At 55.0% G+C, this 137,852-nt stretch overlaps 15 protein-coding genes across 15 annotated transcripts in view; 8 read left to right on the top strand and 7 right to left on the bottom strand.

Annotated features, from left to right (window-relative positions):
- NCLIV_059520 (conserved hypothetical protein) overlaps positions 1-3,929 on the top strand; it is a gene marked incomplete at both ends in the record, with an annotated part of 9,554 nt that extends 5,625 nt beyond the window's left edge. Inside the window, 8 exons of the mRNA XM_003885506.1 lie at positions 138-210; positions 590-645; positions 1,058-1,120; positions 1,348-1,422; positions 1,803-1,937; positions 2,656-2,864; positions 3,153-3,329; positions 3,737-3,929. Of these exons, the coding sequence (XP_003885555.1) occupies positions 138-210; positions 590-645; positions 1,058-1,120; positions 1,348-1,422; positions 1,803-1,937; positions 2,656-2,864; positions 3,153-3,329; positions 3,737-3,929 (981 nt within the window). The remainder of the gene's footprint in view (positions 1-137; positions 211-589; positions 646-1,057; positions 1,121-1,347; positions 1,423-1,802; positions 1,938-2,655; positions 2,865-3,152; positions 3,330-3,736) is intronic.
- A 6,306-nt stretch (positions 3,930-10,235) lies between these two features.
- NCLIV_059530 (hypothetical protein) lies at positions 10,236-17,219 on the top strand (the record flags this gene model as incomplete). Its single annotated transcript, XM_003885507.1, has 11 exons — positions 10,236-10,791; positions 11,145-11,304; positions 11,919-11,955; positions 12,325-12,458; positions 13,008-13,104; positions 13,570-13,629; positions 13,930-14,030; positions 14,664-14,763; positions 15,209-15,419; positions 15,905-16,234; positions 16,513-17,219. The coding sequence occupies 11 exons, from the start codon at positions 10,236-10,238 to the stop codon at positions 17,217-17,219; spliced, it is 2,493 nt and encodes an 830-aa protein (XP_003885556.1).
- A 1,871-nt stretch (positions 17,220-19,090) lies between these two features.
- NCLIV_059540 (conserved hypothetical protein) lies at positions 19,091-23,614 on the bottom strand (the record flags this gene model as incomplete). The annotated part of the gene is made up of 8 exons (XM_003885508.1): positions 19,091-19,143; positions 19,864-20,011; positions 20,216-20,392; positions 20,896-20,931; positions 21,434-21,532; positions 21,905-22,157; positions 22,498-22,616; positions 23,036-23,614. The coding sequence occupies 8 exons, from the start codon at positions 23,612-23,614 to the stop codon at positions 19,091-19,093; spliced, it is 1,464 nt and encodes a 487-aa protein (XP_003885557.1).
- A 2,829-nt stretch (positions 23,615-26,443) lies between these two features.
- Positions 26,444-31,112, top strand: NCLIV_059550 (Riboflavin kinase / FAD synthetase domain containing protein, related; the record flags this gene model as incomplete). The annotated part of the gene is made up of 5 exons (XM_003885509.1): positions 26,444-27,683; positions 28,144-29,520; positions 29,696-29,919; positions 30,377-30,479; positions 31,000-31,112. The coding sequence occupies 5 exons, from the start codon at positions 26,444-26,446 to the stop codon at positions 31,110-31,112; spliced, it is 3,057 nt and encodes a 1,018-aa protein (XP_003885558.1).
- Positions 31,113-33,564: 2,452 nt separating this feature from the next.
- On the bottom strand, positions 33,565-41,872 carry NCLIV_059560 (putative DNA replication licensing factor; the record flags this gene model as incomplete). The annotated part of the gene is made up of 13 exons (XM_003885510.1): positions 33,565-33,595; positions 34,087-34,187; positions 34,663-34,750; positions 35,275-35,431; positions 35,906-36,000; positions 36,305-36,525; positions 36,815-37,187; positions 37,767-38,003; positions 38,314-38,972; positions 39,403-39,671; positions 39,996-40,299; positions 40,853-41,131; positions 41,498-41,872. 13 exons carry the CDS (start codon positions 41,870-41,872, stop codon positions 33,565-33,567), a joined length of 3,189 nt encoding a protein of 1,062 aa, XP_003885559.1.
- Positions 41,873-47,483: 5,611 nt separating this feature from the next.
- NCLIV_059570 (conserved hypothetical protein) lies at positions 47,484-50,179 on the top strand (the record flags this gene model as incomplete). Its single annotated transcript, XM_003885511.1, has 3 exons — positions 47,484-47,613; positions 48,213-49,260; positions 49,621-50,179. 3 exons carry the CDS (start codon positions 47,484-47,486, stop codon positions 50,177-50,179), a joined length of 1,737 nt encoding a protein of 578 aa, XP_003885560.1.
- A 2,329-nt stretch (positions 50,180-52,508) lies between these two features.
- NCLIV_059580 (Peptide deformylase, related) lies at positions 52,509-54,626 on the bottom strand (the record flags this gene model as incomplete). Its single annotated transcript, XM_003885512.1, has 2 exons — positions 52,509-52,817; positions 53,811-54,626. The coding sequence occupies 2 exons, from the start codon at positions 54,624-54,626 to the stop codon at positions 52,509-52,511; spliced, it is 1,125 nt and encodes a 374-aa protein (XP_003885561.1).
- A 1,320-nt stretch (positions 54,627-55,946) lies between these two features.
- On the top strand, positions 55,947-65,036 carry NCLIV_059590 (Serine/threonine-protein phosphatase 6 regulatory ankyrin repeat subunit B, related; the record flags this gene model as incomplete). Its single annotated transcript, XM_003885513.1, has 16 exons — positions 55,947-56,046; positions 56,773-56,864; positions 57,366-57,435; positions 57,999-58,051; positions 58,621-58,639; positions 59,004-59,078; positions 59,552-59,660; positions 60,199-60,322; positions 60,861-60,927; positions 61,507-61,553; positions 61,768-61,800; positions 62,297-62,452; positions 63,260-63,316; positions 63,910-63,946; positions 64,413-64,484; positions 64,957-65,036. 16 exons carry the CDS (start codon positions 55,947-55,949, stop codon positions 65,034-65,036), a joined length of 1,191 nt encoding a protein of 396 aa, XP_003885562.1.
- Positions 65,037-68,367: 3,331 nt separating this feature from the next.
- NCLIV_059600 (putative KH domain-containing protein) lies at positions 68,368-72,122 on the bottom strand (the record flags this gene model as incomplete). Its single annotated transcript, XM_003885514.1, has 3 exons — positions 68,368-69,469; positions 69,933-70,276; positions 70,716-72,122. 3 exons carry the CDS (start codon positions 72,120-72,122, stop codon positions 68,368-68,370), a joined length of 2,853 nt encoding a protein of 950 aa, XP_003885563.1.
- Positions 72,123-75,574: 3,452 nt separating this feature from the next.
- On the top strand, positions 75,575-76,930 carry NCLIV_059610 (conserved hypothetical protein; the record flags this gene model as incomplete). Its single annotated transcript, XM_003885515.1, has 1 exon — positions 75,575-76,930. The coding sequence occupies one exon, from the start codon at positions 75,575-75,577 to the stop codon at positions 76,928-76,930; it is 1,356 nt and encodes a 451-aa protein (XP_003885564.1).
- Positions 76,931-79,380: 2,450 nt separating this feature from the next.
- Positions 79,381-81,376, bottom strand: NCLIV_059620 (conserved hypothetical protein; the record flags this gene model as incomplete). The annotated part of the gene is made up of 4 exons (XM_003885516.1): positions 79,381-79,451; positions 79,656-80,547; positions 80,906-81,045; positions 81,277-81,376. 4 exons carry the CDS (start codon positions 81,374-81,376, stop codon positions 79,381-79,383), a joined length of 1,203 nt encoding a protein of 400 aa, XP_003885565.1.
- Positions 81,377-85,965: 4,589 nt separating this feature from the next.
- Positions 85,966-89,056, top strand: NCLIV_059630 (putative homoserine kinase; the record flags this gene model as incomplete). The annotated part of the gene is made up of 5 exons (XM_003885517.1): positions 85,966-86,448; positions 86,915-87,256; positions 87,630-87,798; positions 88,390-88,626; positions 88,854-89,056. 5 exons carry the CDS (start codon positions 85,966-85,968, stop codon positions 89,054-89,056), a joined length of 1,434 nt encoding a protein of 477 aa, XP_003885566.1.
- A 1,131-nt stretch (positions 89,057-90,187) lies between these two features.
- Positions 90,188-98,504, bottom strand: NCLIV_059640 (conserved hypothetical protein; the record flags this gene model as incomplete). The annotated part of the gene is made up of 13 exons (XM_003885518.1): positions 90,188-90,381; positions 90,891-91,035; positions 91,269-91,343; positions 91,596-91,765; positions 92,272-92,427; positions 92,920-93,329; positions 93,781-93,881; positions 94,153-94,293; positions 94,737-94,847; positions 95,301-95,513; positions 96,222-96,413; positions 97,485-97,953; positions 98,404-98,504. 13 exons carry the CDS (start codon positions 98,502-98,504, stop codon positions 90,188-90,190), a joined length of 2,478 nt encoding a protein of 825 aa, XP_003885567.1.
- Positions 98,505-103,499: 4,995 nt separating this feature from the next.
- On the top strand, positions 103,500-130,353 carry NCLIV_059650 (putative EF hand domain-containing protein; the record flags this gene model as incomplete). The annotated part of the gene is made up of 38 exons (XM_003885519.1): positions 103,500-106,526; positions 106,994-107,223; positions 107,680-107,858; positions 108,196-108,823; positions 109,232-109,388; positions 110,111-110,218; positions 110,593-110,818; positions 111,395-111,503; positions 112,021-112,145; positions 112,472-112,723; positions 113,085-113,425; positions 114,002-114,181; positions 114,609-114,844; positions 115,457-115,835; positions 116,111-116,277; positions 116,512-116,740; positions 117,201-117,362; positions 117,905-118,030; positions 118,478-118,589; positions 118,880-118,994; positions 119,460-119,667; positions 120,019-120,130; positions 120,268-120,446; positions 120,832-120,989; positions 121,434-121,638; positions 122,174-122,650; positions 123,146-123,299; positions 123,497-123,610; positions 123,949-124,239; positions 124,703-125,049; positions 125,436-125,747; positions 126,185-126,369; positions 126,709-127,177; positions 127,985-128,212; positions 128,670-128,859; positions 129,258-129,407; positions 129,799-129,929; positions 130,231-130,353. The coding sequence occupies 38 exons, from the start codon at positions 103,500-103,502 to the stop codon at positions 130,351-130,353; spliced, it is 11,121 nt and encodes a 3,706-aa protein (XP_003885568.1).
- A 3,468-nt stretch (positions 130,354-133,821) lies between these two features.
- Positions 133,822-137,852, bottom strand: part of NCLIV_059660 (FtsJ methyltransferase domain-containing protein 2, related) — a gene marked incomplete at both ends in the record, with an annotated part of 6,828 nt that continues 2,797 nt past the window's right edge. The window contains 2 exons of the mRNA XM_003885520.1: positions 133,822-136,702; positions 137,090-137,327. Of these exons, the coding sequence (XP_003885569.1) occupies positions 133,822-136,702; positions 137,090-137,327 (3,119 nt within the window). The remainder of the gene's footprint in view (positions 136,703-137,089; positions 137,328-137,852) is intronic.

The following is a 137,852-nucleotide window of genomic DNA, read 5'->3' on the forward strand; positions in this document are numbered from 1 at the left end:
GTTCTTCGCTTCATTGTCGACCGGTTCCTGGGATGAAAGATCGTGAGCGCAAAGAGCAACAGAGACTTTAACACTGAGGAGGCCTTCTGTGGACGGAAGATCGGGAGGTGACTGGTGTGTCGCGTTTTCTCCTTCAGCTGAAACAGAACATGACAGACGACGCGTTCAATGTCCTGCTCGACATGGAAGAAGAGCTGAAGACACTCCACGGTGAGCGGAAAGGCACTGTTCGTAGACCGGCCTTGTAATGCCAGTGAGGCCACGAAGGCGGGTTGAGAGAGGCGCTCGACTCTCCGTTCCTCGTTTCGTCGCTCTCTTGTGTTCTTGTCTTTAAAAGTGAAACGCGTCGCGACGGAGTGCTTGTTGCCAGAACGCGAGTTGCTGGAGGGGAGGAAGAAAAGAGGCAAGGGGAGAAAGAAACAGACGCAAGGGGAGAAAGAAACAGAGGCAAGGGGAGAAGGAAACAGAGGCAAGGCGGAAGACAACAGAGGAGAGCGGAACAGAGGACGACGAGAGTAAGAGACGGCGACGGAGAGGGCGAACGAGGTGAGAGGAAGACGAACTTTGTTCGTGTGAGCATTGCCTTCAGCGGTCGAAGGCGAGAATGCGGGCTCTCAAGCGATCGAGAAAATTATGGTGAAGCACGTGAGTCAATCTGAAAGCACAGTCGTGCCAATCAGGAGTGTCCCGCTCTGATCCAAGAGGGGGGAAACGCTGTGGAGGTGCGCCAAGGCCTGCCTTGTTGGGAAACGCAGTGGAACGGTCTCTTGCGTTTCGTCTCTTCACATGCTCTCCACAAAATACCAAAAGCCTCAGGTCCCGGAGCTGCAGATTCTGTCCATGTGGATCTCATGAGGCTTCGTTGGCGGAGCGATACTTTTCCAAGTGACAAGGCACAAACCAGGCATCCACACTCATCCCTCCATATGCACGTACACCTATCTACCTGTATATATCCATATATGTACGTGTGAATGCACACATAAATCTATGTGCACACGTTCCGACACGATCAAATATCGAGCATGAACGCGCGCCGCTTGTGTGTTGCATGCAGTTGAGAAAAGCCTGGATCGAGCAACTGGCGAACCGGCAAGGGCCGGAGCGTCTCGTCGAGTTGGTGAGGAAGGGGGGAAATGTCTCATCGAATCTGGAGAGACCGAACCTCGGTGAGGAGGCGAGGATCGGGGCTCACACCTGGCGATGAGCGCTGTGAGGCAGGCGTGACTTCAGCGTTTCCCCTTGTTGCGCATCTCGCCTCCAGAGGACTTGATCACATCCCTGCATTCTGGGGCTTTCCTTGCTTCATCGTTTTCGCTCTCCGTGGGTCTCTGTGTCTCTCCTTAGAATTGGGCTCTCGTGAATAAGTTGGGGAGTGCTCTGCACGCCATCTCGCGCGAATGCGGCGTCTTCCTCGTCCACGTAAGTCACGAGAAGCTGAGTCGAGTGGAAGACACGGGGCGCACAGCGTCTCTGGCTTGTGATCCTAGTCTGCGGAAGGGGGAGCAATCGGAGGGACAAAGAGAGAAAGGCGGAACGCGACAAACCCGCAGCGACGAGAGAGAAGTGGGGGAAAGGAGAACGGCGAGGCAGGCGACGCGAGGCGGCGACGGTGTGGGCGCGTAAAAGGAAAACCTCGTTTTTGGTTCCACTTCTGGATTAATTTATGAGTTTGATCGAGGCGTCGTGACTCCCGGTCCCTTTTTGTTTCTCATCGCCTCGAGGCGACAGGCGCTTGCCGTCCGCCTCCGCCGTCTTTTCATGGCCCAGTTCGTTTTGCTGGCCCCGTTCTTTTGGCACAGAAAACGTGGGTGAGAAGAACGCTCGTGCACAACAGCACGGTGTACGAGTATCTCCTCCTCCAGCTCTTCGACATGATCAAGAAGTCCCCGCTGTTCAAGAAGGACGACTCCGCTGTCATTCAGAAAGTGCAGGAGGTGAGGAAAACGCCGGACAACCCAGCACGTGCACCGAAGCTCGCCACATCGAGACGCACATACCAATTTCCTCCCCAGGGGCAAGCGATATGGAGTCCGCCGCATATATATATATATATATATATATATATTGTATGTGTATGCATGCATATGAACACACGCATACATACGCGTTTATATATATATATATATATATATATGTGAGTAGATGCGCGGGTAAGGAAGTGTGCACGTGGTCACCTTTGACGAGGTGTAGACGCGGCAGGTAGAGGGTGACATTCTTTTTGACGGAGGACACACCAGGTTTGCTGGGGTCCGTCATTCGCCGGGGACCGCAGAAGGCCGTTTGTGTATGTGAGGCTGTGTGAGCTCGTCCAGGTGTGTATTGACACACGTGCGCGGTGGCAGTCGATGTGCTGCGCTGTGCAGCATTGAAAACATGCCTTGATTGTATCTGTGCACGCACGTTTCGACGTGTTTTTTGTGGCGATCGCTGTCATTATGATGCAGAGAGATGTGTCGAAAAGCGGGGCATCGGCGCATGAAGACGCCGGACCTGCGTCGCATTGCGCGGGAGTTCCTTTCGTTTTTCCAGAGCGGGTTTCAGCGTTCCAGGGTTTTGGAGAGCTCTGAAGCTGACATACTTCAGAGCTCTACATGCTTCATGTTTGCTCGAAACACGGAGGCTGCCTCGGCTGTGCATTCGTGCCTTCCGCAGTCCTTCGAGGCCTGGCAGCGAGTGGCGGATGACTCCAAAGGCCCCAGCAACCCTCTGGCCTGTCTCGCAGTGCCTTTTGCTCCCATGCTTTTCGGCGGAGACCGGACGCAGCACTTGAAAGAAGCAGAACTGGCGAAGTCTCCGCTTCTCCGCGTAGGCGCAATCCTCATCGACATGGCCGCCATCTTCCACCTGCGACGGAATGGGCTGTACGTCCACTGCACTCAGGAACCATGCGAGTCCATTCGCTTTCTGTTGTGACGGTCGACAAAGAAACACGTCTGTGTCGAGTGTCTATGCGTTGCTTACATCCAGGACAAAGCACATGATACCCAACTTAAAAATGAATATATATATATATATATATATATATATATACGTGTAAGGTTGCCGCAGCGTTGTTCGTGTGGACATATTTGCATGTTTGCGGGTGTGCATGCGGGGCCAGGTGTTCGAGCACTGTCGGGTGTGCGATGCTTTTCTGGGTTGTCCTACAGCCGGGAATACGTCGAGCTCGGCCTCGGCGCCGAGAGCGACTTACAGCCCGACCAGGAACAGCACTTCCCGCAGTTTCTGCGAGGTCTGCTAAAGCAGGCAGTGCTACGAAGGTTCGGTGCTGGACCACGCTTTACGCTCAGCGCCGCGTATCTGAAGGCCTTCGTCGCGCATTTGAAGTGAGTCCCAATTTGAGTCATTTCTAGGCAGCTGAGTGGCACGGACAGCCTGGCGCGGGCTGCGACGGCTACGACGCTAGGCTGGATTCGTTTGCGACACAGGCTTCCCGCCGTTCCCTTGCGTCCCTTGCTTTTGCCGCAGTAAGCGGGTGAATCCTGCATCTAAGAACGCCTTTGTGGCCTTCCCCCTGCATGCCCCGTCTCTTCTCTCGTACCTTCGGTTCCGCGGGTCTCTTCCTGTATCTCTATCTGCAGTTACACTAGCGAGTGTGTCCTGGTATACAACGTGATGATGTGAGTCGCGGTGCCCTGCCTCTTTTCGGAGCACCCCCGCGGAGCAGGGAAGCATTCAGACGCTCGTGGATCTATTCACAAGCTGCAGTTTTCCTGACTCTGTTTCCCTCCAGAACGCGATTCAACGTGAACTTGTACGAGCGACGCGCTCGACGGTTTCGGGAGCTCCAGTTTCAGACCGCTGTCTGTCGAGCGGCCGTCGAGCAGGCAGGTGTCTGCACAGCGGGGAGCTCTCTGCCGGCCAGTGGAGGCGGGGCTTCGTTGCCTGGAAAAGAGAGCCGGAGTGAGGGTTTTTCCGTCAAGTGAACGGCGGCTGGCGAAGCAGATCTCTGTGGACAGCGTTTTGTCGAATTCGTTTTCGGATCGGGTTTCGGCTGCTTGTATGTGTGGCTGTCCCGCGCTCGGCAGTGACGGGTGTGCTGCAGAGGGCCTCTTTTGTGTCGTGGGTGTCGTTCGCGCATGTCTCCTGTTTCGTTCTCGTCGGTTCGTGGGCTTTTCTTCTTCGCTTCGAGTAAATCGCACTCGTAGTGTAGTGCCGTTGTTAGTTAGTGCCGCCTCACCCTGTGTGCTGCCTTCTAGCGGTTCTGCGTGCACGCGTTTGCGGGTGCCTTGCCGTACGCTATGGATCAGCCCCCGGGGGCTGGGGAACGGCGAGGAAGAAACGGGATATACAGATGAGGGGTTGAACAGCGAAGGACGACAACGGCGGAATGACCTTTTTGCCTCCGGGGTGAGGTACGTCCGCGCAAATGTCTAGGTAGAGTCCGTGTATAAAGTGCAGGCGCCTTTGTGGCGAACTGGCTACAACGAAGCTGGGGACGGGAGTGAGGAAGCAAGGGCCAGAGAGCGAGTGAACCGGGACGGAGGACCGAACACAGAGACAGACGAGCGAACAAAGACGCGAGCGAGGAGCTGTGTTTCGTGGCACAGTGCGTCATCTATTTCTGATAGAGTGAAGAGGCGCAGATGACCAAAACGGATTCTCGTGATTTTGTGCAGCTTTCGGGACGGAAGACGCGGATGAACAGCTGGGTGCTGCGTGATACTGCAAAAGACACTTTTGAAAAACTGCGTGGCCTCCGCCACTTTTATATCTTTTTTCAGAGAGCAGAGAGCACGAGACGCGCGAGTGATTCGCAAAGCGTCCACTAAACGTGGATCTCCTAGTGGATCTTCTTCAGCCACAAGGACCTCATAGGTGGAGCCAAACACGGTGGACGGGCTCATCACTACACAACTGTTTCACACGTTCAGGAGGCGACACTGTGGGCGTAGAAAACTGGAATTACATCTTCAAGTCCCTACTGCACGGAACACATTACAGACGTCCGATTTCCGCCACGTACATCCGGGGGGGGGCGGTGTCTTTGGTCAGGGGAGAACAGAGAGACAGGTAGCGATTCGGGCACGTGCTGAGGGAAGCGTCGTAGGGCATATTTCCCTACGTTGCAGGCAGTGAGGAACAATGCGTCAATCGAGAGGTGAACGCAGGGGACACATCCATACTGAGGTTCCCTTCGAGTCCTCGTATCAGTCACGGAGACTGGCACATAGAAGTCTGCCGTTGTCTTGGTCCTCGTGGACCGGCTACTCGCCTCCCAACCCGGGACAGCGATCGCCTCACATCGGGTCAATTTTTGAGACACCCATTTCCCGAAGACTTCCTCGAAATGGATGGGAAAAGAAGACTACAGAGGGGACTTCCTCTTAGGCACACGCCACATGGTCCCCGGCAAAACACAGGCGCGGAAGTTGCCATGAATGTGAACACGAATCTGAAAGTCGCCTTTGCAGAGACCTTGCAGAGCGTAAAATTTAGCCATTTTTCCTGCCTGATGCCTGCACCAGAACCTCCGCATTTGGCCCCGTGGTCCCACAGCCAGTAACGTCCACAGAGAGTGTTTGACCGCCGAGTCTTCTTTGCGGACAGCTACAATTGTGCTCAACGGTACTGATCCCGTCGGAGACGGACCGCCCACACCGGGTCACTTGTAACTTTCTTAGCAAACACATTTCGGTCACACCCAGCACAAACCGTAGCCTTGTGTTCCTGCGCTGGTGCACACACTCCTGACCACGGTGTGGCCGTCAGCCGATTGTGCGTCTCGCTGTTTTTGCTAGTAACGGGATTGTCCCTTGGACGTGTGCCGGCAACCCGTCTTCTCCACCCCCAGCAGCTTTTACTTCAGACATACCAAAAACAGCATCGCGCGATCCGTGAGCATAGCTGCAGGCGAGGGTACCTATCACCGCATTGCAGTACGTTCGAGAAACTTTTCTCGGAAGCGTTATTTTCCGCACAACTGGGCTGCTCGTAGAATGCTGTTCGCTCACTTCGTGTATCCGTGAGATCGTAGCCACTGTCCAACGACACAGGGCAGTATGCGTGTGCGGGGTAGTGCCGCGTGGGGTGACCTCAGTAGCGGTCCTTCGGTAAAGTCAGTTGCCTTCGGCACGCAAAGTGCCGGCTGAATTGCGTTCAGTCTCCTTGACTTGATTTGTTTTCCACAGAATGACGGTTTCCCGGTGTGGGAAGTTCGCTCTTGTGGCCATCTTCCTGGCAGCATGCGGACGGGAGATATGGGGGGTGCGGTTCGCGCAGGGGTCGGAGTCGCCGTCAGATTCTCGGCCACTCCGTAGAACACCCATGGAAGAGCAGTTCGCCAAGATGTCCATGCATCTGAAAAAGCAGGATCAGGAACTCCAGCAAGTGATGCAGAAAACGCAAAATGTTGAAGACCAACTGGAAGCACTCATGAAGATCCTTGCCAAGAGGGTATACTTGAGACGATGTGGCCTCAAGCGTGGCTTACTTGCCGCCACTTTCGCTCTAACGGCTATCCCCAGTGCACTGCTGCAGGAAGGGTGGGAACGTGCAATACTGGGATTTATTGCCGTTGCCTTGGGAGTCGTATCCTACTCATACCTAAAGCGATACTTCACTACCCGCGATGTTATACCACCAACGAGAAAAGAGAGCGAAAAAGGGGAGCTGACTACCACCGCACCGAAGTAAAAGGAACCCAGATCGAAGGAGCAAAGCGAAATGCACGACGTGGAAGTAACTGGGCCATCGGGGACGCGGAGCGGAAACTCAAACCACAGTACAGGTGAGAAGTAGCCAATCAGCAGCGAAGCTGTCCGTCGTAGAGGCACACACGAAATTGAATCGTACTCTGGAGAAAGCCACCGCGTGCAGTGCATTAGGGTTGCTTTCTTCAGCAGGCCTCTGTTGATGACCGTACTACGAATTGATCCCGTAGCGTTGCTACACACTGGTCCTCGCGATTTGCCCTCTATCTAGAGGCGCTGTGCTTGTAAGCTGAGCCGTTACGCGTGAGTGCAAAGAATGAGTGGATGCACTTTCCCCGTCCGCACCCTTTCCGGATAACGGAGGTATTGTATAGATCAACAGGCAGTCATGTTTCTCCGTTCCGCATCTCTGCACATGTGATCCAGAAGAGTGCTGACACCGAACGTTCCTTCTCTTTTCCTGTTTCGTGGATTCCTTGCTCGCGTGACAAAGGTTTAATGAAAGGGATCCGAGTTCTTCTGCAAGACCAGAGTTCTGAACCGGTTTCAGCAAGCAAGGAATTCTTCGCACCGTAACTGCTCGAAAAACAGGGCGCTCTGTGTCGTCCTCGCGTCGTGAATGTGACTGCCTCCTAAACGATGGAGGTCTCCTCAAACCAACGTCAGGGCTCGCTCCCTAAATAATCACTAACCCAAACGTGGCCGTAATATTTTAAGATGAAACCTCCCTGACCTTCCCCTATCCACCCCACTCCATTCATACGAGAACGAGTGACGCTTTGAGCACTAGCGCGACAGCATCGTACAAGCACTCAGCTAGTTATTGAGAGACACTCACGAGCCCAAAACCATAACTACCATTCATACACGATATAATTTAGATAGCTGTGATATTTTTAGGAGCATAGGGGCACGACAGCTGCATGTGTAACAGCCCGTCTCTTCCCCACCGTTACATCAGCCTGCTGTGTGCGAATGCATTGTAGCGAGAAAACCATTGAGCGAGCACCAAGAAGCAGTGGCCTTACCGTACCGGCACTTGAACGTTGACACAGAGACGTAGGCGCACATGGGCACATATGTATGCTGGGTGTCGAGACTCAGAGACTAGGTTGTTCCCTTTTTTCCCGCTGGTTTCCTCCTCGTGCTGGAGCCTATTGTTCACATCAATGTTGTAGTCACCGCTCATACGGCACCACGGGAACGGCCAGAGTCCACGAGCAGGAGGACTTAAGTTGCAGTTGTTCGATTTTACAGTTTAATTAAGCACTGCGCAAGAAGCCCAGTCAGGACTCACCTGCAAGGGAAAGATCGAAAATGTAACCGTTCCGACTGAAACGTTGCGCATCTGATGAACGTGACAGTACGGTTGCGCATGTTTCGAGTCCAGCAGCCAGCGACTGTCATGCGACCAGCTATGACACGCACAATGGATCAGGGTTGATGACGGTTCTGCGGCTGTTAAAGCGGTTAGAAAAGAGTACAAGGAGACTAGCGACAAAGCGGGACTTCGCCTCAAGGGTCGCCGACCGGAAAGAGGCAAAATGGTCATTGACGAGCACTACACCGTTTCCGAAGCTGGCCAGTACGCGTGTCGCTTTTATAGCCGAGGAATATGTGATCACACACGACCACAGATTACCAAGCACATTTTCTTAGTTGCGGAGGGAACATATCCAACTGGGGTGTACTGTGTGACCCGGACCGAGGCTTTGCCACAGCGATTCCGTCACCGTTACTATAGGATTGTTTCTCAAAAAATGAAGCCACAGCCGGTAGTTTGTAGCACCCAGGAGTTGAGGGTTGGCGGCAACGTCTCTACCTGAGCTCGCACACACGGTTCAAACTTCTGCGCTTACTAATTAGGAGGAGCGGTGACAGGTCACGTTTGTGCTGCTGACCAGAACGGACATCCAGGTGAAGCCGGGCAAATTGGACATTGGAAATTCTCTCTGTTTTCAGACAGATGTGAGGCGGTACTACACAGTGACCCCCTATCCCCATACGTACCATCTGTCACGGTCAGGGAATCAACTAGTTGTTGGAGCGCGAATCACACTCTGCTAACTTACCCAGTGCCCAAAATGGGATGACTTGGGATGGATAAGACACTAGCATCTGAGTAGTTGTTTTCTCTAGCTGTTAATACGGTGATATCAGTAATCCACCTATTACGTCTAGAACATAACCGTTGTGGAATAACATCAATGGAGTACGATATTGAACTCCAACACTTTTAGCTTGCAATACTCTGCGAATTAATGCAGACAAAACAGATATATAGAGCGGACCGTTTGTCTCCCTCGGTTCACTCAACCGCCTCTCTACGGTACCCGCGCTGCTTTTTGTGGCACTGAACAGCTAGGAACCCGTGAGGACAAGCAAGAGTCAGGTGCGTGTCAATGAGCACATTCTTTCCTCTCACTATCGTTAGACGAATTTTTGAACAAGTCATCCTTTTGTCATCGTACGAAGCAGTTCCTGGTTTCTCCTCTCCATGCGATAAAAGAACTATGCGAAGAAGAAAGCAACACTGAATGCGACGACCGACAACCCCGGGGCAGTACAACGGCGACAGCTAGTCGTAGTCCACACCGACGAGACTGGTTCGCTCCTAACTGGTTCGCTCCTATGCAAGCTGCAGGGAAGTTCGCTTACGACAGACTGGATGATGTGTTCACTGCACACTCTCTCCAGTGCATTTTTTCCAGCGAAAAACATGTTCCTATGTTGCCTTCCGACGTTGGGGGCCATCACTGGTCATTGCCGCCGCGACCAGCGTGCCTGTGCGTGTAGCGCTGCATGCGCATGCGTATCGTCGTCACACACTTGCGTTTTTTGTAGGATTCCCCTGTCTCCTACCTGCTTGGAGATATCACTAAATGTGCTTCTTTGGAGCCATGTAGTCACCGCTTTTATGCGCCAATTTATTTGTTGTGTGCCTGACACAGCACTTTTTCATTGCTTTGCTCTTGCGTGTCCACCCTCAAAAACGCGGTATCGAGAACCGACGTTCTGCTCCTAACTGGCGGACCCCCTCTCCGATGACAGTGGGATGATTCATTCTTCCTCAAACCAGCCTCAAGAGAGATTTGCTAAGAACTAGGTTATGCTTGCATCTGTCTTCCAAGGTCATGGCAGCTCCACTACCATCCTTTGGAGACGACATCGGCGTAGGTCGAGGGTATTAAACAGGGAATAGTATTTGAGCAGAGTGTTTCCTCGTCAACTTCCTCTGATGCGCTATACCCAAGACATTTCTGGTCTGTGTCCACTCTGTCTCTGTTGCCGAGTGTAGTGAAGCAACCTCATGACTCAAACTCAACGAGCCTCAACTGTCATGGAACAAAACCTAATGACTGCGGCGGGCACGCGATACCGAGGCTGCCGCTAAGAGAAGAGAGTACGCCACACCAGGTTGAGGCCGGTCGAAGCACCGTTAATTCTGCCGCAGAGAGTCGTGGAAGGCGCAGCAGCACACAACAGCCAGGAGCATATGAGCAAGTGGGGGAACGGAAAGAGAGTCTCAGACGGACGGCGTCACCGCAGGGAACTTTCTGTGCCTGGTTTCTCAACACCATGCGCCACACAGTCTGCCAGAAAGTTGAGGGTGCGCTGCAGGATAGTCGCCCCGCTACCCTCGTTGCGAGCTGCTTGGCACAAGGTGTATGTACACCCGATCCGGCGTCAGCTGGCCGTCTCGGAGAAATCGGAGCGCGAGGCGTCAGCACAAAAGCCCGGGGTTCGGACGCCGGCTGCACCCCAGTGAGGAGACTCCACGCAAACAGTGCGGAAAGATCCAGTCGGGTTCCCTCTTCTTTCTTTCTGTCTCGTCTTCGCCCCCCTCGAGGGGCGTTCTTCCCTAGCCTCGCGTCTCCGCGTTTTACCAGCCGGGCACCCCTCGCCGCTCGTCCGTGCCCGCCGCCGGCGTCGCCCTCCGCAGCTGGCCCGCGCTTCTCTTTCCAAGAAAACGAAGAACCGAAAGGCGCAGATGCCCCACAAACCTCTGCGAGGCGCGTAGAGGAGGCTAGTGAGAATCCGACGGACGCAGGCCAGCGTCGACTCGAACAAGGCAGCAGTGACCGTTCGGAGCCCAAAACCGCGGAATGGTTACAGGCGGAAAAAGAAGTTCTCGGTACGCGGTGTGTAATGACGCGCTTGCGTGGCTGCCAGAAAATAAACACTCTGGACAGAGCGAGTTGCGCAAAAACGCTCGACATTTCCTGGTTCCCACTTGTTCTTTTATCTGTTACTGCCTTCTGCCCCGGTTCGTCCACCGTTTTCTTGTTTCTCTTCTTTTCTGTTTTCCCGTCCTTCGCGTCTCTCTGAATCGTTTCTCCACATCGTTTTTCTCCCAGCTTTCCCCGTCTTCACTTCTCATTCTGGTCCCTTTCCGGCCCTCTCCATCCTTCATTTCTTCCATGTCTCCTTCACTGTCATCTCCCCTCTCCCCTTCGTGTCTCTTGTTTCCCTGTCTCCCTTCTGCAGAGGAAATCGCCGCTTCGCGCCGTCTGTGCTGCAAACGCGTGGAGGCCTCTCAGGCTGGTTTGCGGGTGGGAATCTTCGCGCTGCGCCACGTTGTCGGCTCCTGGCCGGCTGTGGCAAATCTGCTTCGGAAAAAGGAACTTTTCCTCGTTCGCAAAGACGCGTAAGAACCAAGAGAACCGAGCAACCGCGTGAGGCACAAACCGCCGTGTCGAAGCAGAGTCTCCGTGGGAAAAGACACCTGAAAGCAGTTCCGTCTGCTATGGTGTTCTTTTGCACGACGCCCGACACTCGACAGCGAACCACTCATTGCTATAACTGCGCTCGCCTCCCACACATGTGCGTACACGTGCACGTATGCATGCATGTGTCTGTGTGCATGCATACATGCATCTGCAAATCGTGTGTGCACAAAATCTATCGGTCTGCCTAGTTAGGTGTGTCTGTATTCCTCGACGGCCATTTCTATAGAAAGAAACTTCTGCGTGCACGCAACGCCGCCTTTTCCCAACCCACGGGCCGTTTCTCCCCGGCGTTTTCGGTCCCCGAGGGAAGCGGCAAACGTGTAGGGCCTGCAGAAGACTCACGCTGGCACTGCTGTTGTGTACCCAAGACAAAGGGAAACGAAGACGATGGAACTCGGGAGAACACTTTACCGGACCAAAACGCGGTGCGTGTCTGGTGTGGAAAGACTCTTTTAAACCCTGGCGACGTCCACAGCCTTCCCTTTTCCCTGCGGTTCCTTCCTGTGTTTTGGTTTCGGCCCGAACATCGCAGGCCATTCGCCCAGCATGTGAAGTTCTTGCGGAAGCAGGTAGGCGAGAGACAGGGGGGGGACTTGTTTCTCGCCCCATCGGGGACTATTAACAGCCGCGGAGAGCTGCTGCGGGAACGCACGTATCTTGAATAAGTCTCGGCCTCCAGGGAGTTTGCTTTTCTCTGGGAGCGGGCACGCGTTTCACATCTCAATGTCTCCTGTTTCATATCTGAGTGTGTCTGTGTCTCTAACCGGTGAGCCGTTGCATGCGTTTCTCTGCATCGCAGTCCGAACGAAGGAGGTTGTTAGCATTGGCCTATCTAGGCGTGCGCGGGTGGCATGTCGGATTTTTGCGTGCACGGATGTCCGTGGAAACCCACGTCAGGCAGACTTCTTTCTTGCCTCTGCATTTTCTTGTCTGTGCAGAGAGATCGGCCGGAAGCCTCCAAAGACGCTCGGGTCAATGCGGGAGATCTTGTCTACTTTCCCCGTGGATCAGACGCGCTGCACCATGCGAAGGAGATTTCACGGCCCTCTGCCGGTCTTGACCTAAGAGAAAGGTACTGCGCCAAAAAGAGTTCCTGCACATTGTGGATGCGAGCAAAGCAACAGATCTTTTTCCCGTGGGCCGCCTTCGTATTCCCGCACCTCCAGGACGACTTAGGGGTTGGTCTTCGCTAAAAACGTCTATTTTGCATGAATGAATATATCTATGCAGGTATACGTGTATATATATATATATATATATATATATATATATAAGCAGGGATATATGTGGATCCAAATATGTATATATGCACTGTCTGTTACATGAGTCGCGTTTTGTTGGGGGTGACATTTCTTCTGCTCGTGTGTTTCCATTGGGTTTTTGGTGCGCCTGTCTCGGGGGCTGGGCACGTCTTTCCCGTTTTCTTCTCTCTCGCGTTCGATGTGCGCGTTTCCGTGTCTCCGTTCTCTCTGAGCACTTGCATGCGTCTTGCATGCGTCTTGCATGCGCCCTTTGCGTGTGCGTCTCGCGCTAACAACGCATTCGCGGATGCAGCAACTCGCCCGGGTCCCCTTCTCCAGCTGCCTTCTATGTGCCTTCTCTTTGCGATTTTTTCGCACAGACTCCTGTACAAGGACACGGACTTCCTGGCCATCGACAAACCGTTTGGGCTCTGCACTGGCCAGCTGCGGCCTCGAGGCCGTCGCGCTCCGAAGAAAGTGAGAGGACGCCGTGATGGAGGGACGGCGGCGTCTGGCGGGGTCCGCCACGCCAGCTCTAGCAAACGGTCACAAGAAAGAGAACGACGAAAGGGACGCGAAACACAGGAACGTGAGAAGCAGAAACACCGGAAGAGAGACTAGTGGAGAAGAGGGCTGCGAAGCGCTGGCTGCAGAGGCCGTCCTCGACGCGGGTCATGTTTCAAACCCCGAAGGGAACGAACTGTTGGTTCTGGATTTCCAGGGATAAAAGGTGGGAGGGAGAAGGCCTCGACAGGCAGTGTCGACTTCGCGGAGGGCGTGAGGTAAGATGGACAGGGCGATTTGTGTGCGAGCGAGACGAAAGCACCTTCACAAGACGTCACAGCCGGCGAGAGGCACGAGAGGGAGAGAGAAGCAAAGAGAGCAAATGTGGGAAGGCATCCTTCGGACGTTCCACTTCCTGTTGCTGTTTGTTCGACGCAGGACACGGAGAAGGCCTCAGTCCTGTCGCTCGCGCACCAGCTGCGCTTCTCCCTGGATGAGGTTCGCCACAAAGACAATGCATCTTTTCACCAAGCGAATCGCGAGAAAGTACCGGTCGCGTCCATAGAACTTGAAAGACCGTCTTTCCGACTTTTGCGCAAAGTGGCGTTTTCTTCATCTCAGCGGCTCTGCTCGCTTCGAGGGCTTTCGACTGTTTCTGACGGTCTGGACACTAGGCAGCCGCAAGAGGGGGGGAGTAGGGCCAGCAAAGGCATCCCTGAGTAGAGGCCTTGGGGTTTCCGAACTGCATGTGCACGCGCCCGTCCACAGCCACTGCAGCGCCTTTTTCTTTCTTCGCAGACTCCTAAACTCCTCCACAGACTGGGCGACGAGGTCACAGGCGTGTTGCTGCTGGGGCGAACCAAGCAGACAGCTGCGCTCGCTCTCGATCGTTTTCGGGGGTGAGCAGGCGCCGCCGGAAACGGCTTTTTCGCGGACCACCCCAAGAAGCACGGCTTTCCTTTCCGTGTCCTCTGGTACACGGTTTTTGGTGTTTGAGGCGCGTGTGTTTCTCTTCCCTGGAATCTTGCTGGAGGTGACGCCTCCCACTCGGCAAGGGGGTGCATGCGTACCTTGCAGAAAAAGCCTCCTTTCCCAGAGGGCCTCGTGTGCGTCTTCGGAGGCGGCACAAGCGCGTGCTAGCGGGGCTCTTCCAGGCTCCTGTGTGCATCCAGAGTCTCCATAAAGAGGCCTCAGAGATCGTTCCGAGTCTGGGTTGCTGGCGTGCGCTGGAACAGCGTCGTTTTCGGTGCAGAGAGTCCCTGCTGCTTGCCGCCCGTCTTTTCTGCATCTTGTACAGAACCACCGCTTTTCCGTTTTTGGTGTGTGTGTGTGTGGTCTTGGAGGCGTGCATGCAACGCCGTGGACGACTGCTCGTTTTTTTCTGAGAGGCTTCACTGCCGGGCGTGCGCGTCTGACCGGGTTGGTCCTCGGTTTTGAAGAAAAGCAGCGTTCGTCCGACACGGGGCGCGACTCGCCCCCATTTGAGTGTCGCCGTGAACCTGATTTGCGTTCCGCGTCTTTTTACACCTCAGAGGAACGTTCGGGACAGTCACCTTCCTCGCGCTGGTCCATGGCCGCCCGCCTGGCGGTCGCCGCGAAGGAGTCATTCGCATCCCGCTCGCTGAAAATGAGGTACATGATCCGGAAGAGCAAACCCCGGGTGCACAGCGGCTTCCTGGAACAGAGAGTTGTCCACCGTCTTCTCACAAGCTTTCGGCTTGGCGGAACTTTCCCACCCAGATACCTCCCCACCAGTCAACCAGTTCGTTCTCGTGGCTTCGCTTTCCTGCGTGTCTATGCTTCTGACCCCTTCACCTTCTGTCTCTGCTGTGGAGTCGCTGAGCAGTTCACCGCCCCACGTGCAGGTGACCCTGTTGTCTCTCTGGGGACACGAGCCATTCGTTGACCGTCTATGCTTTCCCTTCTTCGCCGGACCAGTCTCTGACTGTCCCTGGCGTTCTTCGTTCTAATGATTTGCCGTTCCTCGTTCGAAAGAGGTGCTAACTCTGCCTCCATCGCTTGCTTCCTTCACGTCTGAGGGCTTCCAAGTTCGTCGGTTTCTCCTCTCTCTTTGCAGGCTGGAGTCATGGTCCCCACGGCCGTTCAGCGAGGCGGCGCCGCCGTCGTGACGCGCTGGCGGCTGCTCAAGGTCGCCTCTGCTGCCGGGCGGCACGGATGCGACAGAGAAAGCGACGCACACGGATCGGCGGGTCTCGGCTTTTCTCTGATCGAACTCGAAATCGACCAGCAGCAGTGCCGCCACCAAGCGAGAGCTCACTGTCTGTACGGTAGGCGCGCAGAGGCGTTCAGTCTGGTGCTGCATGCTCCGGCGTCGGCGCGCATGCGGCGGTTCCACCACGCCCTCTATTTCTCGGTCCACTGCTCCCTTTTTCCCCCCGTACCGCTGTACATCAACGTATGTGTAACTGTGTATCTGTATATCTGTGTCGAGGAATCGCATGAGACTTCACCAGTGGTGTATGCACGCATGTGTCGACAAGTGCACCGCTGATGTCAGCGCATGCAGTAGACTTGCTCCGCGGGTGTCTTGGCACCATCGGAACTGGTCTCGGCGCTCTCACCGCTGCCCCACCATGGTTATTTATGACCGTCTTCAGAGCCACTGTAGGCCTTTGTGCCGACGTGTGTGTGTGTGTGTGTGTGGTTCCACTCGCGCATTCAAAGGCGTCTGTTTGAACTGAGAGAGGCGCCTGGACGCGCGGGCGAGACGTTTTGTGTCGACACGGTGACTCTTCCTGTCCTTCGGTCTCAGGGTTGTGCTGCCCGATCGTCGGCGATCGGGTGTACGGCCCGCTCGCCTCGCGCTGGCGGCAGCTGGCCTCGACTGGAGCCTCGGTCGTCGGCCACGCCAAAAGCGCCGTTCTGAAGGATTTGGAAGAGACAAGACGTGGCAGGCGGGGCACGGGGACGGCGTCGGAGTCCGCGCACGCAGGGAAGCACGGGGGCGAAGCACCTGGCGCTCCGACGGAAGATCGCGCCGAGGAGAAGCGGCGAAACGTAGAAACCCGGCAGGCGCTGGGAGTGACGGCGCCTTCGATGCTGCATCTGCACTCGCGAGGCATTCGGTTTGAAACGTTTGCAGGTGAGAAAGAGAGGAAGGAACGCGAAATGGGCGTGGCGCATATGCACGCACTCGAGAGGGTGCACGTGGAGAGAAAAAGAAAAAAAGGGACATGCAGAGGCCCTAAACGTCCGCAGGAGGATCTGCGAGAACCGGCGACGGGAATCCGTAAACCCTCGACATCCGCGCCGCCGTTGGTTCGCTCTTCAGATACACCCCTGCGCGAGCAGGAGACAGAACTGTGGAACTGCGAGGAGTGCAGAAGGCGCTTCGCGTTCCTTGTGTCCCGCGTGTCCCAGGCGACAGCAACGCCTCTTTAAACCCATCGCCTTTCGTTCAGCTGAAGTCGCGTCTGTTTCAGTTCCCCTCCCCCCCGTGGCCCGAGTGTGTGTCGCGCGTAGGTCGCCCGGTGCACGTTGAGGCTCCCCTGCCTCCCCACATGCGCCAGGCAGCTTCGCGGCTCGGCTGGGGCTTTTTCGTGGCGCAGACTGACGCGCACCTCTCCGCTCTGAAGGCGCACACGGAAGACGCGAGAAGCTGCGCGTTCGAGGACAAGGACGAGAGAAGGAACGAAGACGGAACAGACGCGCGCGAGCTCTGTGGAGACCAGCGGAGCCTCAGGAGAGATCGGCACGGGCGGAAGGTCAAGGTGGCCGAGACGCGTCTTGATGGTACACACCGCTGCGACAAACCGAGTGTCTGGGATGTCCTAGGTGGGGCGGAAACAGCAGACGAGGACGACGATGAAGAGGAAGGAGAGGAAGCGGAAGGAGAGGAAGAGTGTGAAGCTGCGTGGGAGGTGTCGGAGAGCAACAATTTCGTCCACGCGGGTTTGAGCGAAGACCCCGGCAGTCAGGGCCGAGGGAGGGCGGCGCGTGAGAGACCCGAGAAACACTGGATTGCACGTTTCTTTGAAGAACGCGCGAAGAAAGGAGAAAGACAATGCAAAGCGGCAGCTCGACGGCCCGCCCCTTTGCCGCCCGTTGTGACGAAGCTCCACAGGTGAACAACGCGGATTGTGGAGGTCGCGCGTGCACTTGGCCTTCAAGGGAGGCCTATTCGGCTCGTGGAAGTCGCAGCTTCGTGAAGGCCGGCGAATCGGGCGCTGGAAATTGTTTTGCGTGTCCCGGCGCTCTGCGAGTCTTCGCCCAAAGATGTGTGCGGGTCTGGGGACGCGCTGTCTCTCCAACGCAGGGTGGGTCCGACTGGAGCTTTCGACGACCGCGGTCGCCTTCCTCAAATCCTTCCATCGCGCATTTCCGTTCCCAGAAAAGACCGATCCGCTGCGTACAGTGCAGTGTGTGCGTGTGCAGGCGGCTTCACAGAACCGCCCGCAGTCTCTCTTCGCGTCTCCACCGCAGGCGAACACTTACAATTTGCCCCGAGAGGTGGATGCGCTGTGAGCGACGCTTCGAGCTTCTAGACCCGCATGCGGCTTTCGGTGTGCAACGCTGCAGGGTGCTTCCGATTTCGCTCGCTTCGCACATCCTCCAGCTTTCTTGTCGCGTCGTATGGAGACACTGCGGAGACCGGTATCTCCGGCTGTCCCGACCGCACACGCGGCAGGGGTTCTCAGGCGAAATCGCACCCTTCGTGTTATAGGTCAGATGTAGGGGTGGCGAGACACCACGGGCCGATTCACCCACGTGCGTTTTCGAAGCTTTTAGGGCCGAGAGCGGCGGCAGTCCTGTAGTTCACAAAGCCCTTGCGTTTGTCGCATCTGCTCCCATCTACTCCGCGAGAGTGCTGCTAATAAGGCTGTTCACGGAGGCCAAGCGCAGAGATGCGAGCAGGTTCAACCGGCTCTCACGTGTGTACATGCAGAGAAATAGTTGGGTCGATTTGTGCATCCTGGGGTCCTCGGAAATAGATGCGTGGACGCATTTATCGGTAGAGAGAACAGGCGCTCTGTGCAGATACCGCGGACAAGCGGCCGGCGTCTAGGGACGGCCGTTACGTGCTACGGCAGGAGATCCTACTTTTTTTCTTGGAACTGACAGAAAAAAACGCACGCGACGAAGACGTCGCACGAATGCCCCTTCGTCCTGGCCCAGCTGCCTATAAAACGAGCAGTCCCAACTTGAAAAGTCGGGCGTTACAGCTGCGTAGGTTCGATCGCCAACGTCCACCCCGTGGCACGGTTTGCACGCCTGAAGAGGGAGCGCCGAGAGGGAGACTCCCTGCTACACAGCATAAAATGGGACTCCTAGATTTCTACAAACCACTTTGTTCTGCGGTATGCGTGTAACAACTTGTGCGCATGCGCCCCATTACGGGGCCGCCGTGCATTTCCGAAAACGGGTAAATCGCTTCGCGTGACGTCCGCCGCGTGCGTCCTGTCTCGACGGCGACCAACCCGAACAGGAAACTGAAGTAAAAGTGCTTCCTCCGACAGCTGTTTCCGTGCACTCTGCGAGGCTGTCTATCGGAACCTTTCAGCTAAATGTGCGGGTGATTGTGCGTGGAGCGCGAAGCGGGGGTGAGAGAGTCGCGTGCGCGCAACTCTGTTGGCGGGGACAAACGTTCTGCACACAGACGCTGCCGATGGAGATGCATTTCTTCAAAAGAAGAGCAACGGAACGGAGTCCGAGAGAAGAGAGCGAAAAAGAGGGTGTCGAGATTGGCAAGAGTTGCCGAGAGCGAATCTCGCGCGGGGAACTGCGAGGCTTCGACTGCAGCCGCAAAATGGAGACGCGTGCGGAGACAAGAGAAGCGGTATAAAGACAAGCCGCGAATCGGAAGCGATGAGAACGCGGAAAGAAGCGAAACCGGAAAGCAAAAAGGGCCGGAGAGAGAGGAGAGGCACAGGCGAAACGAACACCTCATGGGAGACCCGAGAACACCCACCGCCAGCGAGAGGCGCACGTTCAACGGTTTCTACTTGTAGCGTTTCTGTCGTTTGTACTGCTCCTTTATCTTCGCCAGAGAGCCTGTTGGAGGGGGACAACACACGGACAGAGTGGATCGTGAACGACCGCCCGTCCCGGTCTCCACGCGCGTTTGCGCGTCGACGGCGCGGCGTCCTCTCGCCTCGAGCCTCGCCATTGGCTGCGTACGAGTGACATCCCTTTAACGCGAATGCGTCGAGAAACAACCGCACATGTTTACAGCGTGCAGCCTGGCGCTGTTGCCGGGCAAGGCCCTCGAGCTCCCCACACCTGTACTCTGCGAATGTGCAGCGTCAGACACGCATCGCTTGTGTGCCTCTTTGCCGGCTGAGGGTCGTGCGCTTTTCGCAGACGGCCAGTCGTTCCACTCTCTATCGTGTCGCCACTCAACTTTTTCTTCGGTGGGCCTTCCTCATCTTCGCCCGCGTGGCGCGTCGGACTCCCGTGTACCCGTGTCCAGGGACCGTCGCGTGTGTGGGTTTGTGTGTGTCTGAAGCGGCAAACGTTTCCTCTTCTACGTGGTGTCTCTTCTAAAAATACAGAGGATCCGCCCGACCGGGCTTTGCCCCTGCGCGTTTTCCCCGTGCACGAATTCTCGAGAACACCACACACGGCAGGTCCGCCGCCCTAACGTCCTCTGCGTTTCGCCTTTCGCGCCTCCTGGCGCCCCGCGTCGGACAGAAACGCCTTCTTCGCCCGTGCTGCGTCCATTTTCCTACGCCGCTTCTCGCGGGCCAACCAAACTCCCCGCGCTCGGCTCACCGTCTTCATCGGCTTCCTTCTCCTCCGGTTCCTCTTCCTCTTCACTGTCTGCCTCGAGAAAATGTCGGGTCAGACCTCGCTCCGCGCCGCGCGCCGACTCGGCCTGCCGCCGGCGCGTGCGCGCAGCTTCGTGTCGCCGCTCTACCGTCTACAAACAGCGCGACAAAGGAGCAGTCCTCCACGCAAAAACAGCTACAGGAGCGGGAAACTCTCAGCTCCACCAACCATGCGCGGGCCCCGTGTCACACGTCGATTCCCCCCCCCCCCCCCCCCAGGCAGCGAGAAGCGTACCCCTCTGCGGCTCGTGAGGCTTCCTGCCGAGGCCCATACTTTGTAGTACTGAGAAACCTACTTTTCTGGTCATCTGTTCCGCGCGCTCAATCTGCTCCTGAGTGGTCAGCGCCGCTCGCCGCTTTTTCCCGTATCTCATGTTTCTCTGACTGAAGAACTCGCGGAAGTTGAGCAATTCTCCCAGACGGACTTGGAAACGCGACTCAGCTCGGCAGTGGAGCGTCTTGATGGTTTCGTTCTGGAAATAGCACGCGTTCAGAGACAACATGCAGATCCCACATTGTGGCACGGGCTGCGACTTTTCAACCGGAACTGCCGTTCGCGGCTTCAAGGAACTCAAAATACACCCCGTCTGACGTCCGACGGCTGTGTTTCCACTCGCCCGGATTGGTTTGAGTCCCTTCTCGGCACTCATCCATGCACAGGTGTGTAATGCAAATACAAATGTACAGGCATATATGTAAATGTATATTGATACATGCAAGTGGGAAATACCCCGGACACGTGCTTGAATGTGCGTGTAGAGAGCTCGCGAGAACCAGCGGACAGAGGCATGGAGGCGTGTCATTGCACACACAGCGGGGCGTCTGTTGGACGCGACTGCTGGAAGAGATTCGTTTTTTCATGGGGTATCCTCTGTCAACTGCATCGGAGAGTCTCGCGGTCGCAAACTAACGAAGGGCGAACCAAACGGCGGTTCACTCCAGACGGCAGATGCGCAAGGAGTTCGCGTGGACGTACAGAGTTCTCGAAGAACAGCGTTGGGTCGTGCTTGACCTGAAGACAGAAGAAGCACGAGACGCGGGGCGCGGGGAACTGAGACGGTAGGGAGGAAAAGCTGAACAAGGTTCCCGCATTGCGCGAGACGTCGCCACGCGTCTGAAAGATGCGTAAGTGCCGAGGGTCAACAGCCCGCGCAGGCTCGAGCAAAAGTGCCGGCATGCCTAGGCTCCACAGTGCGGTAGAATGCCAGAAACGACGCAAAGAGAACACAAACGGGTACGCGGAGGAAACGTCCAGCGCATCTTTGGAAAACCAATGTTTGCGATTCTCACACGAATCCAGCGATGCGCAGCTTGCTCAGGAGCTGAAGCTTCTCGGTTTGAACGCGAGTCAGCGTGGATGGGAGTCGATGGAAAAGGGAAGAGAAAAAGGGCTGGGGAAACCGGACGAGATGAAAATCGGAGAGACGGCAAAAAAACGGGGTCTACCGGGAGACAGCGCAGAGAGCGAGACGGCGGGAGAACACGCAGGGGACGACGCCTCTTCGTTTCCTTACTTGGACATCGAACATTTGGGGCCCAATGAAGAGCGAGTAGCTGCCATCGTCCCACTCTACCAGTTTACAGTTGGACAGAATCTCTTTCTCGTCCGCAGTCTGACGCAAAAGAGCAAAAAAAAAGACGCAAAACGCACCCGGACTGGTTTTGCGACCGGGAACAGGGGGCGTAGGCTACAGCTGAAACCCGTCCGTCTCACAAACGAGGCACAGAGGAAAAAAATGCATATGTATATCCATTGACGCGATCCGTGTCCGTGGACGCGTCGACAAAGAGACGAAGCAATCTCGGCACCTTTCCAAGGTGAAGACAGCTGTGCGGGAGACGTATAGAAAGACACAGAATCCCCGTCTCAGTCCTATCACTAGCCATACGCGCATGCCTGCGAGCATACACATCCCCACCGATCCTGAACGGCTCTCTGCCTTTGCTGGACGCCTTCCCTTCCCTCCTGGTGTCTCCGCGCTCACCGATTCCTCCCCGTCCTTCTTCCTCGTGCCGGAGTGTCCCCATCTGCGAGTTACGGCATCGAAATCGGAGGCAGAAGAGAAGACAAAGTGGAACCTGAACCCCTGGCGGAAGAACACGGGATAACTGCGACGGAGTGTCCGTCCACTCGACTGGGACGCAACGCAAGCCTTCAGTAACCACTCTCCCCCGTCCTTCAAATGTCGTTTCTTTACGCATGGTAGATGCAGCACGACGCACAACGCTTGCCCTGCTCTGCAAAAAATACCGAAATGACCACCGCCACCAAAGGCGTGCCTGCTCATGAAAATTGATAGTCCCCAGACAGCTGTGCAGTCGGTACACATTTATATGTCAATCTAAAAGATACACATATAGATATATATAGTGTCAGGCGTGTGTTAACGTAAATGTGCGTACACACAAGTACAGACACTTGTATCTGCATATCCAATGTTCTATGAACTCATGCTTCACGTGTCCACACACACCAACTGCTATATATGTATATGTGTACGTATATGCGTACGGAGCACAACAGATAGAAGCGTGGTTGGGCCGCACAGGCACAGTCCTGTTTTTCCACGATCCTCACTCTATGGTGAATTTGTCGTCGGCAGAAATGCCGCCTGGGCGAGCTGCGCGACTGCGCGTGGCAGAAGGCGCTCCGTGGACCTTAACGGAGACCGTCGGGGGCAAGCGAAGGACGACGACCTTGGACACAGCAAAGCGCAGGAAGAAGCGTAGCGGCTGACGCTTCACGGCTACGTTGTGCCGCAAAGGGGCGATCGAAGAAGAAAGAAAAGCGGCCCAGAACGCGGCGGAAAGAAAAGCAAAAAGACGCGGCCGACACAGGCAGTAGAGCGGAGAAGACGGTGCCCACGAAAAAGGTCGAGGAGCGCAGAGAGGTGAGAGGCGTACAGACAGGCCAGGAAATGCGGAACGGGACAGAGAGGAAAAACTGCTGGGCGGAACCAGTGCGGAACACTGAAAGAGGAGGACGCGGAAGGCTGCGAAGAGCACACACGATGTATCCGACGTAGAGAACTAAGAAGTGAGTTGCGGGAAAACGCGGTAGAGGAAAACCCCTATTCGGTCTCTCAAAAACTCAGGTTCGCCTTCGGTGTGGTTACCTTGGCGTCCTGGGTACTGGGCGGGAATTCTTGGAAAGGGAGCTCGACTTCTTGGACTTCATCGTCTGCTTCGTATCGCCCGTCCTCGTCTCCGAGCTCATCTCTCCCGTCTTCGTCGCCCTCTCTGGTTCCATCGCGAAAGTGGGAGCGTTCCTCTCTCGAGTGCATCTCCTCATTTCCGGCTTCACCCCTATGGATGTCGCCGTCTGGTTCCACTTCTCCGTGCGCCTCCTGAAGTTGCCGGGGGCCTTGCTCAAGTTCGTCGTCCTCCTCACCGAAAAGATCCTCGTCCTTTCCTTCGCCGAACAAGTCTTGGTCGTCTTCGATCTCCTGCTCTGGCTCTTCTTTCCTCTCCTCTGTGGCTAGCGACTGATGTGCCACGGGTTCCACGGTCCCCTCCGCCGCGGACTCGAAAAACGCAGAACCTGCGGCTCTCTCGCCCTCCCATTCGCCTTCCCTCTCGCCAAACATGGTTTTTGTTTCTTCCGCGCCTCGCTCTTCCGAGGGAGCATGGTCTCCGGCGACCGGGGACACACGCCTGTCTTCAACCTCTACGGAAATTCCTTCCCCAGCTTCCATCTTTCTTACATGTTCTGTTGGTCTCGGAAAAGAAGCGGCAGGCCGCGTTGCCTCCGGTGTACGTACACCGCGCCGTGCCCGGTTCCCCGTTGCCGAGTCGCGTGCCCGGAAAACACCACGTTTCACACGGGTTCAGAGGAAACTGGCCAGCTTTTCCGTTCGTCGGGCTTCGTTCAAAGGCACATCTTCGTTTGGATGTCACCAACAGGACAGCTCCAGTCCGAACAAGCGCGAAAAGTCAGGGGGCGGACTCCCAGCCCCACTCGGGTCTTCCGCGGTTTCTCTGTCACGCGTGGTTTCAGCCGTGTCAAACACGGTCGGCGCAGTCGTTCGTCCGAAATGCGACCCCGAAAAGAGGCTTACCGCGCGTCTCTCGAACAAAACAAGGGAGGGATCCAGCGGGACCAGCAGGAGGTCCACGAACAACCCACAAAAGGCTTTTCAGGTAGCGGGGAAGGCACCACCGATGAGGACAAATGAAACTCGGGATGATTTCCCACCACACCAAACTCTTCTATTGGACGAAAGTCCGAAACAACGGTTTGCCGTTTCCACTTCAAAGAATTCTGTGTCTGTTGTGCATGTGCACGCACGCGAAATACGCGGGTCTTGGCGAATCTTTGCCGTGTGCCGTAAAACGCGAGGCAACAAATTCGGTGGTTCGCCTGTAGTTGTCGACGGAAGAGAAGGAGAGATCGTGAACAGGACGCGTGTAAAGGCTTTGCTTCTCGGAATTGCTGCGGAAGGGCCGTTTTCTTGTTAATATCTACGGTAGTCACTTGATCTACGCATGCGCTGTCGCAAGTAACGCATCCCAGAGCGCTCTCTCGTTTTTCTGGCCGTTCCTTTGTCGGGTTTCGTGAGTGCGGCGCTCGAGCCCGCAAACGCCCCGCCCGCGATTTTCCCCGGGCAAAACAGAATGTATAAGAAGGCTCTGACCTTCCTTGACCGTGTCCCTTCCTCCGACAACACAAAGGTTTAGCCCAAGTACGACCCATTAATTCTGTAGTTCGGACAAAGAATCCCGCGGTGTACTCCTCCGAACCGGCTGCCGCGACCCGCCGTGTTCGGCCCCCCCAACAACGAGGCCGCCTGGGAGAGGTTTGTCTTTTTCCTTCTCGGTGACGTCTGTCTTCCGAGTTTCTGAGCCATCTGCAAGTGTGTCTGCCTCACGCGCTGGGAATGCTGGTTTTTTCTGAGCCGCAGGAAGACCCTATCTCTCGACAAAACACTGGGCACGTTGAACCAGATGGGCAGAGGCTCTGCGGCGTTGCGACTCGGGCCGTCGCGCTGCACACAGCGCTGAGTGCAGCTGTCGATCCCAGGGCGGTTTTTTGCCTGAATTAGGAAGCGGGGCTGCAAACGATCCCTCCCTGTGGTCACATTCGGGGTTAATCTTTCCTTCAAAACGTGTGAACACTGACACCATGGCGTTTCTTGGGAGCGGCTACATCTCGCCGGATCGCTCGACGCTGGTGAGCTCGTAGGCAGCACACGTCGGTCGTCGTGCCATGTTCGACAGCAACGGCTCAGACGGCGAACAGCCTTCGCTTTGGAAAGTACTCTGAAGAGTAGCTTGTCATTGGCTACGTAGAACGCCCGGTGGTTTCCTGAGGTTTTTTTCTCCGGTGGTCTGACCCCGCCACACGAGTGATGTTTGGACAGATTCTGATCGAGCTACGCGTCCAGGCCTCCGTGCATGTATTTGAGGTGCGTCGGCCCCAGTCCACGAACACAAAGACACAGTCCAGAAGGACATCAGTCGCGACTCTCGGTTGCTGAAAACTTCCTGTGTCCAGCTACCAAAGCATGGTCGAGTCAGGCTGAAGGGAGCATCCAGCGGCAGGGGGGAAAAAGAAAGATGGCGCGCATGCAGCGCTGTGGAGAGACGCGCCAAAGTCGCCGGAGAGTGCAGCCAGGAGAGGCCCACAAAAAAAAACGGTCAGAAGCGAAACTGCATGGAGTTTGAGAGAGGGTTGTCCTGAATCCGATCCAGGCAGATAGGCGCGTCCACGGTCTGCGTTTGAAAGGGCCGCTGGGCAGTGATCGCGTTTTCCACCTGGGCAAACGTAGCCAGAAGGCTGTTCGCTTCTGAGCTATCAGCGGATATTCGTGTATCCGCTGCACATCTTTTCTCCCCGATGCCGCCGTTCTTTCTTCCCCTGTTCCTCGCTTCGATCGATGCTGTCAAACCCCGAAAGGCGCTGCGCTGGAGGGGCTAAAAGTGCAAGAACCTGGAGGGCCGGCCGGTGTTCATTGCGCCGTGTCTCTCTCGTCCCCTCTCGGCTGCGCTGTCAACGTAGTGGAGGGACGAGCCTGTGACGCGAAGGGAAGTGTGGTCGCAGGCCTCTGCTCTTTTGCTGGAATTCCTAGCTTGCGGAGCGGCAACTTTGAAATTTTTCTTGCCTGGCAGTTGGGTTTCGGAGGTGCGTGCCATCCCTGTTTCGGCCAGAGGGAACCGCTCCGCCGATACCGCCCTGCAGTTCCGACTCCGCAGTTCTTCGGGGTGACGAACATCGGGACTGGATGGAGCCTCCGAATGGCAGGAGTGCATCTGTTTTTGTCGTTCCTTCTGAGTTTGGTTCACTCCTTGTCTCACCGCCGGCTCTGTGCGCCGACACAATTGCATCTCTGTTTCGAGGCGGTGCGTCTCCTTTCTTTCCGTCTCCTTTCCTTCCCCCTCGTTCGGTCCATTCCGTCTCGTCGGCACCCTGCTGACATCATGCACTCTCTCCCGAGTACATAGAACCGTAGAATTGTGTTGCGTGCAAAGCGAACGGGGCGTCCCGCCTGCGTGACGCTGAGCGCGCTCCGCCTCTTTTCACCAAAATGTCTCGCGCCGCTTCGCCTCCCGTGGCTCGCGCTTCGCCACTCTCACCGCAGCTGCCGAGTTGTACAGACGCCCCTGCGACGTTTCCGATGAGGAGAGGGCCCCCACAGTCGTCAGTAGTCCTCATCGAGGCCGACGCGCTGGTGCTCGACTGGGGGAGTCTGCTGCAGTGCATCCTCCAAGGCTTCGTGCACCGTAAGCTTCTTCCAGAAGAATCCTCCACCATTCTGCTTCCGGGCTGTTCTCTGCTCCACGCCGGCACGCGCATTGCGACGCGCACCGCCTCTGCGGAGAAGGACCGACTTGGCGGCCAGCCCGCTCGACGCGACAGTCCGCATTCTGCGCAGAAGGCCTCAAAACAAACGCGCGTCGAGGACGGGGAGGCCTTTCCCCACATCTCGTCCCGAGCATGCGGCGAAGACGAGGCGTCTGTGAGGACTCTGTGCGGCCGCCTCCTCACAACCGTCCCCATGCCTGACGGATCTCAGGAGACGATCCAGTCGGCGATTCCGGAAGACTCCACGCGTCCTCCGGCGGGCGTGCTTCCCAGCGATGCGCAGGCGCCGACCCTCGCCCATCCGCCCTGTCCGTCGTCTTTGAGTCGCGTGATGAACGCGTTGAAAGTCGCGGTGAAGCCGCATATCGGCGCCTACCGCTTTCTGCGCATTCTCGCGTTGCACGCGCTCGCGGACTCCCTGGAGACATCTGCGCAAAACGCGCCCTCGGAGGGCCGCTTCGCTGACGAGTTGGAACTGAAGCACGAGGCGGAAAACTCCGAAGGATCCAGTCGCCCACTGCATCTGGTGTTTTGTACCAGCAACGCATCTGTGTGGCGGGACCACCTCGCCACTCTGGAAGACGGAGCGCGCGCCACACGAGGGCGCCCTCAGGCCGGCGACGCGTTGCTTCACCTGTCCCACGCAGGCGTCGTGTCGCTCTTCCCGCTCCAAGACGGCGTCGACGCGCTGAGGCGTTTCGTGGAACGGAAAGTGCACGAAACGCGCAGAAAAAGCCGCAGGACGCGACACGAAACGGCGCCGGAGCTAGGCGAGTCTTTGGCGGCAGGGGAGGACGGAAAAGATGCCAAGCAGGGAAAGAAGGATCTCTGTAGGCAAGAGAGCGACGATCAACACTGCGGGGAAAAGAGGCTCAAAGGCGAAGAAGACATCTTACACGCCGCCTCCGCAGTCACCGTGGCGGCCAAAACGAAAGCCTTCGCACGCTTCGCCAGCGCAGCAGGTGGGTTTCAAATTTTCGGTTACCGCGGCAGTCAGCTGGGTTCAGAGGTTTCTACACTATATAAACATATATTTATATATATATATATATATATATATATATATGTATGTGTTCGCGTGTACGGCTCTCGCGGTTAGGCTGGCGAACCGCGGCCTGCCGGTTAGGCTTTGCCCAGCAGCGGCATCCGAGTGCACAAAGCGCCTGTGTCGGGGGGATTCAGCGTTGGACGTGCACACGTGTTACCTTTATTCTTGTCGCGGTGGCGATTTGCGGCGCACCATGGTTTCTCCGCGCGTTATGGTGGAGACGACGCGTTCTGGTCCATGACAACAGGGTGCACGTTGGGGCGGTCTGTCCACATGGCTTTCGTTTGCCTGACTAAATAGCAGCGTGAGCGTTCGCGGCTCCCGCGCCTTCTGAATGCCGCCTGAAAGCACGTGTGTATCTGCATTCTCGTCAGGGTTCACCAACTTGGTGCCGTCGTTGCGGGGCATGCAGCTGCGGCCAAGTTCGACGACGCAGCCGCGTGCGGAATGCGAGACGAGCCAGCCGTCCACTGCGGCAACCACGCCGTTGTCGAATCGTGTCGAGACCAGCGAACTGACCTCTCCCTTCAGATCTGCTCGATCCGCTTCCGTTCGAAGCAATTCCCCGTCACCCGCCCCGTCTGGTGCCTGCGCTTCCCTCATCTGCGGAACGGGTCAGTTCGGCAGTGGCGGGCGTCGCCGAGGCGACCGCGTCTGTTCCCTGTGCAGGAGTCCCTTTGCTGTAGATGCACTCCCCAATGGCGTGCACGCTCGAGTCGGCGCCGAGGAAGTCTCTCCCGGCGCCGCTTTCCAGCTCTGCAACACCTGCGACACGGACCTCGAAGCCAGACTTCTCGACAGTATCGATGACGTTGACCTTCAACGCCTTCTACATCCTGACTCCCTGCCGCGCTCTCCTACAGAGCGGCTTTCGGTCCTCGCCACTTCACCCCCACACTGCGACATCGTTCGCAGTTCGGATGCGGCGAATTCTGGTGTCTGCTCACGTGTGTCTCTTCCCGACTCCTGCTCGTCGACTCCTGAAGCGTCTCTCGTGAGCTCTCGGACCCAAACAGATGTCGCTCCCCTGCTTCGCCTCCCGTTTCTTCAGCCGCCCGTGTATCCTCACAAGGTGGCGCCCCTTGCCTTTGCGCGACCCAAGCCAGCGAGTTCACTCCCCTCTGGTGCGAGCGAGGCAAACCCGGACTTCAGGACGGCAAGCGGGGACGGCCGGGGGGCGAGTCTGCCGTGGCGTGCGTGCGCCTGCTGCCGCTTTCTCGCTGAAGAGGCGGCGGGTCTCGAGGCGGACGTCGGCGGGCTCTCGCGAAAACCGCCCAACGCGAACTCGGCCGTGCGCGGCTCGCCTGGGTTGTGGGGGACGTGGAGCGCGGCGGCGACCGGCCTCGAAGCCTGGGGCAGATCCGTGGTGCTGGCGACGCCTGTCTTGGTCTCCGGAGAAGTGGTCAAGGGTTTCGGGCGCGGCAGCAAAATGCTTGGGATTCCCACAGCCAATGTACGGGAAACGCAGCCGCCCGTGTCCCTTTCGACGGGCGAGGCCTACCGGGAGAGGCAAAACCGGAGCGCGTCAGAGACCGTCCCACGTCCACCCCACAGGCTCTCAGACGACTCGGCAGAGGCTGAAGCCGAAGCACAGGGTTCGGCGCCGGCCGCGGAGCGCCCAGGGAGTAAGGCGGACCACGCCCGTGAGCTGCGAGGCCAATGGGGCGAGATTGGCGAAGCTGATGGAGGCGAAAACAACGGACATCTGGAGCGGGATCTGGAGCGCGCCTCGCCTGTGACGCTCTTCCCTGGTAAGGCCGAAGGCCCCGCAGGGCGATGGTGAAAAGGAGGGCGACTGAACGCGTGGGAAGAGGACAACGAGCGCGGGAAACGAGGGAGACTGGAAGGCAGGAGACGCGAGATCGAAAGCGCCAGCGTCACGTTTGCTGAGTGCATGCGTCTCTCTGTGGAACTGAATTTTCGCAGGTGTGTACTATGGCTGGGCTGCCCTACACCCGCTGCCGCGAACGGGACGCCGAGCGGAAGGCCAAGGCAGGAGCGCAGAATCCAATGAACCACTGAGAGACCAGGCAGGCGGGAAGAACGCCGACACCGGTAGAACAGCTGGGCCAGCGGAAAAGATCAAGGTGTACAAAACCGCCATGTCTATTGGCTACAACCCGTATTTCGACAACACGTCTGTGACCATTGTAGGTCCTTCTGAAACGGAGGCTTCTTGGCGAAAGAACGCGTTGACCTTCTGCGGTTTCTCAGCCGGGCCCTTTTTCACCTCTTTGCCAGTCGATACAAAGTGCAAATACAACAGGTGGACTCGGTAGCTTGTCTTTTCGATCTTTCTCACTGATCGACATGTATGCGCAACTATCAACAGGCTTCATCTGTGGAACACATATCTTACTCTGGTAGCGTAGCTGAGGGGCCCTCGCTATAATTCTTATCCACCTAGATACGCAACGTTGACCGGGCTGCATTCCTACGTTTCCCTGTAGAAGACGGCATTAGCATATGGTGTCCAGTGTAGGATCCATTGTGTACAACAGACTGTGACAAGAACGGATGTGTCGGTCTCACACGGCGGCTAGGCAGCCGATGGATGCCGTGCGGAGTTTTTGTCTTCTTTTCGGCGTGCGTGCGGCATTGTTCCAGGAGCCCTACATCTACCACGAATTTGACGAGGATTTTGTCGGTAGCCCGATTACTGTCGTGATTACCGGCTTCCTTCGAAGCGAGGCATCCTTTTCTTCCTTCGGTAAGTCGCCAAGTGGCAAGGGCGCCGAGCCGATTATGCGGCGTTAAACGGAGTACAAATCAAAACCAGTGAAATATTAGTCTCAAGGTCATCCCTTAGTAGTCTAGGATTATTATCTTCGACCTTACCTTTAACACCGCGTAGTACGGTGGAAAACACCGTTCAGGTAAGATACGGCTAGACATCTATGGTGTTCAGGAGCATAGAAAATGCTGCTCACCTCAACTGGTAACGTGCAGTGATAGAAGTATCGTACAATCACTCTGCTAGTTATTGAGAGAGACTGATGCGCTCGAACCCACAGCTGAGGAAGCGAAATAGTTCTACGTCACGCTAGAGACGTCGATTTCATATTCGCGAATCAATGAGAAAATCTTGCGTACTGTAGTGTTCAAAGCCGGAAGGTAAACCGGTCGCTCATCGAGCCGAGAGGCACAGATACCGGCGTTTTTGGATTAGGAGCGTGAAGAGTATGTCGACTCTCTCGCGGTCTGCGGTGAATGGGGTTTGTTGCGTGCAGGCCATCTGATTCAGGCAATACAAAATGACTGCGAAATCTGTAGAATTGCCTTAGATCATCCTATCCATCTTCCGTCGAAGCACATGTTAGAGTCACTATGTAGTGAAACATGAACAGGAGCTGGATGTTCGGAAACGAAACACAAAACACAATCCCCATTTCGAAATGTACGCGATCGTAACCGTACATGTCCACCGGAGGCACCCAGCATCCTGACATACCGCTTTGCGACAGACTTACAAGATTCCCCTGCAGGCAGCCGCCTCGAAGGCATGAGAGCGACACGCGCCAAAACGTAGGACCGGTTGAGAGATGCACAAGACGCTGTGGATAGCGGCAGAAAAAACCGCTTACTTTGGTGTTTACGGAACCTTGCTTTCCCAAAGAGCGAAGATTTCTGGTGCATGATTCGTTTTGTGTAGCAGCTCTATGCGGGGGGGGGGGGGGGGGGAAACAGACCCGCGGCGGTAGTGGCAGGGGAAGGGATTTCAGGATTTAAACGGTCCCAAGAAGAACGGATTCCGTTCGTCGAAAGTGCAGTGAGAGAGAACGGCCAATGGGCCACTCGGTGTGCGTCATTGTTGAACAGCTTTTTGCATGGACCTGATCCATGCGGACGGAATGCCGCGCCGCCGTTTCTGTTTTCTCTCGGCTGCACTGTTGTCACCAAGCGCGTGTCTTTTGGTCGGAAGTTTAATTTTCCGTAAAACCCGACGATGCAAGATGACGTGCGCGCTAGTCTGGCCAGTTGTTTGTTTTTCGTAAATCCTGTAAACGGAGAATCCCCACAAAAATAGGCAAACCCACAATCGGATGGATTTATTTCGTCGTACACCGCACGGAAGCTGGTGGCCGTGGTCAGCGCAAAACTGGAAGTGTTAACTGGAGCAGCCTAAAACGAGGGAAGAAATCGGCATTAACCATTTAAATGTAAGTAGAAGATATGTAAAACAATGCCGCTGACACACAGCGCAGACCAATGGGACCTCCGACGTGAGAGGCATTCCACGGTCTCGGCCACCAAATACATCGGCACGGACAAACGGTTTGCACTATTTTGCCAGCGCTTGAATACTGAGAAAAAAGGTTCCAGGTAGACGGACCTCGTGTGTTCGTGCTTTCGAATTAGCTGTAACGGACTTACTCTATTATCGTCGTGGCCAACGAAGGAGAGAACTGGTCTTCCGTGCTGGGGCTAGTGCGATCAATAAGCGAGTTACATACGGCAGGGAAACTCGGCCTCAATTTGACGCCATCGTGAGAGGTTCTAATGTAGCGTGGTATACACCCTTTTGCGGTTTGACGCGTTTCACTTGCGTAGCCTCGAATCAATTCCCGTTTTTTCATTCGCTGAGCCGGAATCATGCCTTTGCTAGACCGGCCATTTGCCACTGTCCACGTCGAGTTGTCCCCGATCGGAACATAAAGCAGTTTGCCCGATGTGCCTCGATACTGTTTGTCATGTTAGCGACACGCGACAGCCTCTGCTCGATGGTGGCGATCCTTCTGTGTGTCTACAAGCAAGTTACGCCGAAGCGCCTATTCGTTTCCTTAATGGAGAATCGGGTCCGAGGGGATCGGCTTTCGGAAGCAAGGGGCATTCGGACGGTTGCCGCAAGTCAAGATTTCGCCACGCTGCGTGGTTCTGTTCACTGACGCCGTCGGTTGATTGATCACGGACAATCGCTTTCACTTGATGCCAAAGAAAAACTCTTCGGCGGGTACTGTACAGATAGTCTGGGATGTAACGGGTCGATCTGTGCGAACTAAACAAGTAAGACCACAATCTCCAAGTTATGAACAGACGGTCATGTAGCGGTGGAGACTGGAGGAATCAAACAAAAAATTGCTGCCTTCGTTTCGCTGTTTTTACAAGCTCGGCCCTGACTGTTGTTCCCACTTTCAGGCCCTACAAACACCGAACCCAGAACAGACTAGGCTGCGGGGGGCCCACAGAGGCGCCGTCCAGCCTCTGGGTAGCCGCCTCCTATGACGACAAACACCCTGCTTCCTTGTCTTCTGCATCTTGTCCCTCTTTTCCTATTCTTTACCGTTCCTTTATCCCAGCTACTTCCAAAGTTGTCTCTCCCAACGGTTCTTTATCATGACAAGGAGTTGTCTTTCCCACAAGCATACAGTGCACGGTGACTCGAGTCTTCCGAGCCCTTCTCTACACATGCGTGCACAACGCTCCGCACCAAATGAAGAGAGCAGTACGAAACCACGGACACGGATGTAACGTTCCCACGAGATCGCAACTACAGTTCTTTCTGAAGAACCAGCTCTGCCCGTCGGCGTCTCGGTGTCGAAGAGCCACCACTCTACACAGGAAACATCTCTTCGCCTCTCTTTGCCGGGGTAGGAAAGAGACATAAGCCTCACGGCGCCTCGACGCGCTCCACACATGAGAAAAAACCTCTCTCTTCAGCCTCGAGACAACACAATCGAGACGACTCGTTTCCTCTGGATTTCGATGCCACAGAGCATCCCCTCTGGAGACACGCGCCGGTCTTCCAGAACGACGGACGCCGTGGGACGTTCTACCATTTCCACCAGGTCCTCGAATTAACACTCGTACACACGCGAACCGTGGAACCTGCAAACGGAAGATTGACAAGGAGACAGGGTAACACAGTCTTGCTCTGACTGCATCCGACAGAGCCAACTCCGTATCCTCTGTCTCGCTCCTCGACTCAATTTTGAGAAAAAAACATCGTTTACGGCTCTCTCTCCGGTCAACCTACACGGCATACAGCGTGGGCGTGTCACTTACAGCAGTATCTAGACTTTCCTACGGCGCCTCCACACACAACAGCCCTGCCTCTACAGAAAACTCCACGTCGGCGTGCCGACGCAGCAAACACGCGGAAGTTCCCTGTCAACATTTCCCCAGCTACGTCGCTCGTATATTTTCCCGAGAGCCTTTTCCCTCAGCCACAAACGGCCTGCGTTCTCCTCTGCGGGTGTAGGTACACGCCGCCAAGCGCTGTAGGGAACTGGGTTTTAGAAGTCGCCACAAAACTGCGAAGGAGTCTGTAGGCGCGCTTCGCTTTCGGGTGTACAGACGGCGGTCGCTGGTGGACTTACAAGAGAGGAGCAGAATCCCTGCTGTCGAGTTCCGCCAGTTCCTGGCGCATTTCGGCCTCCGTGAAACCGGACATGCCTGCTGCCTTTGCTTTCTCGGCGACCTGAAAAAGGATAACGACAGAGAGCGGGCGGTCGGCTCCGTGGTGTGGTCCCCGCGGAAGGCGGCGTTTAGACAAACACTGGAGACGAAACAGACGCCTTCCGACCACACGACTAGCTGTCATCCGTCGTGAAATCAAAAAACGAAAAACGGGGGATTCTGAACCGCCCAGGCCTTGTTCCACTCTGCCGGCATATGTGTGGCCACTGTTTGCATTTTGCAGAAACATCGAGACACCACAAACACATCTACGCTGTATCTCCCCCGCCGCGTCAGCGGCTGTCTCGTGGAGCAGAACCACCCCACGACTCTGAATGGCGGCGGAATTCCCACAGGCGTCCGCGCGTCCGCACGCAGGAATTTCTAGTTCGCAAGATCCAAGGCAAGACCAGGTGTGACTTGCCGAGACGCCCCTAGACAGCTGGTCCGATGGCAACAAGCAGGTGGAAGTTTTGCTCGCCTGCCGCGTGCCTTACCAGTGCAAACAGCTGGGTGACTTCGACACCGCTGCCGTCTTCGTTTGCTTGCAGAGACGAAATGATCCACTGGTGAATCGAGTCCTTCCTGCATGCACACCGGCGCCAGCGTTCATTCCCAAGGATGAAATGACTCCGCCTTGATCACGCAGGGACCGTCCAAGATGCCAATGAATGGCCGTACCTCTACTCTGCGGCAACCGCGCCGCGTTTCGTCGACGCTCCGAAGCACTCCACTGTCAAATTGGGAACTCCTTCCCCGTCTAAGAATCTGTCCATTTGTCGAATATATATACATACATCCACCTAGGTATCAACCCCTCGACCTCTCTTCGTAGGCTCTCGCTGCCTGTCAGCATAGAAACTGTAGAATCCTTTTTTGCTCGGCTTTTTGGCGTGCACACCCGGCCTTCTCAGTGCACCCTCTGCACTCCTCGACGGCGGACTCCCGTTCTTTCTCTTCCTGCGTCGGTCTCTCTCGTTCCCCCTTGATAGAATCGTCGAATTCTGTGTGTGCATGTAAATCTAACAAAGAACGCGGCTGTATCTCCTAACTGGAGTTTTCGCACGGCCTCGCGTGCGTTCACTGCGTCTATGCTTCCTTCTGCTCACCGCTTCGCCTGGTCGTGAACCTCGGCAAGTTTTTCCACGCCGCCAGAGCTGCCTGCCGGGGCCTTCTTGGCGCCAGCCTGCGCGCGCGTCCGTCGCTTCTTCTTGGACGCGTCCGCCGAGAGGTCGAGCGACTGCATTTGGTTGGCGATTTCGTCCCCTGAAAACAAACACGAGCCAGGGGAGAAACGCATGTCGAGGATGTAGAGCCACCACAGAGACAGGCAAGAGACGTTCGCCTCCCAGGAACCCGGCCGAGGAACCGCTGGCACGGCGGCATTCGGAAAAGCAACCAAACTCTACAGCTTTCAGCTGCCATAAACAAGATCGAGTTCGCTAGGCAAACCAGACACCGATCGTACATAGAATCTGTGAATACTTGGTTTCCACAAACAGGGTACGCTTCTGTCTACATATATATATATATATATGTATAGATATGTGTGGATGTAGATGGAATGTGCTTTGACACGTGCATGTAAGACATCGACTTGAGAGCATTTCTGTTCCGCGCTTCTCGAGGCTTTCACTTGCCTTCATCCTCTCCTTCCTCTCCAGAGATGGCGCGAGCCCCGCCGTTGCGTTGCCTGGATCCCGACCACAAATACAGAAAGCCAGAGACAAAACGTAGGACGCGTGCCCAGAGAGCACAGAATACACGTGAAGAGGCAGGTCCCGCCGAGAGGCGGACGGAAAGCGAGAACGCCACGCAGAGCGTCTTCGCGCCATCTGGAAACGAGCGAGGAGACGCAGAGAGAGACGAGAAAAGCAAAAAGGCAGGAAGAAGGAAAGATGTGCAGAGAAGGACGAGATGAAGAAATAGAGAGGCCGAGATGGACAAGAGGCCGCTGACCCAGAGTCCTCGCCAGCCGTTCCAAGTGAACACCACGGTGTGCACTCGCCGGCCCCTGAGGCCGTCGCGGGCATTCTCGAGGCTTGGTCTGTTTGCGCGTTGAAAACAACGGTTTCAAGAGATTCCGTCTCGCACGTGTCCCTCTTCGCGAGAATCCCGTGCCCTTCACTCGTCTCTCACCGTTTGCTTCTCCCTTTCTCTGCGGCCGCCTCGCTCGCGTCTTCGACGTCCACGTCGTCTGTGCGTTTGTTCGCAGGCCGGCGGAGGCTGCGCGGCGCGACAAATTCTTCGTCTTCGTCCTCGCTTTCCTCCTCGCTGTCTGAGTCGCTGTCCTCTTCGTCGTCAGGCTCCTCTCCAAAGAGCGTGTAGAGCATCATTCCCTTTGCGACCCGAACATCATCCTGGCACGTCCAAGACAAGGCGCAACGACAGCCAACACGCGCCGCTTTCGCTCTCGACTCTCTCCAGCGCGGCCCACCCAGCGGAAGCGCAAAAAGGCGGTCACGGCCTGCACACTTCCTCCCCTTTCCTGCGTGCCTTTGCGTCTTTTTTCCCCTTCTCCAGTCTCGCTCTCTCGCTCTCCCGTCCGTGTCCGCCGAGCTCTCGCGCGCGGACGTATCCCCCTTGCTCTCTCAAGATCGACAGGAACACGGGTGCGGAGCAAAAACGCCTGGGAGATGCTTCACTTACTGGCGTCACCCATTTCTGCATCTTGAGCTTTGCATGCGCAGTGGCCAGGCGGACGACGGCCTCGAGCGTTCGAGCTGTGACCGGGCGCAGCATCGCGCCGCCGTTGAAGCCCGCGTTGCCGCTTTTGTCGAATTCCCTCGCGCCAGTGCCGACGCCTTGCCCGAAGCAGCGGTCGCGGATGTCTGAGTAGAACTTGATGATGGCCTGAGCGGCGTCGTCGGACAGCTGCGGGCCTTTGGCCTCGGCCTTCTTGTCTTCAAGTCCCACAGGAACCGCACTCGACTCGTCTTCTTCGTCTTCCTCGTAGCGGCAGCGGCGGACGTACTGGATGTACTTCTTCAGAAAGTCCGTCGTGAGGACTTCGTGTTCCCGGCTGAGAAAAGGGCACGGACACACCCGGAACCTCGCGAATCTCGAAACCCTGAGGCCCCGCCCCACAGACACCCCCCTCGGTCTGTTGCAGGCCCACGCCCTCTCCTCGCTGCTTCCTCACAGACCGCACAGAGTCGAGCGGAGGCGCTCTGGAGACCCACGCTTGCCCCAAGTTCTCTTCTCGGCACCTGTATCGACTTGGTTCTGGACCCGGGTTCGGTTCAACCTCCACTACGCTCCTTTCCACGCATGTTCCTTCGCATGTGTGGGCCGCGCGAGTGCGTCCTGACGTCTTCGCTCTGGGTTCCACGCGCATGTTCAGGCATCTCGGGCAGCCCACAAATGTCGAGCAGGCGGCAGCAGTGGATCTGCCTGTTTCGTGCTCCCCCGAAAACGAAGTACTCGATTCAACAGACGATGCATGCAGGTGGATGTCCACGCTTTGGCCCCAGTTACCGACAAAAGGACAAAAGAGAGAACTCGCACGCCCCTGAACACGCGCCTCGAGTTTGCAACTTGGCGAATCGCGGAGAAGCAGAGGTCGAGCGGCAGACCGACCAACTCTCGGGGTTTGACTCACCCGGCCTTGTCGAGATAGGCCATTTCGTTTCTCTGGCAGAAGATCTTGGTCGAGCCCTCTTCTTCTTCTTCGTCTCGTCCCGTCGGCTCCTGCGCCATGTCTCTGTGCGGCTGCACTTGGCAATTCTCCAGCGTGCGGCGCTCTTCTCCGGACGCCGCCACAGGCTTCGCCTTCTCGGTCACGTTGCGCAGGACGGCTGTCGCCAGGCGCTCGTCCTCCGCTGTCGTCGCGCTGTCTCTGTAGGTTTGCAAAAAGAAACGCGACACACGAAGCTCCACACGAGGTGCGACACTCAAACCGAGCTGCTCGCCAGCGAGACGCTCTCACTGCGCATGCGTCAGGCTGCTCGCCAGCGAGACGCTCTCACTGCGCATGCGTCACCACTGGGAGTGTCTCCTGCGCGAGCCTGTCTCTCCCTGCCTTTCACCGGTCCTCTCTCCGGGTCGCACGCCCCTTCCCGAACACTTCCCTTCTTCCATGCACCGACTGCACTTGCACTTTTCTTCCCCTTCTCTCCCTTTCTTTTCCCTCGGCCTTTGGGTCGGACCTGACGATGAAGATGAGGTCGAACCGACTCATGAGGGAGTCTTCGAAAGTGAGCTGTTGCTTGTAGTCCATGTCATCGGCCCAGCAGCCGTACAGCGGGTTGGCTGCAGCGAGGACGGAGCACCGGGCGTTGAGTGTGGTGTGGATTCCGGCCTTCGCGACAGTCACGGTTTGCTGTTCCATGACTTCGTGGATGGCCACGCGGTCCCCCGCGAGCATTTTGTCGAACTCGTCGATGCACACCACGCTGCGATCTGCCATCACCATGGCGCCGCCCTCGACGCGTCTCTCGCCGGTTTCCTGGTCCGTGACGATGGCTGCCGTCAACCCGACGCCAGAGGAGCCTCGCCCTGTCGCGCTCACGCTCCCCGGAATCAAGTTCAGGACGAACCGGAGGAGCTGCGACTTCCCCGCACTCGGGTCCCCCACAAGGAGCACGTGGATGTCCCCGCGGATCCGATGGACGTTCGAGACTCTCTCAACGCCACCGGCCAACTGCAGCAACAAACCGCGCTTGACGAGTTCGTGGCCGCAAATCGACGGCGCAAACGAGCGTGTCAGGACCGAGAGGATATCTGGGCGCCGAGCAAACGTCCGGAGATTCTCCAAATCCGACGGCAGATTCCGCATGAGCGACGCGCGCGCCGCAACCGTCAGAACCTGCCAGAAAAACCACGGAAGGCGTGCACAAACACCGGCACGTGAAGAACCACTGGAAAGAGAGGACACGAGAGGTAGGGAGGACGAACGAAGCGAACCGAAATGACATAACCACAAACGGGGGTGCGCGACCTACACGGGCCCCGACAGGAAGATAGACAGGACCGAAGGTGTACTGGCACCGACACGAGGATCCAATCCCAGTCTGACACGGGGCGGTCTGCACAGTCTCTCGCCCGTCTCCCCCCCATTGCGGGTAACAGGGTGTTTCACGTTTCCGGTCACCCTTCGTCCACGTCTCTTCCCGGATCGAAGGGGCTTCCAGGGAACCTCCGCACACCTGCCGCTTCCCGTACTTTCTCCTTTCTCCTGCGTCGTCTCTTCGATTCGCCGCTCTCCGCTTCCTTCCGTTTCTCGTTCTCGCATTTACCTGGATGTTGTTGGCGATGAGGAAGGGTTTGACGAGGCCGCTGCTGGTGCCGTTGGTGGTGCCCATGCGAGGACGATAGACGCCCCAGACGCGCACGCGGTCGCCGCACTTGACTTTGTCGCAGAGATCTTCCTCGACGAGCACTTCGACGTATCGGGGCAGTTGGCCCGTCGGTGCCGTCTCAGGCGCTTCCTGCACGAAGAAGCGCTGGACGTTCTTGAAGTACGAGTACCCGAGCTCTTGCCGGTTGACGCGTACACCCGTGGGGTCTGCAGAACGACAGCAGCGAGCGAACGCGCCCATCAACGACAGACACAGCAGAACGAGCGGGACAGACTGCCGCACCAGAAAACCCGCGAAGACGAGACAGAGGCACGGCGGGGAAAAGTGGAGGGAAGGCTTGCGGGACGACCCCGTCTGGAGGTGTATGACCCCTCGGCGTTGTTCTGCATGATAAGTTGATGCCTCTTCGCAGGTTCTGCGCCTCGCCGCACCTCGCGATTAGGACCCCACGGCGTCTTTGAGAAGGCTTCGCGGTTTCAGGGTGTCCCGGAGCCAGCAGCGCTACCCCCGTTTTGCATGCGCCAACCTACCGCGCTCTGGAGGCGGCTGCGTGTCTCGGATGTCTTTATCGAGGTTGGTGACGTCGTAGAAGGCGCGCACGTACACTTGTCTCTCTTGGCCTTCGTCAGCGCTCTCGTCCTGACCGGGAAGCGCCTGGCCTCCCTGAACCTCGTTGACGTACACTGCCCGAGACAGCTTGGGTTGGACCGCCGTGCAGCGATTCACAACGCCCTCGACGCAAACGAGGCGATTTACCTTCCCGCTGTTCAGTCCCCGAGGAGTCACGTGGTCGTGGCCGAGCCAGCCGAGAATCCCCACGCGCGGAGCTGGGCCCTGTGAACAGAGCGGCAGGCAAAAAAAACGGCGGAAGATCGCGGCAAGGCGGGGGAGGGAGGGCGGGCAAAAAAGACGGGCAGCACGACCCTCGGATCAGAGAGCGGCTCGCGCCGAGGAAGCAGACGCCGGAGACCCCAAGACAGAGGGAGAGGCGAAAAACGGGATGTCTACGTCTGCAGAAGGGAGAAGTGAGTGACGGGCAGTGGAAGAGGTCCGTGAAAGCACGAGGCCGGAGGGCTTGGCCAACGACAGAGGGAAGAGACGGGGTAGCACGTTTCGAGAGGAGACGCGACACAGACGACACAGGGAGGCACGAGTGCATGCGAGTCGGTTCTTGTCCGGCACACAGACGTCACGACTCCAGATGCAAGGGAAGAACCCAAGATTCGTCAAAAAGACTTAGAAGGGGGCGACGAGAGCACGCCCCCGAGATTCGAAATCAATCAGGGTAACGATTTCAAATCTCGGAAACGGGATGGCTCTGTGGCTGGCTACTATCCCTTTTGCGTTTCGCGACTGGATTTCAAGCGTCAGACGGTGGTCTTCCTACCAGTGCGCCACGTTCCCTCCAAACTTCCTGGACGGCGGTTTCGAGAGCAGGAATAGCAAAGCAGGGGTTTCTGATCAGGGGATGTTCGTAGAACGAGGCGGCGTCGGCCATCTGGACGAGGAGGGAAATCGAGAGTTGCAGGCGCTGATTGCAGCTTTCTGCAGATCCAGCCAGGGCGCCATCGTCGTCTCCGCCCTGCTCGTGGGATGTCGACGACTCAAGTCCCGAAACAATCGCCGCTGCGCGGTTCTGGAGGATGTCGAGTTGTTGACGGACAGCCTAAAAACGCAGAGAGTGGCAGAAAGAGAACGAGGATGCAAACGCGAGCGAGATGGACAAAAAGTGGAGAGACGAATTCCAAGCGATGTTTAGCCGGGACGCTTGCGGGGTTGACGCGGTAAGGCATTGTTCGGGTGTACATACACCTGCCTTTCTCTGCTGGTTTGCGCGTCCCCCGCGTCGTCGGCCGCCCCTGAGGCAGGCGCCTGTCTTCTGTGTCAACGCATTTGTCACTGACAGCCAACCCATATTATAAATGGATCGAACCTGTGTTTTGAAAAGAGATGTGCACGGTGCGTCGCCACGGCGGCAGGCGGGAAATCGCGCTCCGCACATTAATAGAGGGTGTCCTTTCAAACGCCTTACCGGGACGCTTTCGAGGTCTCTTTTGAAGGCGTTGCTGAGGTCCTTCATGCGGCGGCCTCGCTCGAGGTTGCTTTCCTCGCCAAGTTGACGCTGGAGCTTCACCTCTTCCTCGTAGTTGACGAGAGCGCCTTCTGCAGATTCTAGACCGCCTTCCGACATGGTCGAGATGACACGCGACCGCAAACCACCCTGCTTCGCGAGTCCCTGGCCTCGCCGCCGCATGCTACTGGTTTGAAACTCCAGAGTCTCTCCCATCATTCCGTGGTGCCCAGACATCGTCATGGTGATGTCTTCCTCACCGCCTTCTGTGGCATCCGCGCCGCCGGGGCCTCCTGCCCCTGGCCGGTCGAAGTCATCCGCCACGTAGGCCGCCATCTTTCCTGTCTCCTGGAAGGCGTCGACCTACACTATAAAGGTTGGGGAACTCGAGAGGTGAGGAAGGTTTCAGGGAAGGAGGGGTTGGACGAGTGGTTCTTGGCGTGCGCGGGAGGAAACGCAGAGGGCTCGTAGGTCCGCCACAAGTGACGAGACACGCAGCAGCGGGTTTTCAGCAAACGAGGGCGGTGCAAACGTCTCAGCCGCGAGGAGTCACGCAAGGAAAGTGGGAAAGGAGATACGCATTTCGGCAGGGAAAGTCGTCGAATGCGAAGTGTGGCAACTCGACGGCTGTTCTTCGCCACAACGGCGATCCGTTCCGGGATGCGAGATTTGCACACAAAGGGGCACGGCGCGCGACCGGTGGGTTTACCAGCACGAAGAGGGGCTGGAAAGTGAAGTCCTGTGCGGGAGGCAAGGCGAAGCGAGTGACTGACGAATACGCGCGACCAGAGGAAGGCTTGGGCGGATTTCGCCTCTTGCGTAGACCGGAGTTGGGGGAAGCGCAGAGGAACAGCTCGGCAGACAGCAAAGACACTGACTCGGGAGGGTGCACTCGTACACAACTTTGTGGCGACGGCACCGAAGGGAAGAAAAGTGTGCCGCCTCAGTTCTACCTGCGTTTTTACGCTTTGGCAGAAACCGTTGTGCGGAGCGATCAGGCAATGAGTGCCGGATTCTGCTTCGAGTCTACAGCAACCGGACTTGCAGAGTTCCCGCGAGGGAAGCGCAGAAAACACACACAACGGGAGGTCGGGAGTCCCCTGGAATTGGCCGATCCGCAGTCGGGAGAAAGCGTGTGTCTGCAAACAGACTTGCTGAGGCAAAGAAAAAGAAAGGTGCCAGTTATTGAGCAGACAACGGCGGCCCGCGAGATGGAAATCTGTGGACCTCCAGTACTTCCCCCCCGATCGACTTGAGAAAAGAGAGGGGGGGCTCCAGGGGGGTGGTTGTCGTCAAAGCTATGCGTTTTTGCTGACCCGCCATTGACGAGCAACCGCGGCTGGAGGGTGACTCATTGGAAAGCGGAAGTGAAAAAAAGGTAGCTTTTGCGGTCGAGTTTTTCTGATGAGTGAGATACGGCGGAAATTTGCCAAGCGAGCGAGAAAGAAGCAACGGCAGCCCTTTGTTAGCGAGGCATCCACACTCCCCCAGGCAGCTTGTGTCGATTTCCCGAGATGAAGCCAGTTTTCCCCTGCTTGTCTCCCACCGTCATCCTGTGTGGCGCAATCCGTGTGCCGGCAGCCCAGCGATTGGTGCACTCTGAATCATAACAGCGCTGGGGCCAGGTCAGTTTGGAGAGCCAGCGGTAGGAGCCGAAATGGGCTGCGTGTGCACGAAGCTAAATGTGAAGTGTTTTGAAGTCAGCTTCTGTTAGGCTGGCTACAGGTGTCGGAACACCACTGCTGAAGGCGTCAGGTTCCGGCATTTTGCTTATGGGCAACACCGCAGAGACCCTAGAACCCGTTTTCTATGAGCGGTGCGCAGCTTCCTACCACACAGGAGCGTGAATGTGCATCTGAAAATACGGATCTGGAAGAATCCAACGGTATTGGACCTTGGTGGACCATGATTCGAATGACTATCGGGAAGAGGAATGGCAGGGGAAGTGACACCAGGATGCGGAAGAACCCCTGACTCCGATGGTACTCGCCGTCTCCCTCCTCATCCGACACGGAAAGACGCGTTCACAGCAACGGCTCCGCCACGATCCCTCAACTGCCCACAAAAGGCACTTTGGGTGTAGAGTAGCTACGAAGGAAAAGAGCGTAGAAGTATTTACCGTTCACCGGGTGGCGTATATCCTTTTGTGCACGGACACGTTTTGTAATGTAGGCTCTTCGTTTACCGGGTTTATGCAGGCGAGTGCCTCGTACAACTCCTCACCAGTGATCCAGAGACGCGGGAGAAGAGGACATCAACAACACTTCACAGATGTGCAACAGATGTTTGCGTTATTCGGGATTTTTTGGAATTTGTCACTGTGTAGATCTTACATATTTCCATTATTTCTCCTATCAAGAGTTCAAAACCTTGTCTTCGTGAGGGGCCTGCTGGTACCTTTTTCGACGTTACTCACACAGTGCCTCTGAATCAAAAGCTGAAGTGTTGTGCCCCTGCTTTTTTAAAACATTTTCGAGTATGAGTGGCAACGGCAAGTCTCCGTTGTCTTTTCTTATTTTACTTGTTCTGCTGACAACCTTCCTCCTGTCCTGGTTAGCTGAAGATGCCACTTCCCAGCAACCGGGTAGCCGTCCCGCTCAGAAACCTGAAAGTCCCAACGAGACGAAAGATGATACAGCAGAGAGCGGAAAGGGCGGAACAGGTGTGCCTCCGCCAGTGGAAATGCCAGAGCTTTACGGGTGCTTGAAATTTTTGGACAGCTGGATCCTAAGCTTCTTAGCGACTTTTATTCCTGAGACGCGTTTTTGGTATCTCGTGAGCCGGCCAATCGCGTACTTGAATGACGTCAGCGATCGAGAAAGTGCTCGAGAGCTGGAGCATGCGAATCAGCAGTATATGAGGTGGTACCACTCTCATAAAAGAGCACAAGGGAGACGAGAGGGAGTAAAGAAACTTATTGAAGGTACTCAGAGGAGAGAAGAGAGTCGCACACCTTCATCACGACTCCGAACCGGTAATGAACAAGCGAGCAGTTCTCCCCCTGCTCGGGTGGAAGGCGGGTGACTGCTTGCTGGTCGGAGAGGGCCCCAGGCGAATTCGCGAGAGGCGGAAGTATCGTGTTTTCGCACGTCCTTGTCTCTAGAGACCGTGCTGCATGATGGCTGTCTCTAACTGGGCTCGAATGTCCTTCCCGCCAGTACGATCCACTTGGAAAACTGACGATGTGATTGTTCCCAAGGTACTGTCACTATCTATCATCTACGCGTACTGAGGGATTGCACTGCGCGTTCTGAAAACGGCGTGAGAGTTGTCATTATGGCCGCCGCTGTGCACGGTCGCATGCCGTGACACAACGTCAGAGGATAGCGCCGTTGTATGCTCTGGGGCAACTTCCACAAACCAGAAGAGTGCGAATTGCATGAGACTCGGCATACGATGAAATATGCTCCGTTAGAGACCCGCCCCTAGTCGTGGTTTGGTGGTTGCCGGGGCTTCTCCGTATTCTGGTCACCGAAGGTACTGTTTACGGTAGTGAGCACATGCGACGTGGAGAACAATGTGCAGTATGCTTTGCCGTTTTGATGCCCTTTTGTCTGGTTTGACTTTCATGCATGCCTGGCCATGCTTTGGGATCTACACCCATGAATTTTGTGGCAGGCATAGGTGGTGCCGCGACAGCCAATGGGAAACATGTTCGTTGAGAAGGCTGTCAGTAATCGCTTCTCTCCAAACTCAGGCAGAATTCTGTATTGCGGTGATTATGCATCTGTGTTAGAAGGAACGCTGTTTCTGGATGCATGACACATCGGTAGTTCTAATTTTTTCGTTTCCAGATACACACAAGCATTGAACTCTCAGGAACGTCATGGTGCTAGTAACCACGTGCTGGGGACAATGGGATGCAGGCACAAAGGAGTGTTTCTGAAGAAAACAACTACTCGATCCCAGTGACAGACTTGAGAATGCTGCACGCAGAGAAGCGGCGGCCTCTTGGTAGAGTTCCGAGACATGCATGCTACTACAAGTAGAATCTTCTGTGCGAACGGCGCCCCCAGATCACTTCATTAGCAAGATGTTGTCATACGTGTTTTGGCTTGTATTAGCGGGTGTAATCTCTCGTGGAGGAGAAAATGGTGTTAGGCGCTGCGGTTACAAACAACACAATCCAATTCTTGAATAGCATTTATCTGTAAATCGATTCGGAAGTCGGACGGGAAGCAACAGTAGTGATATGCTAATAGTGTTGCCTGTCCTAACTGAACGAGACCAGTCCAGCAGTCTAAAAACACAGTGCGTCACAAGTCAAATTTCCTTTCCAAGAGGACGAATGGTGGCTGTATGCTTTCGAGGGGTGAATATTTGAATGGTGTCACATGCCATTATAAACTGATTAGATAGAAAGCATTTCATTAGTGAACACCCCCGCTACCGTCTTCGCGCTGCAACAGAGAAACCCAGTGTACTTGTGCCTGTTTGATCTACCCCGCGTTAGCATAACCGGCATCATCCGCATTTACGGTATTACACTGCGGCATCGTTGCTGTGATTTGTTCATGCAGTAACCTTCCCCTTGTAACTACGGGATAGATGCCGTGAGCGATCTGCATGTGGGCAAGCGCAGCTTTATCTACCACTGCATTCAAGGGTACTTCGGTATCCCTGTGCTGGTTGCCGCGAGTTAATCGGGTTTCTTCTGGTCAGCCCCGTCATCTTTGTTTTTCCTTTCTCCGTAGATTCAACGAGGTTAGGGAGGTACGTTACTATCGATCGCCAGTCTCTCTCCCGAGATATACGTAACAGACGATGGCTACAAATCGACCCCTATTGATGACGACGGATGCTTCTGCACCTCCGCCACCAAAGGAATCGGTTTACGCCTACACACTGTCGTTTCACACCTGAAACTATTCTTCGCAGGCCTGGTAACAACTGGATTTCCTTGGACATGGAATTGAACGGTCCCAGACACCGAGGAAGATGGATAGCGGAAACATAGTTCAAGCTAGTTACAGGCCCCTCACCCCTCTATGATGGTATTCCTGACGCCAAGAAAACGGCCATTCCACTAGTGGTTTCCCTTGTATAGTGACATTTGAAAAGAATCATCTCTCCAACAGACACAAACAGGCTGGCATGTGAACTCCGGAGCATGCGCTGTGCCTTGAAAAAAATCTATTAACGATACCCCAGTCAGCCACACGCAGCCGGTGGGCGGCACGAGGTAACTTGTGAACAATCGAGACCATAGCCACGCTTGCCGGCTTAATGGATACAAAGGATGTGCACAGGCTGCATCTTTTTTTCTATTGCTTTTTAGGAACGATACTGTACAGTCCCTGCTTTCGTTTTCCTTTATTATGACCTTGAAGGTCTCGCAACACGATCAGGCAACGCGGACGACAAGCTGTCGTTGAATTACTGTTTGGAACTTGAAAAACGGCGTCTAAACAGCCACAACTCACGAAGTACAATTTTCCACCTTCTCCTGAAGGAATCTTTGAAACGAAAAGTGTGAATGAGAATCTATCAGCGGGTGCCGTCTTGTATGCGAGGCTTCTTCTTGGTGTGACTTTGTGTTCTGTGTGATTTGTTCACATACCGTTTCGCTCGTTTTGTTCTTCAGAAACAACAGCAAGTTTGCGAGTCCCTGCTGAAGTGACTATTCTACAGGAGCGTTTTGACTTTCGCTGTTCGACAGTATAATCCGCGGCAGTCCTGTTTCGATATTGCAAGAAAACCTGTCGGTGTACAGAATCGGCATTTAGAGAAAAATGCGGTGCTCCCCTTGCCGTCAGATCTGAGCAAACGCAAGTCTTATTGAGGGTTATTCCGAAGTAGTCGTCGGTGCAAACGCCGGTCTGGGTGACTTTCATTTTTGGCGCACTGCCTTAGTCACGGAGTCCCTGGTTCGCCGAACCAGAAGTCGGTGTGAAAGTTTTGTACCTAGCGCCGACATTCCTCGGCTTTTCAGTCTTTGTTTCCGTAAATGGCCCCGCAGTCGAGAGCGTCGGACGTCACAGAAGCATCTGGTTTCGTGGTCTCTGAAGAAGCCGCTACTGGCGTCGGCCTGACTGGGTCTTTCCCAGATTTCAACGAGAGGCCTGGCGATCCTTATGGTCACGTCTCGCCGCCACCTTCCACAAGATCCTCTGGTTTTTCCAAAAACGCCGCCACGTTGAGTCCGGACAAACTGCTTACTGTCCCCGATGTCCTCTTACAGAAACAGGCAAGTCGACCCGGGAGATCATGAAAAAAGACGAGAATATTTGTAGACATCCTGGTTGAAAACGCGGCTTTTGTAGAAACGGTTATGTTTCATTTTTTAGTTATGAATGGAACTCGACACCTGCATAACGAATTTTTGGGTGGATATCCTTGCCTAGGCAATGCTCCTCTAAAGGAGTTGCTTTCGCAGTTGCATTCAGTGTTTTCCGGTTTTTCATGCGAGATCGAAGGCGGGATACGTGACATTGTGTGACTCCCAAAATAAATGCCATAATTACCAGTCGATCCACCGTTAAGGAATCGTGGACGTGCGTTAGGCGGGACCCCCACGGTGTATTACGGTGGTCCGACGTGTGTGAATCACAATTCCAGAAACCACGACTTGAGACCATGTTGGCCAGAGAACGGTTTGTGGGCATAGCGCAATTGTAGTTGGGCGATGAGAGTATTCAGTGACCATGACCCTGGTTTCATATCTCGTTTTGTGTAGTTCCTGTCTCTCTCTTTGTCCCCCTTTCCTATCAGGATGGGAACGGTCACGCTGGCAGGAAGGAGACGGAGACGCTGTCCCAGAAGGCCACGTGCGCTTCAGTGATTTCGTCACTTCCAAGTAACGGCGAAGGTCGAGAATGGCATCATGTTTCCAGTGAGTATCCGGAGGAGGGGAGAGATCCGGAGGGCTCGACCAGCGTTCCTCCACCCAGCATCGCATTTGGCCTATCCCGGTGGGCGGTGTTTGGACTCTACTGTGTCTACTGCGTCTTGTCTGGCCCGGCGTACATCAACTGGACACCACTAGCAGATGTTCTGTTCAAGGCAGGAGCGTTTGAGTGGCTGTGCGGGGGGGTCTCGACATCACCAGACTTCCCATTGATTGGCGATGGGATGGCTAAGTGTGAGGATCAGGAGGCAGAGGTTAATCGTCTCTTTACAGTGACCGCAGCCAGCCACTTTTTCTTTTCTTTCATTGGAGGTTCACTCCTCGACTTCATCGGACCCAAGGCCACAGCTATCGTCGGGCTTCTCTTCGGCATCACTGGCTGGATTCTCCTTGGCGTGGCAAATGAGCATCTCCCCACGTATATCCCAGGATGCCTGTTTATGGGTGCAGGCCTCGACACAACCTACTTCCCGCTTCTTTCGGGAGCGAATCTCTTTCCAGGGCACGTGGCCACGGTGAAAGCAGTGTTGGGGGCAGCGTTGTCATTCTCCTTCCTCGTCCCTATTGCCATCCGATCGGTATACTTTCGCAGCGGGGGAGCAATTCATCACAGGTTGCTTTTCTTTAGCTTCGCTGGTGCTTGCCTTGGCTTTTCACTCTTGATCGCCCTATTTATCGTCCCTCGTCGCCCGTGGCGAGCTCCGTACAAACCGTTTGGCCAACGTCTACGTGATCAGCCTCTGGGAGGAGCATGTGGTCTTGCCATACAGAGTGGAATCCGACTGGCGTCCACCCCGCCCTGGGAAAGTCTCGATGATCGAGAGGCTCAAGAGGATAGAGTGGAACGAGCCAAGGACCAAGCAGACAAGGAAATCTCGTATGTTGCAGTCCCACTGCCACCATCTTCCTGTGAAGAGAAACGCCCCCTTCCTGTTTTGCCGCTTGCCTCCCTGCCTCCAGCTGCGGGAGGGATACGGCAAAGTTCGTGTGGAAACGAAGCGGGGAATGCGACGACTAAGCCACATGGAAACCTCAGGAACTGTGCCCTCTTTCAGCGACCCTGGCAGCCTACTGGCCGACAACCACAAACTCCAGGTCGTCCGTATGCCTTCACTCAGAAAATGCGGCACCACCTTAGGACTTTGCACAGAGACGTCTGCTCCTCTTTGTTCCTGCCTATCGTTCCATTCTTCTGTGTGGTGTTGACAGGGGTTGTGTTCTTTATTCCTTCGGCTAGGCACCTCATGCCCGACGCGTACGCAGCAAACCGGATCATTCAGATCTTCTCCTTTGTCCCGTGCCCACTGTTTGGTCACATTGCCGATGTCTGGGGTATCTTGCCCGTCATGTACATCTGCAATTTCTGCGGCCTTCTGAGCTTTAGCTTCGTGATGATTCCGACAATCCCCGCGGCGGCGGAGCTACAATATGCGGCGTCCCTCCTCGCTGCTTTCCAGCTGTCTTTCCTCGTCTGCCAAATCTGCTGCTATGTCGCAGAAACGTTTGATGAGGAGAACCAGGGGAAACTGATTGGTCTTCTCTGCTCAATCGCTGGCATCACTTCCCTGACTGCGCACCCTATCATGGACTATTCTGTTCGGAGCGGCTTCCGGACTGCTCTCCTGAGCTTTATTGGCGGCTTTGGTTTCAACGTTGTTCTCCTGCTTTTCGTGCACTGGCGCAAAGAAAAGACAGGACGTCTTCCTACCAAAAACGAACACGTGCGCGTTTTCATCAGGGCTTCTCCAGCACCAACTGTTGGGCGTGTGGAACAGCCACAAAAGTGGGAGCGATGAAGCATGCAGTGCAGCCCCCAAGGCCCTAGGGGATGCGTGGAACCAAGTCTACTGAGTGCGCGCCGCGACAGAGACGTTAGCGCTTTTAAAGCAATGATTGGAGCTCAGGCCGACGTGATGAGGCGGCAGGGACGAGGACAAAGGGAGGGCTTCTGATATAGCAGTTCGACTTTGTCCTGGACGGAAGGCCTCAGCGCTTTCTGTGGCAGATACTAACGGGGAACAAAGCTCGCTATACCATGTTCAGAGACATATCCTCATACAGGGTGTTCACAGATACACACATGTGTAAATATGTATGTTCGTACGTATGAAGGAGAATCGACTCTTACACCAATCGAATTGCTGCGGAGGATGGGGGGTTGTTACATTCCGACTTTTTCCCGGACGTTTTCCATACGCTTGCACGTTGCGTGGGTGTTCCTGGGCGGACGCCCATAGTCGTTGCCTTCCGCCTTCAGAAACAGCTTAGAGCCAAGCGCGTTTCAACCTCACGGCGGTGGCTGGGAAAAGCTTGGGTCCGGCGCGGAGCTTTATCTTCGGACCCGCGTTGCTTTCGACCCCACGTAGCGTGTCTAGGATAATACAAGGCCCAGCCGTCCCGCCACGGCTCAAGCGGCGTTACCCCGTACCGTCTTCAGTAAAGATGGACTGGTGACGACGACCCGCTCACAGAGATCAAGGATTCTGTAGTTTACATGTTAAAGGGATACCTGTACTGAAAACGCGATTAGATGCCCACTTTCCCTAGGACGGCGCGTACCGCTCGCAGTCCTGCAACGTGGCTTGTTTCCCCGAGAAAAAAACCAAAGCTTACCTATGGACTTTTAACCCACGATGAATGTGACTCTAATTTTGTTATTCCCAAGGAAGCGTTGTCACACTTGACATTTTTTTCACCAGTTCCCCGTTCCGCAAAATAGGTGAACCCGTTGCAATCATGGTCGACGGATGGGCACTCTTAAATCGAACGGCACACCTGTCGATATTGCTCATCCAGACGAAGCGCGCGTAACCTTCGAACGCTCTTCTTAGCTTGTGTGCGTTTGCATTGCCCATTCCCTTTGCGACTCCCCATTCTGTCGAAGTCACAACGCACTCTGTAAAATAATAGACACTTCACTGCCTCACGTTTCTCTATTGGCGCCTCCTGCCCCAGCTCTCCTAATGGATTGCTGAACGGCCCTCCTGCCCCACCAAACCACCGCCGTGTTCAGCGTTCGTTTTTTTCTAAAAATCTTCTGGTCTCCCTGGCTAACACCAGAGGTGGAAGGCATCTCGAGAATGCTCCTGCATCAGTACCTGCAGTTTACGTCCTAACAAAAAGTGTAACCGTGTACCGCCTTGAATAGATGCGTGCCTCGTTTACGGAGAAATGCTGCCTGTAATACACATCGCGAAAAAAAGTGGTACAAACTCGCGTCCCACGAACTGCCTCCAATACTGGGATGTGACGGAGCAGCACTCCGTCTTGAGTATATGGACTGGTGTCTTCTTTGCTAGGGCGACTGGGAAAGGAGGCCAAGCGTAGCTACGAGGGCAATCTCGCGCAGGTATTACAGTACGTTTCTCCTCTGTTCGCCATGCTCGTCTCATGAACGCGTGTGCGTTGCTCCACATCTCTCGCTTACTCGAGAAATAGCTGGATGTGTCGACTGAACGAGCCCAGGGAGCACATGGTATGCGTGTTCGGCCACACCGTCAACCAGAGAAGCGGCGCCGCCGGGTCGGAAGACGCTACACACGCGCAAATCCGGTACACAGCAGAACGTTTCGCTTTCCCGTAAAGTTGGCAGTCAGAAAAACTGAGTCAGGCGGTGGTTTTGCAGTGCTCCCGTTGAAGCAAATCTGTTTATCTGTAGCACAGGCCGGAGGCGCCTCACGCGTTCCTCAATTCTCCACGGCAGTGGCAGCCACAGACCGCACTGTACAGAGGATATGTACATCGACAAGGAGTCGAGACCTGCGCAGTGTTTTCACCGCGACCTCAGCAGTCCCAAAAGGAACGCAGGCATGCAGTCCTCTGCCGGACGGGTATTGGTCCCAGAATATCGCGACTCTAGGCACAACACACCCTCAGAACAGCACATACAAAAGTGCAAGCCGTCCACACCAATCACAATGTATAGCTGTGTCAATCTACAAAAATCGATACGGCCACATACGGAGGAACCCCGGCATGTACCTATATATATGCAAATAGATGCATATATGGGTATATAAATATACATATCAGTACAGAGAATGTTTACCAAAACCTCTCTCTGTCCCTGTTCCGACAGCGTGCAAGGTTATATGTCGTTCCTTCGATGCTCTGTTCCCTTTCTCTTCACGCCTTGGCTCTGTCTACAAAAAGAATGCCGTGAAGGTGATCGATCTCGTGCTGCACTACTCGTGCCTCCAAGCCCGACAAGTTCACTTCGTGCTGGTCCCCCTCGAGGCTCGTGTAACGAACACGGGCATGCATCGGTCGCTCGACAGGCGCGAAGACGCCCGGGACAGAGAGGCAGCCTTCGACGTCAGAGACAAGGGGGCCAGAGAGCGAGAGAATCCGTGGATTGAGGAAAACTCGCTCCTGAGAAACCTCGCGAAAGCCACCAGTCGGATTCCAGACAATCATCTGCAGGCTGAGGCCAACCTGAGCAGAAGACGAACGCAAAGGGAAGGAAGAAAGGCCTGCAGGTGAAGCGACTAGGCTATTGCGGCGCCACGGCTGCGTGTCGTTTTCGCTCCAAAAACCAGAACCAGCGTTGTGTTCACTCGCTGGACGCCATCCGCGAAAAAAACAAACTGGCAAATCTGCAGGCAGGCGGCTGTCCCTTCGAGATTTGAGAAACGCAGTCGCGCGGTGCTCGAGAGGCACAAAAAGGGAGGAAAACGACGCCACCGAAAAGAGAGGGGAAAAGAAGGGGCAGGCAAAGGGTTTTCGGGAAGAACACGGCGCAGAGTTGACGGAAGCCCATTTGCTTTCTCGGCAAGTGGGGACAGGATGAACAACTTCTCTTCCGCATCTCTCTCTTGAGCCCTCAAGTCACTCGATAGCGAAAAGATCTTTCATCCCATGGGCCGTTCCGCTCAACCTCCACGCCGATCTCCTTTCCCCACACGGATCCACAAAACGGGGACAGGGTCGCGTAAGAAGAGAGAGGGACACCACTGGCCAGGGCCTCCCTGCTTTGCGCGCGAGAAACACCTGCAAAACGCGCTATCGACACACGCTGCCTCTCGAATGATAACAGACAATGGACGCTCGTAACGCCTTCTGGGGAAACGTTCCACGCTTGAAGCTACCCACTGCACGCGACTTCTTCGCACGAACTTGACACGTCATACATATACATGCACATATGTATATGCTCATGAAATTGTATGTTTATCACCTATGTCGTTACATCTATTGGTGCACACACATCCTACATCTGACACGCAGTCAGCGGTGCAAAGGACTCGATTTAAACAAGACGACATACATACATACATACATACATATATATATATATATATATATGGGGCGGTCCGTGTAAACGTATCGGTTGAAAAGGCGGATACTGAAGTGCAATCTGGCACGAGACACAGAAGAGGCGACGCGTTTCGTGGGCTCCTTGCGATGGGCTCGACGTCGGGTTCTTACCTGAGGAGCAGCGAGGCCTATTCCTCCATCTCTGTACATGATAGCGAACAATTCTCTGGCTATGGCCTTCGTCTCTTTCGCCATCCAGTCTGCCTCGGGGTGAGAAGGAAGACGCAGGAGAGGATGGGGGGCGACCAAGACTTCTTTCTTGTCGGGCGTTTTCTGTCTCTCTGGAAAGAAAAAGTCTCTCTCTCTTGTTTCTCGCCCTTCTCGCTCGTTCCCGCACTCTTCTCTCTCGCCTCGCTGCTCTCTCTCGTCGCCTGTAAAAGGAGACGAGAGCTCGATAGACGACCTAGACAGTCGAGAAGAGCAGAGAGCTGCGGGAGGGTGCGGAGCGAAAGAAGAGAAAGGAGGCGAATAGGAGGTACAAGAACGGCGACACAGTGACGGGTGTAAGGGAAAAGACGGCAACAACCTGAACGCAGTGCTATGAGAGCGCTTGAGGAACGTTCCAGTGGAGGTTCTCGTGAAACGAGGGAAAGGAGCGACAGAAAAAGAATGAGAGAGCGAGAAATAATCAGAAAGCGAGAAAGGGTAAAAGGCAGATGGAGAGAGGCAAACGAAAGAAGCTACTCCATGTGTTGTGTTGGGGGAGAGGAAGAACAGAGGCAAAAGAGAAAGAGGACGGGCGGAAGCCCGAAAAGACGAATGAGACAGAATTGACGGCGCAGGGTGTGATCCGAGGAGAAACTTTTCGTCTACATTCCCACGTGCAGGCAGGCACGCAGAGAAGGCGGTTGTCGCGAAAGCGCCGATGAAAAAGAGCAGACAGAAAAAAAGCTGAGAGGCTCCAACACGCGCCTTGAGGGCGAGCATGTCTGGAGCCAAACCAAAGTTGAAGGGACAGCAAAGGGGTGAGGAAACACAGACGAGACACGCAGCGCTCCGTCCCTCTCAGGGGTTTCCTAGGTGTCTCCGATTGTGATACACACCGAAACGAGCGTAGATACAAATTGTAACGGACAGTAGAAAAAACCGAAAAAGAAAGGCGAAAAAAAGGAATGATGCATCCCCAGACAACCCTCGACCAGGACCGGAGAGGTCGTGGATGGCTGCATTGGCCGTCGTCACCGTTGCGAGGAAAAACAGAACCTTTTCTCCTCTTCACGAGGAAACTTCTATGGAGACACACGAAGGAGTTCGAAAAGGAAAAAACTGTCCAAAGAGTGGAGAAATACCGAACATGCTTTTCGAGGAGACACTCGCATGCGGTGTGCATGCATCGTCTCCGGTGTCGGTGACCCCCAACAAGCGAAGACAGCCCAGCAGTTGCACGCGTTTTCACCTGAAGGGTTTTCTTTGCGTTCTTCTCCATTGTCGGTTCTAAGAGCCTCTACACGCAAATCCCTCTAGTCAAGAGTGACGCAGCTTTACTTCCCTTTTCCCCTTCCACATTCTTCCTCTCTTCCTACTTTCGTTTCCTCTTGCTGGAGCTCCTGCAGCCAAACCCGAGCTGTCTGCCTGTGAGTCTTCGCTTCCTCGGTCTCGGCCCTTGGAAGCGTTTACTTTTTTTTCCTTTGCTTCCTTTCTCTTGCTTCCTCCTCTCTCCAGCTCTCTTCGTTTTTTTTCCATCTCAGAGTTCCGTGGTCACGTGCATGTGACCCGCGAGAGCCTGTGCAAGTGTTTCGCTGTTCCCTCTCTTCCGGAGCGCGTCTTCGTCCTGTCCGTGTTCTCTTCCTTTCTGCATCTTGCCTTTGTTCTCGCGTTTCGTCTTCTGGTTTGACGACCTTGACTCTCGCTTCCTCCACTGCTACCTTCTTCTCTCCCGTCTTCTCTCACCCTTCTTCTCTCCCTTCTTCTCTCCCTTCTTCTCTCCCTTCTTCTCTCCCTTCTTCTCTCCCTTCTCTCCTGTTGTCTTGTCAGCCAGCAGAGAGAAGATCGAGCGGCTGTTCAAGAGAAATAGACGTGTCTCTCTCCAGCTGCCTCGCTTCACTTCCACTTCCTTCTGTCTCGTTCCTCTCTCTTTCTCCGTCTGCTTCGGCGTTCCTTCTTCAAACGCACAAAAGGCCACACATTACGCGCCTGCTGTGTCGGCGTTCAAGAGCTCTTTCTCCGCTCCGCGGAACGACGCTCCGGTCCCACTTTCTTCCCCTTCGATCCCGCTTTATCTCTGAGTGGAAATCCCGACACCGCAAGATGGACAAACTTCGGAAGGCCGTGCAGAAGGGAGCCGTCGAGGACGTTCGAAGCCTCGTCTTCTCTGGTGCCGATGTCAACGCTCTCGACAAGAAAGGAGGTGCGAAAAAACCAAGCGGAAATAAAGCGAGCAGGAAGACAAGGGACGCAGAGACAAAGGGTGAAGGAAAGAACTGGGAAGAACGAGGGCTCGCGAGGACAAGTGGCGAAGGAGCTTGAGACCTGCTGAGGAGGAGAGAAACTGAAGAGAAGAAATGGGGGGAGACGGCGCGCGAGAGTCGACAGGGACGGACAGAGACAGGTGGAGTCGAGGAGAAAACGAGACAGACAAAAGTAGACGAAAGAGGAGAGACAGGAATTGAGGAAGAAGGACGACGAGCGGGGCAACGAAACAAGTGGGAGGGTGGCGCATCCGTGTTAGCATCGCGCGCCGCGTTGTGAGAAATAGGAAAGGAAAATGCAGAGGACGCAAACGGCTACTTGCGAATGAAAAAAAAAAGAAAGCGCAGGGAAGAAGATGCGCGGACCACGAAGTCACCGCCCCCCCCCTGGGAACACAGGCCGAAATACCCACAAAGACGTCCACAAACACACGAGACGAAACACGAAATGTTTGGAAGAGCGGAGAGACACAGAAACGCAGCCAAACGGCGAGACGGTGAGGAAGGCTGAGCCTACGCGGTACGCGACCGGGTTGGACAGCGGCGAGCAACGCGGCAGCCCCTTTCGGGTTTGTCTCTTCTCTTTTCTATCCTGGTGTGCGTGTCTTCTGGTCTGTGTAAATCGGATGCCGTCCTGCGTTGCCGGCTCCGGTTTTCCTCTGCAGTTAACGCTCTCCACGTGGCAGCGGAAATGAACGACCTGGAGCTTCTGGAGGCGCTGCTGGAGAGCCCAAAGGCGGATGTGAACATCGCCGACGTAAGTCGAAAAACTTTGCATGAATCCTTCTCGCCCGTTTAGCGCCTGCTGTGCATCTGCGTGTCGCGTTCTCGCCTGTGCATCAATCGCCTTTCCTGTCTCCGTCTCTCGCGTCTCCCTGAGTACTGGTGTGTTGGACAGCGCTTCACCAGCTTGCATCTCTCAGCCGAACGCCCCGGCAGGTGCCCACGTTTTCTTCACTCCTCATTTTTATGCACACTTCCACCTTTTCGATCATGTGTTGGTTTGAGTATATTTGCGTCGGTAGAATTACATGAGCGGCCGCATCGACTGAAGACATAGTCACGAACGGGCATTCGGTGGTAATGTGAGGCCTGCAAGGAGAAAAGAGAGGAGAGGTGACAGAGAAGGAAGAGGGAAGGAGAGAGATGTGCGGAGGGCGAGAAAAAGGAAGAGACGGCGCGACAGACAAAGGCCGTTCTTGTTTTACTCTTGTCCCGCGCTTGTCGTGTCTTCGCGTGCTTCTCGTCACACCAGCAGGTTCAAGGCTGGACGCCGATCGTCCACTGTCTCTGTGCCTCAGGGGGAGACCTTTCTATCCTTCGGCGCCGTAAGTGTCTCCTTTGTCCCTTTGCCGTCTTCATGTCCTCTCATATTGCACTTGCTCACTCGCTCCCTGATTAGTGGAACACTTTTCGGCCCTCGCCCGCACTACTCCAAGTCAATATCGACATATATCTATATCTATATATATATATATATATATATATATGTGTAGATACGTAGATATCTACATATATGCATGCAGACATCTATGCATGCAGCCACCAATGCATATAAACATATATATATATATATATATATATATGAATATATGCATATTTGGCGCGCGTAGGAACAGTTGTAATCATCAATGAGTGCAAACGCGTATTTTTTTTTTCTATCGCCATCCCCATATAGCTCCTTTTGTCGCAATGTAAATATGTTTATATACATATATGTACGGATGTATTTATGTTCGCTTGTCGGAATGATAATGTGAGATTTCTTTGGTGTCTTTGCATGCCTGGATGTCTGGAGGCGTGGTCGGCGGGATCGCGGCGTTGCTCAAGAAGAAAGCTTTTGCCTGTTTTTTTGTACGTCTCTTCCTTCTTGGTGTCTTTCGGTGCTCAGTTCTCAAGGTGCCCAACTGCAGCGTCAACACCCCAGACCTGGATGGCAACACCGTAAGAGACCGAAAGGCCCATTTTGGCAAAAACGATACTCCCATTGGTCTGCATGCAACCGCTCTGGGACGCATGCACTCATCCCACTTTAGAAACTCATATATATATATATATATATATAGGTACGCCCACATGAAACAAATAATATGTATATTTGTACCTATATCTAGAGATATAGGCACATACCTTCACAACTCGGGAGGATTGTTGTATCTAACTGCATGGAGAGATACCTATGCCGTTGCGTCAGTTTGTGTAGATTTGTCTAGTCTTTTTTGCCTCTCCTATATAAGTATATATACACATATATATATATATATATTTATATGTATATTCATGTATATCCATACATACGACATAGGGCGACACTGCAATGCAGCAAAGGATGAGGGACGATACGAAACGGGAGAGTTTGTTCATCAGGAGAGGCATTCTTTGCCAGGCAGTTTCGCGCGTCAGTGTCCTTGGCCTTGATGGCTGTTCAGACACCCGAGGTCGTCTTGCCGCTTCTGTTCTCGCCGCGCGGCTCGTTATCGCCTTTCCCTTCCCCTGCACTGTCTTTTGCTCAGGCGCTTCACTGGGCGGCAAGTGAGAGAATCTCAGACCAGAAAAGCAGTGTCCGTGTTGTTTGCTGCCGTTCCCTCGGCGAGTGAAGGAAAGGGGAAGAAGGGGAGCGCGGGAGAGTCCGGTTTCGTGAGGAATGCGGCGGATCGCGGAGGCTCCTCGGATACACGCCAGTGAGCTCGCGCGGCTTGGAAGAAAGCGCCGAGAGGGTGCGTGTCAGCCCGGCCAGCGAGCAAGAACAGAGGGGACCAGTCTTCGCCGCCACAGTGTGTCTCCACGGCGCGGGGACTTGCGTTTATGCGAGACCATTTGCCTTTTTTTTCTTTGCTGCATTGCCCTTGGCAGCATGTTGTGCGTTGTGCCGCCTACTCTCTGCGGCGTTTCTCAGTGCTGAACCAACCGGAGGCTGCCGAGCTCCTCATCAACCGGGGCGCACACAGAAACGCCGTCAACAATGCAAAAGGTAACTCCACGCATACACAAAGTGCCGATGGAGACCTATCTGCATGTGCAAGACTCGGTAGAGGTAAATATACATGTGGAGGAATCAGCTGACCTTTTTTTAGGGATGCTGCTTGAACACACCAAACGCATGCACCTGTGAATTCGCGTGTCGCCGCGTCGCCAAGTCACCGCCTGTCTCTTGTCGCAGAGAGAGATAGTGTCATCCGTGTGCGTCCGCCGTGCAAAAATTGGTGTCATGTGTTCCTACCGTTGGTCCTATCGCGGTGGCCCTGCGGATTCTTTCTACGTGTGTAGAGGGACAGACGTCTGGATGTTTGTGCATCCCTGCGCAAACTGTTTCGTGGCTGCCTACCTCAAAGACAGGCCGACGAGGTAGGTCGTCTCCGGAGGCTCCAGCCAGGGGCTTCGGCCGTTCTGCGTTTCTTGCCGAGAACCAGTACGAACTCGCAAAAAAATACCTTTTCCTTTCAGAGACGCCTCTGCACGTGGCGCTGAAAGAGGGCAACGAAGAGACAGTTGAGATGCTGGTCGAGAAGAACGTGGATGTGAATGCAAAAAGTGCAGACGGCAAAACTCCCCTGTGAGACATTCTCCCGCGCACCTCTCCTTTTCTGTATTATATATTCACTCGCCTTCGCGTCACCCCTCTCGAGCTCACCCCCTTCGCCGTTCTGTGTGTTGTCACGCCGTGACCGCCTCTCTTTCTTCCTATCGTTTGCTTTTTTCCGCTCCATCTGCTATGCTGTTACGTAATCAAATCAGGTTCATCACTACTGATATGTGGTGGTCTCTCCTCCTTCACCTCCGCCTCGCTCGTCTCTTCGTCTCGCTTTCTGCCTCTTTTTCAGCGTCTTCCCGCTGTTTCGCAGCGTCTTTCTTCGCCCCATGTTTCGTCTCTGGTGTCCCGACACTGTTTTTCTGTGCTTCCACACCTTGTCTCGCTTCATGTGTTCTCGCGCCGTTTTTTGTGTTTTTTCCCCGCGCTTTTTCGTTCGCTTCGGCTGCGTTATCTGGCCTGTGACTAGAGAGGACAGAGCACAGAGTCCATCGCGCGTGTGCCTGGTTGCGAGGGAGCGCATGCTGCCAGTGTTGCTCTCGTGTCTCGCGCGGGTGTACAGACTCATCGCCCTCAGTTTGAGGCAGGTGAACTTGGCCCATCGCCTGCTACAGTCCGGCAAGCTGGACCTCGAGGCCAACGTCGACAACGAGGGGAATACGCCGATTCACCTCGCAGTCATGGAGGTGCGCGTTCTGGCTTTCGAACTCGGGTCGCTCTATACAAGTTCGCGGGATGCACACTCAGATCCACACGAACGCATGTGTTCATGTATAGACAGATAGGAGGGATGCAGGTGTACGTACACGTCGGTCGATGCACCGAAGAGCCGATCCGAATGCATCTTTGTGTGAGATTCATCGGCAAGTCCAGATGAGGAACGGAGAGCTTGCCTCTATATGTTATTTTTTATGCGAAGCGATTTCAGTGGGTGGATGGACTTGGGTGTCCGCAGACGTTTCGAGAACAAAGACGGAATCATGGGCACAGAGAATGGAGGCAAGAGACCGGTGGCACTGACGCGTTTCTCTCCCCTGATTGTTTCTGATTGTGTGCCGGCCGCGCAACCGAAGAAGGCTCGCAGGCTTCTCTGCCGTCTTCGGCAGTCTGCCGAGCAAGTGGAGCTTGCGAAGCGGAAAGCAGAAAAGCTGAGGCAGACGCGCGAGAGGAAGGACAACGCACTGTATGTACACCTGTCAGAATCGGGTGTGCCTTTTTCTGCAGGGACTCGAGGGATTTGCAGAGAAACTTGTGGCCGGCGGCTTCTCGCCTGATGTGCGCAACCTGGCAGGTTCGTTTCCACAAAACCGCAGGTCGCAGCATTTCATCTGCAGACGGATCGTGAATTGCACAGACAGGTTATGTGGAGGTCGCTCTGCAGTGGCCGCAGATCCAGAGCACGCAGACGTCGTGTCTGCGTACATCTACAGCTGCTTGTGGCGAGGCGAGTTACTCGGAAACGAAATACGCCACAGCGTCCCCAGTTCCCGAGTTCGCGTTCTCCATGAGGGTCTAAACGGTTAGAGGGCCCGCAGGGGCATGTGTACGCTTCCAACCATCTGTGACGGTACAGTCACGTACAAATATATATATATATATATATGTATATATATGTTCATACATATAAGTGTATCTATCTATCTATCTATCTATCTATCTATATATATATATATATATATATATATATATTTGTGTTTTCTTTCGTGTAGGGTTTCGTATTCGAGCACTGGCTTGCGGGTGGTTCTCGGAGCGCGTGACGAGAGGGAAAATGTTGTGGAAGGTTCTGTGCGTGATTGTGTCATTCCTGCTGGTGTGCAGATGGTGGGCGTCTCTCCACATGCAAGCGTGGATTGTCTGCGTGCTTCCACAGGCTACACAGCAGAGGAATTGCGAGCGCAGCAACTGAAGGAGGCCGAGGTACAGGACGGAAGGAACGCGACGAGGCAATTCCTTTTCTAAACTCACGTTTCCGATATCTTGTGCCGTCGCGTGCGACTTCGTTACGTTTTTCTGCAACACATTTCCCCGTGGAGGCTGCTGAGCTCGATGCCTTCAGTGGGAGGGCAGACCGCGTTCCTCCCTCACTTTCTCGGACATCCTGTCGCCGTCGGAATCGCTGCGATGCGTTCAGGAAAAGGCCGAGCGTCAAACGGCTGCAAAGGAGGTGAGACCTTTGGAGGTTTTGTCGCCGGGTTCCTCGCAGCTGCGCACCAGACGGGCGGTGTATGTGGGCGCAGAAATGCACTTTTGCAATCGACGATGCCACCCTAGCGGGGAGGGTTAAAACGGCCCACAAAGGAGAAGCTGCGGCATCTTTAGTGAGCACCTAGGTTCGACGCAGCGATGCATGCGAAGCGGTGAGCGAGGTCGCCGTTCGCCCTAAACCGAAACTGTTTTCGCCCACTTACCCGTGAGCGAGAGCGCAGGGAAAACGGAGATTCGGCACTGGGGATGGGCCAGGCGTTAGGCGAAAGAGAAAATGTGTAGGAGGAAATGATAGTGGGAAGTTGGAGAGGAGAGCAAAGACAAAGAGCTGACTAACGATGACTCACTCTCTGTCTCCCTTGCTGTCCGCAATTTGTCAGTTCCGCGCTGTGCCTTTTCCGCCGCGGCGTGTTGGTGTCCTCACGAAGTGGTGCATGTTTCGCTGTCGGCCGCAGGAGCGCGAACTCCGCAGGCGACAGCAAGCGGAGCAAGAGATGCGTCAGTCTGAGGTGTCTGTGTTCTGTCGAAATTACGGCCTCCCTGACTCCGTCGCCGAGATTTTGTACAAGAAAAAGTTCCGGTACCTCGACGACGCCTTTTTTGACCTCAGCGTGAGTCTGCGAATCACCATGCGAATGGACCACCTCACCTAACTTTCCAGCAACTCGATACACCTGCTGCATAGTCATTTCTGAATAGAAGCATATATATATATATATATATATATAAATGTTTATGTGGTTGTCTATATAAAGATGTAGGTAAGATGTCGGTATGGTAGTGTGCGTTCGCCTTTCACTGCTACACTTCCCATTTTCCGTCGGTCGATTCTGCCTGGCACTTGCCCCTGTTGCATGGCGTGGAGCTGTTCAACTTTCGCTCACTTCTGCCTAGTCCTTCACACCACTCGGGCAGCAGTTGCCATGAGAGCGGCGCGTCACTTCCAGCGAGTCCGTGGACCTCACGTTGCGGCAACCCGCTTTTTCGCATCTTCCACTTTCCGGCCGCGGGTTCTTCCGAAAAACATCCCTGACAAACGGACAGATGGGCGTAGCGTTGGAAGGTCAATCCGAGTGTCGCCGAAGAAGCGAACAGATGCGCTTTGGCCGAGAAGGAAACGGGGCAAAAACGCCCTAAAGAGGAGGAAGCACGAGGCCATGATGAACAGCGTTGCCCCTTTTTGCCTTATTTTTAAAAGTGTCTTCTCGACGCCCTCTCGATAAAAAGCCGTTTCCTATGTGAAGCTGTCCTATCTCTGTTTTCCGGTGTTGCATCTCGTCTTCCAGGTTGGAAGAACCGAAACGTTCTGGGACCTAGACATGTCGCGTGGCTACAGCCCCTTATAAAGAAGTCGATGTCCCCTGCGTGCTTATTTTGCGGTTGCCTGTTGTTGTTGCGATCGCTGTGTGGCGCGGCAGAGTGCGATGCTGAAGAAGTTTGGCCTATCGAATGACGAGCGCGAGAAACTGGAACAGGTCAGCCGCCAAGATGCCTGCTGAGCACCTTGGGCACTGCGAGAGTCCCCCCCCCCCCCCCCCCGCGCCCCCGCTCCCAGTTGAGGCTTCGGAGTGGCCTGCCTGAAACATGGGGAAAATCTGCCATGCTTTTTTAAGGACGAGGAAAAAAGGTAGCATTTCCGTACGAGGACGGTGCACGTGGGCGTTAGCCGCAAACTGTTAACCGGCGGTGGCTGGCATTTGCTGGGTTCTGGGGCGCGTGCGTTTCGTCGCCCCTATGGCTTGGCAGTGAAATGAGATTGTCAGTTGGCCAATTAAGGAGAGAGACGTCGGTGGCGTGGCACATCTGACGTTACGGACATTTGTAGACACGCAGGAAGGCCAGGCGACGTATAGCCCTGAAAGTGTATGTACACCTGCGCGGCTGTAGGTTTCAAGCGCGCGTGCGTTGGTGCACCTTGCGCGTCCTTTTTTTGTGTGCAAAGAAAGCCTTTTCTCATCTCTTCCAGATACTCTGACGCGTGTCTGTGTTCTCTGGTTTCCGTGGACGAGGCCTCCGGGCGAAGCAATGTCGAAATGGAAGGGATATTGTGCATTCCTTTACCCCTCAGGCTCGGGAGGACTACCTGGCTAAATCCGAACGCGAAAGTGAGACCACACAGGATGGCGGCATGTCTCTTCCAGTCCTGTGTCGCCTGCCAACAAACAAGTTTCCCTACTTCCGAGAACTATATTGGACTTTATCGTGGCTTTTCCAGAGCTCTTTCACGTTTTCTTCGAAACTTTTTACAGTTCCTCTTACCTCCAGGCTCCTCTATATCTCGCACAGATTTCAGTCCTGGTCCCTCCCCCCGTTCCTCTTCCAGTTCAGCTTCTGCCAGCTTCACTTCTGTCTGCCTAGCGTTGACGTCCGCTTGAAAATGATGCTTTGTATGGAAGGGGACTTTCTCTGCCAGCATTTGGTGGCCGATCCGATACCGTCTTTTTTTCAGTTCCTTTCGTTCACACGCCCTGTGCGTCAAACACACGTTGTGGTTGAGTCTTTCTGCTCACGCTTGCTTTCTCAAGTTGCTGTCCTTGCTTGCGGTGCACGTTCCGTTTCCTCCCTTTCTAGAAGCTGCAGCCCTCGAGGCAATCGAGAAGACGATGGCGCGCCGACGGACCTTGCTTCGTCTTCTTGGATTCGGTAGGCTACGGAATAGGGTAGTGGAGTTTTGTTCCAAAACGGGAAGATTTTTTGAGCTGGCCTCGGGCTCCGCAGCGCCCCGGTCACACACTGAGACTGGAAGTCAGAGTGAAAGGAAGCGAAGAGACACACTTTTGAAGGCCGACCCTCTCGCATCAATCCGGCAGCTGTTCCGCACCATTTACCGCTCCTATAACAGAGCCTTCAGGGCACTAGCATCTAAAGGGCGGCATGGCTGAAACCCACGGTTTTGCAGCGCTTGGTTGTCCAGCGGAGGCAACCAGGGAGGCCGAATGCGGTGTTTTGTTCCGGGTTTCACAGCCAATTTTGTCGCGACAAAGGTCATAGAGAAATAGGGAACTATTTCGTGCAGTTCCAAGGGTGAGTCCGTCTGGCTATGTGGAAAAGAGCTTTCAACGCAGGCACCGCTGAAAATATGTTCTTTTCTCCGGCTCTCACTGTGTGTCTGCAGTGGTCGTGGCCATTATTTTCCTGATGCTCTACTTTGGCCTGGAGATCTTCATTGCGCGGGACAGCAGGAAAAGGCGCTGAAAAGGAGAGTTTTTCTTGAATCAGGACAAGAAACCCGTTTTGTAAGAAGGGCTGGTGGAGTTGAACACGCCGAAGCGCCTGCGCACCGATGGCTACGGGCCGGGGCACCAGGCTATATGGCCGACAGCTTTTCGTTATGTGACGTCACACTTTTTTTTACCATCAAACACGAGAAAAAAAACATGCCACCGGAGTGATGAGTCTCCCACTCGCATTCGAGAGCTCGATTCCAGGACGTACCGGAGAAAACGAAGCGGAACCAACAGAAGGAATCGTCACGTTCCGAAACAATCGGATCGTGTCGGTTAGGTGAACATTTCATAATGGTAATCGAAAGCTCTCTGGATGTCCATGAACGGAGTTACTTTTTTTTTTAGTGGAGCGCCGACTCGTAAGCATCCTGTCATCATAGCTGGGCACACACCCAAGATATTTGCTTTCATTTAAAGGCACATGAACCACCACTTCACTCTCATGATCCCTGCCTGAGAAAACGACGGATGTTAAGGTCAAGCATAAAACGGCCCCTGGCGCCTGTCATTGCATGGCGCCCCACTCACAGTGCGCCACTGCGGCGCTTCGACATGGAACTGACACCGACTACGAGAAGACAAACGCTTTTTCGTCAAAGCAGGTTTCGGCTGGAAAGGTTTCAGGACGGGTTTCCTACTAAGGAAGACAGTGCTACATAGGAAGCCGCATCATTCATGATAACCGGCCGGACCACGTTACTACGACGGTCGGAGACAGACCAATGGAAAAAATGTATCATGTATGGAATGTAAGCGAAACGGTCTTCGCAACCGTTTCGAAGCGTAGTGGGAATTTAGGATTGTGGACCGGGACCGTGAGAAATGCTGGTGATTTGACTGCCCTCCGAAGGGAGAAGAGATTCTTTTCCACTACACCCTGTTCCGTGCCACTCTGTACCAGACGTGTGCACTCTCTCCCAACCGCGAAGACAAAGACCGCTAGTCACAGAAATGCAAGTCCCACGGTCTTTAGCCTTAGTCTTTCCATGTTGCTCAAGAACAGACGGTGACGGTCGTGAGAGGAACTGCGAGGATTGACTCCATTCTTCCTCTAGTAAGACATACTCCTCGTTGCACTCTTTGTAATAAGGACTCACTCCAAAATAAGCCCGCGTGATTACACACAGTTCTTCGCACGGGTTACCAGTTCTGTATTCTATCGTCCACGAGTAGGAGTGAATGTCGGAAGCCTTCACCTTCCCAACTCACTTTTTTTCTGTGAGACCCTAACAGTTGTGTTCAGAAACGGCGCAACTTCATACCTGCACTGAAAAATCGCCACGGGAGTCACGACGCTCCCTGGCTGAGCCATCACGTTCGCTGGATTTCGACGCAGTGCCGCAGGAAGCATAACGCGGAGCCCAGGCCACGCCTACGTTGCGGTTTGCCTCCCTTTTTCCGTGTAAATATGCACGGCGCCTCGCTGCGTCTCCTGGTCCATGAACATCCTTTACATCACAGGAAGGTTGGACATAGAGAGATGCGCGCCGAAGAAAACATGGGAAAGGTAGGCGACAGGAGGGTCGCGGCGAAACGGCCGGTGTAAACCTATCTGGGCTCTGTAGAAAGCAAAGTGTCTTACTTTTCACGCTTTCTTCTTTGGCGCGCTACGTTAAGTATGACAACGGCCGCACCAGACAAATGGCGACACGGAATGCAACGGGAATGCCTGTCGACTATCCATCCAAGGCCCTGTTCCTAAACGTGATTGCCACCGAAAATCGAATATATACTTCTCTGCACACGTAGACAGGCTAAAGCTGAAGGAGATTCGCAGTTCTACTCCTGAGGGTGTATCTGCCGTTCTGCTCCCGATCAACTCCTTCACTGAAAACGTGGGGCGCTACGTCCATTCCCACTGGGGGCACTCCCTTCGTTTTAACATCTTGTGACTCGCAGGACTCCTCATCTCCACCTCATCTGAAAGACGCGCTCACACCGCTGAAAGCTTCACACCCAGATAATAACTCCACATACCAGTCAACCGAGTTGTGCGGTCCTTGTGTCTTTAAATCTAGTAATACGTGTATCGTATCTCGCACGCATAGCGGAGAAGAGAAACTGCATACATCAGAGGGCGTCCACTGTCACTCCGTCGCGCCCCCGAAACTCGGCACGCCGTCGAGAGCAAGAGAGACACGGCCCGTGCTCGCGCACGTGACTCATGTCGTCTCGTTTCCGCTCCCAGCAAACTTGTTCTTCGGCCTAAATGCTTACGTTTCCTCTGCGTCAATGTTTCAGACACGAGCAGCACTTTGGGAAACACGAAGACGCGTGAACAACATGGCAAACATCCTTAAAGCAACCGAACCGCGGCGTCCACAACCATGCACGGGAAAGAGCTGTTACGCGTTCTCTTTCTCCTTCGACACGGCACCAGACACACCAGCTTCTCCACAGACTTTTGGTCCTAATAAACGAAAACGCGGAACACGGTCTGCCACCGCCATCACCCGCAAAAACCAGGAGACACGTGCGCGGGTCTCTGGGCGGGGGAATGTTGCGAGAGAACCGACTCTCTCAAGCAGCACAGTGCACCGCCTTCATTATGACCCCGTCTCCCTCTCTATTCTCCAGAACGGGCGCGTTGAGTTCAAACACGGGGCCTAAGCGACTCAGCCTTCACCGGGAGCTCTACACGTGCATGCACACACACAGTCTCGAGCACGGACACAGGGGAAGCGACGGCGACACACACGAACGAGAGCATCCGCCGCTCCAAACACAGAACCGCTTTTTGAGCAACGGGTCTCGCACGATTCAAAGGACGAACACGCACAGGCAGAAAAAGCGGCAGAACGAAAAACACAGATCGCCCCTCAACGGGGATCCGCGGCTGTCTCCTGCCCTCAAAATCTAGACACCCGGTAAGGCAGGGCGAGACGCGCTGCCTACAGAAAAGGCTCTCTGCAAGAGACTGAGGACAGCACGGCAGAGGCGAGATTCGTCGTTCTCGGAGACGCGCAGATGCGAAGAAACGGAAAGGAGTTCCTAACACTGCGAGCGCTCCAGAGAAGTCCAGAAACCCGAGCGGAGACAAATCACGCGGTAGAGCTACGAACAGGATCCGACCCCCGGGAAGCGACGTTCCGCGAACACGCGTGTACACAGCACAGACCGTTCTCCCCTCTCCCCGTTGTCTTCCGCTTGCGATCCCCCCACACGAATTGCGTCGCGTTTTTCTCAGCTCCGACACTCCACTGCCCCCGTCCCGACGTGTCTCTCTCCACGTCCAGCGTCAAAAAAACAATTTTTTCTTCGTCGTGGTCGGTTCCACCCCCGCTATTCCTCTCACTCGGTCAGTTGCAGCAGACCTCGCCAGCGTTCGGCGCGTCTCCAGTCGGCACTTCTTCCTCTCGCTTGTGCGTGCCGTTTTGTGTGGCGACTCCGTTCACGGCCTCTTCTTCAGTTCCGGGTTTCGCGCTCCGGCCGCCGCGCTTCCACCGCCCTGCGCCGGGTCGGCTCCGGCCTTCGTTCAGAGCCGCGGCGTCCAGCGAGGGAAAGGCTGTCTCGTCCGAGGCGTCGACGTTCAGAGGCTTCTGAGGCGCGCGCTTCACTGGCCCGCCTCGCTGGCCTCGGCGGTTGCCCCGCGCACCGCCCTCGACGTCTTCCGTTCGCTGGTCTTCGTTGTCGCTTCCCGACTGCGCCGCTCCCGTCCCCTCTTTCAGCGCCTCCTCGATCAGCTTGACCGCCTTCGCGACTGCCTCGGCCGAGCCGCGAATCACCGCGACTCCCTCGCTGCCGTCCATGCGAATCGACTCGACTCCACTCTGCGTCTGGATCTTGCGGACGCGCGCCCCGTGGCGTCCAATGATCGCCGCGACCTGTTCTTTCGGAACCGCCACGCGTTCCACGACAGAGTCGTCCTTCTCGTCCGCAAATTCGCGGTCTTGTCGCTCCCGCAGCGCCGCCAAACAGGCCTGCACGGCCGCCTCGTTGCCGCGTACCACCAACCGGTGTTCGCGCCTCTCAATGGAGACGGTGACGCCAAACTGCTCCTCCAAGTCGCGCACACCCTGGCCGCGATCCGCCAACAGCGCCGCCGTCATCTCCTTGCCGACAGGCATCGCCTCGCTGAAACCCTCTTCCTTGAGGACTGTGTTCAGCATCTCGCGCGCTGCCTCCACCTGTTCCTTCGTCCCCATGAACGAAAGCACCAAGTCGCCAGTGGCGGGGTTTCGCGGCGGCCGGAACAAGACGCCTGTCGCCTTCTCGATGTGTCCCCGCTTCGCACGCGTGACCACGCGCGACAGGTTCCTCGGAATGGTGACTTGGCCCGTCACCCGGTCCAGCAGAAGAAGCCCCTCCTCCGCTGCGGTCACGGCCTCGTCAATCACTGCGGAAGGCCCCACAACGGTCAGTTCGTTCTCTCCACGCAAGTACGTCACGTGGTCTTTCTCCCTGAAAACGCGCGCGGAACACACACGGAACACTTGGCCTTGAACACGGGTGCGGGATGAAGGCATCCCGCGCGGAAGAGAACGGAAAAGCCGCGCGGCGGTGGGGCAAGTGGAGGGAATCCCCGGGAGAGACACTGCGCAGCATCGGACTTCCAGAGCTGCACGGCGACCAAGACAAAAAGAGGCGCACGCACCACCTTTTTGCTTGGAAAGCGCCTGCGACACCGCCCCAGGGACGTTTTTGTCTCCGCGGCCCACACGTCAAAAAGCTCGGAAGCCGCATTTCTTCTCGAAAAGCATTCTCAGCGACTACAAACCCGAGACATAAAACACTCCCTTCGTCAACCGGCCTTCCGCAGACGCGCGCGCACCAGCGTTCATCCTCGACCTGCCCAGCACACCGCACGATTTTTCCACCGAAAAAGACCACCTTTCCCCACAGCCCTCGCGTCCCCGAAACTCACCTCGAGCTGGCGATGAAACCCGGCGCGTTACCCTTTAGGAGTTTGAGAACCTTTTCCCCATCTGCACTGATCGTCTTGACCACCAACTTCGAGGCCTCGTCCTTCAGGCGCTTCGCCACCGCCGCTGCGTTCTCCGGACTCGCGTTCTGAACGAGGATGACGCCTTCGGCGCCGCCCTTCGGGGCTCGGATGGCGCAGTGGAGTTCGCTTTCCACCTCGCGAAGAACTGCGCGGAAGCTCGGTCCTGCAAGGGCGCGAGCGATCGGCGCAGGAAAGGTTAGGCTCGTCGCACCCCCGGGGCTGCCGGCGCCCGAGGCGGAGGCCGCAGGCGACGCGACGACTTCCTGAAAACAGACGCCACATGCTTTCGAAACCTCGTCGCCACACAGTGGAGACAAAACTCAACGCCACACAAAAAAATATCCGTTTCAAACCACTCCAGAACACCACCCACGCCGTACTCGACACATGCATATACATATATACATGTAAGTCTGTTTGTATGTGACTACGTTGCTGCCCTGGCTACTGGTCGCATGCGCCAATCCAGGATATGGACGGGAGCACACAGGTGGGTCTCTTCACGCATCCACGCACACCGACTCCAGAGACACGGCTACCGCTGCGAATCCGTCGTGTCGACGGCCCCGAGAAAAACTGAGGCAAGGTCGCAAAAAAGCTCGACTCTTTTGTAGTTTAACCGCTCCTGCTGGGATTTTGTGCTGCCTTTGCCTCGGGTTTTCTTGGCGCCGACCAGAAAATCCGTGTTCGCCTGTTGCGCACCTTCAGCTGGCGAACGCCATCTGCAATCTTGGCCGGCGTGGCGCCCATGACGATCATTTCGTTGCCTTCGGCCCAGACGACGACGTCGTTCTCTTCCTCGACGCGGCGCAGGTTTGCGCCTCCGGCTCCGATCACGCTGCCGATGGTTCGGCCTTCCACGACCACACGGTGTTTCTCGCGCTTCTCGGGCTGCATGCCTTCGTCGAGCGACGCGAGCATCGCAACGCAGCGCTCGACAGCGGGCGCCTGGAGACCGACGACGGAGACTACGCCCGCACGGCCTGCGCCGCCGCTGTGTCTGTCGACGATTAAGCCGCACGACCGCTCCAACTTGCGCACCAGCACGGGGTTCTGACCACCTGGGAAGAGCAGACCCATAGCATCCGGGCCAAGGTTGACGTGCTGGACCACGAGAGGCGGCAGCGTCGCGTTCTCCTCAGGCTTCTGCTCCCGCTTCTGGCGGTCCGCCGAGGGCCCGCGGGCCAAGTCGCCGAGGCGCCGGCGCCACTGCGCCTCCTTCGCGCCCGAGGCCCCGCTAGTGCCGTTCGAGGGCGATCCTGCGCCGCGACCGCGTTCGCCTGGCGAGTTCCCGCCTGCGTGGAGCGCCTTGAGGAGGCTCTCGCCTTCGGTCTTGAGGGCCGTGAGGCGGTCTCGGAAGACGCGGAGTTCGTTTTGCTGCTGCGTGAGGATCAGCTGCTCCCGCAGGTGGACCACGTAGCGGAGACTCTCCTCTAGGCAGCCCCGGAGTTCCCCGGCGCTCGGTCCGTCGCCCGGTTGGCCTTGATTCGCCTGGCGCTGCAGCTCGCGTTGTTGTTTCTGGACCTGGGCCTCGACGTCGCGAATTTGCTGCTGCAGCTGCTGGACAGTCGACCGCTTGCTCAGCGGCTTCTGGAGCGCGGCCGTCTCCCGCTCCAGGGTGGCGTCGATCTCGCGGAGGAGACTGTCAAAGTCCTGGCCGAGTTTCTTCGCGTTCGGGCCAGCCGCGCCGCGACCGCCCGACTGGAACTGACTCACCGCCCGCTTCAGGCCCTCTAGGCGCCGACGGATCGTCGTCTCCTGCTCAGCGTAGTGACCAGCCATTCCAGTCGCCGCCTTTGCGGTCTCCGGACGGACCGCCGCGAGCACGGCTGCCTCCTGCTGGCGCTGTTCTTGCTTGCGGATCTTCTTCTTCAGATTCTTCTTCTGAGACGCGCTCATGTTGCTCGTGTCCACCTGCTGACGAGCCACGACGGCTGTCGCCGCCAACAATTCCTGGGTGCTGTCGCGTGCATGCGCCTGGTCAGACGGTGGAGCATTCGCTTCGTGTTTCGGCGCAGCCTTCTCAGCCTTCTGGGGCACCGGAGTCGGGTTCGCGACAGCCGACTCCTCGGAAGTCGCTGCGGCTCCAGTTCTCTTCTTGCGGGCCATCTTGTGAGGCTTTACAACGCGCGAGGGCGAAAACGGGGAACGACGCGCTGCGGCAGGGAGGCGAGGGCGGGTCAGTTTTGGTCGGAGACACGCGGAGAAAGCGCCGGGACACGATCGTCGAGACGGCCAGGAAGGCGGGTTTCCCTTGGAGACAGAAGAGACACCCTAGCCGGCACAGAGACGCGAAAGAACGGGGGAAAACCCACGACGACGAGGCAAAAATTCGCGATTGGAGACACGGGTTCGCAGGGGGGACGGCGCGGCAGAAAGGAAAGGACGCGGGATTCACGGGACGAGGGGACGGATTCCGGAGAGAGAAGTGTTTTCGTCACAGAGGAAACGACTTGCAGAGAGGGCGAAAAGGCGAGAGAAAGGACGAAAATACCCGAGAAAAAGACCACCACAGTGGTGATATCCGTGGGGGGGGGGGGGGGGGGAAGGACAATTTTTCGGATCCTGCGCAAGACGCAAGTCGAGTCGCCAGGCGCAGAGGAAAAACCGATGGAGACGGGAACGGACGGAAGGCCTTTGAAAAAAGGTGAAAAAAAAGCAGAGGAGAGGCGTCGAGAGAGGGTAAGATCTGGACCAAAAAGACCGTCGCGCCACGTGAAAAGACGACCGGGAGTGGCAAAAGAGAGAAAGGGGGGCAGAACGGAGAGAGGGGTGTGGAGAAACGAGAAGAAAGACGACGAACCCTCACATACAGCAAAGACAAAAGAAACCTTTTGCCGGCGAAAAACGAGGAAAAAAAGATTGACCAGGGCAGTGCTGCCTGGAAAGCCAAAGTCTCTCTCTATAAAGAGCGCGCAGCCCGTGCGCAGGTGCAAACAAGCAAACCCCCGACGCGGGTCTCGTCCCGTTTCTTCTCTCTGGTTTTAAGATTCTGAACATGCAGAGGCTGCTCCGTGTGCCTCTCTCCAACGTGCACAAACTGTACGCGGCATTCTGGTCTGTGGACACCCAGAGCAACCCAACACAACAACCTCGGCTCCTTTCTCCGCGCGTGCGATGACACTTTCGCTCTGCGCCGGAAGGTTCCAAAAAAGTGTGTGATCCAGGCCTGTCTATCATCCGCGCAGTGGCAACGCCGACGAAAGGGTTGTTTACCCCACTACGTCCTATATCAGCCTGTCTATACACACTGCCGGAGGCTGGCGTAACACGAACTGCCCCCGACCCCACCTTCGGAGCGATCCTTCTTGATGGACGGTGGGTCTGAGCAGCGAGCAGAACCGCCTTATATACGGAACTTTCCGGCACGGTCTGGTTCGACATAGAAAACAGTCTCGATCGCTCACGGCCGAGAGCCTCTCAAAACACTGCACTCGAGAGGCCGGAATGAGGTCCAGACGACCGACGTTGCGCGAGGAGGCTTGGCAAAACCAGCGAACTTCTTCACTCTCTCGGTTCGTGGTGCCTATGAGGTGGACCTCTCCCGCCGCAAGATGCTGCTTGGGAGTGTTTCATTTGCGTTTCAACGGCGCAAAAGCGCTGGCAGACCCTCGGACGGGGTATCCGCGGGAGATAGACGAGTGTGAATCGCTGACGGCAAGCAGTCGCAGGGAACGCGATCCTGAGTGGTTCGACCCGCACGTGAGAGAAGAGTTGTTGGGTGGACACGCAATAGAACAAAGACGCCATTCAGAAGCTCGTCGGGCTTTGCGGATTCCGCCGGTTATAGGACGTTTCCTGCGTTTCACTTGTTGGGGGTTCACTGGCTATCCGGTGACTCACGCACCGACGCGAACGCAAACGTGAGGGCCAGGGAAGGCGCAGTCTTTGCTGCCGGCTTTGTTGTGGACGATCCTGTGGACAAACTCCTCTCTGAAAGGCAGGAAACTCCAGCAGATACCTTCTGGCGTGCTCCGTGATTACACAAACTGTAGACTCCGTGGCGATGCAGTCCTACATTGGTTGGCGGTCAAGGCGCAGCGATATCGAGGAGGACACGCGCAGGGCACACACTGTCGTCTAGTTCGATGCGCCAGTAGCAAAAGTAGGCAAATATACGGCCTCAGAAAGAGCAGAGAGTTACTTTCTGTGTAGCCGCTGCGGACGTAGGTTTTAGCGTTTTCGTCCGTTTCTTTGCGGCCGGCGGTCTCTTACCACCTTTTCTGTGTAGCCACTTTGCGTTTCGCAGCGTAGTACAGCAGCCAGCAGACAGACCCCCGGGCTATTTGAGGTGAAGGCTCTGGAAGGGGGAGAACCTTCTTTCGGGCCCTCCGGCGGTCCCGGCTTTCTTCCAACTGACACATCGCGTGATTGTTGCTGGTCCTGAGAAATTCCGCCCTCAGCAAACAACGAACTGCGACGTGTGTCAATTCCTCGTGGGCTGCTTGCTGTCTGGTGCGTCGGTCACCGGTTCCGGCGGTGCCGAGGTACTTTTTTTTTGAAAAATTTCCTCCGTTCTTCAAAAAACAATCCAGTCGAAGAGGAAAAAGAACCATGCGGGCGACCTTTTTGGCCTCCCTCGTGGGTGTAGCTGGCTTACCTCTTCAACAACGGACTAGTTTCAGGTTACTTTCTCTGCTTCGGGGCGCGTTGAGACATTTACCTTTGGAGTCAGTCACTGACGGTGGAGAACCGGAGTGCAACTCCTTCTGAAGCTATGGCAGTGTCTGCTGTTCCTTCCGAGCGTTGCTCGGGTTGCTCCTAGGCGTCAGCTCTGTGCGTTCTTCGGGTTAAAATTGCGCAGCGTCACACCGCACCTTCGGTTTCTACGTCCTCGGCCTCTTGTCTTCCGTACTGTTAGTTTGCTCGATTTCATCTGCGCATACCCAAGTCTCCCATCCGATTCTAAGAGAGACCAGAGAGCGAAAGGCGCTCAGCACGCGACGACGGGGGAGGAGAAAAGGGAAAGAAGGTCGGAGCCAGAGAAAGGGAAAGGCAGGATACAAAGAACGGAACAGGGGAGACAGGAAGGGACTCCGGAGCGAGAGGTCGCGAGGGCGACGGGAATGCCTGGTGCGAAAGGGGGATGCAAAGAAGACGGGGAGAAACAGGCAAGACGTGCCTTTCCAGAAACCTGCTGTTTACGCCTCCGATCCTGGGAACTTGGAAAAGTGCGCTTGCCCTCAGAGGTTGAGAGACAGCTGTGCGCCGGGACTGCGAGGACGGCCTCATCCTTGGGCAGTGCAGAAAGTTCTGTCCTCCGGTTGTCCCTGGCGTCCCGTCGCTCATGTGACGGCGGAACCAGGGACAGGAGAGCAAAGACTTTCTGATTCCATCTCGTGTTCGCGCTCCGCCTTTCCTGGTAGAGACCAGAATAGCCACCGTAGCTACGCGGCATCTAGGAGAGCCGCACCCTCGCTCACAGGATCCCCACAAAGGAGTCCTTTTCAGACAAACGCGCGGGCTTTGCAAGTGTCGCTTGCCCGTGATCGTTCACTTCACTGTTCACACGCTGCGTTATCGCGCGGCAGAGTCGCTTTTGGAGCGGAATTCGTCACTCAATGGAGGCGTTCAAGAGGCTCAGTGGGCGGCGCTTTCCGGCGGACCACGGCGCCTGTCCACCCTGCCGCTCTTCATCGGGCTCTTTTGCGACTCTCTCTTCTTCGCGCTTCTCCTGGTCGCCCCTCGGCGTCGCTGTCTCCCGCTCGCCAGCTCTCTGCGCCGCCGCGCAGCAGGCAGGCTCCGAGACACCGGAACACGGCGTCGCCTCTCCTGCTGTCGCTTCTGGGCATTCTTCTGTTTCTGCCCCTCCGCGGGTCCCTTCCTCGGCCGGCGCCGGCGTCTCCGGGAACGCTGCGCAATTTTCTTCGCGTTTCTGCACAGAGCTGGTCATCGACGCAGCTGCAGCGGGTCTCGCGTCTTTCGGCGTCTCGCCGTTCGTGACGATAATCGACAGGTCTATCGTGAGGAACGCCGCAGGCGTTCAGACGCTCTGGTCCTCCATTGCGGCCGGGTGCCGAGATCTGGTGTTTCGGCCGAGGCATCTCCTCGCAGGCCGCGACTTCCGGATCGTCTTTGGCGTCTACGCCGGGACGTACTTCGTGGCGAACGGCGCAGTCACCGTCGGTCAGCAGTTCCGCCTTTCCGAAGGGACCGCCGAGCTGGTCAAGTTCTTGGGCACCACAGCTGCGAACATGTTCCTCTGCATTCGGAAAGACATCATCTTTGCGAAGCTGTTTGGTACCCCGTCCGGCGTCGCGGGCGGCGTAGCTGTTGCGGAAGCCGCAGGCAAGGCGACCTCGCGTAGGTTTCCCCTGGTCTCGACGCTCCTCTTTGTGTGTCGAGACTCCCTGACCATCGCCGCGTCCTTCAACGCACCGCCGTACCTCGCCGCGTGGCTGACTCGCCGCGCCGCCCGAGACGACGCAGGCCGCCGGGCGGGACCGCAGCCTCTCGGTGCGAACCAAATGGCGGAACGGAGAGAGGCTGCGCATGCAGGCGGCAGAATCCCGACGCTGCCCCAGGCGCACCGAGACTGGGCCGGCTCCGACCAAGACGACCCTGCAGCTGCGGGCGGCGGCGAGAGTGTCGGCGCTGCGCTGGAGGAGAAGCGCGTCTGGCGCCGGTTCACCCACAAACTCGCCACAGAGAAGGCTTTCGCGGACTCCACAGCTCAGCTGCTGTGTCCCGTGGCGGTTCAGTTCCTGTCGACGCCGCTCCACTTGCTGGCCCTCGACGTCTACAACAGGCCTGGGCACTCGAGCGCTCAGAGAACTTCGTTCCTCGTCGGCGCGTACGCCGGGACGGTCGCGGCGCGCGCGTCACGCATCCTCCCCGCCTTCGGCATCGGAGGCATTCTCAACGCGAAAACCAAAGGCCTCCTGAGAAAGTACGCCGGCGACGCCCAGACCGAATAACGCGCAACGGACATGCAGCGAACGGGCAAAAGAAGGATGAAGTGCTCCGCAGTTCACCCAGACTCTGACGCTAGAGGCGAGTTTCTGTGGCGGATTCAGGCGTCTCCGGGGATCCCCCCTGTCGACACAGAGCGGGCGAAGGGAGGGCGAAGCAAGGGAGGAAGCGTGGAAGGTCGTTTGAGGGAAAAGAAGCGTGGCTGCGGGAGAAAGCAATGTAACTCACATTCCCACTGACACGACGCGGCCAACTGCGTGCTTGGCGCAGAGGGAAAATGGAACGTTTCTTTCACGGAAGGAAATCTTAGCCGCCTAAAGTGCTGTGGGGGTGGGCGGGGACTTTCGACCTTGCTGACCCCCCTGGAACCAGGAGGTTCTAATGTGATGCGGGGTTCAACTCTCTCGCAGTGAGAGGGAGATCCAAAGGCCTTTGTAGATGCCCGAAAAGAACAGATTCTTCTCGCGGGCGCCACACTGAGGGAGAGGGCGTGGCGCCTGTGCGCACAGTTGCGCAGTACATGCTTATCTGCAAGATGTGCGGTTTTGAGGATTCTTTGTGGAGCAGCGCCTTTGAAACAGGTGTGAAACTGTGACGTGCGTGTGTCTATGGTTTTCGCCCGCAGTGTGTTGTTTTCGCTAACGGGAGATCCGGTGCGCCTTAGATGAGCAGGAATTCGACTTTTTTGCGTCGGAACGGCTCTTTTCGGTTATCTCTCGCGCAGTGTATTCTGTGCGTCTCTCCAAATGTAGAACGTTGTCACAGCACGCAAAACTGCTACCAGTTGTTTCCCGCTCCTTCAGCGACTCGCGCGGCATCCAAATATTTGCCGACTGTTTGTGTAGGTGCGGAGGAAGCAGGAGCAAACAGAGAGGCGAAATTCACCTGCGTTCGGTCCTCAGTGCTGGACGACACAGAGGAACTCTCGGTTGCTTCAAGCATTTGTAGAGAGAGAAAAGGGGAGGCTGAACGGGCACGAACGCCTGACTTAGCTTATGTTGTTGCGCGGTTCCTTGTTGAAAGGATGGCTTTCCTCATGTCGAGTTTTGTCGAGCGTTCCAAGGAACTCCTTTGTAGGAGCCCCTCAGCAATCGAAGAGCATATAAAAACGCGACTGTTCGCGTGTACCTTTGTCGTGAGAAGGATGCGTCCGTGGTTTGTTTCCAAGAACCGGTCGCGCAGTGTGAAGCGACAGACCAAAGAGCGTCGGGGCCCGTTTGTATCGTCTGACGAACCAGCAAGCGCACTCCACGTGGGTTTGCGTCTTAGCGCACACGACGATAGACGTGTCCAAATCTACAAGCTTGTGCACCTGCAGTAACTAATCTGTAGTTTCCTTTCTACATGACACTCGACTTCCCAAAGGCGAGCTTGACGGAGACAGGCGCCTGCATGCTGATAGTGACGGTCTTCACATCGACCGAGCTTCCCGTTTGGGACCAGCAGCCGTGGTGCCTGCGTAAGAAACGGACTCAGATTCCCAGATGTTTCGTCTGCTACGCCTTCGAACAGGTTTCCTTGCAAACCTGAACGCTATACATTTTACATTCCGACTACGCAAGTGGTCTCCGGAGCAGGCCAACTGTTGTGGACCGATATTTCTTTCGTGTCCCAAACCGGTTGAAACGCTTTGCGGTCAGCAGGGCATTTTGGGGTATTCCCTCCCGTGATGGACTTGGGGCTTAGGCGGCCGTTCCTGGCGGCCGCACAGACACTCGGACCCAGGCCCTCAGGCACCAGGTTAGACGCGTATAGACTCCTGCCTTCCGGCGGAGCGACGGAAGAGACACCGCAATTCGAAAAGGAACACAGTCTTCCTTGCTCGCTTAGAGAAGCAGAAAACTGAGGGATATTGACAAAGTGTAAAACGCTGGTGGAGGCAGACAATCCAGACCTGCATAACCCACACGCAAGACTGCCTCGCGGCATCAAGACCTGCGCGCGGACATTCTGTCGTGAGGATCGGTTGCGCGTGGCACGCGGCAGAGTCCCTAGAAAACAGGCCTCACCCGACACCGTTTCACAAGCTCCAGACGACCATTTCGCTGTCACATGCCTATGTTCACATAACCAGATAGATAAAAGGACTCTCACTCCTGTGTCAAGGACCAGAGACGCTCCCACAGAGCAGCCGGGGGCAAACAACGCGGTCAGCTCACGTCCTCTCCCCATCAACAATGCGCTGCCGCCGACGGGGACTCGGGGCTCAAACGAGGCTTTGTTTTTCCTCAACAACTTGTGTGTGCAACCCCGCTGTGTAGAGGAGTCAAGCGAAGACCGCCGTCGCGCGGGAATGATCGCGATATAAAGGAACACCAGTATGCACTCAGGGAAGAGTGAACCTACATCCTGGAACCGCATCGACGAGCACCTCTTCACTGGAAAACGTTTTCTTTCAGGGCAATGCCGGGCCCTTTCGTCTTCCAACAACCTGAAATTTGGATGCCGTAGAGGCCTACTCACGAATCGCGACATCTGTGAAAGCGTCGCAGAGCTTGAGTGCCGGAGGGTGCGTGTAGTACAAGCCTGAAGAAGGAAGACGCAGCACAGAGGATCGACAATTTCACGCCCGGGACGCATTCTTCAAAGACGCCCGAGACAACGGCAACAGTGTATTCTAGTACGACCGAGAAGCAACGAGAACAAACACGTACGACCGTGAGGCACATCGAGAGAAAAATGAAACCCAACATTTCTCCTGACGATCATTCGAGTCTGTGGGGGGCTTACAAACTTCGGCGTCGAAGAAAGCGATAACTTGCTCACTGACGAGTTGTTCATCGGGGTTGCCACATGGGCAGCCTTGTTCCAGAAGAACGACTGAGTCTTTGCATGCAGTCAGTTTAAATCTTGGTTCCGGCTTCTTTTTCTCCTCTGCATCACACGTGCACTTGAAATGGATGTTGTCTGTGTGCTTTGGTCTCTCGGGCTTGTTGTTGCGAATGTCGAAAGAGTAGTTGTACTTGGCCAGCTGACCATCAATAATGAGGAAGATCTCGATATCCGTCTCGCTCGTTTTCTTGGCTGTTACCTGGAAATCTTTCCCAAACTGGAGAGCGCGCGTGGTCTTGGCAGGGAGATCCAGTTTGACGTTAATAAACATGTTGGGAGGGTGAAAAACCAAGCCTATGGTATCTACCTTCTTGCCCATCCCCACTGCTCCCAGGACTGCCTGGGGCCGGGTAAGTTCAAGACTCTTCGGAATGAAGAAGAAGCCCCATGGATAGAATTGGACAAAAAAGCCCCAGTCTCCCGATGCTGTTACCATCTTCGGAATAGCTGCGCAGTTGGACAGTTTCTCGAAGGTCTTGACAATATACGAGCCGTACGCGACCACCATATTGGTTTTGGGGTGTGTGCACGCAAAGCCGCCGTTGTAGTCCACACAAGAAATGTTCATTGTCTTGTCATTCTCAACCACCAAGACAAGACACAAATTCTCCGTCAGCCGGAACATAGCCACCGACTGGTTAAGGATGAAAACCAGGGGCTTCCAGGTCTTCGGGAACGCTGGGAGTCGATCGGCGTGCACGTACACTGCGACTTCAGGAGAGATCGGCGCCTTCAAGAAAACTGTCCTGTCTCCTTCGATACCCAATTTGCAATCGCCTCTCCTCCAGCACTGCATACACGCGACAGCGAGCGGCAAGGCCATGCGGCCGAAACATTCGACATTCGGTTCCCCGGCCGCGCGCAAGGCGCATGCACCATATTGCTTGCCCACGTCCAAAAGCAACACGATCACCAGAGAGATCAGATGTAATCTCAAAACTACGCATGCATACTTTGAAAGGCGCTTGTACATGCGGCGCGAAACTCCACTGACAACAAGAAGATAATGGCAGCGCCAAGGCAACACAGTGTCACTGTGCGTCGCACCGCGAAATGCGTCCAATCTGAAGTTACCGGTGAACGAACGCTTGCAGTGGTGGGCCGGTATCCTGGCCTCATCCTCCACAATCGACTGTGTTTCCGCGCACCTTCACATCGAATTTGCCTGACTGGACGGCCTTGAAGGGTTCTGGAAGCTCGTCGATTGGGTCAAGGAAGCGCAGCCGGCCATCTGCCCAACGCGTCGGCTTCATTTGCAATTTCTCGTGTTCCGGCAGTGCCAGCCAGCCTGCAAAAAGTTTCCGCCAAAAGCTCGCGCACGTTGTGGACATGTGCGGTTAGGTAGCTGCTTGCATATACAGACACGCCTATCAGTGCCTAGGTCAGCATGCGTACCTACGTGGACATCGCGTTTCTAGTGTTTTGATCCAAGGCACGCCACTTTGGTCAGATGTGTTGAACTGACTCCGCGTATCCCAAATAGGTTATGCACCCCTGCACGCGACGCTGTCACGCTTACCGGCACCGTCGTAGTATTGGTGTGGCGTCCAGAGGACAATGCCAGGCGGCAGAGGTACCTCAGTGAGGGGGTCGTAGCGACACGTCGAAAGGCGTTCCATGGTGAACGAGAACAGACGACAACCTGACGATTCGACGCAGGAAACAGAGCTTGCACCAACTGGGATTTGTCGACAGCGGCTGGACGCTTCGCCTTCTACATAAGGTTGGGGACGAACTTATCCTGGAGTCACACGCAGAAGACAGAGATGCCAGCTTCTCTTCCTATCACTCGCCAGCGCCACACGTGCCCGATATCGATTTGCTCCCCCTAAGAGGATGGGGGCTGCCTCCTTCAGTACACGAGAGAAGAAAACTCTTCTCCGTCACTCGGCCGCGTTCATGTTTGCCCCATTCAAGGGTTTAGGGCTGATGCTATTCATTTTTGTCCACACACTGGCCTTTGGCTCGCCATCCCACGCGCTGACACCACGTCTCGTGCGGAAAAGACGTTACCACGAGATTGAACGCATCTCTCAGGGAGATGCAAACCGGTAGAACCCTTTGCTGCCGGGACAAAAATTCGATTATCTTTCGTGGTGTTCGTTCCAAGTCGCACGCTTCCTGGGCATCTCCCGCTCTCCTATAAGCTCCCGCTCTTAGCCTCCAATTCCCAGGAGCGACTCAGTGCTTCCTCTCTCAAAACTGCTATCCTGACAGTCTTCCCACGCACCACGTCACCTGTACACTTTTTCCTTTTCCTGCCACATCTGAGTGATCACGTAGACCCACAAACGTCCAAGCACCAGTAGGAAAATACACATCTAATCTTTGAATGGGCGCGCAAAACCCCGTCAGCAATGGAAGGCCGCTGCGGCGGACGGTCGAGGACACAAAGGAAAAAATCCACTCACAGCATTAGAAATGCTATCCGTAGAGTCAGATTTCCGCTCAACAGCCACTCAGCAGAACGGTACAGAGGTGCGACACACGTTCTTGCCTGTAGGGCCCAGATCAGCTCCACCAGTCCCGTGAAAATGAAGCAAAAGTTGGGACTTGCTCGGCAGGAGTTGGCGCAACAAACCCTGTTTCAACGATCAAGCGCAAACTACGAATGAAGAAAAGTTTGCATCCTTCGTCTTTTTTGAGGCGACTAAGCAAGCGCACCGATGAGGCGTGTTGAGCAGCAGGTACAACCTCGCCGCTGAGACAGCCAACCGGCAGAGGAGAGGCGCATGGTGTACGCACCTCAAAACCGCAGTAAAATGTGTGAGCAAGAAAAGGGCATCGCTGGGAGAAAGCAAAATTGTGCTTACCTCGCTTTTACTTCGGGAGAAAACCGTCCTTCAGCACAAGCAGTGGAGTCCACTTTTTGGAGACGGACGAAGGAACACCGGCTGGACCAGTGGGCATGAGGCCCTGGAGAAACACCAGGCCAAGTTGCACTTTTTGGGAAAAAAGGTTTGACAGTTCCGACAAAGGTATAAGAAAAAAATCAACGTAAAACGTGGAAGACGTACCATCATCAACAGGTGTTGACGGCTGCTTCCCTCAACCGAGGAAACCAGAACCTCTCGAGAGGAGCGACGGCGTGAGCCTCTCTAGCGCGCGCGGCATCGAGGATGGCACAAACCGAGCAGCACGTGCCGACCGTATCCTGGGCACTGTTTCTCGGAGGAACAACGAATAAAGCAAGATTCACTCGGGCCAAATGGAAGTTTCTGTTCTGAATGAGATAAACCGGTAAGGACAATTTCGTGGGCTTTGAGTTTCCTTTGCTGAAACCGCGCTCCGCAAGAGTCGGGCCTGGGGGCTTGGCGAGCACGGCTTCGCTGTGCCCTCTATTCGTCAAACTCATGAACTTTCCTGTCATGAGTTTTTCTGTAACTTCACGTGTTCAGCCGTTGCTGCATTCGATCTTTTTCGATCCCCCACTGCGATTCACAGCAAGCAGCCCAGCGGCTACCGTATTAGCTCCCGATTTCTCAAACAACCAACTAGCCCCGTACCCAAGCCTCCTTACGACGTTCTCCGCCTTTTTTTTTCTCACAGAAGAAGGTTTATCACATTTACACTCTTGTTACCAATCCGGTAGTAAGATATAAGATAGTAGCTAGTCTACCATATAAGATGTAAGTCGCTTGTGGAATAGCACTACCTATAATAATCAAGAAGATCATACTATATACCCAAATAATAACCCATCCACTGACTACATTTCGAGTCATAAATTGTTGACGAATCAACATACGGGTATTTAAAGAGGGTTGGCGCCTTTATGTGTCTAGCTAACGCTGTATCGGTTCTAACGCGACTCAAAACGCTCTTCTATCGGTATTGAGGGCTCTCAGTCCGCAGGACACGTTTGCGTAGCGTCGATCTGCATGCGTTGTGAAAATTCAACTTGGTAGCCTCTCACCCGATAGCAGTTTAATCGTGCACAGAGGGTGACAGATCGGGCCAAAGTCTATGGTACGTCCACTGCAGCAAGTGACAGGTGTTTGCTGCAGAAATTCTCGACGCCATCGTCAAGTGTGATATACTGGGTATACACACACGTCACATTTGGATACTTCAGTGTTACGCGTGATTGTTTCGGTGAACCACAACGTGTGCCAAGAAATCAGAGACTCCTCTTACGCGATTTGCAAACAAGGCGTGGCAAGGAGAAAAATGCTGGTTTCGAGAGGATCAAAATCACCATACAAAGTAGCATTACGGTGTACAAGTCGTGGTTGGCCATTCTGCTTTCTGAGGTACTCCTGAAAGTTGTACAACCTTAGCTTGGTAGTTACACACTCTGTTGTCAACGGCTTACAGGCCGAACGCATGTTGTGCGGAAAAGCTAGCTCCCCTGAAAAATCTGTTTGGCGTGGATTCAACATACCTTATTTGGAACTGTGATTCACGGCCGGCTTACACTTTTTGCTGTAGTTCGTTAAAAACTAACTTCGCGGAATATTGCTCTCTAAGTGAAAGAGATACAGTTCTGTTCAAGAGATACAGTTCTGTTCAACTGCTCAGCGGATGACAGACGAACCACAGGTCCGGCAGCGTGAGGGTGTATTGAACTCTGTTCCGGTCGAAGCAACAACCACCAGAGGCAGCTTCCTGCGACCGTGTTCGCAAGACGTAAACTTGCCAACGCGACTGACGAGTAATGTGAGTTCCCCTCAAGTGGTTTTGGAAAGTGTGTTCCTGGGAATGCAGCGGTGGTTGAAGAACAAGGTCAGCTGCGCGTTGCAACCAGGAACACAGGTACAAAACCACGCACACGCGGTAATTTCCAGTTTGCACACCGTTATCTCGGCCATTGCAGGGCAAACCAGATTGAAAATCTTAAACGCTTGGAATTGTTGGGTCAGCTTTTCTTGTATTTACGGAGACAGCGCTAGCGTTCCACAGCACATGTTCAGTTCTAAGGTTCATGCATCACTAACATAGCTTGCGGCAAGCTTCATGACAAAACTATGTCTTAAGGCCAAGGAAGAGTCGGTCAATAGCGGCCCAATGCTTATGTAAGCTGCATGAGTGAACATTTCCTCCTTGACTAGAGGATTTGCATTGCCTGATTTGGACGATCCCACAGGACTTGCCGTAGGATGGTAAGGTTACGATGATCGCAAAACTCTTGACCCGCGACGGCGATGCAGCAAATAGTTTACAGAAACCGAGATAATTTGAAGAGTATATGCGTATCGCCTGCCCTCGGCCTGTTCTGAGAAGGACCTTTTTGAAAGCCTCAGCTTCAGCAACAATCCCGACTACACTCCCGGTACCCAGCAGTGTCTTAATATGGCGAATCGATTTGAAGTTCTTATTTATTTAGCTGCCTCTATATGCTCACAAGTCTGGTTCGTCGCACACTTTTTGGCCGACGCGAATGACGTAACCAGCCCAGCGGATTGGCTTCGCTCAGCTGTTCGGCGACCGAGATACACTGGGATCGGCTATGTATCAAAAGCCTTCGGGCCGCTTGCCGTTTTTTGGAATTCCGCCCTTGAAGATATGTGTTGAGCAGAGACGGGATGAGCTCTCCCGCTACCACGCGCTTACTAAACGAACCTGTACCACAATTTTTTTCCCGAACAACGGTGAATATGCGTTGAAATAAACTGCGATTTGGGACGAGAGCAGCAGTACTTGTCAGTTGACCGTCTAGGGGCTGATGTGGAAATTTTTGCAGCTTCTACCAGTTTGGGTGGTAAAGGATTTTTTTCCTTGTCCGTTTCCACATTTTGGCGTTTTAGCATGCAGCAGTATCACCATTCTCTTGCCGGAATTATACTGTCATAGGTACCTTTCGATACTGGAGCAACGGAGTGGACGGGGTTTCTTGTGGAACGAAAACAACCAGTAAACAAGGCAAACGTTCGTTGTGCCTCCAAACAATCCGGCTGGAGAGGAAAATGTGCTGACCGTCCGAAGCGCCCAGGTGAAAGAACGCCTGTATAACCCCGCGCCGTACAAATTTATTGACGTGTATAGCGAGAGCGGACGTGGGTGTGGAGGCATGTGCGTACGAACGCGTTTGAGTATACTGCATGTTCCCAATTTCGTTGTGGTATCTTTTTCATAAGGCACAGGTACACAGGAGGCCGTTGGTCAGCACGACTTTGCACAGCTACACACCTTCCCTATCTGAGAGTTGTGTTCCGCGTTTCTCTTACTTCGGGCCTGTGTCAAGTTTTTCGTCTCGTTTTTCGTCACCATGAAGGCTCCTCGAGGGGACTCCGTGCGCGGGAGCGAGGGCTCTCCGGCCTCTGTAGGAAGGCAGCAAGCAGCGCAGTTGAGCGCGGGCCAACTGCAAGGTCTGCCTAACGGCGAAAGGACAGCCGGCGTACCTGGCACAGAGCATTACGAAGACCCCGTTAAAGTATGGGAAGGAGTGAGAGATGCCACTGTCCATGCTCAAGACCTCGCAGGAAGATCTGCTTTGGTGGAACTCACAGACGAACAAAACGATATGTTAGAAATGCGCGCCACACGGGATCCTGCGGAAAGGCAGGCGGGCCAAGGCGCGAAAGCGGCATCAGCCGTGTTGATGGAACAACAAGACATTGCAGAGAGCCCTCTGCGTATTCATGTCAGGGTTCCTGCAACCTGCGCTAACCTAGGATCTGGCTTCGATTGTCTTGCTTTGGCGGTGGATATCTGGAATGATGTGATTGTCGAAGAAGCGGAGAAGCAAGAGGTCATCATACATGGAGAGGGCGAATCGGAGTTACCCAGAGACGAATCCAACCTGGTGCGACACCTTAACACACGTAGAAAACCGAACATTGAAACCGTAACTACACACATATAACGTGTTCTCGGTGTTTCGTCCTTTTCCTCCCTTTCTGGATCTTATGATTCCCTTTGCTGCCTGCCCTCGACCGCGTCGTCGTCTCATTCGTCGTGCTCTCTCCTTAAAGGTCGTTCTCGGTAATTTCTTTTTCCTTCTTCGGTTTTTCTATCCCTCAACCATTTCACGAGGACCTTAATGTGCTGACACATTCAGTCGGTTTCCTCCTCGGTTGCCACGTCAACGCAGTCTGAACTCTAGGCCATCCCACTCTACATGAGCACGTCTCTACATCCATATATATATATATATACATACCAATACCAATAAGTATACTGGCTCCCTCTCGTTGTGTCTGTTCTGTACTGTATAGGTTGTGAGTGGGTTCGTAGCAGTTTTGGCTCGTCTTAAACTCACTCCGTCAAAGCTCCCGAAATTTCGATTTACCTGCCACAACCGCATTCCTATCGCTCGCGGACTCGGCTCATCTTGTGCGGCTATTGTTTCGGGTATTCTAGCGAGTACGGCCATCGCCCCCTTTCTGCAGAGGCGATGTGCAGGTCATGAAATGCGTGTCCGAGATTCGAAGGATCCAGAGGCCGGTGAGAGAGATGTAGCTCTCTTCGCCATGGAAGGTGAATGGCTGCACCAAGCCGGCCTCGCCGTAGAAGTGTGCGACGAGAACTTCATGCTTAAAACGACCTGCGATCTCGAAGTAAGCACCAGCTGCTCGGTCGCGTGCGCTCCGACCGCTGCTGTACTTGCACGTGATGCATCTGTATTCAGCATTGCATGTCTGTGTGCGTATTTGGACGCGTCTCCAAAACGCACCTTCGTCCCACTCTTCCCCGTCTCCGACGCTCTTTGCCCTTCTACATACACACCGTTACCCGTATACATTATCAGTATACATGCGTACTGACACATAAGCTTGTCTGTACATGCTCGCCCGAAAACATTTTCCTTTTATTATTCACTTCTCCTTCCTCCCCACTAGGCCCTACTTGCGTTCCCGATTGTCCATATCTGCTCTTTCTCCGTCTTAGAGCATTCGTGCCTCTTTCGACTCTCTCCTGCATATTTTTTAGGGACACGCGGACAATGCGGCCGCCGCGCTCTTTGGCGGGCTTCAGCTGGCACTCAAATACACTCCTAGGGACCCCATGACTGTGCTCGCTACAATCGAGAAAACGCACTATCCAACGCCTTTTGACATTAAAAGAGCAAAAGAAGCAGCAGCCGCAGTTGCCGCAGCAGGTGGGGCTGTGTCTCCTCTTCCAGGCGATGATAAATCACCAGCACCGTCTCCGCGACCGGGAGAAAAAACAGGGGGAAAACGCGAGGGAAAAGTGAAGAAGCGTGATGCCGGTGATGACGCATGGATGGCGCGAGGAGTACCCATCCCTGAGAATCTCAAATGTGTTTTATTTGTTCCTGATGAACGAATGGAAACTGCACAGGTGCGGCAACATGCGCGACTTTCGGCCGAAAAGCCTGCTGGGCTCAATCCAGTCTCAGAAAGACGGGAACAGTCTTAATCCCGTCGGCGTATCATCATATTTACACATATTTGTCCAATGCGTATAGACCCGCGTCGTGGCACGGATATGAATCTATATATTTGTGCGCATTCCAAGCTCGAAACGTTCTGCTTTCTTTTGCTGAGTTTTAGATACGCGACATTGTTCGGAAACTTGCGTGTGTAGCCATCGCGGGGTTCAACTTTGCAGATACGTCCGCATTGTCCTTTTTCTCCACCTTTTAACGCTGTGGTCGGATAAGAAATCTGACTGTCTTGTCTCTTCGCGCAGGCACGCTCCGTGCTGCCGAAAACGGTTTCGCTTGCAGATGCCGTTTTCAACTCCGCACGCACGGCCCTCCTGGTGTACGCAATGAACGCGGCGGCAGCCGCTGCGGTTGTGGCTGAGGCTGGGGAGGGGGGTACGCCCGCCCAAGCCGCCGACGCAGTTGAAGATGTTCTCTACAGACTGTTACAAGATGCGATGGACGATCGGCTTCATCAAACGTACCGAACGAAACTCAACCCTCATCTCAAGCCCATGATGGAAGCTGCACAGAGAGCTGGTGAGAACCTGCGGCTTTGCTGCACTTCTCGCATTGCCCGGCATGATGCCTTTGCACAGGTATAAACGTTCGCATAGAATATGAGTGTACATATTTGCACGAGTGCATGTAAGTGTATGATACAGCGGAGTATGCGCATTTGTGAACACTCCTTTGAAAACAGCAGTCAGCCCACGTAGGCCCCAATGTTCAATGACCGGACAGTTAACTCGTTGTCGCCTGTGCAGGAGCCCTGGGCGTTTGCTTGAGCGGCGCGGGTCCGTCCATCCTGGCCTTTGCAATGCAACACCACGCAGGCGAAGTCGCGGTGGCGCTGAAAACCGCAGCGGCGGAGTGTAAGAAATCGGGCATCGTGCTTATTGTGGACCCAGCAACTGACGGCGCACATACAGTCCCCTTTGCTCGCGAACGCGATGACGACGGCTGGTGAGGAAAAAAAGGTGGCGATCCATTTTCCCCTTTGTTGCCAGCTCTCTCCGGATGTACGTGGACATACAGGTGCATGCACGTATCTATGAAAATACGTGTCCATCGATTGCCGTGTAAAGATCCATTTGCTTGACTTGGTATATATGACTACACGTGGCTATGCAACTTTGAGGTAGACGAAGGGCGAACACAGGCTCGTGTTTGAGTTCGATCTTGCACTTGACTGTACGGGTTCCGTGCGCCTCTCTGTCGGGCACATCATTCGAACGGTCTAGTAAATGAAAGGGCATATTGTAAGCGTTTGTTGTGAAAACCGAAACGTGTCTCGAGCGAGGAGGATGGCGCCTCATTGCTTCCCGCTGCTGGGAAACGAGCTCGAGTGCTGCGTTCGGGGCTGATTTCCGGGTTCCTGGTGAAGGGAGGTTCGGCGGCCCCCGCGACGAGTGCATACGGCACTGCATGGAGAGGGCGACCAGTAAGAAAATTCATAAATAGCAAGTGAATCTTGGAGCAGGTATTGGCGAAAAGCGACGGTGCCTTTATAGAGAAAAGTGCTGGCAATTTGATAGGAACCAACTGAAGGTGTGAGGACGCGAGAGGAGGGACCGATACGGAAAGAAGAAAGGCGAGATGATACTGGAGGACGACCAGGAAAACGTCGAGACAGAGGAGAGTGAAACAGAGGAGACAAAGCCTTCATGTTAGCTAAACAAGTCAGGGACGAAAACCTTAGCCAGACGAGGAATACCCATTAACACTTTTACGTATCTTCTTTTACAAAGGAGAAAACAGACATACGGTCGGGTCCTCGAGACAGCAGCGCACACTAGAGCGTTGCCGCTTCTGCCTCGCCGGCTCTGCATCCTAACAACCGAACGCGAGCGTCGTGCAAACACGATCGATGCATCAAAGGGACGTCCGGCAGTATCGCAGGTTCTCTTCCACTTGATCTCGCCTAGAGAGGAAACGGTCTCATCGCATTCCCTTTGGCATTCAAATCGAAACATGTCCATGTGCCGAGACGGTGAAAAGCCCACTCGAGCACACACTCGCCCCCGTTAAGCTGTAAGCTAACCCCGGAAATACGCTCTAGCAGATACGAGCAAGCGGGCTCCTGACCGAGTGTGGCCCACTATAGATCCGCGTCATCTTCCGGTTCAAGAGGAGGCGGTCGCCGTTTGCCTCCAGGTTCCACGAAAAATTTGGACGTCAGTTCTTTCAGTTTCTCGTTTTCGTCAACGAGCGCTTCGCGGGTCTTCTGGTAGCGCTCGACATCCGCTCCTGCAGGATACGCCTTCATCCCGTAGGACATGTCGCCATCAGCAGCTGTTCACGGAGAGGAGAGACAGGCACAGGGGCGCAAGCGCGGTTGATTCAGAACACTTAGTCTGCTTGAAGCACGATGGCTTGGGTCGCGCCGTTTTACACGCACACACACGCACACGCGTATCTTTCTTCGCACACACGTTTTTGCCAGCTGCCGAGGCAGAGGCGACCCGGTGACAACACCTACAGGTCTTATTTATTTTACTATTGTCAGTGTTGGGGCGATGGCTATATGCAGACGTGCGACTAACAGGGTGCCCCACAATTCGATCGGGAGACAGACAAAACGTGGGAAAATGGCGAGTCCGGACACACATGGACCGAAAGGTGCACAGTCAGCTCTACCTACGTTGACCAGGCAACCACATACAACCATCTGGAAACTGGGGAGTAGCCCAACATACGCCGAGAAAACCGTCAGCCAATAGGCAGGGACCTTCTGAGATCGGAGCAGAGAGCCTGGGCTCCGTCATATGTGTTAGGGACTCACGCGCTCTGAATCCACTTACATTTATGAACCACACTGGCCGACACGGGCCTCTCCTCGACATAGTATGTGATATCCGCGTGATCCGCGACGAAATCGTACACGAGCTGCGACTCCATCAGATTCAACGTCCGCTCTGTTACCAGGTCGGGCTTCTGGCCGGGACACTGAACAAAACAGCGCACACGAGAACCAAGAAGCAACAGAAAACCAGAGCTTGGCCCAACGGTCTTGAACACAAGCCCTCTATTGTGTGTACAAACGCGCGCCAGCAACCGCCGGCAGGCGAGCAACAGGGACGTGCTTCGCTTGCAGGTTTGGGGGGTCAATCGATCGTGTTCTCTGTTCCCAGTTGCGTGGAAATGACCAGCTTTTTCAGGCGACGGTGCGGATCCAGTACCTTCATCAGCGTCTCCTCGACAGACTTCATGAGTCGCGCTTGGTCAACCTTCAGGTTTTCGTTCTTCAAAATCGCCTGAGAGAAGGGCGACACATCGCTACCCACAATGAAGCAGCGCCGTAAATGCAAGAGCGTATCACGAAAGGTACATACAGTTACACACACCTGCGTGTTTGCAGTTTTACTTGTTAATGCATGCACATTTTGCTCAACCTGCACGCATGTTTGTACACATGTAGATGCACGTTTCACGGCAGATACGCTTTGAAAAGCAAATGCATTCAGAGAGAGGTAAACCGCCCTTTGAACTGCTTTCAGAATGCGGACCTTGATTGTGAAGGCAGTCTTTAGAAGTTTAACGACTACGTTGACATTTTTGCACTTCCACTCCTGATATTTCTCCTCCGTGTCCAGACCGGTCACGTCGTGGCCTTCCATCTCCTTCGACTTCAGCTGTTGCTTGTACGTCAATCGCGCCTGCTCTTCGATCAGTGTTTCTGCGACCAAGCGGATCCCACGCAGATTCGCCAGAAAAACGCGAAAACTGGATTTATTCTCCACGTCGTTGTGATTTTTGCCCCAACCAGTGCTGTCTGAGCCTTTTCCGAGGCACCGGTGGAGGCAGCCCGGAACGGATCGAGGAGTGAAGCCTACGCGGTAGGCAAAGGCGTCTAACCCTACGGCGACCGCGCGCGCGTGTTCCCGGCACCATAGCTGTGTTTATCCTCACATGCATAATGACGCATGCTCATAGCTGCATCTGTCCGAACCGTTGTTCGTCCTCAGCCTCCGTGCGATCGGTGTCTCGACGGCCGATAGTACTTGCACATGTTCTCATAAACGCATGCGTGTGAAGAGGGAACAAACCGTGCGTTCACTATACACATCCGCCACCACCGCTACGTCCACAGTCTCTCCCGAGCCGTAGGATCTCGGCATCGCCTTTGCGTCGCCCTCTCATTGCATTCGTTTATTGCCACGAGTCTTCGTAGTTCTTTCTCACCTGGAGCCTCAATTGTGGTAATGTCATCGAGGGCAGCGGCGACGGCGCCGCGACGGGCCTTAACACTTGCTGCCTCCACGAGCTCGTCCCCGGTTGCTTCCAGCTGCTCCATGAATTCCGCTCGAGTCGCGTTCAAGAACGTTCTGTAAAATGCATCTGACGAAACACCACGGGCGGACAAAAAGTCTTCCCGTAACTGTAGTCAGTTCGTGCGCTCAGGGCAAAAAACAAGAGGCTTCGCCGGCCGCCAAGAAACGGTTTCGCTTGCCGCAGAGTCAAGGGCGACAGGCCTGCCGTGTGCCCGTCCTTCTTCAAAAGGCAGACCGGAAAGAACAACATGCAGAGCAATACGAATACATGCGTTCGCCTACAGACACACATGTTTATCTACGTAGGTGTGCACTAGGTTTCTGTGTACCCCGGCTTTGCAATCACCTCGCCGCCTTCGGTCTGCGTCCACGCGAACAGTGGGCGGGGCGGCGATACCGAACCGCGTGTGTAAGCCCCGAAAGTGTCGCCTGGTGTCTCTACAACGGGGAGGCGCCGCGGAGGTTGCTTCGTTTGCCGCGCAAATACGCTGGACACCCGCAGGTCTTGGAGTCTCTCAAGGCTGCCTTGCCAGCCCCGGCGACTTGCCGCGTTTCTTACCGTCGAGTTCCCGTGGAATTCGACGCTTCACGCCGAGGCACTGGACGTGGAGAATGGTTTGAACGAGCCGCTCTTCGTCTTGGTCGAGGATGTGCTCTTTACGCTCATCAGTCAAGTCGATTCCGCATTTCTCGCTTGCCTCCCGAGCGAGGGCGTCGACCGTCGCCAGGCCCGATCCGTCTCCTCCTCCAGCGGCGGCCTCTCCCTCCAAGAAGCCTGTGGCGGAGACGCGGGGCGACGGCGGCGCAGCTTGCGAGGAAGCGGAGGACGGAAGTTTGCCAACCTGCTCGATGCCCGAAAAAGGAAGCATTTCCTTGACGGAGAAGGGTAGCGGCACGCGAACCTCGCGTGCGTCGCCTTTCCGGATCCCTAGCAGACCGTCAAGGAGCTCGGCGCCGCCTTCAGGGTTGCTGCCGCAAGCAGAGAAGCGCGACAAACGGAAAGGCGGAGACGTAAAGGCAGAGGAGAGGGAAGTTTAAAAGCAAAAGGAAAGACGACGGAGAGGGAGGGCGGACTCGAGAAAACGATGCGCCAAACCAGCGTGCGGCCACGCCGCAGAAACGGGGACACGCGAGAGATTCGATGAGAGGAAAGTGCCCCATTTCGTGCATTCGTCAGACCAACACACCGCACCTTGTCTCCGCGGGCCGGCTTTGCCTTTCCACGAGCATGCAGAGTGAAACGCCACCCTTGCACGCCTCCAAAGAGCTACGAATCCAGCCTGCAACGCGAAGGGCGTTTCGACTCGAGAGGGTGACCCGTCTCTGTGCAGAAGATCGCGACACGGACCCGTAGCTGCAGACACGAAATCTAGAGTTTCTCAAAACATCTCGGGTCGCTCACATTGCAGTCGTTTCTCACCAGTCTTTGTCTAAGATCACTGTTACCACGCCAGCGATGAGGTGCTTCGGAATCTCGTCGCCGCGTGTCTCGTCGCCCGTCTCGAACCATCCACGTATCACCTGGAAGGAAACGATGCTTCGAACCCACAAGAATAGGCCTTTTCTCTCTCACCTCTCGACGCAGATCTTCGCACAGACGCATCTCCGTCCTTCCTTCCAAAAAACGATTGGGCAAAGGCGGTACGGTGCACCATCTCGAAAGACGAAAGGCTGGCACGTACGCTACGCCGTCGGATTCAGAGCGCGACGACAGTCCACTGGATCCATGCCGCCTCTCGCTGAATCGATGCGAACTCTCTCCGCCCGTCAGAGGACGGGATAACCACCTCACCTCAATTTCGACGGCGTCACCCACTCGCGCACGTCTGTCTGCGTTAGGAAAGTCAACCTCGGTCGCATGGCGCTTTGCCAGAATCTCCTCAGCCTTCTGGAACAGCAGGCCCTCAGGATACGGGGGCCTTGGAACGCGCAACTGAAAGCATAAATGCAAATCCGTGCACACGCCCATCTATCTATACACATATACATGGGTATATACGAATATATATATATATATATATATATATATATGCATTTGCATACACACGCATACGCACTCTAAGCTGTGTTTATGCAAATCTGTGCCGTTCGCGTTGACGCCCCGCGTGTCTTTTTGGGGTGAAAAAATCCACGGCGGCAGGTGCACGACCAGCTGATGCGAATTGGGTGACCTCAGGGACACGTCACCGCGGCAAACGCACTGGGGAAAACAGTGAGAAGCGGACAAATCTCTCCGGAAAGTTTTACAGCACAGCACCCCCATGTGCAGACGGCGAGGCGCATGCAGGGCTGACGCCGCCTGTGTCGAGACACGGTTCGCCAGCCGGGCCTCCATCCGCCTTGCTCTTGGGTCTGTGACCGGAGCTACAGACTGACCTTGAGGCCTTTGTAGTTCTGTTTGAACTTGACAGTTGGTAGCGTATCACATCGGATTTGGATCTTCATGGACTGGCCTGGAGTGAAGTTGGCAACTAGCTCGGAGTCCTTCTGCGCACAACAACGAAAGCGGGCACAAATGCGTGTCGAATACGTCGAGGTACGCGCCGCCACTTGTACTCCCCTCGACAGCGCAAATCGCAGACGCACACGCCTGTGTGGCTTTCAGCGTGAGTGCTCTTCTACCCAGCTAGGAGGGCGGCAAACGCACGCAGCGAAGTCTTGGAAGACGAGAGGTCTGTGTCAGTTTGGATCCTTGGGCTCTGGATGTCGACATCTAGGTACCTATCTTTATGCCTCTGTCGATCCGTATTTGCGCAGACTCGCAACTCTCTCCAGCAAGCGGCAGGAATCGACGCAAGGGAATTCGAGGCTACAGACAGTCCACGCCTGTGTATACACCCGAGCCGCCGGTACACCGTTATGCATGCACGCTGCCCCGTTTGAGAAACACGACGGTGCGTCTCCACGAGCTCGGGTCAGCGCCTTCGCGTCCCCTCCCACCTGGACAAACTGGGGTGTGCCGATCATCTTCGTGCCTTTTTTCGTGGCCTGGTGAAGAAGCAGATCCCCGAGCGCCTGCACGGCTCGTTGCTTCACTGCGTCGGCGCCGCCTGCGTAGTACTGCAGCATCGCGAGGGGGACTTCCGCAAGCCCGCTGCGGTATCCAGGCACGCGCAGCGTTGTTCGCAGGTGGGCGAGCGTCAGTTCTTGGACCTTGCGAGAGAAAAGACAGAGATGCGCGACGCGATATGAAAAGACGGCTCACCAGGGGAAGAGCTCCAGCCTTGAAGACACCGCTGGTATGACACCATTGCGGCTCAACGTTTGACCGAGGGCCCCATCGGCTTAGAAGCATGCATGCATTTTTATATATAGTGTGTATGAACGCATGAAGGTACGCAACAGATGTTTTCGCTTGCATGTGCAGCCGCTCCAGATCCCCTTGAGCCTTGGGTGCGCATTCAGAGACGCAGCGAAGTCCACTTGGCCACAAACACCAAAACATATATGCCTCAGACATCTACACATATGTGCCTCCACACCCAGCCCGGGTTAGCGCTTGCACTCTCCCAACGTGCCTCTGCGTGCACAACGTTTTACTTCCATATGCAATCTGTCATCCACTCTCTCTTTATATATATGTATATATATGCATGGGACACACTGAAGATCTGCCAGAAATTGCAATGTGGAGAGTGAACAGTATACATATTTATATATACATGACGAGGGTACAGAGTCTACACCTATGCTCACCCGTATCGGGATGTGTTTTGGTGCGACTGGCTAGGGACTGGCTATGGAGCGAGATTCAGGAACCGATTGGAAAGATTTATGTACACAGAGTAGAGATTTATCCACGGACCCGTCACGACCGGTGCAAGGCGTGCATGTGTGCATTATCCCGGATGAAGAGCCTACTTTTTGCGTGATGTGCCCGGGAATGTCCGCCTCAATAAGCAACGTAGCGTTCCCGCTGCCATGGACCTCGACGGGAAGGTGGCTAGCCAAGTCCTCGATGAGTGCCATGTCCACTCGCTCGCTTTCTTTGCCGACGACCTCGGGCGCGACGGCTCCAAATCGCTTGCCCCGTCGAAGATAGGCAGTTCGCCGCTGCATGAACACAAAGGAGACAGGCAAGTCTCGGTTCCGGCGTCAATCGCGCGGTACTGACTCTTCAGAAAAAGCTTGGAATCCCGTCGCTCAGATATCCCTCACAGCGAACGACGGGAGGGATTCGACGAGCATCTGACTCGTCGTGTCCCCTCGCTGGTCATACGAGTCGCGCCCGTACGATTCCGCTCTCCAGCCTCCAGATGCATGACGCATGCAAGCAGACTGGCATGAACGCAGGCCTTTCAAAAAGTGGACCTCGCGCGCAATCGAGAGTGCCCGTCGAGTTTCTCACGTAAGACGTGAGGCACCGTACCCCCTGGCGCACCCTGGCGCTTCCAATGTATCCCCATTTTTATGCAGTTTTGACTGCACGTTCCGACCGGGGATCTACACCCCCTTGTGCGTACACATACGGACACGTGCATGTACGTTTCTGTGCATGCCTGGATGTAGATACCGATCCGTATCTCTTCGCAGCTGTAAATTTAGGCGCTGCATAGTTACAGCCGACAAGAGTGCACTGGAGACAACTTGACATCCAAGCGTGGAACAACTTGGGAGCACATGCGACAAAATGATTCCTCGTTCCTCTGCTCTTTGCTGGCTTTCGCTGACCACGGCTGCCTCCTCAGCGCCGGCACGCAGAATCGATACGAAGACGCCACCTGGCGATGACCTCCCGAATTATTTAACTCAATTCGTGTTTGATTTGATCTTCTGTACCAACCGATCTAAAACCGTGATGTCTTTTCGTTGCACGACGAGCGGTGTGTTCAAGACTCGTGTACATTTTCGCGCCACTGAATACGTAGTTTAATTGGAAGCTGGAACACGGGAGCGTTCTTAAGCAGTAAGCGTAGACACTGAATCCATGAGCGTGTACAGTGTAGTTCTGTTGATCTATTTACACAGTTTTAAATGACAGATAGGGAACCGACACCTCGAGCACGCCTGCCAAAAACGTCTCTTTGCGAGAATACGTGGGTCCGTCTGCATACGTCAAAACGCATTTGCATGTGCCTGTCTGTGCTCGTCGCCGTCGGCCAGTGGGAAAACCCTTCCCCGTACCTGCTGCACTTCTTTCCGCCGCTCTTTGAAACTCCTGGTGCCGTGGGCGGAGCTCGGGACTTGGTTTGGTTCGGCGGCGTCCGAGCCTCCACTCTGGTTTTTTCCCTCTTTGATTTTGTCAGAGGGATCTGCCGCATCAGTGGCTTCGCTCTCGTCTCTCTCTCCTATCTCGTCTCCTTCGTCACCTTCGTCTCCGTTCCCCCCCGTTCGCGGATCTTGGGTGTCGCCTTCCGGGTCCGGTACAAAGTGGAGCTGCATTCGCTCCACCCCATCCCGATGTTCCTCCTCGCCTGATCCATTCCCCGTTTCTTCATCTCCCCCCTCTGTGCATCCACGCGCTCCGTCGCCCTCCGCCCAGTCGTCCGTCTCTCGGCCGCTGTGGTAGGAGGCGAGGCGCGTTCTCGACCTGTGAGGTTCGAGGAGCGCGACGGGAGGTCCGTGAGAAGCCGAGGCAGCGGGCGAACGGAGACTGGGACAGGAGGCAGAAGGTGCGACGGGACTGACGACCTGCCTCAGTGGCTGTGACGGGAACCAGTGAGCACGTACAGCTGACGGGGCACACCGGGACACCGAAGCAGGAGGAGAAAGAGAAGAACGCGACAGCCTCGATAAAGTTGGAGAAGGCTGGGAGATTGAATCCGAGGCAGAAAGGGAGGACAGGGGGAGAAAAGCGAAGAGGCTGTCGAGGTTCTTCACTTTGAGTTGGGGGCTGCGAACATGGAGAGTCCCAGCGGATCGAAGAGGGGAGGGAGAGGACGTCGAAAAGCAGAGTTCCTGAAGAGGAGAGCTAACACCCCCTGTACAGGTTCCGGAACGAGGCGACTCAATCGGAGAAGACGAGGAATTCCTTTTGCTCACAAAGACAGACGCGGGCGGCTGAAGGGGAGTGGATGACTGTGACGGCGAGAGCAAAACTGACCGGGCGACAGGCAGAAGCGCGAGAGACAGAACAAGCGAGAAGCAGACGCAGTTCCTTTCGCGAAGTGCGTGCAGGAGAGTGCGGCGTCCCCGCAGCTGCATTGCTCTCATCTTTCCCTCTCCTGGCTGGTGGCCCAGACCTCTACAAAACGCGAGAGGAGAGAAAGCGTTTGTAGGGAAGACACCCCCGCCGTATGCAGGCATGAGAAGGAAGGCGCGGGTCTGCCTCTGCGCATCGGAGGACGGAGAGAGAAGAAGCGCCGAGGGAGAAGAGAGAAGAAGCGCGGAGGACGGAGGGAGAAGAAGTGCGGAGGGAGAAGAGAGAAGAAGCGCGGAGGGAGAAGAGAGAAGAAGCGCGGAGGGAGAAGAGAGAAGAAGCGCGGAGGGAGAAGAAAGAAGAAGCGCGGAGGGAGAAGAGAGAAGAAGCGCGGAGGGAGAAGAGAGAAGAAGCGCGGAGGGAGAAGAGAGAAGAAGCGCGGAGGGAGAAGAGAGAAGAAGCGCGGAGGGAGAAGAGAGAAGAAGCGCGGAGGGAGAAGAGAGAAGAAGCGCGGAGGGAGAAGAGAGAAGAAGCGCGGAGGGAGAAGAGAGAAGAAGCGCGGAGGGAGAAGAGAGAAGAAGCGCGGAGAGAGAAGAGAGAAGAAGGGCGGAGAGGGACGGTCGCCACAAGGCCCCACCTCGCCGACGACCGCGCCTCGGCTCTACGTACTGGACTGCATTATCGAAGGGGGGAAGAGGAGTGGAATGGAAGGGACAAACGGGCCGTATTTAGCGGAATTTTGGCGGCAGAGACAACAGAGATGTGCAACACGAGAACCAAGAGGGACCGCAAGGCGCGGCAGAGGGGACACCGAGAGACAGAAGGGACGGCCGCAAAACGCGGCCTGGCGCGAGGGCGGAGAAAAAGAACCCGCAAAAGAGAGACGGGACGGTGATCAAGTTAGCCTGCGAGAAGCGGAGGGGAACGGAAAGTGGAGAGAGAAGGGAGGCGCCGAGACACCGAGAGAGGTCAGGACCAAGAGAAAATAGTCCAAGGAGAGAGCAGGACAGTCACGAACCGCGGAATGTCTCAGAGCAGTTCTCGCGGTGTCTCCCGTTGCGATGTCTCGTGCGTTCCCCCTTGGAAGAACGCACGCTCTCTCACTCCCACAAGAAAACACGCGTGTCACAGAGACAGCGTTTTTCTCGATGCAATTCGATTTGCTTAGAGTATCGAGATTTGTGCGGCCAGAAAATAACAAGGAATCGACCGCTGTCACGCAGCTGCATGCACCAGCTGATACACGCTACACGAGACATGCCGGCGGTTTTTCGCGCTCAAAGTCGGGACTGGAGCGTGCTGGGAAATGATACTGCGCAAGGTTTTCTTTCCCTTGCGCTTCTCATTTCTCTGGCGAAGGGAGAAAGGCGGAGGTCGACACAGAAAAGAGGCTACCTTTTGCCATCAAGCACGCAAAGAAATGGGCGAGGCCGTCGGGTCTCGTGATCGACGTAGACGCACAACTGGTCCAGGACAGCTGTGTGTCGCGTGAGCGCGCGCTTGTAACGTCAAAAACGCCACAAAGCTCCACAAACGAGTACGTACCAGCATTCTAACTACCTGCCGTTCGTTTCCTTTGCATGTGCGTATCTTGTGCGTACACAAAGTGTACACGCGGGGTCGTCTGCCGGGGAGAAAGAGATGTCGGGGCGCTCCTGGAACTTGCAGAACGTCACATAAAATCTTGTCTCCCTCTCAGCCCACCAGAACGTTATGAACCGCAACACGTACGCGGCAACTTGCAGCTGAAAGGGTCTTGCCATGGGATGTCTTCAAGTCTCTCTGCGTACGAACGACGACGAAACACAAGTCCCCGTCGTTTGGAGGTGTAATGTTGGCCTGACGCAGCTCGAGGCGTGTAATCTCATTGAGCTATCCACTTGCAAACAGGAGCTAGGTTCTCGGTTTGCGACCGCTTGACATTCTGTCTCGCAAGTCATGCAGCTTCTCCAGGTGCTGTTCCACAAAGGTTCCTGCTCAAAAAAACCGGTTTGTTGCACATGCTCAATTCCTCGTTAAACCTTATCGCCTCTCGAGGGCGCGTGCCCGACTCCGTGGAGCTCTGGAAACCCAACTCTGGAAGCGTCAGCCGCGAGGGGGGGTTTTGGCTGTGAGAGCGCTCTTGGGGGTTGATGTCACTTTGTCGCTTCCCGAATTTCTGGGATGACCACATGCGTAAGCAGTGTAGAAGTAAGACGCGTTCTCACAGCCACTTTGGAGGGTATCGGGGACAGCAAAACGAGCGGATTGGACCGCATTTGTTTCACGAACAATGTGCTGTTGTATATGCAAGAGGGCAAGGACAACCGCCCGAGTTTGCTAAAAAGAATCATGAACGCGCCAGTCAACCTTTTCTTCAGTGGGGGAAAGCCGCGTGCGGTTTCGGATTTATCTTCTTGGCAAACACATGGTGGAGGTTACAATGGGTAAACGTCTTCAGCACCATCGGGGATAAGTTTCTACGCGTCTCAATCACATGGCTCTTTGTTGTTCGCCCCTCGACCTCGCCACAAGCTGCGAAAGAAAAACCCAGCCGTCCAGTTTGCCTGTATCCCCCTGCCTGGGGCACTTTCCCCTCGCAGAGGAGAGAAAAACGGCGCGGAGTACAGGAGGAACTTACCCCCTAGAAGACTGCGATCTTCAGCGGCTCCCGAGCAGAACGTGAAGATCCTGGAAGTGTGATGTGCCTGTTTGTTGCCGAAAGCGGTCTGGTTGTTATTGCCCTCGGTAAACGTGTGCAAAGGAGAGATACTGTGAGACAGGCGTTCTAGGAAGGAGTCACAATAATCCACACACTCTCTTGCACATTTGCCTGTCGTGCACGAAATTACGGAGAACGGTTCCGGAAAAGAGTGACCGTAGGACAAGAACAGCGAAAGCGGCAAGCACGTGAGCAAAAGTATAACAGGTGAAAATCGTGTTTTACGGATCTATCTCTGGTACAGAAGAACTACCTCAGACCGCGGGCTGGCTGAGGATGCGCAGAACGACCAGGTAGAAACCCATGGATTCCGCTTACCAATGGATTTATCCTCATTTCAAAAGATTCGAGAGTTTCGCCTAGAGAGGGCTCGATTCATGCAGACCGGGAACTCCAAACAAACAGGCAAAATCTCACCACTAGGACGGTGGTTTCTCGTGCGCGCAAAAGGCTGAGGTCTAGGAAGGACAACAAAGACCTAAAGCCCCGCTACGTCAAAACACATTCTTTTCGTCTGTGCGTCCTTCGCGAAGAAGCAAGCTTTCTGTGGAAACCGTTTTCGTTCAGAGGACCGGAGGAGGCGCGAGGCGGGTCCCCCCGGATGTTCTCGGCTGTTTCGTTGTCTTTTGTTTTCTCGAAAAAAACGCCTACTTTTCTGAGCGAATTGCTCTTCTTTTTTGATGGCGCTCGAAAAGCAGATGTTCACGCAGCACCAAAGCCCTTTCCTCCGCCGTAGCCAAGGGCTGCGGGTCATCGATTTTCCGTGTTTTTCATCGAGGTTCACGGCGCGTTGTCTCTCTCGCGCGCGGCTACTCCCCCTCCTCTCGGCCTTTGTCTTGAGCCTCGCGCAGTTTTCTGTGTCTGTGCGCTTGCGATGGTTCGGGAGACGTCCGGTTTCTTTTCGAGTTTCTCCAGAGCGCTCTCCCCAGAAATCTGCGCGTTGCCATCTTTGAGCGGAAGCGTCTTTTCTGTTTTAAGCAGGAACACGAGCCAGAAAAGCCGAGCACGGCACGCCCCCAATGTGGACAAACTCCGCGGTTTGCTCGTCCTCTCCTCCGAGAGAAAGTTCCAAGCGGAACGGTCGCGACAGATGAATAATTGAGGTTCGGAGAGACTCGGCTTCGCCTTTGCGTCGGTCTCGGAAGAAATGCGTTTTTGTCTCCGTTTCTCACGTACGCGTTAGAAAGCCTCTTCTCCGACGCACACTCCTTTCCTCTTTACTCTCTCCTTTTTTCTCGCGGAGCTTTCTCTACACCTCGCTGGGAGGACGAGCCTCAATGCGGGGTCGTGGCGGGCGCTTCTAGACGGCGCCTGTCTGTGTCGTTTTTCTTGGGAAAGATTTAAGACCCGCGAAGTTCCGACCTTTTTTCGTTTCCCTCCCCTACAAAATGGACTGCAGAACCGACTCCCTCTGGTCTTCCTGTCCAGGCTACGCCGCTCCCCTCTACAAACAGCCCGTCGACTAGCTCGGCCTCCCGCGAAAGAGTTTCCTGTCTTGTCTTGCCGCACCGCCCGGCACCATTCGTTTTCTTCTCAAGAGTTTTTAAAGCACGTTTCGCGGAGGGATCTCAAGCCGTGTGGTTGTCTTGTTCGGAGAGCTCTCTGGCCACAAAACGCCTCTTGGTGCCAGCCACGCCCTCCCCTTCCGCCCACCTTTTTGTCTTTATGCTTTTCCGCAAGAGGCTTACAGAACGAAGCAGGTTTCTCCCCCTTTCCACGACCTGCCGATCTCCAGGAGAAGCCCAAAAAGGAGGCCGAGAGCGATCCATGCTTCCTTTCACTTTCTGACGTCTGTGATCGGTGCGCCGACAAAAAGTGCAGAGCGGCAAAGATCTGCCGTGGCTCCAGAACAGATGTTTTGAGCTCGTCCAAACTTGGCAAAGTATTTCGGTTCCTTAGTTCCTGCCCCCGTTTCTCATTGTTAACCTCCCTTTGGTTTTTCCTCACCACGCGACAGCTATCGTCCGTCCACAGCCTGTCACTTCTCTGTCGCCGATCCGATGCCTCGTCCGTGTCTCCGTCCTGTTGCTCAAAACGCGTCCAGCTCCTCGCCTCTCTCGAAACACATATCGCGTCGACTCCGGCCTCGCTCTCTGCGTGGTGGAGCGTCTGGGCGACGCCCACCTTTTTCTTCTCTCGGTTGTGGCCGCAACGCCGCCGCGCCTCCACTCTCACCGCACTGCGCGAGCACGGGTCTCCCCTGGCGTGCGCCCTCGTGCCAGTGTGCACTCTCTCTCCTGCACAGACGTAGTTCTCCGTCTCTGGCCTTCCTCTGTCTCTCTGCGCGCGCGCGCGTTGCCCGACCCAGCTGTCGTGTTGTTTTGCCCTTCCGCGTGGAGTTGTCTGCCGTCGCGCCGCGATGGACACGCGATTAAAGCCCGTGCGCGCGCGCGAAAAGCGCCGCTCGTTCTTCTACGACCAGCTGCCTCCGCCGAGCCCAGGCGCCGCGTTCCACTCCGGCGAAGAGCCGCCGGCTGCCCCGGCAAGTCGCGCGAGCACGCCGTCGGCCGCGGCGGCTGCAGCCGCGGCTGCGGAGGCGGCAGCGCAGGCGTCAGAGGCGAGTATCGCTTCTCCGCGAGGTCGAGGGCCTCCGTGCGTGTCCGTCGGCTCGGCCCACGACAGCGCCTCGGCGTTCGGTTCCACGCGGCTTCTGTCCTTCGCCCCCGGGAGCAGCGGATCCGCCTCGAACTTGCCGTACAGCCCCGGGTCGGCCGCGGGGCGGCACACCCCACGCGGGTCGGTCAACTTCGATTTGGGTTCCGTTTCAGGCGGGGCATTCGCGAGCGCAGCAAGTGCCGCGCAGGCTGCCGCCGAAGCGGTCGCCTCGCTCCAGACGGAGAGCGGCTCGGGGCACGAGCGAGAGGCCTTCCGGCCCGCACTGCGCCGCGTGCAGTCGCACACGAAGCTCTCGATCGGAGCGACGGAGGCGGCGCTTCAGGGCGAGCGGTCGTGGCCGGGGGAGGGTGGGCGGCGGCTGGCGAGGGCGGCGCTCGCTGCGACCGCTGCGGCTTCGCTCGGCTCGTTGCGGCGCGGGAAGCGGCAGACGTTGCCGGGGAGGACGGGCGGGGCGGGAGCTTTGTTGCCAGTCAAGGAAGAAGGCGAGGAGGCGGGGCGCAACGTGGACTTGGACTCCGCAGAGACTCGCAAAGGCAGTGGAAGCGACGACGGCGACGGACCCAACGAGGGAGCGCAGTTCGAGAACCAGGGACAGCTGGGGACGGATTTTATGCGGAACGTGCCCATGGTGGTTGGCATCCCCGTCTACGGCGTGGGCACAGGCGTGACGTTTGGCAGTTTTCTCGGTCTCCTGCTCGTCGGGCTCTTTACGACGCATCTGTTCACCTCCTGGTACGCCGCAAACATTCTCTCGACGGACGTCCCCATCCCGTCGGGTCTCGACGCGACCCTCCACCTGCGCAACTGCGCGGTCCAGTTCCAGCGGCTGTCTGAAGCCGACAGAGCGGCGGGGCGCGGCAGCTTCATCCGGATGTCAGCCTGGCTCGGACTTCAGGAAATCCCTCGCCACGCGCGGTCGAGTGCACAGACCGAAGATCACACGCGGCCTTGGAAGTGGAAGTCGCCTCAAGAACTGATGGTGCTCCTCCGGTTCTCCAGCTACGACCCCTGGTTCCGGTGTTCACTCCGCTTCTTTCTCGCCGACGACTTTGTTTTCAACTCGCTCGACATCCTGTTTTTCCCGGCGGACAACTACATCAACCTGGATGCGTCCGTCCCCGTGATTGCCAAGGAGCGGATCTCCCTCGACGCCTTCCACGCGTTCATTCGCTTCCAGTCGATCGAGGCAAAGTCGGTCTCGCTGTCGGTAATCGACGGGAACCTGAACTTTTCCCTCGACGGGCCTTCGTCGCACTACAGCAACCAACCGATTCTCGTCAACAGCCGCACGGCGAGTGTCTCCGTCCAGAGCCGGTCCCCGCTGTCTATTTCCCTAGACGCGGACGCCGCAGCGCGGAGTCTGCTTCGGGCGTCGGGCCGGATTTCCGTGTCGGCGCCGCCTGGCCTCAGCAGCCCGTCGGCAGCGGAGGAGGCCCGAAACGGTAACGGGAAAAGCGACGGGGCGTCGGTGTCCTCCGAAGCGTCGCCAACTGTGCGCGCGCTTTTGCTCCCCTCAGACACCTCGGCGATGTTTGCGGGGATCATGGCGGTCCCCGTCGCCCTCGACTGCGAACAGTGCGCCTTCTTCGCGACCGCCCGCACGCTGACCGAGTCTCTCGAAGAGACGTCGATGGAGACTTGGGTCGGGCAAGTTCACTCGGCCCAGCCGCACCTCATCCCCTACGCGGAGGAGAAAGTGTCGGCGGCGCTGCGCTGGGTGGAGAGCGACCCTTCAGCCCCGTGGGTGATTAACGTGGAGGCGATAGGCTTGCCGGAAGCCGCGGGAGTCTGGCGCGTGCTGTCCAGCAATGCGTACCTCAACAATGTCTACTGGTTTGTCGTGCTTTCCGGGGGAATGCTGCGGCCACGGACGCTTCACGTTCCCCTACAGATTATGGGGCTGTTTTGCCGGAGCGTCATCGACGTCGACGAAGACGACCGAGTCGCAGACGTGATCACCTCCGCGGAAGACTACCTCGCAGAGAGCATTTCGCACTACTTTACTCGAAGGAGACAGAGCGGTCGGACCGGCAGGAGCCTGAAGTGGGGATTAGGGTGGACCGCCCAGAAGAGAGGCGAAGACGCGCCAAAGGCCGCCGCCGAAGTCATCCGCGCGGCCCTCACGGGTGATGCCAGCGGATCCAACGAACTCGCCCAGTCCCCAGCGAGGCGACTCCAGGCTGTACCCGCCAGAGAGGATGAGGGCGTGAACGGCCCAGACGGAGACGGGGAAGAGAATTCGAAGCACGAGGCGAAGCACGCCGACAGAGACGCGAAGCGAGTCCACACGGCTCCAGCTTCCACAGGCAGCCGCGACAAGTACCGCTACCAGTTGCTTCAGAGTCGGCAGAAACTGTACGAGCAGTACTACGCAGTGAAGAAAAGAAACGAAGAGAGGCTGCGAGAGGCTGCACATGGCGCAGCGGACCTCTTTGCTCCCCTGCCGAAGTCTCCCTTCTTTCCTTCGGAGGCAACCGGGACCGAAAAGACAGACCCGACAAAGGGGGCCGAGAACCACAGAAAAAATGCGAGTGCCTTTGCAGGCAGGGATGACCCGCAGGCCGGAGCGCTACAGACTCGGGACGGCGACGGAGCGGCTGAGGGCGTGGCTGCGCAGGTAACGAAGCAGGAACAAAGGGAGAAACGAGGGCCTTTCGGGCTCTACCAGTCCCTCTACCGACCGTCCTCCCTCCCGACAGTCGCCTCCTCGAGCCTGCTGGACTTGGACGACAGCCAACGCGCCTTTTTCCAGGACGCATCGCCCGCGCCAGTAAGGCCTTGACGGACCTGAACACCTGATACAAACATGCGGCCGATCCACCTTTCAGTCCATCTACATATATATATATATATATATATATATATATATAGAGAGAGAGAGAGAGAGAGAGATGTGGGCTCGTGCAGGACAAGCGCCTCCCTCCTGGAATCTTTCGCCTGCGTCGCCACCGAGCAGGGTGTAAAACACAGGTGGAACAGGCGCCCCCCCCCCAGACACCTCTCCGTTCATAGCCGCATCTGGCTTTCTTTCCCTCGGGTCTCTGTCTTTGTCGCTTTTTGTTTCTTTCTCTCGGGTCTCTTTTCTCTTTCTTCGAATGTGCGCTTCGAGTCCGGACGCCCGCGGCGTTCGTTTCCCTGGCGCGCAGCAGGCGTTCGTCTGCCCGTCCTGGCTGGGCGCAGGCGCCGGGTTTTCGCGTCAGGAACTGCTTTTTTCTGTTTCCGATTCGCGGTGTTTAGGTGCGCATGCTGCTGGCCAAGAACTCCGCGTACCCCGGCACGTCCGTTGGACCCACCAAACCCCTGAGCATGTGCATCAACGAAGTCATCGAAGACAGCTTCCTGGTGCTCTGGAACGCTTTGCACGACACGCGCTCGCCTTCCACGCTCTATGTTTGGTCGGCAGACTACACTGGGCCGGAATACCTTTACTCTGTCCTCAGCGACGCCCTCGTCAAGACGCGCGTGGGGTAGGCGACAGCCCGAGGAGCCGAGCCAAAAAAACACAGGAAAGGAGGGCGCGAGGCCAACAGGGAAAGGAGGGACACGAGGAACACTGCCGCGGAACCCAGACGGACTCGCGGAGAGGGGAAAACCCAACTAGCACCCTGACGGGCTGCACTGGTCATCCGACTCAGCATCCACGCCTCTTAGGTAGAGCCTATTGGCGCGTGAATACCTTGGCATATCATATATATACACGTGTATACAAATGGACGTGCTTATCTATGTATGTATGTATATATATATATATATATATATATCTGTAGGTTGGTATGCACAGACGTGCAGAGAGGTTCGTGTGACACATTTACATACATGTATTTCTCTGTTGGGTCGATCGGTCAGCAGTTCACTGGCAAGTTTGTCTCCCTGTGCCTTCGAACTTGCGTGCCTTGTTTTTGTGTGTCTCTTTCTCTTCGCAGAGTCCGGGACACTTGGTATTTTCTAGTCGCCATTCTCATCAACCTCGTGGCCACGCTCGTCCTGGCCATTTTGGTGGTATACGCAGTCTACGCGCACTTTCTTCCACGGCTGAAGCAACAGGATCGAGAATCTGTCGTTCTCCGGGACGCAAGTCATCGGCTCGACCACGAAATCTCTGGTGAGAATGCCTCAGTTCTGCACACACGTGCGTGGCGTGTCACAAGGCTTCTACGTAGCCATGACTCTCCGGCGAGTTGTATGTATGTATGTATGTATGTATGTATGTATGTTTGTTTGTTTGTTTCTGTATATATGTCGACATACAGATGGACAAAGGCGCGTGAGTCTATGTATATTGTAGCTCCGCGCTAGATTGTGCGTGCATGGGCGTCGGAGTGTGTCTCCACAGACCAGGGCTGGTCTCCCTGTGCGGTGGCTTTCTCGAGCTGGGAGTGTTTTCTGTTGGTCTCCCGGCGATTCTTTCTTTGCGTCGCTGTTGCCGTCCCGATTTGCAGGCAGCGCGTCTTCGGCGGAGTCGGAGTCGAGCTGGAACCTCATGGTTTCTCGCGTGCATTTCCCGTGTCACGGCCTGCTGCTGCGCTGGTCTGCGCCCGAGGGCGGCAGCCCCTTTTTGCGGCTGGGCGTGCACATTCGCCCGGCGGAGGTAGCGTGGGCCGAGGCCTCGAACGACACGGCGACGCTGCTGAAGTTCTCCAAGAAGGAGCTGTACGTGTACCTCAACGCGTCGAGCGTACAGACAGTCCACCAACTGGGACTCAACCAGAAGGAGTTGTTCCTGCCTATCCAGCACCCGGGAATGGTCGAGCTGGACACGGCCCAGAGCTACAAACTCGATCCGGAAATCAAGTACCGAGTTCGCCTGGTCCGGTTCACGAGTCACGGCCGGGCGCTGGACCAGTCCAGGTGGTCACCTGAGATCATCCTGGGCGGCGCCATGACCTTCACCGACTACCCGATTCTTGTCCTCAAGCGACTGCTGCCTTCGTCCGTCTCGTCGCTAGACATCTTCCTCAGAAAGTTCACCTACGTCGCCAGCCACTTCTCCATCCCCGTCACGCTCACCAACATCAAACTGCAACTTTTCGACATGCCGCCCGAAGCCAAGGCCAGGCGCCTGGGAAGGTAAGCAGAGTGCAGCCAGGGAGCTGAGCAGTCTCCGCGACGAAAAAACTTCGAGCATGCGTTGGGCAAAAGGACCCGCGCAGCGGGGCGAGGGTAGACCTGATCCACGGGCGGTGTTCCCGTTGCCCTCCCGGCCTTCTCGTGATACCGGCTTGGTCGAACAGCGCTTTCTCTCCTTCCCCTGTTCCTTGACTGCAACGACGCCCGCCCTGCTGCGGTCGTCTCATTCTCTCCCCCCTCTACACTCTCAGCGCTTTTTCATCCGCGTCGTGTGTGTGCTCTCCCCCTTCTTTCTCTCTTCCCGTCGTTTCTCTTCCCGTCTTTTCCGCGATCTCTTTTTTGTCGAGAGTCTGAACCCGGGGTCTTCAAGTCACCTGGTTGCCACGCATGCAACCGCTGTGTCTCCAGGCTCTCCTCGGGGGCATTCCGGCGCCTCCAGAGATCTTCGGTGGTCGAGAACGACTCCGCCATGATGCAGCGATGGGGCTCGGATGTCGAAAACGTGGTTGAGAGCTTGTCGTGCGACTACGTTGCCAGCGCACACTTTGGGTACAAAGCGCAAATGGTGAGTGCCCTGTTGCCGTCGACTCCCGAATGCCGCAGAGACACAGAAAAAGAGCACGATGAATTTGCTACCTCTGGATAGTCAACTCCGCATCGACGTCCTTCACGTATATATATATATATATATATGTATATATATATATATATATATATGTATGAGTAGGTATGGATTCAAGTCGGTGCGCGCGCGAAAGCGCGCTGTGAGTACCCCCCTTCGGAGATGAGGAGCGTGTGTTTTCTTTTTCGAGCGACGATTCGGGAGGCCTGGAAGAGCTCCTCTGGTAGAGGAGCGCTTCTCGAGCGGATTCCTTTCCGTGTTTCGATGCATGCAGACAGACGCGTCGATTGCCACTGCGCGTCGCGCCCTGTGCCGCGAATCGTGGAAGCAGGCCTCGAGCGCGTGCAGCGGCACACACAAATATATTTGTTGTATGGGCTGTGGACTGCGTATCTTTTTAACTGTATCGCCGACACTGTACGTCGCCGGACCAGGGAAAAAGTCTGTACCGGAATCTACACTTGCAAAGCGAGACAACCATGATTCGACGCGTTTTCCTACCCAGAACGACGCACGGTCCTCCTGCGACGTGAGGTGTACCGGGGAGTCGCGTGCGCGCATCAGAAGTGGACTGCCTTTGATATGCGTCAACGCGCTCGTGTTGTCTTTGTTTTCCATCGCCGTTCCAAGCCGTTTCCCTGCCGGGTTTTCATTTTCTGTGGCAGGCGAAAGATATTCGCACAAAGACGGGGCGGCACGTGTACTCGGAAGTACGCTTCCAAGGACACCCGGTCGTTGTATCAGGCGACCAGCTCGACTCTGGCGACCAGAGGGTGAGAGTGGGGAGAGGAGACGCAGCACGCAAAGAAACAGAGATGAAACAGACACGACCGTCCGGGGCGATCTCAAACACCCAGAGCTTGGGACCGCCTCAGCGCAAAACTTTGACGCAGCAGTTCATGCGTTTCACCGATGCGCGAAGCGCATGTACATCCACAGAAATCTACATCCGTGCAAATACATATATATGTAGAGTTACTTGAACGCCTGAAGTGCATTAATAGAGCAATGGGGCGCGTCAGTTCTCGTTTTCCCTCTTCGTTCGTCTCCCCTCTCCCCCTCTCTCAACAAGCGTTCACGCCTGTTTGTGTCTCTGTTTGTGTCTCTGCGGCGTGCTGCCTGCGCCGACGCGCGTTTCTCCCTCCAGCCTTACTTGGAGCTTTGCGCGAAGAACAAGCATCTCCGGCTGCTGAAAGACCGAATCGCCCACAACACCATTGGCTTCGAAGTTGTGGCGGGGATCACCGGACAGGTGCTGGCCTTCGGCACCATCCGGTTCGAGGACTTGTACCAAATTGTTCGCGAGACCGTGCACAATCAAAGAGTTCAGGAAGAGCGCAGAGAAGAAGGCGAGACGCAAGACAGAAAAGACGGTGAGGCAGACGGCACGCGGGGTTTGCAGCGGAAGCGGAGCCCCCACGGAGCGAGTGTCCAGGTCCGGTGCTTGCCGTGGTGTTGTGCACGTCGCACTTCCCCAGGAAGAAAACCAACTGTCTGAATATTTTGTAAATCTGCGCTTGGTTGCACTTCCGCGTCTGCGGTGGCTCGGTCCAAAAGGCCCCTGTCCATTCAGCCGTCGACTGCGTTCGGGTCTGTCTCGCTGTCTCTCGTGAAACGGACAAAAGTGTGCTGCATCTTCCCTGAAAGCTTTTCTCGCGGATGCACGCCATGGCAGATGTAACTTCTCACGGTTTCCTGCGGTCATACGCGCCTGGTTTGTTCGCTTGCGTGCGTGTCCCTGGAGGCCTTTCTCGCTCGGAGGCTGTTGACACATACACTGGAAAGAGCGCAAAATCTCCGGCGCGTTCTCGCCTCTCGACTCGAGGTGTCCATGTCTGGCTCGGGTCTCAGCCCACCTCTCTCGGCTGCGCCTTTTCCTGCTACTTGCTTTTGCACTTCCTCTCTTGAAGTTTAATGCCCGCTGTGAGTGGCCAATCTCCTGTTCGCAGACAGGACACCCGGGCGCTTCCGCGTCGGCCTGGAATACGTCGACGGCGGCGGGCCGTGGGGACGCCTGGAGTGTACGCTCGACATCGAAAATATTCGCAGCTACATCCGGTAAGAAAAGGCAGACGAAAAAGGGAGAGAAAGGCACGTTTTGGACTTTCACAAGCTTGTCTCTGCCTGCAGAGTGATCGAGCTCTTCGCCTCTCTTTCGCTCGCGATACCTCGATATATATATATATATATATCTAAATATATCAAGTCCGTGTCCTTCGTAGTTCGTATCCATCCTTCAGCTTGTCTGATTGTGTGCATAGCCATATTGTGTTCGCCTACATCATTGCCTGTTCAAATATATATATATATATATATATATATATGTAGAAGTAGATGTATGCGCATGTATGGATAGGTGGGGAAGTGGACGGACAGCGTGCTGGGTGTATGTACCGCTACACACATGCTTGCCGTTAGGCAGATGTAGAAGGGGGGGGTTCGGGCGAGCCTTTCTCTGTCGAGAGTGAGAGGTTCAATCGGATTTGGAGTGGCGAGTGACGCGAAATTTATGTGGAGGCGACGCGGGGCGTGTCGGATTTTAGGGGCTCTTGTCTGTGTCGGCTGTGCTTTAAAGGCACTTCGACAAGGACGATGCTACGGACCAGGCCTTCCAGAGACGAAGAGCGCGTCTACGTACGACCATTCAATCTATAAAATCCTCTCGAGTCGACGACGCGGACGATGGCAGAGCCTCAATCAGTAAGGCCCTAGGTTTTTCGATTTCGTCCCAGACATCTCTTGGGTTTTTTTGCGTTTTTTCGTTGGCAGGACGAGCGCCGATGCGCACGCGTTTGCTTCCCGTCGTGAGCAAGGGGCTGTGGGCTGAGGCGTGGAAAGACCGCGAGAAGCCGCAGGGCGTCACGCCGGCCGGACGTTCTCTCTCGGGAGCTTCTGCCGTTTGGTTTTGACGGTGTCTCTTCCCCGTCGGGGTTAAACGTTTTGAAAGCAAGATGTTTCGGTGTCGCCCATGTCTCTTGGTTTCGGGCTTTCCACGGCGTTTTCGGTTTTTCCGGTCCGTTTCTCAGGCGGACCCTCGGGCGAGCAGCCGGGCTCTCAAGACGGTCGGCGTCGGCGTCTCTCGCGAGTCGAGGGAACCTCCGAGGAGATTTTAGCCAAGCTCGGGTGTTTGAATGGAGAGGGAGAAGGCAGAGAGCGAGAACTGCCCCGGGGGGGACTGGGCAGCGGCATCGAGTTGTCCACGTCCACGCCGCGCGAGAGGACCCGCGGTAGGCGCCTCTCGCGCCTGGAAGTCCCCGTCGACACAGACGGCCTCCAGGGTGAGGAAAGGCGGGGGAGACAACGACTGATCGAGACAGAGGTCGAGAATCGCAAGCCACGACCCAGGGAGGCACAAGGCGCGCTGTCTCGATTTCCGCCACGCACGTCTCTCTCCTTTCCTTCTGAAGTCTTTTTCTCGGCACCTGTATCGAGGAGCGAACACGCAGTCCGAAGGCACGACTTGTCTCTCCGCACCGCTTTCTGCATGTGCACCATAGACAAAAAAAAGCGATGTGTGCTTGACGGGGGATGGATCAGATGAGGCCTCTCGTGTCCTCGTCGCTTTTTCGCGCGTGTTGCCATCCCTAGTTCGTGGACGTCTTGTTCCCGTTTCTTCGCGCGCGTCTGTGTGTCCTTCAGTCCCGCTACTCGCGGCTGCAGAGAGCGCCGCGCAGGCGCCTGGACCCTCGACTCCGCGGTTGAGTTCACACCTCGCGCTGAGTCGCGTCTCGCTCTTCTCTGGGCCAGGATCAGGCCGGGAAAGCCTGCCGTACTTTGTCAGCGACTCCCCCGGGCGCCCGCTGCTCCAGGGTTCCGACTTGTTCGTGCAGTGGGTTTGGCCCGACGCAGGCGGGCACCCTGACCACATCTTTCTTGGTCTCTTTCGCCACGAGGACAGCCGATACATCTCGCCTCTGCACTGGGGAAGACCCGTGCCGAACACTGGCAGCTACGCGTGGAGCGTCGACACCGTGTTCGAGGTACGAACGCGGCCGCGCGAGCAGGAGTCCCGCAAAAAAGAGCAAAAGCAGCCCAGCACGAGCCGCCTGCGTCGAGGAGTGCCTCCAGGACCTGACGCGCTGGGGCGATTCTGTGCCGACCGGGGTCTGCGCTCCACGTGTGAAGAACCACAACTGACTGGGCAAAAACGAAGAATCTTCGCCTCCTTGTTTGTGGTGGAAAGGCCATTTCACAATGGTGTAACCGTGTCTAGTCTTAATATATAGATTTTTAAAATATAAATGTGTAAATAAACGAAAAAAAGGAAAGAAAAAGGTAAGTGGATTGATAGACCAAGGACTCCGGAGACAGTGGGGGAAGGACGAGACAAGAGGCGAACCGTCTTCTCAGAGAACGCACACGCGCCGCCATGTGTAGCCACTGCTGAAGTGTGCACGGGGTTCCGGAAAGAGCCTCACGAAGAGGAGGCATGCCAAACGCCGCGTGTCGCTCTCTCTCTCTGTCGCTGGGACCTCCAGGGTGTCTCCCGAAATGCTTTCTCCAGCTTCTGTGTCCACTGGGCTCGTCTTTTTGCTTCACCGATTTTGCCTTTTCAGCGAGGCCAGCAGTGTCAGCTGGTGTACATCGCCATGTTCACCAGTCCCCTGCAGCCTCCCTACGACCCAGCCGGGGCTGTCTGCGAATCCAACGCCTTCTACATTGTCAGGCCGACTCCCCTCGCTGAGCTGGAGCTTATCTACGCCTCGTTCTGTCGAACGCACGGCCTCGAAATGGAGGTATGCACACACCGACCCTTATGAAAGTTCAGAAGTAGAATGAGAAACGCGTGAAATACTGAAGATAACTTTTCACCGCACCTAGGTTGGACAGCGCTCCCGTGTCTCTTTAGGCCTTCCTTTGCCACCGAAAAACCTGTGCATCTCAACAATATCTTTATATATCTATATCTATATCTATCTCTCTCTCTCTCTCTATATATATATATATATATATATATACGTATTTGGGCATGTCCATGAATAGGTACACATGTGTACTGTATGTGTGTGGAGGCACGTGTATGTCCACCGCTGTATCTGTGTCTGTAAGTTTGGGATGTAAATTTTCTGCACCCGAAAATGCGTTTTAAGATCGGCTTGGTCGTGGCCCCGCTCTTGCCTGGGCAAGGAAGTGTCTTTGTTCTGGATCCTGTGTCCGAATCAGCACATGTCGGAAACTGCGCTTCACCGCTACGGATTCGACGTTCGCGAGCACATGCTGAAGATCTGCCAAGACCTCCGCGCGCCTCTCTGCACGGAGCCGCAGAGCGCCGAGGCCGTCCATTGCCCGGGCCAGTGTCTGATCAGCACGCAGTCGAAACTGGTGATGTTGGACCGAGCAACCGACGACGTCCACGGAGGCGCCGCAGCCCCGGAGGAGAAACAGGTGGTTGTGTACAAGTAAGTTCGGAGCAAAAGAGCTACACGCGTGGACGTTGCTGTCTCACGACAGTACGGGTGTTCCACGTCGGCTGTGTTCTCTGCGCATGGAAAAGGAGACAGAAAAACCCGCCCGGCGGCGAGCCTAGGAAACGCGGCGAGACGAACCCCGGACGTTGGCGACAGCCGCGCCGCGAGTTCCAACGAATGCACAAGAGAGGAAGGCGCCACACAAAGAGGAAGCGACACTGAGAAATAGACGGAGGGGCATTTAAATACCAGGGCAATCACTCGAAAGAGCCACGCGCGTTTTTTGACGAAGAACGACGCGGGCCCAGGAGGAGCCTTGGCGCGTTTTTTGGGGGGCGCTTCAGCCTCTGCGGTTGTCTTTTCGTTTCGCGTTCCCCCGGTCCCGGTCCCCGTCGCTCTCTTCTTGGCGACTGTCTGCGTGTCGCGCGACGTTGGGTCCCCCTTTCCGTTTTTTGGTGGCTGCGTCTCGAAACAGAATTGGGGCATCACCCACTCCTGTTGCTGTGCCTCGCCCTTGGGGTTTTTCTGTTTCTTTTTTTCCGGCCTCGTGTGTCTCCGTTGCCCTGAGTGCTGTGTGCTTCCGCTTTCCTCTTGCGTTCCTAGGTCGATCACGCGCAAAGTGCAATTGATTGAGAATTTGGGTGTGCTCCGCAACACCGATTGGTGGACGCGCAGCCCGGACATTCTCTTGTTGAACAACGACTTGTTCTATTCGAGTCGCCTCCTCGAGCAGTGTCGCCAGCTGAGCGCATACCTGCGCTCCTGTTTGCATTTCTTCGGCAACAAGTACACCCAGACCCCGGTCGACTGGGGTTTGCGCAGTCCCGAGGGCGCCTCGCAGCGGTACCTCTCCAGGCGCTTTGAATTCCGCGTTCTCCCGAGTCTCATCAACGTTTGGCTCATCTGCATCCAATGCATCGTGTTCTTCGCCTTTCCAATCTTTGTCCTGGTCTTCACCGCACTGCACAACTACAGCTTAACCGTAAGCGGGAACGGCCGGGCACTCGGCGAGGCCGGGGGCTCGAAAACGGCGAGAGATCGCCCCGTCCCGTGTTTCTCTCTCTGGAGTGATTTACATTGTGTGTCACACCTTTCTCTATATGTGCACATGTAAATACATCAATCGGTTTCGGTGATTATCTGCACAGTGGTGGAAGCGCTGTGTCGGGGGGGGGGAGTCTGCCGGTGCCTCGCACGCTTGCCACGGCTTAGGGTCGGAAAACGTCGGAATGGAAGGGCTTTTTGTGTGTTTCGCAGGAAGCGACGCGCTGCCTGCAGAAGCAGAAGAACGAACACTACTTCAGCGACGTGATGTTTGAGGGGGCGAGTCTTGCTTCGCTTATGCGCCTGCCTCTCGGGAATCGGATGGTGATCCTCTTCAGCTTCCTGTACATGTCTGTGATGACCGTCGCAATCTTCTTCAAGTAGGTCCCCGTCCTCCGTCGCCTTTTCCTCGGCGGCTCCTCCCTCTTTTTTCTTTCAACTGCTTTTTGCTCTCTCGCCGTCTCTAGCGCCGGCTCTAGCCTTCCCACGCCGTCCGTGCGGAAATCGCTTCTCCCTCTCTCGCGTCTCTCTCTCGAGTTCTCTCGCTGTTTTGCCGCGTGAGGTTCCCCACCGGCTTCGATTTTCTCTCGTCTGTGTGCCGCGTTCTCTTTCAGCGTCTTTCTGCGAGAGCGCTTCCCGCGCGCGCTGCGCCTGCTGGACATGACAGGCCGAGCTTTGGTGACCTTCTCCATCTTCATGACTGCTTGGGCGCTCTCCGCGTTTTCCTTCTGGTTCCTGCTCGGCGCCCTCATTAACTCGGACAGTTTTCTGCCCTACGCCGCGATGGTGGGCTCCGTCGTCTTCGTCGTCGGCTACCTGTGGATGAACTTTCTCAGCTCCAGGGTGAGACTAAAGTGCATGGAGAGGAAAGAAGTCCTATTCCAAGGGGCATCTTTCAAAACTGCACAGTTTCCTGCATTCCGAGTTCCCCCTACGCCTCGCTTTGTGCGTCGCCTGGCGCCCCGCAAAAAGGCAAAACAGCGGCGGGCCAAGAAACCAGCTGAAGCGGTCTGGTGATCTCGACCGATCTCAGGGAGCCGGAAGGAGCTGCAGGCTGCGGAAAGAGAGGCGTGCGAGCTTTCAGCTGTCTGCTTCGTCTCCCTCGATCGCAGACGCTGACGAATTTCTGCAGAGCCCCGGGGTCGCCTTTCCAACTCACAAATGCGCATCGACACATTTCGCCAGGTTCATGCAAGCTGGCGCGGACAACGCCTGGGCGCGCGTCGAGATAGGACAAGGGGGGTTCCCCTGTTGCTGGTTCAGTGTCTCGATGCCTCGTGCGCGTGTCCTCTGCTCCCTGCAGGAAGGGGTGACGAAATTCATCGAAGACAACCTCCAACTCCTCCTGTCTCTCGCGCTCGATCACTGGTTCGCCAACATGAATCTGACCTACACCGGCAAGGAACAGGTTGCAGACGACGAAGTCCTCGTCACCTACCGAGATCGAATTCGAGACGAACTTCGGGTGCGCCTCCCAGGAATCGTGCACGAGGCGAATACCTCATTCATACCTACAAATATACTTATATATACATATTCATATTTACCTATATGATAGACACGGTCAGACGCGTGGACACACGGAGAGGCATGTCAGTTTGGGAAAGTGCCAGGATGTCCGAAGGGAATCCAGATTTCGCGGCGCGCCGCTGCGCCCCTTTTTTGTGGAAAGCCGCTCCCCTCCAAGCCCCATCTTGTGTACGCGATGAAATATATATAAATATATCTTTATATATATAAATATATATATAAAGATATTCATATATATATATATATATATATATGTTTTGTGTGGATATAGATATAGGTAAATAGGTTTGTCTATGTGTGTATATTTCGTTTGGATCACGCAGACGCAGCTAGGATGCAGTTTGACGAAATCTCGTGAGCTGCACCAAAGGTTGTACATGCATCCGCGCATGTGTATAGACAGGTGCCTTGCCTTTTTTGGGGGCCTTCCCGTTAAGGTGCCGTGAAGCTCTTGTTTGGATTTCTTTTGTTCTTCAGGATGGCCGCATGCGCCTCCAACGCGAATATCAGCTTGGCCATTTGGACCAGTCAGACGACTGTTCCGACGGAAGCGACGCTCGCCTCTTTGCGGACCACGCTCGAATTAAACAGCAGAAGGAGAAAGTACGTCGCAGCCGCGCCCCATCCCCTTCCTCACTCTTTGTCACAGTGGAATTGTAGTCGCAATCACACCACGTGAAGACATCTACAAATATACATATATATCTGTATACATCGACAAATTCACATTATATTATATATCTGCCGCTGCGTTTTTATTATCGGTCGGCGATTTTGTGCGAAACTTTGAGATCCTCTGTTCTGGCTGCTCGAGGGACCGGTCTCTGTCTTTGCATGCATACATGCAGAGAAAGGCTCCACCCAGAGAGGGCCAGCGACAGGCGTGATCTGTTGAGTTTTTGCAGCTGTGCATGCAGTTTCTTGACTTCGAAAAACGCGCCTTTTCGGTCAAAGGAGGAGGGCTGGATCGAGCGCGTCGCCCCTTGGCACCGAAGCACGTGGCGAATAACAGGAGAGTGTCCCCTTCTGCTCTGTCGCATTGCGTCTCAGCTGGCGATTCCTGTTTTCGACAAACTCACCGCGACGAACGACCAGAACTTCTCCTTCGATGAACGTGGACTGCCGCGAGGCCTCGAGAACATCCCAAATCTGCCAGAAGGAGGTGAGCGTTTTCCAGATCGAAACCATTCATGCGGAGAAAGATGTGACGGGAGGAAGCGGACCCCAAAAGGAAGAGAGGCACGACACGCAAAGGCGTCACATTTACGAGGAGACACACATACATACACACAGACACACACACACACATACACACACACGACGAAGTGTCCTTGGCTCTCTGCAGGTTTTTTGTGGCTCTCAGCGAAAAAAAAACGTCGAGGCGCTGTGGCGGCAGGTTCCTGCAGAACTCATGCGTGTCGCGTGTGCGTTTTCCGCGCTTTTTTTGTCCAGCTCGTTTCGCCACTGTCAGCGAGGTGGAGAGACACTCGGAAAAGATCGACGACATGCTGTCGGGCTGGGAGTCGGCGATTCTCAAGGACGGCGTCAAATACGGCCCACGATTCGGGTCCGTCTTCCGCGCCTTTCTGCGCGTTGAGAGATGTCTGGGAAACTTGAAGCAGAAACACCTAGTTCTTGCTCTCCTTGCCTCTCTTGCGTTGTGGTTTTCGTCATCTCGACGCCCTCGAAAGGCGCTACACGGAACTATGCATTCCCGACGTAGAGCGTTGCTGCCGCCTCACACATTGTACCTCGGGAGCAGCGGACCGCTTCACTGAAACGCTCGCTGGTTTCCAGTCTATACACATCTGCATGCATATATATATATATATATATGAGTGCATGTGTGAACGTATGTGCGTAGATAGAGGGATAAATAGATACGGGTTGGTTCGCGGGTTGACCGTGTCCAAAGTTTTTTGGCTCAGTAGGATAACAGGGATGCAGAGGGCGGGCTGAGTTAGTAAAATTTTATTCTTCTGTATGTTGGCACGCATTTCCGGCACTTTTTCTGGGTTTTCTGTCCCTTCAGTTACAAAATTGAGCGGTGCCCGCAGCCCGGCCAGAGCTACTCGTACGCCATTGTTGCGCTGCCTCGCTACCCCCCTGCGGAGGAGTTGGGCGATGTTTTGAAGGCTCAGTTGGTATTTGACTACTTCAACAAGGAAGGGAAAGAATACCTGACAAAAACGGAATTTATCGCCTTTTTGAATAAACTGCGCGACAGCCAAGCAGAGGAGGTAAGAGGCACAACCCGCTGTATGACACGAATGTGTGACGCGTCCTCAGCAGATCTTACGTATAAATCTTTCTCGTACATCTCGGCCTATATATGTATACGCATGGAGAGACTGCATGTGCTCCTTCCTCCAGCCGATTGCCACCTGCACACACATGGATATGTATATGTATATATATGTATCTGTATATATATATATATATATATATATATATATATATGTAGATGGATGTTTGCATGTGTGTGAGCGTAGATGTCTCGTCTCGGTTCGCGTCAGTCTGTAGGTCGCTAGTCTCTCTACATGCAGGGCGTTTGGCATCGATGGAGAGTGTGTTTTTTTTGTTTTTTTAAGCAAAACTGGCCAGAGCTCCTCGAGTACTTCAACGACATAGCCAACACGAACATCGATCCGAACCGCGGCATTACAGTTCCCGATCTGTTGAAAATTTACAGCCTTCAGTCAGGTGAGTAAAAGATTCCCAGAGGCAATTCTCGGGATCTCTCGCGTTTTTCGAGCGGTCTTTTCCTCGGCCTTTCTCGCTCGTTCAGTCGCCGACCCTAGACCCGCGCACTCGGCACTGCGCTCTGGGTTTCGCTGCAGGAGAGCTCGACCGGGACTACGAGAAACTGTATCCGATCATTCGACAAGAAGATCTCGATGAAGATTTAGAAGACCTCGAACACCTGACCGATGACGACGAGATGGACGGGCAAAGCGACGAGGAGGTATCAGACTACGAGGAAACGACGGAGGACGAGGAAGACGACGAAACCGACGCCGTAAGCCAAGAAAACGGTGCTAGAAGGACGCGCTTCTCTCTCTCCGTGACCACCGTGGTGACCTGGATCGAGAGGAAACAATGCAATGTGGGAAATTTGATGTGGTCGTGAAGAGATGGTAAAATGCGTAGCTAGAAAGCAAACAAAGACAACGTGATATATGTTTATATGTATATGGGCTGAGTGTCCGACTTCCGTAATTCGTGAATCTGCTTGACCGGCTCTTTCTCTGTCGTTCTCTTTCCGACCCTAGGGAGGTCTGCTGATGAAACGAGACACTGAAGGCAGGCGCACGCGCCGTCCCTTCACGGTGCGAGGCGAAAACGACAATTTGACGGCCGCGCTTTCTTCACTTTTTTCGTGTGTTTCTCTGTTTTCTCCACAGGGAAGCAAGAGCGGACTTCTCCAGAAAGGGGAAGGCGGCGGCGCGGTCAAGCTTGTGTCTCAGGAGGAAGAGAGGATCGAGATGGAGTTGAAGACGAATTTGAACGCGCGCAAGCTCCAGTACATTTTCAATTACGCGACACAGGAGAACAGGGGACCGTAAGTTCAGCCTGAGTCGGCGTGGGGAGAGAGATATGCGGCCTATGTCGAGTTCTCCAGCGCTCCTGCCTTGCACAGGAGAAGGCAAATCCATCGAGATTTCGCCACGCGTCCTTGAGATCTACTCTTTTGTGTCATTTTCTCGCCAACGTGCGCAGGCACTGTGTGTGTGAGGGGAATGAGGCAATATCCGTCCGGAAGGTTCGGCGGCGTGGATTTGCCTTCCGACTCTCTCTGTGTGTTTTTGGTTTTCCATGCTTGACGCGGTTTCTTCTTCCCTTTTAATCGATCGAAGAGCAGAGGTTTTGGGTGGCCTCAAGAGTTTCCCAAAACCCTGCGAAAACGCTTTTCCTGTGGCGTGTTTTCGGGGCGTTGACGGGATGCCTAGCCACTTCATCCCAGGGAGGCTTGTTCTCTCGCGTTTTGTGTGTCGTTAACGCGCAGCGTAGTCGACGAGCTTATCTCTTCCGTCTCGTTTCTCGCCTCGAAGATCCTCGAAACGCACATTCTCCTTCTTTCTCCGGTTTTCGGGAAAGAGGCGATTCTCGGCGTCTCGGGAGGCTCCTCGCAACGCCTCGCGCGCATCGGCACGGTCGCGCCCGGTGCGGCGCTGAGCGACGACGACCGCATCGCGTCCTCGGCCAGAAAAGTAAGGAGATCGCACGTTGAAGGTGGGAAAGTGGAGGAAATGCTCGAGGCCGCAAAGGCGAAAAAGAGAGATCAGGTATACGCAACAGAGTTGCTGCTTGGCTGGACTACAGGAGAATGTGGGCCAGCAAGCTCGCTTCAAGGACCTCGGCAAAACACATTGGCCCTTTCGGGAAAAGGGATTCCAAACACCTTTCCCATTCCTCCGCTTGCATACGTACGTATACATGCCTCTCCATATAAACATATACAGATATATATATATATATATATGTATATATGTATATATGGTGTAGGCATGTACATATATATATATATATATATATATATCGTCCCATCATGGGATGTGTCTTAGGAAAGAGGTTCGACATTTTGTTCGCGCGCCTGTAGTCGCGGCGTTTGTGGCGTTCTCTCTGCCTTTCCGTCGTCCAGTTTCAGTTGGCCAGCAACTGGTGTGGGTTTGGCGAGAGTCTGTCTCGGTCCGGCAGGCTGTCTCTTTGAGTCGGTGTTCGCCGCGGTTTCGCTGTGTTCTCTAGGACGAACGGTTCGTGACGATGATGAAGGTGATTCAGCTCGAGTTCATCCAGGAGTTGTCGCGGCAGTTTCGGCTGGTCCACACGGCGATGTTCGACACCCAGAACGTGCGCGCGGGCGTGCAAGACTTTTACGACAACGTGATACCGCAGCAAGTGTCGACGAAGGCCTCGCGGCTGTTGAACCAGAGTCTGGAGCTGTCCAGGGCGGACGTGTACCCAACAAACGCGGAAATCTTGTCGACTTCGCCGCCAAAGACCGCCAGCCAGCTGCTGCGTTCGATCCAGAAATACCGCATCGAAAACGACCAGGAACTCAAACAAGTCCTGACGTGCATTTGGAAAACCCAGGGCGCGCTCCAAATCAAACTCCAAGTGCACCTTGTCTGCAAAACGCTCCTCGACCTCGAACTCCTCACCGAAAGCGACTTCGTCTCAACCACTGCCGAAGTCCCCACTGAAGCCGGACAGACCCGAGAGGTGACAAACGGAAAGGCTCAAAACCGCGAACCGTCTCCCTCCTTCAATACGCACAGGCATATACGCATACATGTGTTCTGTTTGCACATATATATCTCTATCCATATATATATATATATACATGTATTTTTGTTTTTGGGATTTGCGCGGGGGCTAGGATAAGGCAGAGCAGCTCTGCAGGACGCTGTAGGGTCTGCTGAGTTTTACGACGAAAAGCCTCGAGGGGACAGAAATGCGAACGGACGGGGCGCGAAGCCCATACACGCGTCACACGAGTTTCAGAGGGTCACACGCACCCGCGCACGCATATCAAATTGCAGAGCCAGGACTCGCACGGACAGATGCAGTTGCACACATCTATAACATATATATATATATATATATATAATGGTTGTCTCACAGGCAGACTGCGTCATGAGCTCTCCGCTGTCCTTGACGAGTTCCCCGGAAATAATTGCCTACGCGCGACACGGGTTTCCCTGTTCCTGTCTTCAGTTCCGAGCTCTCTGCCCGAGAGAGCCTGCGTGCCTGAAGCTGATTACGGAGGCGATGGACAAACAACTTGGAGGGCGCCTGCGTCGGATGACTTCGACGACGCATCTGGTTCAAGTTCTCCGGCACATTATCGAAAGAAATGTGTGGCTCGATTGTGAGTCGTGTCTCGGGTGACGGCGCGTTGGGCATTGGTGCGGGGTGTCTGTACAGCGAGCGACAGAGTGAGGCGTCCGGAGGCAACCTCAGTTTCTTGTTTACGGTGCACGCGCTTCCTCTGCTGCGCAATCGCCTTTGCTTACGGCAGTGATTCGGATCGCCTTTGGCATGGTTTCCTCCCTCGTTTTTTCTCAGGTTTTATCTTCCTCGTTCAGCTGATGGGAAACGACATCTACGTTGACGAGCTCCCTGGCGGAGCCGTCGGAGTCGACGGCTCCTCCGGGCGCTTCAAGGACCGAAATCCTTCCGGTAGGGATTGGTGTTGGGAGATTTTTGTAGACGATGAATCCCGGAAAACCGAGACCGTTCAGGTTCTTCCTGGCCGTGCCCAGATGTCCAGCTGCGCATAGATTCGTCCGCCGGCACCGAGGTCACGCAGTCCCAAAAATCTAACATTTCTCGATCCCCAAACACCCTGTGGCCATTCTCCACCTGTCGGCTCCCATGTATCGAGTTAGATCAATCTCGATACACCCATTCACATACGCATGCATTTACCTATATAGGCGCAATTCCGATATATAAACATATATATATATATATATGAATATATGTGTGCTTGGTGTTGTGTGTGTGTATGTGTTTAGACGAGTATGATCTGGAGAGTCCGACTCAGCAGCGGTACCGCCGGAATTTGTTGAGGATTCGCGCGGTGTTTGACCAGCTCAGCAACTTTGCGGGGTTCCTCCCGCTCGACCTCGTCGACGAAGCCATTCAGCTGTTAACGGACAACCGGCTGAACTTCTCGGGCGTGGTGGCGTGTCTCCAGCACCTCAAGATCGGCAGCGTGTACATCGAAGACAGCGGAGACTTGGCGAATACGTTTGACCACCTCGGAGTTCGGCGCGAGTCGCCAGTCTGCGACATTGAAGCCTCAAGTAGGGGCAGCGTCGCGCGTCGAAGGCGAGAGGCGTGCACGGTTGCATGCGTATAGATCTGCCGGAACCTTGGCATTTCGGGTTTTTTGCGAAGATGACGCGCTGCGCTTGGAGGTCGCCATCTGTGTGCGGCCGGATCGAGGGCGGAATCGACGCTCCGCCTCTCAGTGTCGGATGTGTGCCTGTGTGGAGTTTGCACGCCGCGAGCCAGAATTGTGTAACTCAAATCGAGTAACCAGAGGCACTAGAGCGCCTAGGAAGGTGGTCAGTGGATGGGGTAGTATTTGGGTACATCGTTTGATCTTGAAGGGGGAATCGACGCACACGCGAGCGCAGCAAAAGCCGACGAAACACACAGTGCAGTGTTTGGTGATAACTGAGCACAGGCGGATTTCTGGCGAGGCCAGTTGGACGTCAGACAGGCGGACGGACGCGGGCGTAGCTTTGTGTGTCTCCGCTTCAGGTGAAACGGTCAACGAAGTGATTGACTGGACGTCTTTCCGCAAAGACCCCGGCTGGACTCCGGATCTGTTTCGCGCGTTCGACCGCCTGACTTCCTCGTGTCCCGGCTACATGGGCAAATCGCAGATGTTCGAATTCGTGAAGGAAATCCACAAGCTCTTTCAGCCGCAGGTCTCGGAAATGCGGAGAGGCCGCGACCGTCTTCGAGGCAGAAAGCAGGAACAGAAGGGAGGAATCACCCAACTCGGGGGCGTCTCCAGAGAGCAAGCTATTCGACAACTTGGAGCAGAAGACGATCTGGCTGGAGCCATCCTCCCTGCGGAAGTCACTGTCGATACAGCTGACGAAGTAAGCGCAGCAAACAAGCAGCGCCGGGCCAAAAGCCACTGCCCATCAAACTATCAGTCCGCACACATCTCTAGACACGCATGCACGTCCCTCCCTGTCCATAGATATATATTTAGATATATATTTAAATAGATAGGCAGGTGTTTTTATATATGTATATATGTATTTGGTTAGAGCAGATACCATTGTATCCCTGGTTTCGGCATCTTGCGTCGTGCTTGTCTTTGAAAGTCCATACCAAGAAAGAGGAATCTGGGAGTTTTGCGGCTTTGCCGCGTGGTGAGGTTCGAGCGCCGGCGAGGCCGGTTTTGCCCGGTGCGGGCTTCTTCTTGCTCTGCTGGAGCTTGCTTTTTCCTTCGCGCTCCACGGTTTCCTGGCGTCTTCAGAGCATGCGCATGGTTTCCTTCGAGATGTTTCACAAAGTGGCGACGAAGCTGGGCTTGTCCGTGAGTCACCGGCACTCTCGCATCTTGTGGATCATTCTGTCGCTGGACTCCTACGAAGAAATCCAGCAGTTCCTGCCCGAACGCGACGTGAAAATGGGGCTGATTCGCATCTATTTCCAGCCGCTTGTCGGCTCCGGACGGCCCGCGACCAACCGAGACGGCGTCTCTGAAATTACTGGCTACAAGGGCTACGTGACGTTTGTGCTTTTCCGGCGCATTCTGCGACAGCTCGGAGTCGTTATTTCCGACAAAGTGAGCGGAATTCGCCGAGGCGCCGCGGGGAAAGTCGAGAAAAGAGACAGACATGCTTCGGGGAGAGGCACAAAGTTTTGTTCGCTCCCAGCACATGCATCACCTTGCCAGGGAAAGGATGGGAATCCGCAAGGAACGAACAGATGAGGGGACACGTTGACGGTAGCCCCGCGACCTCATCGGTACACGCACACAGGCATCTGGGGCATGTCCATAGATACGCGCTTTTGCGTCGATCTGTATAAACGCGCGCACGCTCATCGCCTCAAACGTGCACATGCACGTAGGCGCCTATTCATAGGCATGTGTACGAATAGGTGTACACGTACATATATGTAGGATAGTGCTCGGTTTTGGAGTGATTGTTTGCACACACCTGGCGTTCAAGCAGATATGTGATGGATCTGTATTGAAAAGGTTTTTTCGGTTACTTGCAGTCAGCGAGAATCCTCTGGGACGACTTGCCGAAAGACCCGCTGGACATCACGGATTTCCTGCCTTCCTCGCTGCTGAGCGAAACGTGTCCGACCAAGTACCTTCGCATCGAAATGGACAAGCTCGGGATGGATCCGATGAAAGGCCGAGTCGCCAGCATTGAAGTCATCCAGAAAAAACTCCCGCGGTGCGCAAGTCCCCAAAATAATCCAAAATCCTCCATTTGTACATGCACATAATCATTTATATATATATATATATAAGACGATAGATGTGTGTCGGTCGTTGTACCTGTGTTTATACGTATAACTATACCTCTATATATTCATAGAGGTACGCAGATCCATATAAGTATACATATCTATATATTGTGTGTTGGTAGACCTGCATCTTTCGCTCTCTGTGTAGGGAGAGGAGGCGTGAGCATGACAGTTCCTTCGTGGCCGTGTTTTGCGTTTTCCGGTGGTGTGCTGTCTCGGTATTTTCCCTGCATTTTTCAGGTGTGAGTTTTCTTTGCGTGTCCCAGCATGTTGATGACGGGGTTGTGGCCGGAGGCGATTCGCGTGTTGCTCAAACTTTCTCTGCAACTGGACGTTTCCGAGAGCCACATCACGACGGTCTTGACGGCGATGGACCGCCGCGCCAACCGGTACGGGCTGATTCGTCCGGAAGAAGTCGGTGCAATCTTGTCGAATCTCTCCGTCGAAGGCATGACTTTCTCCATGCTACGCGACGTGATCCAGAAGATGCGCGTCTTAATGCCTGAGCAAGACATCAAACGCATGTTTGATCTCATGGACATCAACCAGGATCTCACGCTCTCTCTCGGCGAACTCCTCAGCGGCTTCGAGGTGCTCTTTGGGCGCCTCATGCCCGTCCTCGTCCTCAAGCAAGTCGGTCTCTCGAATGAACGCATGCTCATCATCCTCTCTTGCACGACGCTCGGTCTCCTCGCCTTCTTCGGCTTCCTAGGCCTCGCCTTCTCCAGCTTCGAGGTAAAAAGTTCGCGTCCGCCGAAAGCGTCCGCGCGAACAAACTAAGGAAAGAAGACGCTCGAAAACCCATACACACGCGTAGTCCTATGTGTATGTGTCTGCCTACATTGAAATGAATGTACATGTTGGGCATATGTGTACTTTGATGTGCATTTATGCGTGGAGATGTAGCGGGGGTTGGAACGCTTTTGCGGGTTCATACTCTTTGCGAAAAAGGTAAAAAGCGGTACCTTCGCGTCGGCAAATGGGACAGCCAAACCGAATGCAGATGCACTCAACAAGGCTGCTGAACTTTGAAATCGACACGGAATACGTTTTCTCGTGAGGGAGGACACAGATATATTTGCCTTTAATCATTCTGAGCGTATATGTACATATGTGGCGACGGTGCTGGGCGTCTTTATCGGCATGTATTAATATATACATGTATATATATCGAAGATGACGCAAGTTGGTGCGTATGAGCAGGCAAGGGAGGAAGTTGCGGGATATTTCTTTTGTGGTGAAAACGTATTTTTTCCAATTTAAATCGTGTATCATATTCGAGAGTCCGCCTACCGTGTGGTATCTCTACGCATTCGTCCATTTTCTGATCGGCGGGGGGTGTCCAAACTCAGGGTTGGATTTAGCGTGAATGTAGTGTCCGGTTTCTGACGAATGGAGGAGCGTGGACGCTCATCCCGACCCCCCCCCCTCGATATAGGGCTTCGATCGCAGTCGTTTTTTTCTGGGGAAAACCCACAACCTTTCGCGTTTTTCAACCCTGTCCTGTGAGAACTGGCGTGTCTCTGTCCTTGTTCCGCCCAGAGCTTGAAGAGCGGCATCAGCACGGCGGTTCAGTCGCTCCTGGCGGTGCTCGGAGCCGTTGGATTGCAGTCGAGTGCGAGTCAGGAAATGGAGCAAGTTCAAGAGAGAATGAAGGCGCACATTGAGGCCATCATGGGCGACCAGCTCTCGAAGGCGAAAGAACAAGTCGAAGAACTGCAGGAGTACATAAAGCCGGAGCCGCCTTCCAAAGAGGGGAAACCCACCAAGGTAGGCGCCAGGGTGACGGCAACCACGGGGCTTTAAAATTTTGTAAACAGAGGAGAAAACGAAACAGACGTCTAACTCGAGAAATGCAAAGGTCCGTCTGCATCCTCCACGGACCAGCAGACTTATACATATATATATATATATATATATATGTGAAGAGTCCGGTGAAAGTCTGGCGCTGCCGCCCGACGACAACAGAGAAATGGTGGGAGCCGTCGACAAAAAATGTGCCCACTTTCGCTCTCTCTAAATTCACATTTGGAAACATGCATGCGGTAATCCGGCGTCACTTTGACTTCCCCTCGGGCCTTTTCATTCCTGCTTTACCTAAACGGTCTTTCGGGGCAGAGAGCGGCGTCAGCCACCCTTCGGCTGTTGAAAGCCAAACTCTGGAGCGTTCGTTCTTTCAGTGCCTTCTCTGATCTAAAGAATGGCCCGCTGCGTCTTCTCTTTGTAGCTGCGATACTTTGTTCCCCGCAAATTCCGCCCGGACCTCGAGGATCCTCGGCCCTGCGTCACATTCTCTCCCGGCTCCTACGTGCGTTTGGACCCGACTGTCTCCGGTCGCGTCGATCGCGACAAACTGCGCTGGTCCATCACGCCCCGCATTCCAAAGAAAACAGGCCTCACGTTCAACCCTCGAACAGGTAAAAAGGCGCCCTTGGAAAAAAAGCACCTAAAAAATGAGACCGATATCCACAGGGTTGCAGACCAGGACCGACTGTGTAGGTGCGGATATATATATATATATATGTATATATGTATATATCTATATATATATATATATATGAGGACGACACATGATGGTGCACAGCGACTTAGGACTGTTCGCAGCAAATACGAATACACCACATAAATATTTTCGAGTCAGCAAGTGGAAAAAGTGTGCGCATGCGCTGGTGAACAACTATGCTTGTGTACGTATGTAGAGATTTCCATGTGTATATATATATGACGAGGGGCGTCTTGTAGTAAGCGCCGAAAGATCTGTCTCCGCAGAAACCCAGACGTGTGTGTACGTGCACTGGCCCGTGCGTTCGTGTAGGCATTATTGAGGGAACGATTCCGATTCACGAAGAGCATTCAGGTTCCTTCCAAGTGCCGGTAACGGGCGACAAGCGCGTGTTCAAACCATCGGCGTCCCTCAACGAGTACTCGGAGGTCGACGGAGTCTCCGACGACAAATACATTCATCGTAAGAGCTCGATTTCGCTTTGTTGGTGTCTGTCTTCAAGGGGAGGCTGTCTTCTTTCGCTATCCCTTTGTCGCTGCGCTCCAGAATCTCTCTGTGTGGTCTCCACATCCCTGCACTGTGCGCTGACACTCAAACGCATGCAACGGTGCATGTGCGCTCTCTGTGCTTCCTGAAAGAACGGCAGCCGCCAGTGAAAGAGGGGGTTGACACAAAGAATGTGTAGGCAGAGAAGCACTGAAGAAAAGTGAACAAATCGATAGATGCAAGCGCAAATTTCGAAGCAGCTACACAGACGCTGATGGTGAGGGTACGCCTGCCTTTTGGCCCTGTTGCATTTCTTGCCAGCGTAAACGCTTTGTCGTTTCGGTGGATGTTCGATGCTTCCCCTCAGACTATGATATGCCCCGACTGGGGACGCACCATGAATCGTTTGGAGAGAAGGTGTTGCGCCTGTCCCGGAAAACGTACACGGTCGTCGTCAGAAACTCAGCTGGATATGCGCGAACCCGCGTCACCTTCCAGGTCCGCTTTAGAAAAGAACCAAGTTAGAGGATAAACTGCGTGTGGCCTGTACATAACTGCACGCATGCCTATAGAGGTTAACACACATTTACATGTGCAAGTCAATGAATCGGACGGTATGTGCACCCAGCTGTTTCTCCGCTACGAGACTGAGAGAGTCAGTTAGGCAAGTCGCCCGAGACCATAGTGTCTCGATCTTCTGCGGCAAGGGGGTCATTTCAGTTACCTCCATGAGAAAGCGAAGTACCGTTTGTTGGAACTCGTCGACACGGCTGTTCCGGGGTTTTGCTCTCCTTCGCAGATCCAGCACCGAAGCATCATCGGTCGCCAGCAGAAGAAGGAGCCGGGAAAAGAAGGCGGACCCGAGTCGCGGAAGGACTTGAGAAAGCGGCAGACTGTCCGCCTCGCCGACGTCGATGTGTAGAAAAGACGCAAAATGCACACCAGTGGTTGGGTGGTTAGCGACGCTGCCATTTCGTCCGAGGTCGATTCGGGCGAAGCACCGAAACACGGAAAGGCTCCTTGGTGGGTTCTGTGGTGTGAAATCGCTGGGAGATCGCAACTAGCCAGGTTTGTGGACAACAGCTCACGTGGGTTTTCGAGGTTTTCATTTGCTCGCCTCCAGAGCGCGATACGTGGCAAGGAGCGAAAGTTGAGACGCAAGGCATTCACGTGGTGCTGGGCTACGACAGATTGGCCGCGGAGGAGCCGAGTCGTCATTTTGGAGATGCTTTTTGACTTTCCTGCTCGGCACGGGTTTAGAAAATCCATTAGCGTTAATATAAATAGATAGACCTAAGTATTCCATCCGATGCAAAATCGTGATGTCGTTTTGTTACGTGACGAGAGGTGTAGCGTGTGTGGCTTTCCCTCCGATTGCGAGATACAGTTACAACGGTATAAAGTACATATTTGTGAATATGCACGGAGAAGGCGCGATGGAAGGGTTCTTTTTTATTTGTGCATACGTATGTGTGTTCAAATGTGGATATACCTGTCAGACCATGTATATGTGTCTATATCGATAAATATTTATAAACAAACTGCCGACTCGTCCCATGTACGCGATAGACCAGGCGGTTTTGATTCCTCAACATTGTGGAAGTTGCAAGTGACATCGAGAATCTCGGCAGATGGGGATGTGCCCAAAATTATTTGAGGGCGTTTTGTCAATCGTTAGGTCTAGAATGCAGGTTGAACGTGTTGTCTTCACTTGTCCACCCTCCGGAAAAACGCATCCATTTCCTCTTTTCTACATTCTCTCTTTCCTGTAGTACGAATTGATTTTTCGAAACATTTCCAGTAGAAGGCGAAAAACAAGGTTTTTCGTCACCAGGCTCCCGGAGGCCTCACTGCTGCCATGCCAATCTTGACAACCACCGTTTCTGGATTTTTGAATATGGAACAGCGTGCGCTCTACTTAGATTGACAAATCGGTCACAAAACAGCACATGAAAGTACAAACGACGCAGTCCTAGAGGCTTGAATCAAGGAGAGACTGCACGCGACATTCAGAAAATGAAGTTGTGACAATACATGTATGAATACATAAACATGTAATGGAAGAAAGGGTCGTGTTTCCCCATTGGGGGTGCAGAGGTATTGTAAGGACGTCGAAAATGGCGTTTGTGTTTCGTAGATTCTCATGGGGCCGACACCGGAATCTCGGCATCGCAGCTGTGTCTTACTTCGATCGCCCCCCTTCTTTCAGTTAACGCACTACGTCCCATCTGCACTTTCCTGCACGTCTCGCTAAGCTGAAAACGGGATTCTCCTGTGGGTTGGCTCTCCCAAACCCTGTAATATATATATATATATATATATATATATATATATATGTATATACGGCGTGAGACGCCTGCCGGCGGTGAGCCATCAATGGTGGCAGACCAGGGAATAAATAAACATATGCAGGTAAGTATTTTTTACTTTTGTGACTATATGTCATCTGTAGATGCGAGCAAATTAAGATACAAAAATGTGTTTCTCTGTAGGACGAGCCACCTAGAGCTGTGCTTTGTAGTCCTCGTTTGTGTCGTAGACGAATGCGGCCCAACGGCGATTGCATCATTCGCCTTTGAACCTGCCAGAATTTAGGACGCATTGGTTTGTTCAGAAACGAAGCTCTTGAGTTTGAGGAGTCAAATTGATGTCACCAGGGTGCGTTTTTAGCAGAACGGTAAGACAAAAACGGTCACGTTTGCTAGCAAGAAAAGCCAGGCGAATGAAAAGTGTTCTCCACATGACGAGAGTCTCCATGTGAGTGTGTGTTGTGAAAGCACACAAACAAAATGAATCGCGTAACAAAGACACGCGTTTTGGGCGTGTAGACAGCACAACCCTGCTCACTCATGTATGCACCTGCATGCATAGATGTATATATCCTATAGATGTGCATACATCCTGATACGCAGCGCCTGAGGAAGGTAAGTGTGTGAAACGTTTGAACAGACTCCTGGGATGTACATTCGTAGCTTCGTGCACATATGTTGCTTTGATGACTCATTGGATGGCCACAAGGACGCGCCACATCGATACCTGCGTTTCAGGGACTTCACAGCGTTACACATACCCCCACGCACATGCAGAAGTACACTTATACACGTAATGTATGCTTACATAGGCAAGTCAGTGCACGCAAACCGTACATGATTTTCCGTGTAGAGGCAGCCCTTGCAACGTCCCCTAGAAACAGGCGAGGCTCCATCTCGATGAATACCCCAGTTGTTTCCTTAGAGCCAACATGTGCACCAAAGTATACCTGCAATTGTTCCAGCATGCACAACATCAATGTTTGTCGCACGCCTCCACTGGAAGACGGCAAACACCCTCCTTGCACGCCTGGGACTGCTACAGAACTTCAGAAGGCCAACAGAAGATGAACAGGAGACGGAACCAGAGAAGGTGAACCAAAAGCGGACGCGAGAGACGCGTACCGAGAAACGATCCGCCCTCATAGCGCTGCAAAACAGCTTCCCATTCACCAGTCTGCCCGAGCCCGCATCTATTTACAAATGTGAGGATACTCTGTGTAGAGGGCAACCGCCAAAAATCGAGAGATAGAGAACCGAGTCGACACGCCGGCGACAAAAAAGGACAGCCTCCACCGGAACGCCAATGTTTTAGGAAGGTCGTCCTTTCTGCTGGAGATCCGACGAGAGTTTGACAAAAAGGGGGAAGAAGAAGGTTTCGAAACCCACTGATGCGAGGCCGTCGTCTGCATTGTGAAGAACGCGTTGGCGGGACTCTGAGATCTGCTTCTCTCCAGAAACCTTTTCGGCATCGACAAGCGCGTTTCCAGAACCAAAGGGAATCCAGATGGCGAGACAGCGGGAACAATGCTTCGAGGTGACAAAACAACCAGGGTTCACATCAGGCGTGAAGATTCATTTTTTCTCGTTTCGGGTGTCCTACGTTAAAACTACCTGCAACGTTGCTTCCTCGGCACGTACCGCACGAGCTTCTCGACGTTTTGTCCCCTGGAAGCTTCGCCCTAATTTCCCCGTCCTCTAACCACTTTTCAACTTACTACAGACCATGGGAGCGAAGAGAATCTAAGATGAAACTCCGTCCATGGAAATCGAGGATTCACTGGCTGTATTTGTGAAACGTGATTAGTTCACCTCGCCTACACGGCTCTAAACCCCTGATGCCTCGACGTCTCGCGTGTGCAGGTTTTCCCCCCTTCTCCTCGAGGCTCGCTCTGTCAGATGTTCTTGGCCGCGCCTCTACCTGCGCTATGGCGTCAACACCCACTCGATGCTGCCGTTTTTCGTCGCCGGATTTGCGCTGCATCTGCCTGACAAGCATTTCCCGAGACTCCTTGTTTCCTTGAGAGCCTAACTGCTACGCCACTCTCTTCCCACCCGTCGTCCGTTCCTCCCTCGTCCGTTCAGGGACTCTCATCCACATGAATGCCGACAGCAATATCAATTGTCTCTGTAGGGAGTGTACTGACTGTGCTGATCCCATCTTCTTCAACGGTTGCGTGCTTCCAAGAGAGAGGCGCTCTCTGTCTCTCATGAGCGTTGCCGCCCTCGCATCGTTCTGCTCTCCCAACGGTTCCGTGGAGAAAGCTGGCGACTTCCTCAGGGGTTAAGCTCTCCCGTTTTGGGGGACTTTGCGTTTGTTTTCCCGCTCTCGACAGCGCCTCCGTAGGTGTCGCCTTCTCGTTTGTGTCAGCGAGACCAACGAGACAACTTCCACTCGGGCCGCCCTGGCCGTGCAGGTGAGCGTTAAGAGTCCTTAAAACTTTGTTGGTGATTCTGCGTCGAACTGAGTTTTCCAGAGCGGGGCTTCTCCCCGTCCGCCCTCTCCCGTTCGGCTGTGAAGAGAGAGCCGCTTTCGGCATCGGCGGCGCGAGAACGCAGACCACATCTCCAGGATCTTTTTCGCCCGAGACGTCGCCGCTTCGCAGAGGCGCGCCGTCTGTTTTGCGGTCGCTCTCTTCCGGCGCCTGTGCAGATGCTGTCACGTGTGTGTCGATGCGTCGGCCTGGCGTTTCCGGTAAACTCATTGTCGGGGCACGTTGTCCCGCCTCTGCGTCCACAAGCTTGCGCGCTTTCTCGCCCTCGGTGTTCGCCGTTCCCGCTGTTCCCTTCGGCTTTCCTTCCTCCCGTGAGGCTGCGCGTCGGGCGACTCCCGGAGGAGAGGCGAGCAACGGAGCGGAGACAGCCGAGCTCACGGGCGGCTCGGGCCCTGTGGGCGCGGCGAGGCCGGGCGACATCGAGGGAAACGGCAGTTGCGCTGAAAACGTCTCTGGCTGTTTCCACCTGTCACCTTCCACAGTAGAGTAAGGAGGTTCTGCCATTGAGTTGAAGCACGTAAGCCTTGCGCTCACTGTGTGCATGACGCGTGTTGCAAGCGCCTCGCCCTTGGCATTGAGTTCTCCGAGATCGCAGTCCAGGACCGATTCGATAAGCGACACGGCAGTGTGAGCTGCGTTTTCTTCTTCTGCTTCTTCTGACGAGGATCCCTCGCGAGATTCCGCTCCCCTCTCTCCCGGGCTCCCCGTCCCATTCAGCACCCCGCCGCTCTCCCTTTCGGCGGCCTCCCGCGTTTCTCTCTGTTCTCCAGAGAGCGCTGCGAGGACAAACGTGGACGGCGTCGTACGGGTTCTGGAAGGAACGCGTGCATCGTTTGTGTCCTCGGCAGACACGGATATTCCCGTCTGCCGGTGCGGCTGACTCAGAGGCGCGACCAGATCATCTTCTCCCATTGCCTGAGAGAGGAGAATGCTTCGCGATTGACTGCACAAGGCCTCGTCCTGTAGGGCCTCCTCGGCCAAATCCACTTCGGGGGCCTGAATCAAAGAAATCACTTCTGCGTCGATTCCGTTCGTAATCTCTTCCGCCTTTTCGGCTTCTCCCCGCTTCGTCGCTCCGTCCCCTGTCTTCCCCGCGCTGTCTGCTGCCTCCACCTCCGCTTCCGCTTCTTCCATCTGCCTGGCTGACTCGCCCTCGGCCTTCGCGGCACGTTCCTCTGCAGCCTCCCTTGCCGAAACAGGTGTAGGTCGGTGTTTGGAACTCTCGCCTGTCGGCATTCTGTCCGGACTGCGCAGCAGGCCGCACCAAAAGTCGGCGTTTGAGATGGGGACACCCAGCGCGGTCGACGACGGAGGCGCTGAAGAGCGGCAGGGCGCCGTTTGACGAGGGTCCGCTTGGTCTGCGTTTTGCCGCGTCGACGGTTCCACATCGCCACTTGGCAGGCTTCCTGGATCGTGCCTTGCCTCGTCCTGTCTCCTCCAAGACAAGGCGCTCGCCCCTCCAGAAACCCAGGAACACGAGGAAGACGCCAAATCAGCAGTCGGGTTCTTACCTACCGTTGCCTGCGTCTGGTGCTGCACTTCGGGTTCTGGTACCGTCTTGTTGCCTAGCGCTTCCGTTGCTTTCCCTCTCTGTCGCCGCCGTTCCCCGACGCGCCACCAGTCTGCTTCCATTTCTTTTTCCCGCGCTTCCTCGGCCGCGTTCCGTAGACGGCCGCCGTGGTCGTCCTCTCCGGAGCTCGCTGGCGAGAAAGCGGAGCCGAGCGTTCGGGCGACGCTGCTTCCACCGCTCCGGTCTTCTGCTCCCGGAGAATGAGGGCCTCGCTCCGTCGCGCATGCGTATTTGCCGTTGAAATGCGTGCCCGGACTGAGTGCGGAGAAGTCGAGCGTCCGGCGCGTCCTGTCGCCTCCGTAGGGCGACGGCGTGTCGCCTGCGTACTGACTGGCGTCGCATGAGGGCGGCCGGCCCATCGTGGAAATCGAAGCGATCGCTGCACTGCCTTTGAGTGCATTCATGCAGCGCTCGAGCGTCCGCTGTCGCTGTCTCAGCTCCTGGAGCTGGCCAGGGTTTCGCTGTAGCTCGAGGAACTTTGCGTAGGTCTGTTGCAGGCTGATGCACTGCAGCCGACAGAGCTCGACGCACATACGCCGGTACGACTCGACAAATAACGCGTCACCCTTCAGGAACGACCGGCGGAGAAGCGTTTCCGGGAGAACTGTGTAGTAGTCGGTTGGCGTCGCGGCTTCAGACAGCGCCTCGTGCACTTGCGTCAACTTTGAGACCGTCGCACTGTACACGCGTGAGACGCGCGGAAACATCACTGGTGCCCGCTTCGCCAGGGAAACGGAAGAGGACAGCGAAGAGGAAGACATTTCCGGGCGAGGGGCTGCTGGGGCAAACGCGGGAGAAGGTAAGGAGTGCGGTTTTCCCCCCGCTTCCGTCGATGCAGCGACCAAGGCGCCGAGGTTGACGGAGCGGAAACGGCGGAACTTTAGAGCGACAAGTTGTCTGGAACGCAGGAAGCGGAAAAGAACCAAACCGGGAAAAAGTTCACTCGAAACGAACCGGAGAAAGCAAAGTCCCTGGGATGTCCGTGGAGAGGCTGGCGAGTCTACGCAGACCCCGGACAAAAACGAAACGCATGTCACTCGTACATGTGTTGACAAATATGCACATATAGGCGCAACCCTCCGTAGGAACTGTTCTATACAAGATGAGAGAGAAAAGTGGCGAAGCGACGCAGAGCCATCGTCCTGGGCATTCAGTTCCAACTCGGAAACACAGAACAGATCAGACACCCAACCTCTGCAGTCTTCGGAGGGAAACTTTTGTTCAAAGGGGATCGCTTTTTCTTGCGTGTCAATCGTCATGCCCGCTTTCTCGAAACAGGCGCACCTTTCCGAGTTCGTCCACCGATTTCGAGAAGGCTTGACCATGTAAACCTCTTCAAACAACGCAGTGCAGAGGTACAAGAGGGAGGCGGTGAACGCTGTGAAGGAGTCAAAGACCGTGCAAATGAAGGTGCCGCCTTGCTGGAGAAGTTGGAAAGCAATAAGGAACTCCGAGAGCAACAGCCGCCCGGTCAGGAGCTCCTGGTAGTTGTCCAAGTGCTGCCCCGTTGCAGACTTCTTTGCTGGCCGAAACGAAAACACGCATGAATTTACAGACGCCATGAAGAAGAACGGGTTTCCTGGTGAACCCAAACAATCTACACCACGCAGATAAAACGTCTTTTGATATGGCAAGTGCTCCGTGAAAACTCAATTCTATCCAGTCGCATGCGTATTGTTCTGTGTAACTAGGAAGCGGCAGACATATAAATGCCGACGAACAGGCGCAAGTACAGAGTCTTAGGCGCATGCTTCTCCACAAAGTGACTGTGCCTTACCCATATGTCTAACAAGACAAAGAGATGAGCACAAGTGTGCATTTTTTTGTGAGAGCGTTGGCGGGTGCCCTATGTCTTCGGTGGAAAGAAAGAAGAAACCACTGCGGCAGCCGCAAAGAAATACCCAAACGACGATCCCACCGACCCTGGATTCTTTGGGCAGCGGTGTGTGAATCTAGATAGATCTGAAGTAGACGCCGCTCAATCTTTGTAGCCGCCTACATATGTAAACATCCGTATCTCTGCTTTAAACGCATATGCATATTTATG

The sequence above is a fragment of the Neospora caninum genome, chromosome XI, assembly GCF_000208865.1.
Source record: "Neospora caninum Liverpool complete genome, chromosome XI".
NCBI classification, from domain to species: Eukaryota; Apicomplexa; class Conoidasida; order Eucoccidiorida; family Sarcocystidae; genus Neospora; species Neospora caninum.